The sequence below is a fragment of the Caloenas nicobarica genome, chromosome 3, assembly GCF_036013445.1.
Source record: "Caloenas nicobarica isolate bCalNic1 chromosome 3, bCalNic1.hap1, whole genome shotgun sequence".
NCBI classification, from domain to species: Eukaryota; Metazoa; Chordata; class Aves; order Columbiformes; family Columbidae; genus Caloenas; species Caloenas nicobarica.
Window position 1 is genome coordinate 14052716 of NC_088247.1, and position 144179 is coordinate 14196894.

Consider the following 144179-nt stretch of genomic DNA (forward strand, 5'->3'; position numbering starts at 1 on the left):
GAGTTGTGAAGGAATCTGATCTGCAAACGGTCACAAAGCATGATCACAAACTCATTTTATCTGTGATGAGATTGACTGGGGTGAGGATTGGAATGGAAATTACTTTGCAGAAACTTTTTTGCATTTCCTGAAACTCACCTTTTTGAAATTTTGTTCCATCTCAGAAATGATTCATAGCATCATATCCTTCTCAAACATGATTTAGAAATAACCTCAAGGGGTCAGTATACTTATTTCTATACCATATTTAAAAGCTCTCTAGTGCAGTTTTTCAATAATTCCCTTTTGTCCTTATGAAAATCAATACCAGCATCCTTCTAGGAAAGTCCATCTGGATATGCTAAATGCTTACAAAGCCAGATGGCATACGAGATAGAGTCACACTAGACTTAACATGACCAAATGCACAACTAATTGCAACATGAATAAAATTTTCTCTCCAAAATTGTGTTGTCTACGTCTTAGTTTGAGCATGCTTACAGTAAGGACACAAAATAAGTTTTCATGTGAGAAAAAATCCAAGATAGTGCTTGAAACGCACAGTAGACATAGTCAATAGCAGTGCACGACTGCTTGGTTCAACACTTCAGTGTTTTTTTCGTGTCCCTTCTCAGCCTTAACACGACATACTGGATGCTGAGCATCCAATTATTTTCCACCAGAGATTCCCCTGTGTTGGCATGGGCAAGGTATATGTCAATACATTGAAGACACATCTCAAAGTGCTCAGAGAAAAAGTACTGCCTTGGAGGAATCAGTAGCTGAAGCTAAACCCTGAGAGCTGCAGGAGCAAAACTGGAAGATCTGTGGGCAGCAGCTAGTTTGATCAAAGATACCTTCAAGGTATCACTAGTCATTTCCACCTCTGGGACAGCAGCCCCAGTACTACAGAGGGGAAGGAATGTCTTACAACCTCAACTCGATTTGGGTAAGTTCATGATTGTTGGTCATGATTCATGTGAGCACTACTCACGGAGGTAAGGAAAGGAGATTGTCTTGGAAGAACTGAGGTAGATGAAGAACTGTCCTGGCAGTGATCTCTGAAATGTTCCCAGGACCATACTTAAGGCTGCTGTATAGCATGGATAAATGTCAAATTACTGAGTCTAAATGTTTAAACCTCATAAATGAACTGTTAATAGAACAGTTCATAGTAGCCCACAAAGGGAGAATTGGTTTGAAGCAGTACATATGCTTTGGTTACAAATGTGTCACTAAACCACTATAGATCAGTGGTCATAATGTATGCACATTCCAGAAAGAGGAGCAGAGAACACCAACCCAATGTGATAATGCTTAACTTTAGGGAGGGCAGCTGCTTAAAATAGAAAATCATGTCAAACAAGAATTAGAAGGAACAGCTAAAAGGGTGTATACTTGCAGGTCCCAGGTAAACTGTTGTGCCATGATTATACTGTATTGATATTTTAAAATAGATTGAGAATCAGTACAAATAATACTAAATAGTAGGATCTTAGAAAGAAAAAGAAGAAACAAAACAAAAAACCCCCACACAGTTATATGGTGAGGTAAGTCCTAGAAAGACCACCAAAAAAGTTCCTTGCTATGATCTAACACTAAGGTAAGACAGATTTCCGAGTTATCCTTAAGAAAGCTGAAGCTGTATTTACCAAGGAAAAAAAAATCTAGTAGATTAAATGAAGCAAAAACTTTTGCAAGGCAGTCAAAACAGGTTTGCAGAAAACCATGCAGAAGGCCTAAAACTAATTAAAAAAAAAAATATTTTTTTTCAAATACATTGGGATTAGGGGAACCCAGAAAGACTTTAGGACCAAAAAAGGTCAATGTATATGTATTTTGAAAAGATAAAGCCCTGGCAGAAAAACTAATTTTTACACCTATATTCAGTAGAGAAGAGAGGGGAAAGAGCACATCACAGAATAGCAGGATGGTTTGGGTTGGAAGGGACCTCTGAAGATCATCTAGTCCAACATCAAAAATAGCTTAGCATCATAGACATAGCCTATTACCATAGTATTATATTTGTGGGTTTTTTTTGTTGTTTGTTTTGTTTTGTTTTTACAGTTGCCATATCTAGATGATTTTCCTAGAGGTTTTTCTTTTGTTAGGGAAGTTTTCTAACACTTTACATATTTACAATATTGTAAAAGCAGTATTGGAACAATATTTTAAACCACTTTAGTGTTCAAAACAAGTACAGCATTCCAGAAGACAACAAATTTTTAAAACTCTATTTTTTTCCAGGTGCAAAGCATATGTTTCAGTGAACTGTTGAAAAATTCTATGCTAATATGTGGCTTCCTCTGTTTAACATTTTAAACCAAATTATGTTAAATAAACACTGAATCAATATCTCATCAGCATGACAAAACGGTGATCCTAATCGGAAATTACAGCCTTGCAGAGCAACATAGAAAAGGTTAATCTAAAAAAAGAAAAGTAATTAGTAATTCATCTTTAACTCTAAATACTAGTTTCTTGTCCAATTAAGATCCATCTGCTCATAGACTTTTTTGTGCATATCAAACATGATGTTCAAACAAATAAAAAAAAATCAAGAGTCTTCATGTAGACAGGAAATAACATCCTCATTAATGAGAATTGTGCATCATTCCTATTATTCTGGCACAAAAAAAATATAGTCATCTAATGAATTATCTGTGTTTGTTGTAACCTGACTTGGAGATTAATCTTTGTTAACTACTTGTTTAATGCTACAGTTAATAATTAGTTACCTTGCAGCCCTATATCATCCATCACTTTGCTGAACAGAATCAATTCTTTTTTTCAATTTGTAAGAGGTTGTTTATATTTGCTTAAGGCTACTTTGGATAAAAGATATCTGAAAGGTTATAGAGTGCCGATTCTATGAGAGTTTATTCTGCCTGCAATCACAAATTTTTCTGTTTAAGTTTCCATATTTATTGCTTTCCACAACAAAAAATACCCTTTTATTGCCATTTTCTTCAACATAAATAGCAAACATATAACTTTGTATCATGTTGACTCACCAATATTTTCATACATTCTTCAGTGGAAATGGGACTTAGATGAATTAGAATAATCTATTGTGCATGACAAATATTTTCTCAAATCTGTAAAGATTAAATTCTAATTGCTTTTATTTTAGCAGAGAACTACTCCAATTATGGCTCTCTTAGAGATTAATAACAATTTAGAAACAAAGCAGTTAATATCACTAGTCTTTAAGAATTAAATTTTGTTGCTGTTAGGGCCTTGACTTGAAGAGAGCCATATGACTTTGGCTTTTTTACCTAGAATGATATTCCAGTTTATGACATGTTGCTTATTTGTGAATTATCCTCCATGTTCATATTTTCACATCAAAGAAATTTCTACTAAGAGCTGGAGATGAAGTGTGTGGTCAATAGACAATAGTTTTCCTAATAAAGTAGAAATAAATATAGTAAAACTAAAAAGGCAAAATAATAAAAAAAAATAAAGGAAAAATATGCCAAGGGTTAGCCTTTATTTTCAACAAAATCAGCAAATTAAAAGTTACAGTTCCCGCTGTGATGATATCTCAGTCCCCTGGCACATATGTTTCATTCTGTTTTCCTGCACAGGATATTAGCTTTAATGCTTTAATATGTTTATACAAAGCAGCTGAGTTAAAATTGCTTGGGGGACTATAATTTTAAATATGTTGTCTTTTGCGTGCATAACACCACAGTCATAATGCACCATTAATGTATTTTTCCCCATTTAATTATGTAAAGAATTTATTATACACCTTCTGGTGTGCTGCATACTGCACTATGGAATGATTAGCTGGATCTTCAGCTAGTGAGAAGGGTATAACTCAGGTGAAATCTTGAAGGTACAATTGTTTGCAGCACCTGAGAGTCTGCTTTGGTATGATTAGCATGGAAGGGATACAGCACATTAACATCAAGACATTGCAAGGTCTTTACTTGCCTGGCAATAGATTTTCCCTGAAATTGGAATGTTAACTCTAGTCTCTTGGGAAAGAACAGCTGCCTGATCTCCTGCTCTGTTACAGGGGTGTAAATCAGAGATAACTCCCTGAAGTCACTGAAGTTGTTCAGATATGAAAAGTGGTGTAATACTCTCATTGGGCTTGAAAGATACGGTGTAAGGTGACCTGAAATAAGCTCATAGTGAGATAAAAGAAGTGTCTATAATGTACTTTTCTTAGTTTATATGTAAAGAATAATTTTAGACTATCAGTCTCTCATTTTCATCAGACACATTCCTGGTGCAGTAAGAGCTGAAAAGGTGCATTTTTTTCTTCTTAACTTATAAATCAGAGGCTGATTAGAGGAACTTTGGAGGTGATGTGGAACAAAGACTGTGTTTAACAGTAAATATTTATTGAGCTATTTATTCTTTGCTTTAGCACCTTCTTTAACTTGCGCCACCTACTCTATGCTAAACAGAATTAATATCAACTGAAATAAAATGTATTTTAGGAGTTGGTATAAAATGTTGCTGTTTGGTTTTCAAGATATTGAAGTGAAAGGCAATTTTGCAAAGTGGGAAGCATTGCTCCAGAAGAGCACTCTGGTTTCTGCCTCTCTACTGCACATTGGTGGAGTCTTCACTGGCCTGGACCATAGACAGAGGTGGTGAGAGGGGTTTGCTGGTTGTGGAAGGATGTGGGTAGCCAAATTTCTCATCATCACTGCTGCTGTAGATTGTGAGAATAGCTGCCAAGAGAATGAAAGGGGCATTTGGCAACCAGATGCCAAGCTATAAGTGTGAACCTGGTCTGTTTCTTTGCAACAAAAGCAAATCCGGAAGAATGTGGTAATGATGGTGTAGGTGTATCTTCATGAAGGGAAAAATGGAGATATTCTATGATTCCATAACACCAATTCCTTTCTACAGTCTATGAGACTGCAGTTTAGGAATAGGTATGAACTTCACTCTGCTTGATAGGCTTTCTGATGGTTTATTACACAGTCTAAAGACCTATTATAAGCTAGTTTGACAACTTCGTTTACTTCCTAGCTTCTTGTGACTGATGACAGACTTGAAACCACTTGCTTTCATTTATTTCTCTTTTTCCAATGATATGAGAACAAAATCCAGCCATGGTGAATACAAGCATAACACTGGAAATGATTAAAGTGACTGTACACGTTGAAAGGTTCTGGGTTATGAGACATACGTGAAGTGGTAGATGACACACGTTTCCCTCCAGTTTCTGTGGAGATCTGGATGAGATTAAGTCAACGCTCAGCAGAAAGCATTTTTTTTGTTCTTATTTAACTCAATCCCATGCCTGTAACTTACTCCCACAAGAGTCACTGTGCATAATATTTCCCCACTGTTTTTGGGAAGTCTGGCAGATGTTTTGTCCACAACAAATTCAGGTAAAATATTCAATGATATCAAAGGTAGAGTTGTTTCGTTTTACTTATACTGGAATCATATTTCCCACCAAGATTGCTCTTTTAGATTAACAGCAGTCTACATTTGAATGCATCGTTATGTGTTAATTGAGATTTTATTTGATTTATAAGGACAAATGTTTTGTGTAACAATGCAAAGATGTGTATTTTTCCCCTTGTTTTATGCATGGTGTAAATTTGATGGGATAATGTTCAGATCTAAAAATGCCCTTGAAAATGTTGACTTTGACAACATTCTCTAGATTCCCACTTTGGTGAATCTCTATTAATAATCTGCACAGGTAGTCATCTACTACATTTTCCATCTTTAAAAAAATACAGGAAGTGTAGTAAATATTGTCACTTCTCTAGGAATGAGTATATGAGAGTAGAAGTGATGTACCCTGGTCATGCACCAAGGGCACGTGGGTCACGGAGCGAGGTCAGCAGCAACTGAGTCTCTGTTCCACAAAGATGCCAACATCCGTGATGGTAGAAAGACAGTTTCACCACCAGCATATATTTTGGCTTGCAGGTGCGATGTGTCTTTCCTCAATTCCTATGCATGTTTCTGCTTCTCACACAGACAGGCTTCATCCATCAGAACTGTTTTCTCTTTAGACATATATTAAAACCTACTGCCTTAAGTATCCCAGGGGAAATCTACACTTTGATATGCAAGGAAATCACGGCACTCCTTCTGCCTTTTCCTGATATATGCTCTGTCTTTGACTTTGGAAATGGGCAGCCTGGAGAAAAGGCAAGACCCACAGCATAGCCTTCACGGAAAGCACCTGGTTTTCATTGGTCACATGAGCATCTGAAAGTTATAGCTACTGTAAAGCCCAATAGTTTCTAGCTGAAAAAAGTAAATTAATTCTAAGATGCTGTCAATAACTTAACTTTTCACCTGCTCACAACTGGCCAAGACTAGATAAGGGCACTGTGCAACCTGATACTGCATGTTATTTCCAAATGAATAGACTTCACTGTAGTGACTTGAGATTACATGCATTCACTTAAATTATCAATTTATTGATTACCAGCCAGAGAGATAAATTCCAGTTTCTCATTGAAAAGGGTAATAAGACAAAGTATCAAAAAGATTAGGAGAATGTTTCACTTAACTAAAACCTTTGGCTATAATTTGTGCCCTTACATCTGATATCAAGAGAGAGCTACAACGTGATTTACCTCCTGGAATGGAGGAGTGCAGCTGTGCATGCTTTGTTATCAACAGCGAATATAAATTTTGCATTATGGTATGAAATTTTAGTATGAAAAAAAAGGTGGGAATAGGCTCTTTATATACTGGCTTTATCATGTGACTATTGACAATGATCTTCATAATTGTGTGTCTACTGGGTTACTTCATTGTGGAGGTTCTTAATTAAAGATGTAAACATGGGAAACAGGGAGGGACTAAAAGTCCCCAACCACTTAGGTGTTTTGAGTACAGATTGTTTCAGCTCTCTAGTTACTTTTTTAAGAGAGAGAAAAAAGTTTCATTTTAACAGATCGTTGAAAGATTGTCATTCATGTAGATATTGTCAGACTCTCTCCTCTATGCTGTAACCAAGTCATCAGAGGTGGGATTTATTCTGACATAACTTCACCCACTTAAAAATCAGTTCAAACTATTCGGTTCATCCCCTTATATTACCATGAAGGTACTTCCAAACACAGTATGTTCCCCATCTATATTTTTGTTTGAAGTTTAAAATCTATGGGAAAAGGGAGGGTCAAATGGGTTTCATTTGTGATAAACTATTTTTGAGAACAGTGCAAAGAGCTTTATTTAGTTCTCTGTTGAGGATCATGTGATGAATCGGTGTGTGAGTGAGCAGTAGCTAACAGGCCAGTTTTTTTGTATTTGTGACTTGTGGCTGGTTTATCATGTGAAGCTCAGGTTAGCAACTCTGTAGAGATTGAAATGATATGATGATTGAAATTCTTGGGTGATATTTTTGGGTGATATGAAATTCCTGTGTCTCCTGTTGTCCTGATGTTGGAAAAACTAGTTAGGGTTGTGGGTTGTCTGTGATACAATGATTATAATAAGATTATTACTTTACCTATTTCTTATTCTCTCTCTCTATTTTTTCTTTTTTTTTTTTTTTTTTCCCCTGCTATGTACTGAACGGGAACAAAGGTAGCGTTTTTAGGTTGTCATTTTTGTTTAAATTTTCCTAACTTCCCTTCCACACTCCTTAAATGATTATAAACCCATTTTACCAACTCAACTGAGGTGTAATGGTACAGCAGAGGTGTACCAATATATTTCGAGTGATAAATGACTGCTGAAATGCCATTACAAACCAGCAATGCTGTTATGCTTACTTCACTATGTCTTGAATTTTTTTTTCTTTTTAATCTGGTCACTCTCAGAATTCGGTGGGAGAGATGTTGCATATTAAAAGATATCTTCTTTCATTTCTCTTCTCACCTTTCAAGCTCAGAATCTTGTAAATTCATAAGCTAGAAAGGAGACAGGCTATGTGTTATATTTGCTGTCCTTGAGCAGTCAGTCATGATTTCTGCTAACAAAATCTGCACAGATGTTTACATCAGTAGATTGACTGTGCAGTTTTTCAGTTTCACTAGATTAATTGGACAACATTTCATACCAGTTTAGGGCATTAGAAATCCCAGAACACTTTTCCGTTTGTTTGTTTCAGAATGAAATGATGTAATTTTATATTTATCTCCCTTCTTTACTTTTCTTAGTTTCTTCTCTTTCTTTCCTATCTCCTCTCCTTCTATTCATTACTGTCTTCATATCTCTGTTTTGTCTAGTATCCATCTTTTCACAACAACGCTTAAAAGTTTTAATCTATTTATTTGTCTTCCTGGAAGTTAATTTGTGTATCCAGTTTCAAATGGATTACCTACAATTGAAATGTTGCACCTTTTAGATAGTTATTAACCCAGAGGGCCAGTTGTTTGTATTTGACTCTTTACTGCCTAGGACACTACATTTATCAAACAGTGTCCTTATCAAACATCAAACAATGGTCCATGTCAACCTCATGAGGCCCATGAAAACCACATGAAGTTCAACAAGACCAAGTGCAAGGTCATGCACCTGAGTAGGGGCAACTCCTGGTATCCATACAGACCAGGGGTGGTGAAGGCATTAAGAGTAGCCCTGCAGAGAAGGACTTGGGGGTACTGGCGGATTAAAGATTGGACGTGAGCCGGCAATGTGTGCTTGCAGCCCAGAAAACCAATCGTGTCCTGGGCTGCATCAAAAGAGGCATAGCCAGGAGGATGAGGGATGTGATTATCTCCCTCTACTCTGCCCTGGTGAGACCCCACTTGGAGTACTGTGTCCAGCTCTAGAGCTGTCAACATAAGAAGGACATGAACCTGTTGGAAAGGGTCCAGAGGAGGCCACAAAAAGGGTCAGAAATCTGGAACGCCTCTCCTATGATGAAAGGCTGAGAGAATTGAGGTTTTTCAATCTGGAGAAGAGAAGGCTCAGGGGGGACCTTATTACAGCCTTTGAGTACTTAAAGGGGACTTACAAGAAAGACAAGGAGAGACTTTTACCAGGGCTTGTAATGAGAGGAAAAAGGGCAATGGTTTTAAACTGACAGAGTGTAGATTTAGCTTGGATATAAGGAAGAATTTTTTTATGATGAGGGTGGTGAGACACTAGAATAGGTTGCCTAGAGAAGCTGTGGATTCTTCATCCCTGGAAGTGTTCAAGGTCAGGCTGGTCAGGGTTTGAGCAACCTGATCATGTGAAAGATGTCCTTGCCCATGGCAGAAGCTTTGGATCTAGATGATCTTTAAAGGTTTCTGCTGACACAAACTATGCTATGATTCTATGATTCTACATAGGTAGCAAACTCAGAGCTACAGAAAAAAACTAATACTTGATGAATTATAGATGTTTTAAATAGATGCCATTTTTTGATATCAAGATGTCTATCTTCTTTCCACTTGCTATTTTTTGTTAATGATGTCTTTGCAATCTTTATATACCTACTCTTTTGATAGCTACTTTCCTTTCCTACAGATCCAAGTTCTCCCACTTCAGTGGTTGGTATCATAGTTCTTTTCTTCTTCTATGGTATGACCCAATGCCGTACTTTGCCAGCACGATCAGACAGAAACTCCAGCTTGTCTTTCACCTTTTACTATGCTCCTCTCCTGTCACTGTCACAGCTCAGATGTCCAAGAGAATAATTCACAGAACACCAAAGTAAAAGGTACAACTTGTCACATCTGTATGTTCTTATTGTAAATGTTATTGTGAATTATACAGTTACATAATCATTAGTTAATCTTGAAAAAAAACATAAAGGTCATATAGTTGATCCCCTGTATCCAGGCAGATCTAAATCCTTTTTATTGCAGTAAAGCTCATCATTTTGGGGAAATCAATGAAAGGAACTAGACATGTAGGGGTATTTAGCATGCACAGGTATTTGCGTTGTTCTGAGCCCTTTTAAACTCCAGACAGAACCTCACCATGTGTAACTTTCTTCTACCAGAAGATTTACACTATTTTGCTAATTTTTTTAATAAAGGAACCAGTTGTAGGATTGCCCTCAATTTCTGATCCACAACTTACTGGACATTACTGTAAACTTATCATCTGAATTTGTTTAATTTTTCCATCTTCAGACCTCTGATTACTGTTAATTGTAACTATACAAAATAGTTCCTGTCCAGTCATGGCACATCTTGTAATTGTGGAAGTCTCTTAGACAAAGTATACATATTTTCTCCCTTGATCTTAGTTGCAGTTTCCTAAGCAAGGTTGTTGATATTCTCTAAGAACTTCTTCAGCTAACACAAAGTGACAAGGTTCAACGTCCAAAAATATTTGTGAGTTATTTTCTCACAAAAACATTATACCATTCCAGATTAAGAATTTCAGAGACTAGGTATTGATTAGCTGAAATGACAGATTGAAGGGTTATAGTACCTAATTTCCAAAATATTTTAATATTCTTTTGCCCCAGCTGGAGAGTCTATATCTCTCTGAAAAGGAAATATGTTTCAGTTTTCATGGCTTACTACATCCAGGTGTTGTTAATATGTCTTGGATATTATTTGTATGACGTAGGAAGTGGAATATGAAAAAAAATGGGAAACACTAAATATTGTTATAGTTACCAAGATAAAACATGTTGAAGTCACCACAGATCTCTTCTGCTCTTTAACACTCCTTCTCAAAAATGAGAGGCTCAAAAGCACATTTCACATCCCCTTGAGAGCCATCCATTTCTGTTAGTCTAAGCTTTTCCTAAAAATTTAGTTCCTGGTGTTACAGAGATGAAAGAATAATATTTTTTTCTAGTATTAGTTTTTGCCCATAGGCTAAACAGATCCTGTGTGAATTTCAAAATGTTTCTGAGATCTACAGCTGACATTATTTTTAAAATCTTGTTTTTCTGTCTTTTGCTTATTTCTTTCTTTTATAATCTTCTACATTATAGGCAGAGTTATTAAATCTGTCTATTATTAAGGTTGACTGACATTTTCTATTAAAACACCTTGTTTTTAAAGGCCTGTAATTTTGACAAAGTATAACCATAGAGGCAAAAAATTTATTTGCCAGATGACTGCATAAGGTCGATTTCCTGCTTGCTTGCTTCAACAAAATCAATTCTTCCATTTCCTAACAACAGGACATAGAAAAATATTGTTTTCATATATTATGAAAAGTATTGCAAACATTTTTAAAGATGGTCTAGCACCTTTATTTATAAAAAGAAGAAATTGGAATTTATATTAGGAGTTACTTTTCTGTGAAAAAAAGTGATTTATCATTTTTATGAATATCCTCTAAGTGGGATCAAGTCTACAAAACTTGATGATAAAGTAAGAAGGTAAATTTGCAGCTCAAATACCCCTAAACTGAACCAACCAATCAAAATAAAGAATATGTTGTAGTAATGCACTGAATTAGATGAACACTCAGCTAATGTAAGTATTGCATGCCTTTGCTAACCTCTGCTTTAGAGGTCCAGGTACTATTTCACCTAATGTTGTAAGAGATTGTTTGGTGTAGGATGCCATCCTTGTAGGATGACTTCTGAAAATCCAGATCGGTGACTAAAAGTCTAATAAAGACCCAGCTTTCTAAAAACCAAAAATACCTCCCCCACCCCTGACCCCCTGGCCTTTCTCCCCTCCCTTCAATGGAAGAGGAAGTTTGCTGTTTGGGGACTCAGGATTTCTCAGAGAAAGTTAAAAGAAAAATCACATACCTTCTGCTTTAGCTAGGTTTTTGGGGGAAAGTTTCATGAAGCTCCCCTTGCTCAGTGAATACCACCCACCTTCCATAGTTGGTTCCTGTGTTCTCTGCTACCAACCTTGCAAGGACTAATAGACCTTCCTTTTCCTCCACTGATCACAAATCAGAAAATGAATCCAGCTCTAGGCTCTTGAAACATGTTTTTTTCTGTGCTCCACTGGGGCTGGTTATGGAAAAAAAAGGAAGGCAGAGAAGTGAAATGAAGGTTTGTGGTGAGCTTTGTCTCTGTCCTATGAATGTATGTTGATCTAGAACTGAATAGAGAATGAGCAATAATGGGGTTTAGTGCATTTCACTGGCAGGAAGGCAACGTCACCCTGAGATGGGAGTTTAAACAAGGTAGCTGCTGTCAGAGACTGAAAAGAGTTATGTCTCAAACATTGTGCCAAAACCTGTTCCTCCAGGCACAGGAGATGGGACATTGTCAGAGACTGAAAAGAATCATGCCTCAAACATTGTGGCCTAGTAGCAGGAGATGGGACACTCAGGATAAGGTGAGCTACATCTACACTTTAAAAATAAACAGCCAGAGCATAGGCTCAGACATTGTTTTATAATAGTCGTAGCCGATAAACTGTTAGCCCGTTCCCTAGTATGGGTTTCACCGGAGCTAGCAAGCACTCCCTGGACAATTCCCACACATGGGGAAATACCATTGGCCACAGAAGTTCTGTGTGCAATATGGATGTAATCACCTATTTCAGTGACCAAGACAGTTTAGCTATGTGGATGCAAGATGTCATCTTGCCTAAGGACAAGAAACTATTCCCCAGACAGTATTATTTTCTATCATAGATGTAGCCTTTATGTCACACTTACACAATGTTCTGATCAGAGAGAGTTTGGAAATATTTAAGTTTTAATAAGGTTTGAATGGGACACAATGTTATAGCTTCCTACAGTCTGAGAATACACATGCCTGGTGTGTGAGCCAAGCTCTCAAGCCTGAGACTAGGGTAAGACTTAAAAATAAAAATAAAGACTTAAAAATAAAAAAGACCTTAAAAATAACCAGGCTTATAAACCACTGACAAAGTTGAGCACAGCCTTGGCTGTCATTGTAGAAAATGCCACGTTCAGACACAAAGACAATTAGAAAATTCCTACCCTCCTTTCCTGTGCCACCTGTTCTGCCATTATTCTTCAATTTAGTGTACCCTCCACTGTACCTACAGAGCTGTCTGTGAATTTATGTTGTAAACTCTTCCATTGAGCCAGTCTGGGTCAAATGTGAGAGGATTTAGTCTAGCGGGTTATTTTCAACAGAGTTTCTTCTTTGCCAGTCAGTTTTGGACGGATAATGCTCAGCCCTGACTTTCAGTTGTATTAAACTTACCTATGTTTTAAGTTAAATGAGGTATTCTTTTGCAATGCAGCATAACTGTGTGTTAGTGGTTAGTGTGCAAGTGTCACGGCAGAGTGACTGCATGTCAGTTGCAGGTATGATTTGTGAATGTCCTTGAGTATCTGAATGGTGAATATTACATGTTAATAGGTGTTATCGATAAAGACAATGACGTCAATGTTCTCTTTTTCTAAAAAAATGGTGAATTAACTTAAGACATTAAATCAAATACAAATACACTTGAAGATCAGCGGAGATTCAATTTCATAATTAGTAGATGGATATTATTTCCATGATTATGGTCTATTTTCTTCTCTCTTTAAAGTTAGACTAAACTGACACGGAATTCAAGAAATCCAAAGATATAGACAGGGCACCTACAGGTATTTTAAAAGTTCTGCATATTTGAAAAATAATTCAATATATGATACATTAGCATTGCACACTCTTCATAACAAATATAGTACAGTTTACAGCTCTTTCATGTGCAAATTACTTCAAATATATTATAGAGAAAGAACATGGGCTTGGGTCTTATCACAAACTAACAGAACAAGAAAGTAGCAGTCATAAATATTGAAGTCAAGTGTTACTCTTCTAGTCCCTAAAGGCAGCTAACAAATGATATATTAACCAGCCACCAGTGGAATATCCAATGCTGTTTTCAGGTGAGGGAAAGCCATCTAAACCCCATGCTGCACTGTCTTTCAACACTTCGTAAACATACTGTCTGTATGAGCAGCAGGAGGCGATCAGCTTGCTCCTAGGAAGACATCAGCACAACCTGGTGTGAACAGCAGGGGCCTGGAAATTCTTATTTACACAACTCTATTCATTCAGTCCTTTTGAGCAAATGGCAATTTGTTGTAAAAGCTTGTGTCATAGCCTCACCAAGCTCTCTGCTGTGTGTCAACTCATCTACAGAGCCAGAATAGAAGAATGCAAGCATAATAACAATAATTATAAAAACTCTTAGAAATAGAATGTGGAATGGCTGCGCCATGTAGACACAGATTACTGAAAAGGTCAGTGTAGTTCACTATCTTCCTCTGGTGTACTAAATATACTTAGTATCCTGTAAACTGATAAACTACTGTACCTTGCTGTTTCTTATTAATACATAAACACATACAGAAAAATACAAAATTACAAATAGAAAACAAAAATTATTCTGGCATTAGAATAATTTATTTTGGTGAACCAAAAGTTATGCCTTGAGAGTTTTGCTGGCACTGCATTTCAGCACTATATTATTTTTCTATGTACATGTATGTAAGGATGATATTGTAATTTCTATGTTCTTTAAAAATGTATTATTTAAAGACATTATTAGATAAATGGCTTGAACATAAGGCAATATGATATATAACTTTTTATAGCTGAAATATGGTCCTAGTGCAATTAGCCACCTCACACACTATTCTGATATATCATTCTAGTATTTTTCCAATTAAGAATTTTTAAAAAACCCCAACCAGATCTCGAAATATATTTTTAGATAAAACATTTTACTCATCAGCTTTATCTTTCCTACTTCATAAACGTACATTTAGGTAAATAGTCGCCTCATAAAATGTTGTGTATAAAATAGTATTTTGGAAGACACTTCTATATAACAGTAAGTAAATGCAAATTTATCTCCTGGCATTTACCAGATGTGTACTCTGACAGTAAATCGGCTCTTCTGACACAATGTTTGTGATGAGACAGAACTCAAACCTGTGGCAGTATCAGACAACACTACACTGAAGTTCAACATTTACTTAGTTGAAGAAAGAGAGCATAAGTTATGAATAAAATATGTGGGTTTTTTTCATTCTCTAGTTTCATAAGTGTGGCAGTTGCACATCCCCCTGAGATCCAGAGCCTTCAATAGAGGAGTTAATGGTTCCTTAGCACCTTTTGTGCCCATCCCAATGTACACATTTAGGGTGGTGCCAAGGTGCCGACAGTCACCTGGGCAGGGTGACTTCACCTCCATCCAGCTGGGGGGCAGGAGGGGTGAGACCCTCAGCTGATTGACAGGATCCTCAACAAAGGAGGTGCCCAGAGAAGCTGGGAGGCTTCTGGACCATGTTGTAATAACCACAGTCAGATCTGTCCAGGCTATAAAAAGGGGTCCCTGCTGAAGTCTCCCTTGGAGTGGTCTTCTCAGAGCAGCGGGTCTGTGAACTGGAGCCCTCCCCTTAGACTGAGACACCATCTAATGAAGTTTCCCAGGATTGAGAATGCCTCACTTCCTCCTATAGTGAGTGGTTTTCTCTACTGGATATATCCTTGAATGAGTCCTTGCCTAACCCAGGTAATCGAGAGATCTTGCCTAACCCAGGCAAGTGATTATTTCTTGTGGGTACCCTGGAGTGAGAGGCCTCTGGTTTTGTTTCTTGTGAGTATATGCGTGCACATTATGGATCCTCATTATTCTTATGTTGTCATACCCCAATAGTCTCCTCAACTGATAATCTGAACCTGTTTATTACTACGCTTTTCCGGCTAGAATAAAGTCTGTTTTGGAACTTGTTGTTCACCTAAATTAGACTTTTGGGGTGCCTCTGTGACAAAAAGTATCTTTCAAGGGATGCATTTTTTTTCTTTCTCTTGTGTGAGTGTTGCTTCACTTACACTTCATGCTTGGTCTGATGGACATCATAAGGTTAACCTTGGACAAGCAACATGCATGTTTCAACACAGCTGCTCAGGAGAATTGTCTGGCTCAATGGACTCAGCTGTGTTGGAGGAATAGCATAAACTGGCTTCCTTGCTTCACTTAGGTATGTCTCTGGTGGGCAAGAGTTTTTCTCTTCAGGGAGCATTCGCTAGTGCTATTCTGCAAAAAGCAATTCTTGCCAACTGCACTGAATGTGTGTGTCTAAAAAATCCAGAAGAGATTGTGTCATTTTACACTCTACTGCTAAATAACTGATGTTAATATATGAGATGTGAATACTCAGTGATCTCAGAGTCCATATAAGAGAATTGTAAATCCCATTGGCAGAAAAAGGAAAACGCTGATCTGGTTGCTGGCTTCACTATTGTCTCTCAGTGCTTGTTTAAGAGAAGACCAGCAGGACTACAAAACTGATGAGGTCTGCAGGTGTATTATTAACATGAGATTTTCAGAACATAATGAAGGTGATGCTTCCTTGCCACAGCCTTTCCACTCAGGTTTTTAAAAGTTGATACTGTAAGTTTTCTCAGTATAACATGAAAGACATTAAGGACATGCTAATTTTCATACATTTCGCTTTTGGTACACATATTACTCAATACCTGATATATTATTGCAAAGTAAAGTGTAAAACATATTAAGGCAAAAAGAATAAATCTTCCAAGAACCAAAAGTAAATGACACTCCTAATGACGGGCAGTTTACTGTCTCCACCCTGAGGTGTGAAACTTCTTATTTCTCATAATAGCTCCCATTCAAGGTAGCATCAGATGACACAGAGTTGTACAGTATTACTGTGATACCTCTGTTCAGCTTCAGGGTTGAAGAGAGTATTACTCTAGAAAGAAGTAACATGCAATAATATGGGAAGGATACTCAAGGGAAAGAAGTAATTGCTGAACACTATGGAAAAAATAAACCACCTCTATTTGTAATAAATCTGTGTATAAAATGAAATAATTCATTAAACGAGATGTGTAGATATTGTCCAAAGTGGCTTCCTAATGTGTGGCCCTTCTAGTTAAGAGGCCAGCTCCTGTGATTTAGATTTAATTTCATAGAAATGAAGAATGGTTGAAGCTGGAAGGAACCTTTGGAGACTTGTCTACTCCAAATCCCTGCTCAAAGCAAGGTCAGTCAGAGCAGGTTGCTCTGTGTCAAGTCAAAATTTTAATATCTCCATGAACAGAAGCTTCATAACTCCTTTGGGCAACCTGTTGTAGTGTTTGACCATCTTCACAGTAAAAAATTTTTGTTTGTTTTTTCCCTTTTATTTCAATGGAAGTTCCTGTATTTCTGCTTGTGCTCATTGCCTCTTGTCCTTTCTCTGAGCACCACTGAGAAGAGTCTGTCTCTGTCCTCTTTCAGCTCTCCCTTTGGGTGTTTATATACATTAATTAGGTCCCCCCACAGTCTTCTCCAGGCTGACAAGCCCCAGCTCTCTAAGTCTTTTTTTCAGATGAGAGATGCTCCAAACCCGTAATCACCTTTGTGGCCCTCCATTGGGCTCTCTCCTGTATCTCCATGTGTCTCCTGTACTGGGGAACTGGGGAGCAGGGAACTGGACCCTATACTCCACATGTGGCATCACCAGTGCAGAGCAGAGTGGAAGGACCACCTCCCCCGACCTGCTGGCAATGCTTTCCCTCGTGCAGCCCCGGATGCTCTTGGCCTCCTTTGCTTCTAAGGTGCATTGCTGGCTCATTGTCAGCTGTTGGCAGCTCCGAAAACCAAAACCAGTTAATTGTACCGAAGTGCTTGGAATTAAGTATCTTCTGAATAAGTCACTTGAACCTGGCTTCCCTTCATCTTTCCTTAGGCAGACATCCCAGATCTGTCCTAAATTAACAGTTATTTATAGAAGGTGTAGTGGCTTCAAGACAAGAACGTGAGATTTGTCCCAGAATACTTTGTAGCTTGTTAGTCTGTGATCTGGCATTAGGTCATACTGAATCAGGTAAATTAGATATTAGAAAGAACATTTCCTAACTTTGAAATAATGTTGTTTACTTGTAATGCCATGAAAAATAGTTGTCTTATTTTTTTCCTAATTGTAAAAGTCTGGTCTTCAACTGTCTTTTCAATAAAGATGATGAAGGTGTGTTTCAATAAAGTGTGTCTCTTTGGGAGCGAAAGAGTTCAGTGAAATTAAGAATTTGACAGTTACACACATGCACATAACGAAAAAAAGAGGTGATATAACTGCTTGATGAAAACTAAATGTCTAGAACTTTTAGAAATATAAAGGGTAAAAGAGCCACAACGCGAAAAATCAGTATCCTTTCGTTACCTAAAGCTGAGTCACTTTTTGTTAATACTCTAAAACTAATTTTTTTTTAATGTGTTAAAAAATAAGGATTATGTAAAAAACCCCCACATTTATTTGGTCAAATTCTTCATGTTTTAATGCTGCTGGTGATGATTCCTTCCCTTTTGTTTGAACTAAAGAGTGTTTGTATTGATTCTGTGAGGAAACTAAGGTGTTCAAACACAAGCAGGCAGGTGTTGGTGATTTATTGCATACTTCTTTTGCTCTTTGGATTTGAAAAAAGTAATAATGAACTTCTTCTGATTCTGCTGGCAGCTCAGGCCAGGGCTTTGCTGTTCTACAGCACACTCATCACACATAATGATATGGAGAGATTATAGGATATAGCTTGCTGGCCATAAAGAACAATAGGGACAATATTCACATTTTATTTTTTGTTCTCAGGCTGAATTTAAATTGTATACAAGGAAAGTTCATCCTGGTATGATTCTTGATGAGCATAGTAGCTTCTGGAATTCATGCCAGAGTACTTAAAGGTGGTAAATTTGATTACATCATTGCTTCTGCTACTTATATATGTTTCTATTTTCATAGAAAATAATGCTCGTGGTTAGTGCTCTGCAGTATTCCTGAGCTGTGTTCCATCATTATATTTCAGTAATGTACTCGTGTAGCATGTAAAACCCAGAAAGATTAGGAGATGTGGTGTTAAAAATTCAAATTAATAAGTCAAGGTTCATGATCTACAATGTATGAAGACTTTGTTTTTTCTCATTACCGCTTGGTAATACTGTAGGGCTTCAAGAACAGAAGAGTAGGAAGGCATTTGCAATCTTCACATGACTAACACAGGCAATCTTGGAAAGTGCCCTTCATAAGCAAGATTCACAATGAGACTTCCCTGTGAATTCTTACACTACCCTTCTCTTAATTTGCCTAGAGCGAAGTCATGTTCTGTCCACAATGTACGGAGGTTAGGGGCAGGTTAGAGATGCCAGGAATCTCATACTTTATGCTTACAGGCACTTCTGTCTTTGTTAGCCGTGTTAAGCTTGCAGCCCCAGAGATCTGCGTGTAACAAGGTTCCCATGCTCCATCTCAGCAGTCATATGCTTTTGACAGCTGAATGTGCAAGGAAGACCTCAATTTGCCTGATGCCTTCAGAGACTTCCAACTTTTGTTGTGCCTGTGAGGCCAGCATCTGTTGCTATGACACTGGACTACTGTTAGTCTTGCTTGCCAGCTCAGTAGTTTCGTGCTTTGGTACATAAATAACATTAAGCCAAACTGGCTGAATGATGCTTTTCTGTCTGGTTTGAATAGCAGATTGTTTCCCTCCTGTGGAGAGTTCTTTCTTCTTTCTTCCACTTACCTATCTAGAAGGACATGAACTTCTCAAAAGCATCTCTTAAAGAGATTCTGAGCACATGAAATGGACCTTCTTTGGTCTGTGTTCCTTGAATGCTCTTTTCCTTCCACGTAAGTCTGTATATGATACAACTTGGTATTTGGAAAGGGACAACTGCCTAGAGTCAAATCCTCTGTGTCCTTCTCCATTGTGTCCTCAGGGACTATCTATATATGTACTAAATTGCAAACCAATCCTGCTCCCCCAGGCCTGTACCGTCTAAATCCTTCTTAAAATCTTGCGCTCATTTTATCTTGCCAATGGTTTCTTGGCTAGTTCACAGTGGTTTACTAATCTTAATGTTAGTTTTAATCTAGATATCTTCTCCTTTAGAGAAGGTATTGAATTATCCATGCGACATCAGATGTTCTTCATTGCTCAAGAGCTAGAAGGGACTTCGGTGTTTTGGACTTGCATGCCACTCATTGGCAGGGGAGTAAAGAGGGAAAAGGTATGGCTGGAATCAAAGATGCTCGAGGAGTCTTATGAATTAAATTTTTCTTTTTTTTTTCTTTTTTCTTTTTTTTTCCCCCTGGATTTACATAGAAGTAATGTTTTTAAGATATGTGCCTTATAAGCAGGCCCAGAATAATGCTTGAAATAATTCAGAGCTTTTTGACCCTATGTTTCTTAAAGACCTTATGTTTCTATGTAAATCCTTATAGATCCTTTCCAGTGCTTCCAGCAGGTTGTCTTTATACTAGTGTGTGTGTAGCCTGAGTGCTTGTAGCCTAGCTCAGGCACAAATGGATGGGCAAATCTTAAATGGAGTTGGCAGGGGAACTGTTAAAGACAGTCATGCCAAGAAAACATCCCCAAAAAAGAAATATATTTTTATATAGAGGTGTTTTTTTTCAATCATTCTAAACATGCTTATCATTTGTCACAACATTTCAAGCTTGCTAAGAAGGGAGTAAAATTCACAGCAGTGCCAATACTCCTGTCTTTTGACTAAGACTGATTTCTGTTCCAGTATCTGAATGCCATTTTCTTTAGCTGTCAGATAAAGAGTCAAACCTAGGGTGTGTGTCAGCTGCATAGAATGTGGTCCTCCACATTGCTCTACAACAACTGAATGCATGTTACAGCTGGATGAAGCATAAGATAGAATTTGATTAAAACATTTTATATAAAAAGAGACACTACAAGAAAAACTTACTAATTTACAAAAGCATTTGAAGGAGGTTTCATGGGGACTTTACAGTTAAAAATCTGATGACACAGCTGTCACAGTCTAAGTGGAAATCCAGCTTGATCTCATTAACAACAAAGAGCTAGAGACACACAGGAACAGTAATGAAAACAAATGATTCAGAATGCAATGGAAACTATTATTTAGATGCAAGGGCTGCTTCTGTATGCACAGGCCATAGACAAACCCAGAAAAGGAGAAAAAGCTATTAAAATGTAAAAAATGAATGACTTATTGTAAACCAGAGTTTAGCCTTTTTTTGAACTGTTTAAGAAACAGATTTCTGCCATAAATCTGTATCTACAAGGGAGTTTGTGTCATAATAAGTTGTATCAAAGTCATGAGAAATTGCAAGAAAATCCCAGAAGACAAGAAGGTTGAATTTAAAATGTTTTCAATTTTAAAAAGATTTTCACTTCTGTCAGTCCAGCTCAGACTCAAAGTGAATGCCTTTTCAGCTTCTCGGGGTGGCATAGGTGAGGTAACTTCTTAATAAGCCTGCAACTAAAAAACTCCACAAATATTTGCAAAATAATACAATATTTTAAATATTCATGCATGAAGTAACACTGTAAATCCCGAGCACTTAATATGAAACCAACTCTGAAAGTGTGTGCTGATGCTTTACATTTTAGTTTGATAAGTACTTTTTGATGTTTTAGGAAGAAAATATTACTAAAGAGTAATTCAAATTTCTGTGTTTGTGGTTTTTTATGCAATTTACCTTTGTTCGTATGTTTTTCACCCCCCCAAGAAAATAGTTTTGATTACTAGTTTTTATTTCATGTAGCAGTCCTTAAATGAGATATTATAGGACTAATTAGAAATCAATATCTGCTAGACATTAGTTGAGATATGCAGCTCTAAAGGTGGTGCATAGCTGTCTCATTTTCTAACCAAGAGAATGAAACTGTAAAATGATGGTCCCAAGTAAAAGAGTTTAATGTAAAATTTTGAGATTGAAAGCTGAACTAGAGATCAAGGCAGCTTTTAGTATTTTTTTTCTAAATAGTCCCCCTTTTGTGATGCTTTAAGATGTCATGTGGATTTCCACCATTACTTTATAAAACTAAAATATAAGCCTTAAATAATATCAATAGTAGATTTTATTCTGTTCATAAAAAGTTATTTCTGATGTTTCTAGGGTGAATTTTTAAACCTCTTAACTGATCTTTTTCTTTTCCATGAATCTTATAAAAAGTATTTCACAGCTATAGAGCTCCTAATGCAATAAGATCATTGCCTCTCATCTTGATTAGTCTTGTCTTACTGTTGCTCTAATACTCACCAGCCAGTATGTGTTTCATTAGACTGTAACTTCTTGAACAGGATCTTGTTTTTTGTGTTTGTACTCTAGTTACTGGGTACTTTTACTGTGCAAAGAAAAAAAAAAACAACTATATAGATAGCTCTTCTTTGTGCAACTGATGGAGAGGCAGGCTTTTGTAGTCATATACCTCTTGACTTCTGTGGCTCAATTTGTTAAGATAAATAAAGGTGTGTAGTGTCATTTAGGACCCTCAAGTGTATCTGATGCATTCCAATGGATCTAGTAGCAATGGAAAAAGACTTAAGAAAGACCTGTTGAATGGACAGGAAAAATGCACTAAGACATGTGAAACTGTGGTAGATATCAACTGCATTCCTAATGCTTAAAAGGAACATAATATTTTTCAACAGTGTGCAAAAGGTATCTGAACTGTTATATTAGTTCCTATAATTCTAATGTATTCAAGTTATTTATCATTAGAGTCAATCATAGCATTTTAATCTGGTTCAGAGTGGTTCTGGTTCAGATTTTTACGTGGTTCAGTGGGAGTCTATATCCTTTCAGGAGTTACTATTTCACAGCTCCTGGACTATGTCACATGGACGTATACGGACAATGAAGGCTGACATGCATGTTTTAATCAAGCCCTGAATTCATAGCAGGATGCCTGGGTAGTGGGCACCCAGGGAATGACCAGAGTCTCTGAGGAAAGGGCTGCGTGCTCTGAGCATCACAGTGGCCTTTGTATAACGTGGCATCTGTGCCATTGCTCTCTGACTGTCACATATTACACCACAACCAGCCTGATTGCTTGTGAAATTTGAAGTTAAAAACTTCAATATTTACTCTGTGGTCATAGACCACAGTCTCAAAAGAAAGTGCCATATTACTGGGAACCTGATACTTCTATTGGATGCAGATCCCCATCTGCACATTTGAACCAAGTCAGAGATTTGATTTGTTTGTTTGGTTGGGTTTTTTTCATCCATTAGCTTTATGACCTTTGCAGAAGTCATCTCTCTGGTCTCAAGAAGTTATTAAACATATTTTTTTAAATTTCAAAGAAAAATGAGAGAGTTTCTCTATAGTCTGCCATATCATCATAACAGGGGTGCATGATATTTTCCGCAGAACCTGCCATGGAGGCATGGGTGTTGTGTCTGGATGCAATATTTGATAGACCATTGATGAAGTACTGGTTAAAAGAAGCCAAATTTAATATTACCTCCTCTGCACTATCTGTAGAGGTTAGCCCCTAAGGTAATCTACTTCATCAGCTGCTCTTAAGATTTCTTTTTGGAGGGAAATGGTGTCTCCTAAAAGTAACCTGGATATTGGGTGTAGCTGTGAACGGATAGTGAACAGGAAATGAAACAGTTAACAGGTCTACATTTCTTAGCCCATGCAAACAAGCAACATCAGCTCCCCATTCAGCTGTTGTGACCTTTAAAACTAGAGCAAGAAATATACTAGAAAAGAAGATATCTGTAATAAGAACAATGACATAAATTACCACAAGATAAGCAAGTATCTGCAAATCTTTACTGAATGTCAACACTATTCAGTAGCATCACCTGTAGGGTGAAAATCCAAAAAGGCATGCCCTTTATCTCCATTGTTATAATTTCCATAATGCTCAGAAGACTTAAGGTCAATTCTAAAAATAAAATGTATCTTCAGTAGTTAGCCTGGATTTGAGTTTAATTCAGTTCAAACAGCAGCTGCACAGGTGGAAGAGATGGGATGGCTCTGATGTCCCACAAGGTAAGAATCAGGACCACTGAAAGCAATTGGTTGACCTAGAGACAGCAGTGAGATAGGGGTCAACTCACTAGGAATCTTTAGTTCAAGTTATAAAGAAAAGTTTCAAAGTACTTCTTAGCAAGAATTGGCAAATCTTTTATATGCTGACCCCAGCAATATACACCAACATGTAAGGCAATGATGCATTAATTAATCTCCAGTGGTGTATTTTAAGAATTAACAGTGTGTGATAACTACTTTATCATAAGTGACCTTGTTTCTAATGCTACTGGTTAGCCTGATGTAATTGCTAGTCCTATAGTGTATTTTCTGAGTTATTTCTGCTCTATTGCAAAAATGTCATTGTGAGTAGATATGAAAAGGGAACTGAATTTACAGCCTGTATTAAGGATTAGCACTCAGCTTTGCAAGTTTCCCTTATTCCGCATTAGCAGTGATACATATGACTGGGTTGCTGTTATAATTTAAAACACCATTTTAATGTAGACTGGATTTTTAAAAAATTTCACTTACTTCCTGAAGGAAAATGTTAAGGGTCGCCAGCCTGCTAGTTTGCCTCTTACTGCAACACAGTGGAATTTTCAATGCAAATCTAACAGGCAATTGTAAAATGGAAAAATCCTTTGTGTTAAAATGGAACATTGAAAAATGTCTGTATCCCCCTTATGGATGTATATTTTTTTTCAAACCTAGAGTAAGTAGAAAGATAGACTGTGAAATGGTGATAGATTCTCACTGTCAGTGACATTAAAAAGGCACCAGCTCTTGTTAGGTATTGTTAGATATTGAATTTCTACTTAATTTTTGAAAATATGTTCCTTTTAAAATACTAAGTTATTAAATTATTAAATAATGTCTTGTGGTTTTCTATTTGATAATAATAATAATAATGGAATATTAAAATTATTTCTTATATGAATAAACAAGTTTTGCTACAGGGTTTGGCATGTTTTTTTCTTGTTCTGGAGATTTTGCATAAGGTTTACTCTTTTGGCATGTGGGAGTGAGCCACCTTACATTGAAGGGTATTATGAGGAAAGATTCCACATAGAATTAATAGATGCAGCCTCTGTTAGGACACCTTAAGTTCAAGGTTGAAGTTAAATCAGGGTACCTGCAGTAAGAGTCAGTTTCCTAGTCAGCAACACAAAATTTTGGATGCAAACTTATTCGATCAAATTTTGCTTCCAACTTTCATGAGCCATGTGCTCATAATTTTGCCATTGCAGTTTTGCAAATACAACTTACAGTATGTGTGGGTACAATTTCCTGTCCTTTAAATTTTTGAAAGTCTTTCTGCTCCTACACATTTACCTGTGAAGTCTCATCTGTAGGAAAATTTTCACAGCTTTAACCTCAGGTGTTAACTTCCATGGATTTCAGCAATCCAGAATACATCACTTCTAGTTAAATTTATGGATCATAATTTTGACTAGATTAGAAAAGGCATGGAGAAAGTTGAAAAAAAGGCACTCCAAAATCAAACTTAGGATGACTGAAATAAATTACAAGAATATTGCTTTTAGGTCAGTTTAACAGTCAAAGATCCTATAAACCCTTATTGAATTATTAACATATGACTTCCATATAATTGCTCATAAGCTTGAAGCTGAGCATTCCCTCAAGTATCTGCAGTATCAAGGACTAAGTGTTTTGAATTCAGCCCATAAATTCAAAGGCGAGGCTAAAGTCCAGAGCTTGAGAAGCTAGCTCATCTATCAGTAATAGAAATATATGTGCTTCATGCTTGTTTGCTTTTCTTCCTTATGTATGTGTGTATGAAATTCTCCCTCGTTACTAGTTATTTCACAGTATAGAGTGTTTTTAATTTGTCAAAATAATAAAAAAATATAAATCAGAATTACTGCAGGTGGTGAAAAGGGTTTGGGGATTGGGAAAAGTCAAGAAAAAGACAATCAATATTTCATCACCATATCTCCAGAGGCTTTTAAAGAACAATTTACAAAATATGAGATATTTTAAGACAGAAAAATGTTGCATATAAAGGGTACTAGAAAGTGAACATTTGCTAATTTTTATTAAGAGAAAGCATAACATATATTTTCTGTTGAATAGCTGTATGTTTTAATAATTTATTGCACCCTCAGCATGCAAAAATAATGGCTACTTTTTCTATTTTTTTGCTTTGCACAGAGATGTGAAAAGAAGTATGAAAAAGAAGACTCAGTGGACTACGTGACATCAACATGTTGCTAGCATTTTGCTGCCCGTAGAAGTCAGGAGACAGAGCCAACAGATCTACTCATCCCAGGGTGCCTAAGGGAACTGCCTTGGTTATTTTTCCTGAACAAAAGCTGTAGTAAGTGGGTGCTTCAATGTGGGGTGAAGCTGAGTAGATGATGAGCAGAGTAAGATGGACCATGGTCCACTGATGCTCTTGTGACAGATTTATTTTATACATAGCACATAGGGAAGGGTGCACATGTGCATTTTTGGGTAAATGAAGCATGACTTTTGTATATTCATGAGTGAATGTTGCCAGTGCTCTCCTCTGTGTGGCTATAGGAGTGTGTAGATAATGCAGAAACACATGATTTCACGTTCTCTTGCATTAACTAGGTAGCTGCAAATTGCTTCTTCACTAGGGGGGCCTATGGATGACTAATTGTGGCATCTTCTGGCTACATCTTTCAAAGTAAAAATGGTGTCACAGTCTGTTCTCTGCCTTTTATGCTAGTTAGCACACTCTGGCCACATCCATACTAATAAAATATTTCAGACCTTAGGACAGGGCAATCACATCCAAACTACTTACTGGGAATGGTGTCCATTCTATGCCAACTAGTAGATCGTGGCCAGAAATACTTTGGGAGATTTGGCCTTGCTTGCAGTTCTGAAGACCTAACGGTGCAGATAATTATATTCCTGTTAGTGCAAGTACATCTGTGCATTGCTTAATTTTTTAGTGTACATGCAACCTTAGAAGGGAATTCCTCTCACCAGTTTTAGGAGTGAGATTCAGCTGTAGATTAGAAAGCCTAAACTAAGGTGTTGGCATATAAATATTCATATTAATGCTGGTTGTCTACACTCCAATTATAGACAAGAAAAATCAGTTTGATAGAGTTATTGGAGCCTACTCATCTTCCGATGAAGACAGAATTGTAGTCATTGACCACAAACTAGGTGCAGCCAGTACCTTTTTTGAGTCATCATGGTGTATATAAGACATCCACAGAGGTACAGCAAATATGGAAGTAGCCCATGAGATGCTCATGCCTTTCCAGAACAGCAGCTGGAGGCTAGATGGGACACACTGTACGAGATGCCTTTTTTTGGCAGCTGACTTTAGCTTGTTCACTTCTAGAATGCAGTTCACATAATCTATTTTAGTTTTGTGTTTGAGGATGGGAACTCTTAATTCTTTCCATAATTCTTACCATTACTACTCGCTGGGTGACTTCAGCTGAAAGGATCTACAAGCAGATAAGATCAAGTATCTGCTCATATATTTGAACCTCACTACTACATTGAAAACATATATGTGCTTTAATAATTTTGCTGATAAGAAATGAAAGATCCTTTGTAATGATTCTGCTTTCATTCTAATGTATAAGTAAAGGAGATAAGCTGTGATATATAGGAGACGATGGGAAAACCAGACCTGGACATGTACAAAGGTAAGAATTCATTTCTCACTTTTTACAATAGGATCAGCTTATATAGTGTTACTTGCAAAGATCTCCTTTGTTATCATCTAAGGAAGATCTGAGCTTCTCTCATCACCGTTTATGAGAACATGAAAGGAAGACTTCTGAGCAGTATGGGAATGACAGCCTAGCTGATTAAATTCTGTTCTCATTATGTCTTTTGGACAGACTTGCTGCTGAATTCAAGTTATAGAGACAGTATTTGAATGCAAATGGTAGATTTGCAGGTTTGGGTTTTGTGGTTTTTTTTTTTTTTTTTCCCTGTTTCATTTGGCTTCTGTATTGCATATAGGTGGCAGGGCTGCAGGAGTGGCCTCTGTGGAAAGAGATCAGGGGTTACCCCATGCTGGACACAGCTGGTTCCATCTTGTTCCAGCCAATTCTGCAATGGACCCACCACAGGACACAGCTGAGCCCATCAGTAAAGCCAGGGGCATCTCTGTGAAAATGCATTTAAGAGGGCAAAAAGTGATCGACCAGCAGAACAGGGGTGAAACAAAAATAATGGAAAACAGCAAGAGGGAACACCAAGGTCAGAGGAGGAGGAGGTGGTTCATGGTGCTGCATGGAGCAGATAACCACTGCAGCCTATGGAAGAGCCACACCAGAGGAGATCAGTATTTCCTGAAGGCATGGCAACCTTTGGAGAACTCGTGCTGAAGCAGAGGATTTTTTTGAACAGGACTGCAGCCCATGGGAAAGCCAGTGCTGGAGCAAGAGAGAGTGTGAAAGCAGTGGCAGAGAGGAGCCGTCATGTACTGACCTTAATTCCCCATCCCACTTCCCCCATTGCACTGCTCACAGCAGCAGGTAGTCAGCAGTGAAGTTGAGCCTGGAAAAGGGGGAAGAAAAGGTGCTGGTTTAATGTTTCTATTTGTTTCTCACAACCAAAATGTTTTTTTAATTGACTATACATTAATTTTCTCCAAGCTGAGCCTGCTTTGCCTGCTACATTAATGGGTAAACCATGTCCCTGTCTTTATTTCACCCATGAGCTCTCTCATCCTATTTTCTTCACCTGCCCCTTTGAGGAAGAGGAGCGAATGAACAGATGGGTGGGCTTTTGGCTGTTTGCCAAGGCTAAACCACCACCATTTCAAACACAGTCAACATTAGCATGGAATACAATGTAATATGCACCCTTTATTAATGACTTCTAAGAAAGCATCCCAGAAAACATTACATAGATACTGAGATTCTTCATGATATCGTAACCAACATTTTTAGTTTACACTGATTATGTTGCCTACATTGGGAGTAAAGCACAAGAGCAGCTAGTATAGGCTTGACTCATCCATATGTAGGCATCCTACACCATATGAAGTACTCTGGAGCCATTTTGCACTTCAGAAGGGCATCAGTTTCCTATAGGTTTTATGTCTTATCTGAGAGTTGCATGCACATATCTTTCATATCTTACAACATCTGAAATGACACCAGATGCTAAGAGCTGGTAAACTAAATATCTCTTTAGACTTTGCTAATTGAACTGACTACATTTATTTGGACTAGCCTAGCAAAACTTTAAACATCTAAGTATGAAAACCTGCATTTAGGTAAAAATGTCAACTTGAATGTTACCCCTCATATCCAATCCTTTGTGTTCTGGAGTTGTTTTTCTGTGGGCTTTTTTAATGAGGTCACTCATCACAGATGTGAAAGATACGAGGTCAGTACCTTCTTTAGCTTGACAGTTTTATTTTTCAGCTCCAAATTCACAAGTGCTGTTTTCAAACAGAGTTCCATTTATTGAAACAACTGAAGAAATGTGGTTACAATTTGGATGACTTGGTGTTGGTTGCATGGCCCAGAAAAATTATTTTCTACATTAAAATACATTCTGTCAAATTCACTCAGCCTTAGGCAGAATATTATGTACACAGATGCCCTTTGTAGTTTAAAAGTTTGGGAAATATGCTTTAAGTAAGTTATAACTAATAATCTTTAATTTGGGCTGTAGGTCTTTTCATCATGACTCATACCATCATCATTATCTTACCCTTACAGCACTACTAAAATACTAGTGTAATTAAGATGAGTATCTTACAAGACTTCTCCTGAGGCAATTTATTACAGAAAAAGAATACTTTCCATTTTTGACAGCATTAGACATAACTTCCCTTTGTTTTCATAAAATTGACAATGTATGACTCCACTACATGGTGAAGAAGTCTTCTATATGATTAATGTCTCTAAATACAATGCTAATAACTGCAGAATATCAAATGAGTAAAACTACTGTACTACTGTATTATGAATAATGTGACTTCACAGTCAGAATTAAAAAGCTTAATAGAGTTGCTCCAATGTCAAGCCCTATTTTCAATCATTTCAAGTATACGTTATTATCAAGGAATGTAAATTGAGCCAATATTTTAAAAGACATAAAAGGCAAATAGCAAGATAAAGAAGTAAGCATGCACACAGACACATACAAATTGAACAGCCTTTCCCCACTTTTATTAAATACTTTTTACAGAAGTATTTAATATTAGTATGGAACACTAAGCAAATCAGGTAGATGTACACATGGCATCACACACCCCTGAGACCTTTCTTTAATTGAAACTATATTAAAAATATATATATATATATTTAAAAGTTTGATGCCTGCAATCAGCTTCAGGAGGAAAAGTAAGCATTTTCAGCTAACTGCATGAAAAGTGGTTAGCTTTGTCCTGTTAAACAAAATCTTAAATCAACAATGGTGGCTAGCTACATAATCAACTGTATGGCCAGTTTATTTTATCAGCTTCAGAAGATGAGAGTTTTTACATTAAGGTCTTCACTATAACGGAAGAGTAGTGGGATTGGTGTACCTGAGAACAAAAGTTGTTAGATTTTTGTGGCCATTTTGTACTTTTTGTCCACTTAGTAAAGGTAATTGTATGTACCATAATAAAGACTGAGATACCTGCATTTTTTCCTACACTATCTCAACGTGTACACATAATCATCTCCATTACACAGCCAAACACAAAATATCAGGTTATCTTATGACTCCTATAATTCTGTCAGTTTGCTTTGCAAACAGATGTTGATGTAAGTGAATATGATTAGGTGATAAAAATGAAGAGTGACCAGTGATATTCCTGTGTAATAGTTAATCCCTTAAATTTATATTGATGTTTGTGTTTTCATATCTGTTCTATAATGCAGTGCACAAGGTGACAGAGCAGAAACTGCTAGAAAAAATAGAGAGGAAGATATTAATAAAATAAAAGCTAACAGTTAAGTAGAAATTTTTTGTTTTGGAAAACTTCATGCGTTATTATTAAGGCCACTCCTGACACTGGGTTTTACAAATTTATTTTAGAAACATAACACTTTGACATCAACGCTCTTCCCCAAATAGTATTTTTATATTACAAAATTTGATATATAACTCGTGGGTTTCTTCACTTCAGATTTGCTGTCCTGATTTCAAAGAGGTCCCAAGGAATAAATATATGAGAAGATTAGATGAATAGACCAATTAGGCTGGATTTTTTTCCTTACATTGAAAAGTAGAAAAAATAGTCTCTTAACAGTTCCTTTATAGAAAATTGAGGAGAAGGAATGCTCTGAACTCTAAAGATGTGTCTGAAAAAAAAGAGATAATCTCTTTTGAAATGTGATTGAAATGCTATACCAACATATCTGCATTGAAGACAAATCACAAAATTGAATTGAATATAACAAATTTACCAACTTCACCATTTTGGGAGAGGACCTTGATCTGTTAGTAATTTCTTTGTGCAGTCTCAACCTTATGAAAGTTTTAAATCATTCAGGTCAGCTGGTCAGTGTGATAGGAGATTGCAGAGGCAGCACTTCAAAGCTGCAGGAGCATGATGCATTTTAACTTTCTTTTATAGAGACACACTAGGGTTTTTCCAGCCAGTTCAAATGGCAGAGAAACAGGGAAATCAAAACGTTAATAGAAAATACAAACAGAGTCTAATGTCTGCTGGGCCTGATTCTCATATTTCAGCCCTTCCAAACAAGACGGTTGACACTTCCTGCCCTTTACATTTAAAGGCCAGTTTTTCCTCCCATGTAGATAAGAGACAAAGGAGTCAGTAGCATACAAGGGTCTGCTCTTTCCTCTTCTCTGGGTTGCTCCTACCTTTGTTTTCTAATAAGTATCACTTACTTTAGTGGTCTCTATCATAATTTTTTTAAAAAACCACTACATATATTATCTGAGGTCTTTTTCCAAAATAGACCCTGACCCCAGCCCCGACTGCTATTCCGTTTTTAACTGGGCTGCAGTCTTCTATGTCAGCTACTGCTAATTGGTCCCTTAGTTACAGCTAGAGAAATACTTGGTTTATATTGGTCTCTTTGAGCTGTGATACAGTCTTTACATCTTATTCACAATACTCCTGAATACCCATCACACTGAAAAATTCAGAAGATCAGAGCTTTAAAACATCTGATACACTTGGTATTAAAAATTAGTCCTCAGAGCCTGTCTTTGGATTTGAGTAAGGTTGCTAGGCTTAATAATAAGTTGTTTATTCTGTGGTGATTATAGATGGAGATTGTGTGCAGAATTGTTCAAGTGGGTTCAGCAATCAAAGGACCTGCTGCTGTCTGACCTAGCAGAACACAGTAAACTGGTTTGCCCATAGAAATATATGTACACCCTTCACTGAAATCCTGCCAAATGAGGTACCATTCATCTTTACAGTGGGCTGCGACTGTACCAAATGAATACTTAAAGACCACAGCCAAAACTCTGCAAAAAGGTGCTGATATATTATGACTCAGAGAGGTGACTGGTTGTATTGTTTGTGGAAAAAAAAAATGTGGCAACATGCCTGCTTCCCCAGGTCCTGGAGCACAGCCAGCTACTCTGGTATTATGACACAAATGAGTTTGTAAAGTACATTTAATGGTGTATCAACTTGTTTCATTTACCTGATAGCTACTTTTTATCGTTCTTAAGAGTTTGCAATTAATTCTGTTTGCTTTTCTTTTTCTTTTTAATGCACAAGCCATCCAAAATTTTTTGGCATGAATTTCAATGATGTTTACATTACTAAACCAGCAAATGGATGAGGATATTGCATTTTATATTATCACTTTGATTTGTTGTTTATTCAGCTTCTGTTTTTATCAGTGTCCAGCAACAGTGTTCTCTAATTGTCCCGTTTATTTTGTTGAAAACCCATGCATCTGAAGTAATCAGCTTTAGGAAAATGAAGATTTTTCCTGAGTTTCACCTATATGTTTTCATTGCAACTTGCAAGGTGTGACTTTAAAGAGGTTTAGTGCTTTTTTTGGCATACTTCCACCAAAATTTCATGAAGACATTTTAAATCAAAACATATTTTAGCAAAATGAAGGACGGGAATTCAAAACAAGTAGGCTGTTTTCTGACTTCTCTTCCAATTCTCTCTGGGCATGTATACTTACACAGAGAACAATGGAAATATAGCTTCTGATATCAAAGCAGTCTGTCCATGTTCAGCGCTCTGTACCTGGACTGTTAAGGCCAGCAGTGAATTTAACTTCTGGATTCACATTGCCTCTTTTAGATTCAACCTGAGTACAGGCCAGAGCTTCCAAGTACTTTGGATTCTGTGTTTAACTGGGGCAAAGTCAGTCTGGACTTATGTGTTGATACTTCTCATGCAACTTTAAACTTAAGCTCTCTGTATTCCTACCTTTTGAAATATGGACCAGAGAGAATGGTGGTGGCTGGAGCCCCAGCTTCAGCATAGGGCTGGTCCAGCTGTTCTGTTGATGAGGTCTTGCAACCTCTTGTAGATTATGACATGAGCGTGTCCTCTCCCTCAAGAAATATCATTTTTCTTTACCCACAGTTGGTGATGAAGGCTATGACCAATATTATCTACCTCCTCTAATAAATCCACTCCTGCAAGAGGTTTTGGCTCTTAATCAAGCACTGATTATATGGATGTAACTGATATTGGTTGTAACATTCTGACAAAACAGGGACACTGCATAAGGACAACGTAGAATAGCACAACATTACCTTATTTCAGTAAATTAATAGATAACTGCCCACTTTCAAAGGGTATTTAAAAAAGTAAAAGAAATATCTCATACTTTGTTTATTCTTATTTTAAATATTTATCTATCTATTTTTGTTATTTTAATAGAGCTTGACAGAACCCAAAATAACTCAGTGTTATTTCTCAGATTAGTAATAAAGCACCAGCATCTAAACAGTCAGGTATCTGGATTATTGAAGGGAGAACTTTATAATGAGATTTCTCAGAGGAGCACTTCAAGAAAAGCCATATTAGCTATTGAGGGCTACAACAAACTGTAATGAGATTTAAAGACTTGTCTACCTATTCTTTCACAGCTACAGAAAGGTCATGTCCTTGGAGAATTTACTACAAACCCAGGAATGCTGCAACCAATTTAACAGTACAAGTGCATAAAAAGGGATATTTGCACCCTCTGTTAAGATTAAGTTCCCTCCTATTTTTGAAGTATAAAGACTGTGAGATACACTGGCATGCTATATATTAATATTTTATCCTTGTCTTGATGATATTGATCTTAAATTTAAATTGCAGCATCTGCACTATTCAGATCCTAAGTTATTAACAAGTCAGATTGATCTACACTTATTATGGAGGTTATTGTGAAACTTATTTCTATTGATTAATTTTATTCAGCGAGGAAGTTGGAAAATGACAGAATTTTAGATTTTGTGACCTAAAACTATGAGTACTGAATGCGAAGCTTTCTATGATGGATTGAAATATATTTTAAAGTAGACTTTATTTGTTTGGGCTTTATCTATGTGTTGTGCACAACTACATTCTGTTAAATTTCAAAACAATAATTACTGAGACCCTAAAGGGGAAGTTGGAAACATTAGTACAAGAACACTCTTTCAAGATGTCTTTAATTCAGTGTAGCAGAACAGCATAGTCAATAAACAAAGCAGCCACTCTAAGCTGAGAACTCCCATGCAACAAATTAACCATTTAACACAAAATGCAACAAACCTGAATAAAGATGAATCCAAAACACAAAAAAAGTTGCAAACACACAGATTATATCTGTGTTATTACTCTGTTATGACTGAAATAAAAAAATACTTTATGTCCAAAAAAGCTACTACTGAAGATATTGAATTATTTTAGATATTGATTCCATGCAACCTAAAGTGAAGAAAATGAAAGTTTAACAAGCATAAACATTCCCAGTGAGAAAATGTTTCATCATTCATGCACACATTCTTTCATGCTTTTTGAACTGAATTTAAGAAGGGAAATAAGCTGTCCTATATATTTTAAGCCACCTGGACAATTTAATTTGCCATCTTCAGTGCTAAGACATATTTAAATTAGTTTGTTTTTAACATAAGGAAGGGTTTCAGGGTCATTCCTTTGTCCCCAACTGTACTATGATCTCAGTCATCCTAGGATGTGTCATCTTGGGAGTGTTGGCACACTTGGGTGGAAGGCAAACATCGTAGGATTGCAATGTGCTTGTGGGGTGATCACATAAGATGGAGGCAGAAGAATTTGACTAAGAATTTCTTAACTGTAGATTTAACTCAGATAAAACTAGCATTGCAATAACACATACGATTTTTTAAGCATATATGAAATAATATGGTGACGTTAGTTTTTTAGGTTGTCATTACTGGTTTAATTATTCTCCTATGTGATCTTAGCAATAATATGGAACGATGTTTAGCCAAAGCCTCTAATAGCAGAAATGGACAATATTATCAATTATTTATTTCAATATATTTACCTTCAGGCTAAGTGTAACTTTTATTTCTTTATTTCTTTATTTTTGTAGTGAGATCCATATGTCTTTTACAGTAATTAGTATTGCTTAAACATACTTATTTTTAGAATGCAAGAAGGAATTATAGATTTCTATAGTTCAAAACAGAAGCTGAATAGTTTAAAATTATATCTACCAAGAACAAAGTCCCTCTCAAATCAACCTTTTCTGTAGGTGGTGTTATGGAATTTATGCCATATATTAGAGAATGAATTTGAAATATTTTTCCTCCCTGAGGTAAGCTCAGGAGATCATCTACTGATGATTTGTTTAGATGAAACGATATTTCTAAGTTTGGTTTCTGAGTTTGGTTCCTGAGTACATTCTCACTTAACGCACTGCTGGAAAAGTTAAAAAGAGTTTTGAGAACTCAAAATGTTGTCGTTTTTTTTTTTAAGTTTCCAGTGCAAATCATTGCAGACAGGTTGAAATTATTTAAAATATATGAAGGGAGAGAAATCTCAGCAGATTGATAAATATTGTTTTTGGTTTTGTTTTTTTTTTTCTCTCTGGGGTTGGAAATAAGAGCTGTTCCTACCATGAAATCAAAGGAAATGAGCTGTTCATACAAGATGTCAAGTGCAAACAAACTCAGAGCATAATGTATGTCTATTTTGGATTAGTATTTGGCTCATAATTATGATTTTGGGTGAAATCGTTCCTAAATTTTACTGTTTTGTCATTCTTCTGGAAGATTCAGCAGTTAAACTATACTGATTTGCACAAGCTGTAGATCTGGTATTGAATTTGTTGACCCACAGACTCTATGTGCAGACAGGGAATACACTTAATGAAAACCTGAAGAGGAAAAATACTTCTTTCAAAATGATGGTATGAATGTAAACAAACAACTTGAATAGATCTTGAGTTAATGAAACCACTGACAAAGAAAGTCATTCCAGACACTTGAAACTAGTTTGTCTCCCCATGTGCATGTGAGAACAGGAAACTCAAGGAGACACTAATGAAACACAGAGCGAGCAGATTGGAATTCAAATTTTCTCTCTTTCTTTTGCCACCTGAGCTAGATGGTTCTATTCTAGCTTGTGTATTGCTGCATGGTGCAGTAATCTGTCACGTAAATATACCCTTAAGTCACTCTGTGCCTGATATTTGGTGCTACTCTATATGATTGTGATAGTTTTCATAGATTTTTTTCTTTATGTCTTCAATCGCATCTTTCAGCAGGATATGGAAACCCAGCTGATACTTCGCTTGCCATGGTAAAAAAAGGATAAACAAACAGAGAGATCAAACCTTATCAAAAGTTTGAACTTAATTTTAATTTTTCTCATGAGTGAATATTGACTGACTAGTTTTATTACTGGAGATATTTTTCCAAGCAGCAAATTCACATTATTTTAGTACTGGTTGCCTGCTGATGTAGTAAAATTTTCAAAACATTTGTTGAAATTTTTAATGTATTTGATGGTGAGTGGACTCACAAACTTAGTTTCATCATACACATCTTCAAGTGTTTTATGCACTGCTGATTTCAGTAGAACATTTGTAATCTAGAGTCTGTACGTGACAAGTTCATGCCATCCAGTAGGAACCAAACAGTATATTACCAAAGTTGATCTGATGTTGATTTGCTTGCAGAAGTTAAAGTACAGTCTCATAAAGCAGTGAGAGTAGTATAACAGAAGAAGATAAAAACAGGACTTACAAGGTCACAAACCCATTTAGATCCAAATTGACCCTCACATCAACAAACCAAAGGAAATGAAGTTCATGACAAACTCAGAGCCAGGGACAGGCAACATGAACGTTTGGGGAGTAAGGGGAAGACAGCACTGTACCTTTGTGGCCAGGAGGGCCAGTGGCATCCTGGGGTGTATTAGAAGGGGGGTGGTTAGTAGGTCAAGAGAGGTTCTGCTTCCCCTCTACTCTGCCCTGGTGAGACCACATCTGGAATATTCTGTCCAGTTCTGGGCCCCTCAGTTCAAGAAGGACAGGGAACTGCTGGAGAGAGTCCAGCGCAGGGCCACGAAGATGATGAAGGGAGTGGAGCATCTCCCTTATGAGGAAAGGCTGAGGGAGCTGGATCCCTTTAGCTTGCAGGAGACTGAGGGGTGAACTCATTAATGTTTATAAATACATAAAGGGTGAGTGTCACGAGGATGGAGCCAGGCTTTTCTCGGTAACAACCAATGATAGGACAAGGGGCAATGGGTTCAAGCTGGAACACAGGAAGTTCCACTTAAATATGAGAAGAAACTTCTTATCCTTGAGGGTGACAGAACACTGGAACAGGCTGCCCAGGGAGGTTGTGGAGTCTCCTTCTCCGGAGACATTCAAAACCCGCCTGGACGCCTTCCTGTGTAACCTCATCTAGGTGTTCCTGCTCCGGTGGGGGAATTGGACTAGATGATCTTTCGAGGTCCCTTCCAATCCCTAACATGCTGTGATTCTGTGAAGGCTTACGTGATATATTGTTGGGACAGAGCTGACCTCTTGCTACCTATGGAGCATCATCAACCGAAGTGATGCCAACACTGCAGGGAAAAAGCAGCCTTCTGCTTTCCTATCCAGCACTATGCTATGAGAATCCAGAAAGCATCAGAACTGAAGGCCTGAATTCGTTCCTGTTTAATTTTACACTTACTACTGGGGATGCCAAAGACTTTTACTGCCTTAATTTTTTAGGTGCGAAAAACAGAGGAAAGCATGCTTGTGTATCACGTTGAGGGCAGCCAAATCTCAATTTGAGAACTGAAAAGTCAGGAATTCATCATATTATACAGAAGAAAGGGAAAGAATGGAACCTCTTCAGCTCACCTTCTTAAATCTGAGGATCAGTGGGGAGGCACAACCAAAAAACATATAGTAAAAATTAAAGTGGTAGAAAGCTCGAACATCTTCCAATTAATTAAAAAAAAAGAATGTGAAATGTAAAAGAGAACTATCAGAATTTAAATAACTCATATATTCCTTACAAAAATATTAAATATACTTGACATAAGAAAAATTTTGCCTTGAAATTTCTGATAAGAAAAATTGTCATCCTTCTAAGTAGCAGAATTACATTAAAATCTAATATACCTCATTTTTTCAGAGAAAAGAGCAAACAGCATTATGTAAAAATTCTAGGAAAAATCTGCAAAGTGTACTTTTAACTCAATTCTGTCGTTGATTAAATTTACAGGATAAGAATTTTTGTAGGACTATAGATATCTACAGTGTAAATCTCTGGTTTTGTGGTAGTTTCTTTAAACTATTCTTCAATTTGTGAAAAGAATAAGGTATTTCTATTGTACGTTCTGTCTGGCCTGCTTTAAATACTGTAGACAAGCAGAGAGGAGCATCAGATGAGTAATTTCTTTAACTGCCTTTGCCAAAGGGCAGTTCATTTTAGGCAATTCCAACTTGAGTAGTTCTGATAAAGCATTCAGAATCCAGAGAGCACTTTGAGTCTTTACTTTGTCACATAATACACATGAAATACTGGAAAGACAACGCAAATATTCATCTAAATTATACAGGATGAAGTTTTATCTGACCTCCTTTTTTGTGTCTGATCATTTTATGGAAATCAAATGGAAAATCTCCCATTGACTTAACTGAATTTTAAATCAGACCCTAATGTGTTTCAAAAACATAACTGCAAAATAAAGCATGAAGTATGCATGTGCAAATGTCCTTTCATTGGTGCAAAAATGGCAACTAATGAGATTTTGTTTGAATACAATAGGAAAAGCAGCTGAAAATGTTGGCACATAGCACTTGCTTTGAGCTTTTTTCTATATACTTGTCATGAAATCACTTTTTCCTGATATTTCTGTCCTGAGGCGGGGCGGCGGGGGTGAGCGGGAAAGAAAAAAAGAAAAAGGTATTTAGAAGGAAAAAGGTATTTAGAAGAAAATTAAAAATAGAAAAAACCCTCTGCATTTCTGCAATTCTGTTTATGAATGTCAATATTGTGTTCAGAGAAAGGTCAATTTTGGAAAGGAAAGTACTATTTTTTAAATAACTTCTGATTTTTGTCTTACTGAACTATGTTTGGCTATTATTTGGCTACATTACTGGTCATTAAATGAAAATATGGAAATCTATGTTTTCTGTCCTATTTGCACGCTCTTACTTCTGCTTTTTTGTTTACTCCAACTATGTTTCTGTCTTCTCAGACAAAGCTCACTTGCATGTTTCTGTCTAGATTATAGATTATTTAGGATGGAAACAGTGCCTTATTGTACTGGTTTTGGCTGGTGTAGAGTATAATTTTCTTCATAGTAACTCATACGGTACTATGTTTTGGATTTGTGACCAAAACTTTGTTGATAACACACCAAAGTTTTAACTACTGCTGAGCAGTGTTTACACAGCATCAGCTGTTCTCTGTTTCTCATACCGCACCACCAGTGAGTAGGCTGAGGCAGTGCAAGAAGTTGAGAGGGGACACACCTGGGACAGCTGACCTCAAATGACCAAATGGATATCCCACACCATATGATGTCATGCTCAGCAAGAGAAGCTGGAGGAAGAAGTAAGATGGACGGACATTTGGAGTGATGGCATTTGTCTCCCCAAATAACTGTTAGATGTGATGGAGCCCTGCTTTCCTGGAGATGGCTGAACACCTGCCTGCTGATGGGAAGTAGTGGACAAATTCCTTGTTTGGCTTTGCTTGTGCAGGCAACTTCTTGCTTCACCTACTAAACTTTATCTCAACTCTTGAGTTTTCTCACTTTTATGCTTCCAATGCTCTCCCTCATCCCAGTGTGGTGAAGGGAGTGAGTGAGTGGCTGTGTGGGTATGAGCTACATACCAAGGTAAACACATAATGCTTGTATATGTTAATGGTCTCATCAGGTAGTTGAAATTTGAATACACTTTGATCTGTCATCAAAATGTAAATATTTTTTAATATCTCCAAGGGAGAATCTGATACCATCTGTGGGTATACCCTATTTTCTTGTAAGTACCTGTATTTATTAATGAATTTCAAACAATGCAATGAACTTTGACTGTTTAACACATTTAGAGGCTGTAGATCCTGGAGAAGACTAGAATGATCCTCTAATCTGGGCTGCTGTGCAACACTGTCTATTGGAATATCCTTCAAATCATTGTTCTGCAGTGGAACAGATATTCAACAATAAGAAGAGCTGGTGAACTCTTCACAGCTTTTGTTCCAGTGACTAATGACAACAGGTGTAAAACGTTGTTTCTTTTTTTCTATACAGATTTCATCTAGTTCCAGCCACTACATCTTTGTCTGCCAATTTGATGAGTCCACTACCAAGGTTTTCTTTACTGTGTAAGGATTTATACTGGCTGACCAACTCATGCTTTGCAGGCTAGAATGCAAAGGCTAAACACTATTATAAAGGTCAAGGTTGATATGTATAGTGATGTATTTGCAGTTCAGGCTTGAAAAGCAGGAGTTCTGTCTAATTAACAGATCCAAACTGCACACATCATCGGAAGCAAGAATGCCTAAGGCAGTTGCATTTAAAAAAAGAATATCACAAAGAATTTTCTTGTAGATCAAACCAGTGGTCTATCTGGTTCAGAATTATGTCTCTAACAGTGGCAATACAGGATTTAATTCAGGCATACTGCAAAATCTACCCACTTTTTGTGGTCCCTTTGCTCAAACTGATCCAGCATCTACAACTCCTGTATTAGTGTATGAGAGTAAATCCTCCTACCTTTTCCTTTTAACATCCACTTTCAGACTTATCTATTTGTCTATGAAGCTGTATAAATTCATACTTTTAATGGGATATAAGTAAGTACTATGTATTCATTTTTAGACCTAAGAATCCACTCAGTTTATGAATCTCATCTATCTCTTTTTGAACCTTCTAATGTCCTCAGCACCCACAAAATCTGACTTCATACCCACATCTGGTTCCAGTTCACTATTTGCTGTGTAAAGCAATGTTTAACCCATTTAAAGTGATGTCCTACTAGTTTTTTCTAACTTTCCTCATCTTCTATTATTGCATGATTCAATGAAAAACAGCTCTGCATTTAGCTTCAATATGAGATTCTTGGTGTTAAAACCTTTCTCAGAATGCTCCCCTTTCAGTCTTTCTCTCCTCTCCTTCCCACATCTTAGTTGCCCTTCTGTGTATTTGATATAATCCCATCACATCTTGAGATGTAGGCATGAGAACACAATCATAGAGTCATAGAACCACAGAGCAGTTGGGGTTGGAAGGGACTTTCAAAAGTCATCTAGTCCAACCTCCCTGCACTGAGCAGGGACATCTTCAACTAGATCAGGTTGCTCAGAGCCCCGTCCAGCCTGGCCTTGAATATTTCCAGGGATGGGGCATCCACCACCTCTCTGGCCAACATGTGCCAGTGTTTCACCACCTTCAACACAAAGAAATATCTTTCTTTTATATAGTCTGAACCTACCCTTTTTTAGATTAAAACCATTACCCCTAGTCCTGTTGCAACAGGACCTACTAAAAGGTTTGTTACAATCATTCTTATAAATTCCCTTTACATATTGAAAGGTCGTAATAAGGTCTTCCTGGGGCCTTCTCTTCTCCAGCCTGAGCAACCTCAACTCTCTCAGCCTGTCCTCACAGCAGAGCTGTTCCAGCCCTCTAATAATTTTTGTGGTTCTCCACTGGACCCTCTCTAACAGGTCCATGTCTTTCCTGTACTGAGGGCTCCAGAGTTGGATGCAGTTCTCCGAGGAGAGTCTCACCAGAGTGGAGGGGCAGAATCACTTCCTTGTTCAAAATGTGGGATCACTAAGTTTTCAGGTAGCAGCAAAATTATGACCTCTGCCTTGCTCATACTATTCTTCCTGCTGATTGCTTTTTACTCTTTCCTTTTTCTGTTTTCTTTTTTATTTTTTTCTTTTCTCTTTTTTCTTTTTTTCTTTTTCTTTTTTTGTCTTTTCTTTTTCTTTCTTTTTCTTTTTCTTTTTCTTTTTCTTTTTCTTTTTCTTTTTCTTTTTCTTTTTCTTTTTCTTTTTCTTTTTCCTTTTTTTTTCTTTTTTATTTTTTTCTTATTATTTTTTTTATTCTTGTCCACAGGATATACTTCATCCATGTGTTCACTGACATTCTCATAACTCTCCAGCATGTCGATGAGACCTTTTACAGAGGTCATGATGGCCCTTTACCACCAAAATGTGTTTATGCATCTGCTCAGTGGTCCTTATTTCTGAGTTCATCCTCTCACCAGGAGTAAAGTCAGACTCACTGGTCTGTGATCCCTGTGTGGAAGCCCATGAGATCTCTTTTTTTAGACAGGGGTTACATCCTGGCATGGTGGTAATTTATAATATTCAACGAAAACGAGGCTTCCTTTGTATTTTTTTCCAGCTGCTAAAACAACTTCTTGGTCTTCTTTATGAGTCATATACTTTAAGAATGATTTTTTACTTTTGATACCCTAACTGCAAATTCTTTTGTATTTTGGCCTCTATACTTGGCCATGCTGCCATATAAAGAGATGATGTTCCACTGACTGTCAACAATTATTCTTAATTTTTTTCAGGATCACTTTTCAGTGCCACTGCATTTTCCAGCCTGCAACTATTTTTAACCTGGTCTTTGATTTGGCCATACCTTTGTACTTCAATCTAATTTAGGTAATTTTATAATTATAATTTCAGTGTAAAAAAATTATCATTAATATATAAGTTATTTGTATCTACTTATCATTTCATTATATGTTTTAGATACTGAGAGTCCATACAAATAAGTATACTATAAATAAACCCCAAATATATATATATCAAAATGAACAAAAAGAGAGGTTGTCTAAAACTGTTACTCTGCAAAAAAATTAATGTTGCATATTAGTTTTTTATTGTTCTATGAGAAACAATGTTAACCTTTATGTGTGTTTTAGTAATAGAACCAAAATTATTAGTAAAATTTCAAAATTGGGAAAAAGTTATCAGTCTTGTTATATTATTCCCTAAAGTTTGAGTCCTGCAAATATTTAGACCAATATTCATCCATTGATACAGGATTAGCTCTGTGGATTGAAATAAAACTAATTATTGGCAGACATAAATAGACAAACAGAAAGAAGTTAGAGAGCATTAAGAATCAAAGCAATCTCTATTTGGAAGTTTGACTTTTCTTTCAAATGCCTCTAACTCAACTTACGTTGACGGCATATATGCCAAGTAAGATACGTATTCAGTGTGGTTTAAAGTGTGTTTAGGAAGAATCTGATTCTCAGGATGACCTTCTAGTTTTCTAAAGTAATTGCTATAGAATTTTAAAAAATTTCTACAGGTCTAATTTGTTTCACTCATACTAAATTATGAAGCATACAGAAAAATTGTTTCAGTACAAGGAAAATTACATAGATTGTTTGCTTCCTGCAAAAGAGGTACAAGTATAAGTTACATGAGCAATATGAAGTCAGTTCTGTAGCTCACTGAGAACTTAGCCTTCCTCTGTTTTATGAATGGATAATTTGAAAAAGAGAAATTACATTTTGAGAACCTTTCTCTGTTGAGATGTTTACATATGCATAAGATCCATTACAGATGTAGGGGTTGAATGCAGAGGTGAGTAAGCAGGACAGTTTTCCAACAGAGAGGTCTTGAATAGTCCTATTGGAATTTATGTAAGAAAGCTTTAAAAGCTGCTCAGTGTAGAGAGAAATGGGAGGGGTCCACAGCTTGTTATTGCTTGCAAACTATTTCATTCAACTTAGGGCATTTCTCAACACCAGCATATAAAATTCTCCATGTCTTCCTTTTGAGAAGACAGAATAGACAAAACTAACTTTTATTGCAAACTCCTTCTGATGCCAGAAGAATTTCTGAAATAACACATATCATTTGACAGAATTTACCTCCTCACTTTCCTTAATCTTCCTATGTTTCTTTTAATGATTCATAGAATCATAGAATGTCCTCAGTTGGTAGAGTCCCATAAGGATCATCGAGTCCAACTCCTGTCCCTGTGTGTGACAACCTGGCAGTTCTCACCATGTGTCTGAGGGCATTGTCTAGTTGCTTCTTGAGTACTGTCAGGCTTGGAGTCGTGACACCTCTCTGGGGAGCCTGTTCCAGTGCTCCACCACCCTCGGAGTGAAGAACCTTTTCCTAATGTCTAGCCTAAACCTCCCCTGGCAAATGCAGATTTCCAAGTATCAAACTAAATACAAGAAACAGAGTTGTAACTTCATTCACTGGAGTAACCAGTTTATGACTGGGGATTGCCCTTGAAAAAATGAAATGACAATCCTAAACTATTCTCATTTATCGGAGGTCTTAGAGAACAGATTAGTTAAACATCTGTGAAAAACAATATAGGTATAAGCAGTCTTGTCTTGAAGAGGATGAACTAGGTAATCTCTTGAAATTCCTTGAAGAGCCACCCTCTGTGAAGATTTTTTTCTGAAGTTATACTACCTCTAAATCTTTACCAGATCATCTTTGACTTCCCTGCGTCTAGAGAAGACTGGAGGATAAACTACAGTGGTTCCAAAATGGATGTAAAAACAAATGAATCACCTGAAAAAAAGTTGAAAATTGTTCCCCACTACTCACAGAATGACGATGAATTTCAATATTTTTCCTAGATATCTTATAAACAAAACAAAACAAAACAAAACAAAACAAAACAAAACAAGATGAAAGTGTCTGCTTAGTGGGAAGTTTTATTGCAGCTCTGGTATATTTGGGGAAAATAATTGCTTCACTTTTTATTTAAAATGACTACTTGTGTAGAAGTCAGAATGACTGTACATTGTGAATCTGGTGTAGTTCAGTCCATGTATACAGTATGAGAAAAAAGATTTATTTTATGTACATTCATCCAACAAGTCATTCAGTGATCTCATTTGTCCATATTTCAAATACTAAGGCAGTTTTTGCAATTGAAAGCGAATTTTAAGAACTTACCACCCTTTGCATAGATAATACTTCCTCTCAAATGCAAATGATCATCATTTCAACTAAAATGCTGTAATTAATCCTAGTTTCTCATATGCTAATATGAGTCATTTTCTACTATGCAAATTGAATAGGGTGCAATATTTTCCATACTGTAAATATTATTTTTGTAGCAACAGTAATTGCCATTAAAAATCAGAAGCTACATCAGTTTTGATATTTTCCCTATAAAAGAACTCCTGCTGTTAATGTAATGTTAAAAAAGACAAAGACTTAGCATTTATCTGAACCCAAGAGGTTCAAATGAAGTAGGCGAATCAGTTCTTTTTTCTGATTATAATAGCACATTTAGGTAGTCCTTTTTAATGTTAATCAATGATTCACCTCTTTTCTATGAATGCTAAAAATGCAGATTTCTCTGTTCTCCAGGGTTTCGATTTTACATTTAATTATAAAGGGGAAGCTGATCAAAGAGAAGAAAAAACCCCCCACATTATTTTTGTAGGTGTGGTTTTTTTCAAATATTTTTTCTGAGCTATGTACTGATACTTACTTGAAATATTTTTGGATAATTATCAGGTTTTTATTAAATTTTGTATTCTGAAAGATTGAGGAATTTAAGATTAATGGTTATTTGTCCAAAACATATATTAAAACTATGTGATAGTCAATGTTCTTTTCTCTAGGAAAACCAAATACTGAAAACTCACAGAAGAAGCAGCACACTTAGAGCACACAGAAGAATGGGAAAGCAATATATATAATAGAAAACATTATAGAATGTATTTTATAAATTCTCCAAACTAAAGGCAATTGCAGAAAGAGGATTATAGAAAACTGTATAGCACTGGATGGCAAGCTCATACAGGTAATTCTACTGAAACCAAACAAAAACCTGCCAAACAGCAGAGGCATGATTCAGTTTTTGATTCAGGTGTCAAGTTCTTTTTGGCATATGGTAGGGTGTGCTTCCTGATATCCTGCTGTTGTAGAAAAGGTCAGATGTCTCTCACTGCTTTTATGTCATATCTGCCAACTCCATTTGGATTTTTCGGGGATCTTATGATATTGCTGAGTGCATGACAACCAGATTCCTTTCCTTGGATATTTTGTTTCCCTTTAGGATGTTCTTTCCAAAATCATGAGCAACAAGTTCAGATTGAAGAGTGCTGAAAATTGCTTACAGCTTATCCCAATCCTAGTTTTCTTCATGTTTTGAATGAAATCTTTGGACCACAGGTATGTTTACCTCACTGACAGGAATAACCTCACAGGTGTCCAAGGTATTGCTTGGGAGAAAATAACACTGTCATGCCAAAAAGAGTGAAATACTCTTGAATGCAGTATAGAGTCTTTCTGTTTCATATATGCTGCAGAATCATTATTATTTTAATTATACTATAATTTTCATAAGCCGCTTTGGCACTTTCTGCTTATATAGATATTTATTAATTATGAAAACCCATGTCTGACTGTGCAATATAATGTTGTGAAATGTTATTATGTAGGTTGCTTGCACTTTTGAACCTTTGTGTGCACATTAGCGCATAGCCTTCCTCCAGCGCTCAGTCTCTGTTATTGCACAGCTAATGAACAGATATTGATGTGATCCCATGTTATCTTTACTACACTGAAGACAGAAGTTATAACATTCCCCACAGGTTTTCTGTATCAATCCTTACTATAATATGAAGAAAGGTTGTTCTTATTTGACATATGGGGAATCTGGACTCAGGGGTGTGACAGGAACATCCATTGGTTTTGGATGCCAGTTTTGAATATCCAGATTTGATTCATGTCAGCATATGTTGCATCGTATAGCTCTCTGTATTTGAATATAGCACAATTCCTATAATTTCAATTGCAGCTAAAAATGTTCAAAACAAAAATCACAGCCTTTAATCAAAAACACATGAAACGAGGAAAATACAATTAATGTTCGCCTGTGAAATATTTGAGTAGAGTGATTTTTCCACTACAGAGCCAGAACTCAATACCTCAAAGCAACAGTTATCTTCTTTTTTTTTTTTCATAAAACTATTGCTTTCCTTTCCCCAAGCACTATACATTTCCAACTTCTGTAGTAAATGGCACAAGACTGTATTAGTAAGTTTCCCTTTCTGCTTAGTGCTGCTTCATCTGCAGTCTAATTCTGTTCTTGTGCAATACCGAGAGGAGTTCTTATATAAACATTTAAAAATATTATTGTGCATACAAAAAATGGTGAAATTAATAAGAATGTCAGGATTTGGCAAAAGTAGTATAGAAAATTTCCAGCTAAATAGTTCACATTGGTAAAATTATTGTTGGATTATGATGGTTTCTCAATTCTCCCCAAGGCTATCTTCAGTTAGATGACAACTTTCTTGAAATTTGATGTTCAAAAATTGCATAAAGTATTCTCACTGAGATGTAAACAGTGGTGAGTAGAGGGATTATTTCATGTATTCTCTGGGCTTTAGTCTTCATGCATACAGGTACGTCATCTTTCTTGCATCTGTATGACCTTATTAACTCATTCTCACCTCTGGTTTTGTGTTCTGTGTTTGTGCCCATAAGCTATATCTTGTACTTGTTAAACTGAATAGCACCCTGTTTCTGAATATATCTTCAATTGGTCAAGATCAGTCTGAACCCTAATTTTGTCTTACAACATACCTCTGAGTTTGGTATGAGGATTTAATTTTCTCTCTTTTATCATCCATTTTATTAATTAAAATGCTGAATAGTTCCATATCCAGAGATATGGACTGCTCAAGATTGCTCAAGAACGATGTTCAGCAAGTCTTTCCATTTAGATATCCAGTCACTAATAACTGCACGCTACAAATGGTTTTTCAATCATGCTTCTTTAAAAATATATTAATGTTTCATCTCAGCTGTATTTATTTGGTCACATTGCTTATGAGAAGTACATCTGGGACATTGCCAAGAACTCAAACAGCCATGAATATAAATGACTTACAATCTTTCTTTTCCATGCTCAGAACACTAGCTACTGTGCTGCAGAAGTAACTTTGATGTTCAAGTTGTTCTTCAAAGTCTATGTGGGCTATTGCTCATCTCCATGCTATCTTATAGGTAATTAGGAATAGTTTGACTACCTTTTAAAGTATTTTTCTGTAGATAGAAGCCAACTGGTCTATAATGATTATTTTCTCTTTTGATAGGCAAAATGTTTGCTTTTTACAGTCTTCCAGTGTATCACATATCCTTTAGGAGTGCTCAAATTATGTCAACCGATCTGAAATTTTGTTAACCAGTTTTGTTACTTTCCATATAAAAAGCTAAAAACAGCTTTCTAAACTAAAAGAGATTTCTAACTATGCCTTCCTTTTACTAGACTGAATTCACAGCCTTTTACCTGACTAGCTTACTGCTGAAATTAATGTTTTTATGGCTATTTGATTATAAGCATATTTTGAGGTGAAGACCTATGAGCAAAATAAAAAGAGAAAAAAGGTGTTGAACGCTTCAGTCTTTTAGAGATCAGATCCTTCTCTCTTCTTATTATTTAGGAATATACTTGCAGAAAGATTTCTTGCGAGTGTCAACAAACCTTTCTGCTTCCATGTCATTCTTATCTTGCTATTTTTGATTTTCTTATGTACTTAAATGATTCTTTTGCATGTGTGTTTAACTTTTTGAATATTAAGCTTTTCCTGGACTTTTTGTTTTTCCTCTGCAATAAAGCAGTTAGTACTTGTGGCCTTTAAATTAACCTCTTACCTTCTATTTTTTTTTTCTTTCCCTTTTGACAGAGTTTTAAGATTCTTTTATAAACCTGCCTTTCTAAAATCTATTTTTGTTACTTTGTCTTTATTTTCCTCCAATTCTTAATGTCATGAATTCCCTTCATTTTATGATCTTTTTAATACAAATTCTGTTCTCATTGACATTGTTGACGAGTTCCTTCTGCTGGAAATGGCAATTCCCCTACATTTAGTTATTTTTCTGCCTTCTGTATCAAAAAATTACCTGAAATAAATTACTTGTTTGCAAGAAAGTTCGAAGGAGAGAATTCCTCATAACTGTTTTCTGCTTCTGTTCTTCCTCCTTCAGTCACTTTTTCCTGTTTAAAATGTAAGCATTCTAACTTTTCTACTGGAATAAAATTTGGGCAGAGAGCGCATATTAAAGGACTTATGATTTCTTTTGATAGTGGACCTAAGGAAAAGTTTGAGGCAAATCCAACTCAAAGCTCTTCCTAGCTTGGGTATCATCACAAGTTCTGTATTTCTCTGGAATGTGGCCTGAGAGAAATTATTAAAGCACTTTGATATATAAGTCAACATTTCTTTTTCTTCTTCCCTACAGGCAGAAAATATACTCAGTGTGTTTGCCACAGAGATGGAAGAATATCTAGGTTAATAGAAAAGCATATGGAGAGAAGATATACTTTGTAAGTACAAAGTATCACACCAAGTAGACAGATGACTGAAAAGGAAATAGCTTATATTTAATAGCTGACTCTTTCCTGGGACACATCTGATTTCAAAAATCAGAAGTGATTTGGCTTCATTAAAAAGCCAGAACTCTCTCCTGCCACTTTTTTTAGGTGTGGTTCCTAAAAGGTAGTAAGAAATTCCTGAGTGATCTCCATTCCCATTGATTTCTCAAGAGGCACTTGGAACTTTACAGGAAAAGGCCAATAATTAGGAAACCACAGACTTGATTTAATCTAATCAGTCATCCTTTGTCTTGTTCTGCAATTTTTTTTTTGTCAGACTATAAATTCTTCAGAAGGGAGAATGTGACTTATGGCTCATGCCACTTGGGAGAATATACAAATTACTCATATTTGTGACTGTTGTTTATTGCCATAGAATATATTTAGAATAATGATTCCATGGTACTCATTTAACCTTACACACCTGTAAGGGAAATGTGTCATTTTATTTGGAAAATGATATTTCAGGTTGAATTTGAGGTTGAATTTTAAGTACTGTAGAAGGTGCTGGATACTTATCTCTACGTAAATATTTTAAGCTAGATATCCCATAGTCTAATGACTGAGCTATCATTGCAGAAGTCCTGAGAGAAGGGCTGTTTTCAGAAAGATTCCCATGCAATCCTTTCTGGGAGAAAGAGTTTAGACAGTTGCAGTACCATGTATTATGTCACAATTCAGGATACTTTACTCAAAACTCACTGATCTAATAATAATAATTTGCAGACCAGGACTTTTCATGGCTGACCTAGCAAGTTCCACTAATGGCAAAGAACTGTTTGGAGCATAATCTAGTTATGATGGGAATATCTCGAAGTAGCAGTAAGGAAAGTACTGGAAAGAATCTCTTCCCAGAGATGAAAGAAGTGTATACAACAGTGGCACAAATCTCAATGTGAAGTATCATTGAAGAAAATGTAAAATCAGAAGTCAAGAATAATGGGAAAAGGGAGTTTATTTAGTCAGCAAAAAAAAATTTTGATATGCCTAAACCTCCGAGTTTCAGCTGTTAATCTCTTAAACCTCAGTTATTATTAAATTAGCTAAAACCCAGAAAGATAAGTACCTTAAATACCAGAATAAAGAACTGTGTTATTCATGTATTTCTCCCTTAGGCTGACAGTGATTAATTACCTGTATGATCAGAAGATTCAAGGGCAAGGTAGTATCTCCTCACCACATTGTTTACATGATGGCTAGGGTTGTGGGGAGATGGCGGAATCAAGATCTTAAACTGGATATTCCCAAGGTTGTGTGGAGCTTTGACGTCTGAATTACTGTACTAAGTGTACATAAGAAGGCTGATTTTTAAAATGCTCTTCAGAACCTCTTTGAAGATGAAAAATATGCAGCATGATTTAGATGCCTAATTTTCTCCTTGGATTTGGGATTTTTGGAAATAAGGCCAGTTAGACTGAGTGGGCATAGAAAATCCACATAAATTACTTTCAGGAATGGGAAAGCAGTGGGGTAGAAGGCAACCACGGTGGGGGTGAGCCAGAAGTGATGCTTCTGCTCTCCCCATCGCATGACCCACAATTCAGACACTGCGCACAGTGCAGTTAAAAAGTTGGTGAGGTAAAGGTCTCCCAGTTCCTGTCTTTGAATTTACCTCTGAAAAAGCTGGTGGAGGTGACTTTAAAAAGGGGGCATTTGTTGAAGAAGCAATGGCTTTTGCAGGCCTGTGTAGTTTGCAGTGCAGGGTTTGGAAAGCCATAAAAGAAACAGAGCTACTCTAACAGAAAATGATAAAGAAATGGATTTCAGTTAGGCTTGCACTTCAGAAACAGAAAATTCTGGCTAATTCCCAGAAGTCGTGCTAGAGAGATTTCAAGCCAAAGAAATGTAAGAGGAAAAGGTAAATTTAAAAAAGATAGTGTGTACTCTGACCTCGAAAAGAACTTGTATTTTACAGCCCAACCATTCCCCACTTCATCTCTGTGTATTCATATTTCTACTTGTGTTTCTCCCTACTTTCCATGTCTATAAAGTAACTAGTTACTCATATTTTATACTTTAAAGTATATTAAAATCAGGGATTTATTTGTGGAATGTACTATAATTGTCATTGCTAACGGAGCTACAGCTTTAAGTAAGGAATGTTTACTCAGACACATCAAGTATTCACTAGGAAAGCAATTAAAGAGTTTGATGTTGTCGGTTAAGTATTAATATTAATGTGTGAGAAACTGCATCCAAATCATTTAGAGGTGGTTAGGAAGGCCTCTGGGAGTGAGACAGCCATAGAAAGCAGTGACATGATTATAGCTGTATGGGAACATAATGGAAACAGCTACTCTCTAAGCATCCTCAATAGGGAAGGAGGATCCTCAAAAGCTAAATGAATGTGACTATAAGTGGCAGCTTTTAAGTTTGATTTGCCTGCTATAAAACGTTTTACATTAGTAAGTGTCTAGAGTCTTTGCACTCAACTGTATTTTTATCACTTGTCTCCAAATCCCTTTATGGATGGTACAATTAATGGCACGCATGAAATAAATTGCATGACAATAATTTGCAGACCATTATGATCTCAGAACTGGAACTGTAATTCTCATCTTCTGTTCCTGGCATGGACCTACTGCTAGACCTAGGATAAGCCATTTAACTCTTGGCTTGATTTTTCCCATCTCTAAAATTGATGAGGAAGTTCTAACATGTCCCACGGTGTATTTGGAGGTTTGGTCAATAATGTTTGTAAAGTTCTCTGCATGTTATATCAACAAGATATAAACTTAATTTGCTGAAAATGTGCTTGGACTGACTAGTAATCTACAGACACTCCATTTACCATGCAGTCTGAGAGGATAAAAAATAAACTAAAAGTAATAAAAAAATAGAATAAAAAAATATGATCTCTGAAGGATGACAAGAAATCAACTTTGTTACAAGGCTCTGTGACAGTCCTCCCTCTGCCACTGCTTCAGGAGATTTGCTTTCAGATTACTTTTTCTTCATTTCTAGATGACTCCACAGGACTGGTTTTGGCTTGAGAATAGGATAAATCTTTTCAGTGCATCTTTTCCAGTTCTGATTGCCCTACTGGGACAGACTTGGCATTTTGACATTCAGCATGTATTGTATGCCTTTCTTTACTGTATGCATGTTGTCATGAGTGTGTATGTAAAAAAGTATAGATGCATTGCTGAGGAACGTATGTAAGTCAGTGGTTGTGGGGGAGCAGTGTGATAAAGAGAAACACTACATTCCCATAGCAACAGTGGCAAAGCTCTTTATGCTGATGTTGAGTAGAAAATTACCAATGATTTAATGGACAGCAAAAATAAGCTGTATGTGATTCCAAGATAATTTCTTACCTTGCCAGAAACAAGTCAACTTAAGGTCAGTGTCAAACCCCAGTAGCTGAATAGCATTAATATAGAGCTGAAGGAAGATATTTACTACTTGCATCACTTAGGCAGACTATATTGCCCTACAAATTAAACCCCACAATTTATATAATTATTTCAGAATAATATTGCCTGTCTCTTGTCACTCCACTTTTTTTTTTTTTAAATACATGTCTTTCTGAATAATCTTCATATCAAATCTGACATATTCCCTTTTTGGCTTTCTTAAAGACATTAATTAATATAATTTGGTAGTGTTTACCAAAATCCAGATTTGTTTCCCAATGGATTTTACACCTTACATAGCACCCACCTATTACATTTTACAGCTAGAAATGTTCTTACTTTTATAAGACCAATATTTTTGTAGGTGTAGAAACATATCTCTAGATGAAAAAAGCAAAGTAATGCTCCAGGTTGCCTTTCGTGAAGATTTCTGTAAAACTGCAGTAGTTTCATTGACATCTGTATTTCTACTTCTGATTAAAATTGCAGACAGATCAGTAATATTACTGGAGAATCTGCAAGTGGCAGAAGAGTCTGCAAAAATCCAGTTTTAGTGTTTCTATCAAAATCTTAGCTGGTTACAGTTTTCCAAAACAGTCATTTCATGCAGTGCACCTGTGTTAATTGTAATACATCATGTTGTATCACAACAAGAACAAAACAGCTATTTAGAAATTTGTGCATGGAACTACTGTCCAACAATAATTTCATCTCCAGTTAACAGCAGCCTCACAAACAATTAAAAAAAAATCATACTTTTGACAATGATGTGCAGCCATTTATTTTCACAATCCTTTAGCAGCTAAGGCTTATCCCTTCAGCTAGGTTTTATTCTAAAAAGGAGATTCAAAGTAAAGCATTTTGTAGCTTAAAAAGTGAAAGCTACCACTTGGAGTCCTTCAGGGAGTACCACTTCACCATGAAACTACTAAATTACAGCAACATATCTATCAGTCTGGGTAGTTAAGCATCACCCATAGGCTGATGGTTTACTGGCAATGCATTTAATGTTGATTCTAACTATCACATTCCTGGTGTAAAAGCAAAAATGAAAACATTTTCCTTCTTCAGATTTGGTAGTTACTGACAAAATAATGCCAAAACAGGCATAAATTAGGAAGTTGATCTGGAGCCCATTAGGCTCAATGGTAGGACATCTGTATCAGTTCTTTGATTATAGTGAGTACCAGTTCTTTAATGATTCCCATCATAATCCATGCATGGCAGGTCAAGTCCTGTGCCACAGTCATAAAGAATTCTTTGTATGAGTGCAGTATTTATGGAGAAATGTGTGAGATGCCTCTGTACAACTGACGTATCCCACTGAACTAATTTCATATGGTTGGTTGTAGTTACATATTATTTTATAGCCCTCCCTTCATTCTTGAAAACCTTGAGTTTCCTCCTTGTTATCTTTGCTGTTTCATTTGTAAATAAATTCCCTGCCTTCTTTTCAATGTGATCCCTGCCCCTGTGCAGATCCTTACATTTCCTCAGCCTTTCCTTTACTTGTGTCTTAAGAAATTGTTGGATTCAGATCAAAACACATTTTATTTCATTGAACACTGTACCATTTTAGGCAGAATTATTCAGTTATATAGTATATTACCAAACACTTACTGTTCTGCATACCACCAGAAAGACTATGACCTCTCATGCTCTCCATCAACCCACAAAATCCAAACCTACTGTTAGCTGCCACTTCAGCCCATGTTGAAGCAGTCTTGGTGCAGTTTAAAACAATGTCATATTAGTTTCTGCAAAATTCTTCAAATGATTGAACTTTAAACTGATATAGTATATGAATGTTGATATATTATAATGACAAATTTGTGAAATGTGAAATTAATTGAAGGATTAGTTTCAAAGTACTCCAGTGTCTGAGCTTGCAGATTGCATGTGAAGTGGGGTAAAAACGTTCCTCACTTTACAGTGTGATGCTCTCATAGGCAAGTGGATAACTTTAGAGGCAGGAGACAGAAATTAGGTATTTTTATCACAACATGGCATGAAACAATGAACATCCAGTCAAAATTGTACAGGTGAATTTCCTGTAGATTGATTCCACAGTCCTTATCACTCCATAAATGTAAAAATCACATTTGACTTGTTAATTTGCTCTATTAGCACTCATGAAAGTGCTAAAAACCTGTGTAGTGAGGCTCTGGAATGAAAAGCTTAAAACAGTGGGTAGAACTACAGGAAAACTTCCACAACTGATTTCCTTCTGGGTTTTGGTTAAACCGGAGGATGGTTAAATAATTTGTAGGTAAATATAAAATGCTCTAAAATGGAAATATCTGATATTTGAAGAAAAAAAGGACAGGAAATCTGGGCCAAAACTAGTCACAGTAAATTACATCTGTTCAAAAGGCTCTGTCATTTGTTGCATTATCTGCTCAGTGTTCATTTTGCAACAAAATCCATTCTCAGTAGAGCTGTAGGTAAAATTATTAACAATCTTTTCACTGTTACAGGGATTATTCTTGGCTGAAAAGGGGATTACTTATTAGTGGAATATTTGTCCCCAGTCTTTGTAGTGATGCTCTTTTCTGCAACATATTGTGTTTTCCTGTCTCCTCACGGTTTGGTACCTGATGCTTTATGCTGAAGAATTAATAACCATATTTTGGAGCTCTACTGTCTTTCTCTGGGTAGTCAGGAAAAGAAAAGAAAACCAGTGAACTCTGTTCTTTGTTTTTCTCAATGTAATAATATGCAGTTTGCTGCATTACCTTTGGTACTGTTTTCATTTACATTATACTTTTTAATTTACAAGAGGGCAAGCACAAACAAAATCCATTACTAGCTTCCGATTAACTTCCTGCACATGCTATTGGAAGAGTACAATGCTGCCTTTATTTGAAAATGAAATCCTAAGCTTATCTGTTTCCAGCATTAATGACAGAACTTGCTGACCAATAGATTAAAATTATGTACAAGAAAAACTGCTTATTTGGCTGTTCATATTGAGTCAAACTCTTTCAGTATGATTCTATATCTGAAAGTACAGACTGCAAAATTTGGGTTTTTAAAATCAAATAACATACTAATATTTACAGAAAAATTATTTATTTTGATATTTGGGAATAATTATTTCCAGGATGAAGTTCTTCACTGAAATCAACAGAAATTTTGGCCCGACTAATGGGAACAGAATGTCATGGTCATGTCAGCTTCTGATTTGCTGATTTGCCCTGACACCTTGAGGAGCTGCTTCCCTAACAACTAGTTTCTGTTTCTATAAAATCAGCTTATGAAGAGTTGCTTAGCTGCTTTTGCCATGACACAGCAAGACATGGAGTTAACTGAATTGACTAATTCACTTTAGCTTCTTCAATGGTAGACATTGTTTTAGAACTCATTCATCAAGAATCATGTCCTGTATGTGCAGTTTTGGCTACACAATTGGCCAGAGAAATGATTCAGGTTTCACATTTAATAAGGTTTTGTAGGTTCCATCACTTGTTAAGTTCCTGAACTTTGTATTTTAATAAGAACTATTTTATAGGACTAGTTCTCAAAAAAACTTTAAGCATTATGATATTTAGCACTACAGTACTGTAATGTAGGTCCTCAGTGTTAGGAGTGGACGACTTTGGCACCCAGCTCCCATATGTCCTGTGGAAGAAAGTTTCATTAATGTGTTGGGGTATTAAATAGGATGCTAAACGCTTGCGTGCCTCAGTCAATAAGAAACAAGATAAAAGTCTTTCAAATCTTCTGCAACCTGACATATTAAATTCGAGGACTTTCAGCTGGATTCACATTTGTTTACACAGTCACAGGACCACCTACCAGTCAACTAGACCAGTCCCTAACCAGCTCAGGGGAAAAAAAAGTTATAGAGAAAATATTCATACGCAGAGTGGTCTTGCCAGAATTCAGACTGAGTTCAGTACTTTTTCCTGTGATGTATTAGGAGAGACCTTTGGTACCTCCAGATTCAGGACTGGTACCTAACCTTCGAGGCTGGAACATCTGGACTTTGCATTTGGCATTGTCCTTGTCTATATTTTGTTTAAGACGTCATCATCAAGTAGAAAGATAATGATGGTAGTGCCTTCTAGAGTTCAGCTATCCTAAGTGTTACATTAGGGCTGCATGCCTAAAATTTAAGCAACAGCTGTGTTGTAATTTTTTTTTTCTCTACCTGCATCTTCTGATGCCGTCAGCTGTGTAGTAGTCAAACTTAAGCATACAAGGTATAGGTCAGCCTCTCCCTCACCTTTGAGTATTTTAGATCTATAAAGCAGGAGGTGTGAATCCTTTAATTGAAGGATTCACAAATGATTCAAATTGGAGATTACTCAGATATATTGTTTATTGAGTGAGGACTCTGCAGTTTGGGATACAGGGACACTGCGCTATTATATTAAAAATAGACAGTGGTACCATCACTGAAAGCATCTGTCACTGCCACTTTTTATGCTAAACTTCATAATATTGAAGCCGAATATCTCTGTTAGATACTTCAGATACGTGAGACGAATTGTCTTCTGGAGAAGTACCTCCACAACCACTGTCAAGGGAGCTTGGGGTGACTGGCTTCAAATCTGGTAACTAAATTCTATGTGTCTAAAGTCTGGTGTCTTTTGCTTTTTGCTTTTTTTTTTAAGAGATGATGCATCACATGAGTGAATGTGGCCGCAGAGGAAAATGCTCAGATATGCCCAGCAGGAACTCTGTGCCAGTTGGTAGTCTGTACTGAGAACCCTCAGCCCTGCAAGATCCCACATGTCCGTACCAAACATAATGCCTGCAAGGATGGCAGTCCTCTGATCTAATCCCCTATTTGTCCTAGAGATTTAAGTGAGCCTGAAGGCCTCTGATAGCTGAATGAAAGAGAAGAGAATATTGTCAGATCTCAACAGAAGAGGAAAAAAGGTAGAATTGCATAAAGAAAATGAAAAACCCTCAAACATGAACTGGAAAGTTGAGGATGATGGCTAAAAAGTTCCCCCAGGTTTGTAAATGATAGCAAATAGGTGTCTGAAAGCATACAGTCCCCATCATAGTACTTCTCAGTGTGTAATCAGAACAAGCCCCAGGCTTATTGGCTTCTGCAGACATTTGTTGCAGGACTGTCATTACAGTGTGTCTTTAATTCCCTGCACCTGATCCAATAGTTTCTTCAGTTTTCATTGTGCATCATTTATCAGTGCCCCACTGCCCCAAAAACATCACTTCCAGCAAGAGGGAGATGAACAGTTTGAAAGCAAAAGGTTTCTGTGTACATTTTAAAAATTGAAAGTTTTTCAGCTTTTTATTTGCACTCCATCTGTTACACTTACCCTCATTTTGAGCAAGAGAGATTATCTTGTTTTGGATACATATATATGTATACTGTATAAGACTTTTTTCCCTGGAACCCTCTAGGCTTGACTTTTATGATAGATAAGTAAGTATATACTGTACAACATTACTATTAATGATTTGTAATTCAAGAAAATATAAAAAAAACATGGCAGAAATTAGCATCTTATTTTGCTAAGTGCTGTGCAAAAATTATAAGAAAGCAGATTCAGTGCAGAAGTTTATAAATTAACTCACTGGATGCAAATCTGTTAGTCAGAGCTTATTAAATGATTTGTAAGGCCAAACAAGGCAGAGATGCTGTTTACAGGTAGAACTTCAGTTCTGCTAAATGAATAAGCAGCCCTCACTGGACACATTTATCTTGTTTCAGTTTAGTTTATATGTGTGCCCCACAAACCCTACAGTCGAGGTAGGACTTTATCCCTCTTATTTGCTAAGATGACCACAGCCGACAGGAGAGAAACCTTCCCCACCACGGATAAATCCTAGTTAGACTGGGAAAGGCTACACTGAAGAACGCAAACTACACAAGGTAGTCCAGCAACACACCATTGTTATAAAACCCCATGAACTCCTAACTCAGTGACTTTCATTGACAGTATCTCCAACAACACATTTCTTTTAAAACACTGCTGGCCAAACCAAGATTGTGTTTCACAGGTGATGTAAATGTAGCTAACAAGCAGTCATGCTTGAGCCTGGGATGATGCCAGTCTTAGCACAAGCATACGGCCCATGCAAGCATGTGTGGGATGTTTTCAAGCTATTCAGCATTTGGAGTGTTCAACCATGAGAGGTACCTTCTGAGCCCTGCCTTTGTTCTGGAAGAGAAGTCAATAATATCTGTTTGGGACTGGCAGTAATGCTATATATAGCCTACACAAACCACTAGCCATTTCTCGGCCATGCACTGAATGCTCCCTCTTTGTGAGTCCACATCAGAACTCAATTGACAGTGGGCGTGTACCACAGCAGCAGGTTACAGGGAGAACTTTTAGGATACTGGGTTGTATTTGGAGAGCATCCTGCAAGTGCGGGCTTGGCACTGACTTCATGTTGAGAAAACATTTCTCTGTCCTTATCCTAATTACTACTGAATGCAGCCAGCAGCCCTCTCAGCCCCCATTGCTGGTTCCCCAGGCCGGGTGGAGAAGAGCAGTCTTGCTGAAACAGTGTCCTTCACCTGCTAGTTTACTTATTCGTGTGCAAGTCTGTAATCTTCCTTCTGCCCAGCTGCTTTTTCTTCTGCATCTTTCACAATGTACAAAAAGACCTACAAGCTGAATTCATGTAACTTGCTAGTTCATGACAAGTTCCTTTCTGTTAATAATAGATGGCTAGGATCGTTGTGTTACTGGCCTAAGCATCAATGTGTTCCTCCCTCCCACTGAGACACCTGATGAGTCCCTGTTAGCTGACAGGCATTAGCCAATTAGAGTCAAACTCCATTATTCCTTCGGACAAGCTCCTCCTTGCAAGTTCAGCTTTTTATTTTTTTTTTTTTCTTCTGATTCATTATTCTTTTCTGTCTTAGTGTTTTATAACTTTTCATGAAAGTATTTTGAATCCTTGAGTTGATAACCATCAGTTTCTCAACATTATTTCTATATTTTTACTTGTCTTGCATAGCTTTACCTTACTTACTGTCTTACAGCTCAAGCAACCAATGTCTTTGTAAATCCGAGCCAATATCACACAGCTGTGATTCACAAAACTGAATCTTCAGTCACAGACAACTGAACTTCAATGCTGTGGGTTACAGGCCTATTCAGAAAGCCTCTTTGTAGCAGTTTCTCTAGCATAGCCTTGATGTTTTGAAGAGGGTGTCATGCAGAGGAATGTTTTGAAACATACAGGTCACTACCAGAATTGTAGTTTGTGTGTGGAGAATTGTATCGTAGAGAAAGCAGAACTGCAAAATGCACTTGTGTCCCTGATGCTTGGAGCACAATACTGAACTGGTTGGTGTCTGACAATAAGAGGTATGGAACCAAAAAGACAGAGAAGCGTGTAAATCTGTGAGGGACTACTAGCTTCACAGGTTGCTAATCTGCCTCGAGTTTTTCTTGATCTCTCCAAATCCTTCTTTTTTTTTTTTTTTTTTTTTTTTTTTTCCCCCCTTAAGCAGGGAACTGGCTCATATTCCCAGGCCTGCTGAAGCCACAATTCCAGCTCCTGGTCAAGAATGCCCTAGAATTAACAATTTCTCAACTGCTGAAACAAACAAAGAAAGCTGGAGCCTCCAATTTCATCTTGCACTTTTCATTGCCTTTCACTGGCATGACCACAGGATGGAAAGGGACATGCTGCTGAGAAACATGCTGTGTTGTCAGAGCAATTCACTTGTTGCATCCCTTTTTCTTAGCACTGGTTGTTCAAAGGATCTGGTAATAACAGGACTTGTTCTCTCCGGAACTTCTTCATGAACACCTGAACAGACTGCTCTTGCTCCAGTTTATAGGCCGATCTAGAAGACACAGTGGGCTTTTGCACTTCTGTGGTGGAGTTATTCTCTGGACAGAAATTCTGGGGGGAAAGGGGTCTGCTGGTGGTTAGGGGATAATCATGGCCAGACAGAAGCAACAAGATCACCTTTCCGGTTATTTTTCATGGAATCTCAGAGCCCAGCTGGCACCTCTATGCTCAGCTCCCTGGAATGTGCTGTGAACTGGTGGGTCTGGTGCAACTTTAAACACCTCTTTCTGTGTGAGTATTCTGGCCACTATAAGTCCTACAGCAGAGCTAGTCCATGTGAATTGTAAAAATAGGTCTAAAAACTGAAACTGTACCTGAAAATCCACCAGTCTTCCTTCTCTTCTTCAGCTTTACTTGTATGTTTTGCTTTTGCTAAGAAGAAATCCTGGATTTATGGACTTTAAAGTGGTTACAGAATGACCCAGAGCTGTCTAGCATTTTCCAGGAGATAGAGTTTACTTTTTTCTTCTTTCTTTCTTTGAATGGTTGCTAGATGACTAAATGATGTCAGATTCATAAAGGTAGTATTCATTACAGAGTAAGTAGCTGAGCAGTGTATTCTTTGCAGACATCTGATGTGAAAGAAGAGAAAGAGTCCCTTAAGTAAAAGGTGTAATATTTATTTTTGTTTGCGCTGTGTGTTACATGACTTCTATTCCAACTCTTTCTCTAAAGCAAGTCTCTGATCTCATCTTCCCTCTGTTCTCTATCACGCCAAAAATAATACGAAAAAGAACTGCTTAAAAAATTGAAATAATTTCTGTATGTCAAAAAATTTCTAGCTCTTTGAAGGTTTCACCTTGTTAGCTTTAGAAGAGGATAACTTGAGTCTGGTTTTGAAATATTTTGCTTAAATTAATATATTTTGTACTGGTTGAAAAAAAGTGTTTTTCATGTTTGGTTTCTTGAACATTTGACCAAAACTGATTCATTAATATTATGACTAGAAAAACTTTCCCACACATTTTTGAGAATTTAGGAAAAGGGGAGTCTAAATAAATTGTTGTCACTAAACAAGTTTTGATCCTGAGATGACAATGAGTTTTATTTAGAATTCAGTCTCTCGTCACCTTCACATGGAATTCAAGTTGTAAAGGACTTCTGGAAATCAAGCTCTGCTTTCTTGTTTAAGATGGGCTGTTTATTCAGTTCTGATTTTTTGGTATAGGATCTGTGTATTCCTTGACCCTGCCGAGCATTTACTCTCCAGGGATATAACAAATAAAAGAGGAAGATCTGTACAGATACATTTACAAAACTGACATAATTATCACTGTAATGAAGCTACATTGAACACTAGGAGAGGCTCAGTAATTTCTTAAACTGGGGAATAAAATGTTTCATAATGCATAGCTTTCAGATTATGTAATACACACATAGTTCATGTAGAAACTTACACATGTGCTCTGGACCTTCCTGAGAGTTTGTTATACATTTTTGTACCATTTTTTTGTGTAATGGCACAATTCCACATTACTGCTCTGTCCTCTTTAGGATGGTGGCAGCCGTTGCACAATCTGATAGAAGCTAATTCTCCCAGTTTCAAAATTCCTCTCCTTATAGGATAGCTTTACTTTATACTCTCTTACATTAACACAGTGAACGTTGTAATTTTATTGGTTCCTCTGTTTTCTAGTGTTCATTTTTTATGTAGGCTATTCCATATGAAGTGCAAAGATAAGTCTAGAAACTGAATGAATTTTTCACAGTTCCACCAAATTTCAGTAGCTCATAGCTATTTAGCTTATTTATAACTGTCTGGTAGACTGTTTTATGTAACATTTAGTACAGGCTTTCACAGTTCCCAAGAGAAATACTGGTGCTTATTGAAGTGACCAGCTGAAGCACAGAGCAGCTTTAAACATATTCATTTAACTATTACTTTTTTTTTTTCTTTTATGAACTGGAGGTCCTTTCTAAATTGTTATTCATGTAAAAATTTTAATACTGTTCCTGAGCAGAACTTTCTGAAGGTCACCTAAGAAAACCTGAAGAACTAATAATGGAAGTTTCACTTTTTGGTCATTTTTAACAAATGAGCTTTTAGAAGGTGAGGTTGTCATCATATACTCCACAGTAAAACTAAATTTTTGCGTGACTCATTATAGGAAACATTATAGTGCTTATAGGAAACAAACAAAGAGAAATCTTGGTGCTAGCATACACAAATTGTAAATAAAAAAAACCCCAGCCCTCTGGCATCACTTAGATTTAGTGACATAAGGTCAGGACTGGAATATTAGTGTAGAGCCTGATCAGGAAAGACGTCAAGAAGAAAGCATTAATATAAAGCCCTCTGGAGAAATGAGAGAGGATGCACAGTGAGATTTGTTGTGTGAAATGCAAAAGGAAGAGAACTGAGGGATGTTGTCGGAGAAGTCTATCCTACATCCTCACACTAGTAGGTAGATTATGCTTTTCTTTGAACACAGGATAAATACCAGAAGGTGGGATTAGTGATAATGAACTTTCATTACTTGATTGCATGCTGGAGAAACATTACACCAGATCATAGTGTGTGTGTATATATATATACATATTTAAGAGACACTTCCAAAATTCTTGTAATGTCCAGCAGTAATAAAAAATAATAAGTGCTGGTAATGAAGATCAATTATTTTAGATTTTATTCTAATTTGATTTCGAGTAAGTTCCAATGAATGATTGAAAACTGGAAAGTAGGGAAGGCAGTTAATGTGAAAGTAATCATGAAATTATAGCATTTATAATCATGAAATTATGCTGCTGAAGAAAGAATAGCAGAATACTGGTAATGGATTTAACAAAAAAAACCCCAAACAACAAAACAAACCAGACCTCTGTCTCAAGGTTCTGTAGTTCTCTTGAGAGAAGAGAGTTCTATGGAAGGAAGAGAGTTTAGGACAGTTGGCAGTTTCTAAAAGAGACACTATTAAAAAAAAGAATCTTCTGAATACATGGGCTATTAATCATAAAGGTGCAAATACAACCATCACCTCAAGAAGACTTTGTGTTGAATATTACTAAATGACAGTTTAGGTATTCTCTCTCAGTGCCTTTACAATGAATGACCTGTTATAAGACGAATCTTTCTTCTCAGACAGTATGACTATTCTTCTTATGTTCTCATGAAGATAATTTACTTACTTCAAAGAAAGTGAAGAATGATGTAGATGATAATCTAGCTGTCTCATCTAAGTATATAATCTACAAATTGTAACATTTTAAAAGGACACATGACCAGCAAAGTATGATTCCAATCAACTAACTTTTTTTTTTCATTTTGTCATAGGTCACTGAATTTGATGATCTTGTAAATATCATGTTTTTTAGCTGCATCTTGAACTTACCATGCAACCCATTAGGTCAGAAAGAAATTACTGTAATGGCCATCAAGTCTCTTTTTCTAATGGTAGGATAGGTTTTAACTCTTTTTACTCTTCCCATGCTAAGAAAAAAACCTGCTGATAGAAAACCCCTAGAATAGTTTTAGTTATCACTGTAATCTCCTTATTAGTGCTAATTTTAGTGTCTTTATTTTTTTTTGTAGTAATTTTCTTCTTATTTTACTTACAGCCAAACATTTCTATGCTGTATTTGTCCTTTATTTCTTTACTGTAGTCAATATGAATAATTGAGTCCTGTCCTCTTCATATTAGTACAATTGTTTGCATTGTTTACAGAAAGCTATTGTGTCTTCTCTAGACATATTTCTCTCATAGTAACCTCTCTGGTTCTCTCTCTTTTTTCTTTTTTTTTTTCCCCCCTCTCCCCCTGCTTTAGCTCTGTATATTTTCCATGACATTTATTATTGTACAGCTATGCTCTGAATTCTGTCTTTGTATCACTTTATGTGAACTGCTGCAGAGGAGTTCAAGATTACTTAAATCCATCCTAACACCTTGACAGCATGAACGTAGTTTTGATTGTTCTGGCAGCTCTCTTGAGATTAGTTTTGTTGTAGAAATAGAGTAATTTCCAAAAATAATATTGCTTCCTTTCTCCCACTAGGGTGGCTCTGTTGGCCTACTGCTCCACGGCTCAGTATGATCTTGCAGTTTCCCTTTTCAAGATGCACAGTTCAACAGCTCAGTACAACCGGCTGGCTGGTCAAAGCTTAATAGCCTGATTTCAAAGACAATAAAATTGAAGAGAATCCAGCGATACAAAATTATCCACTGAGGCCAAAATCTGCCAATTCATTGTTGTACCCAAAACATTCAATTTCATAGATGTTGCACCTGTTAGAAAATTACTGTGGCCTTTACTATGGGAAAGGAATCTTTAGGATTCAATGCCAAACTGCAAGATAGTTGTCAAAATGAAGTGTTTAAAGACTTAGTCATTTTTATAACATTGCTTCTTTTGCCCGTGGCTCTCACATAACAGTCTGATTAGATGAAACACCATTGATATTCTCTGAGTGAAGATGAAAAGACACTCTACCAATTCTTTAACCCTTTTTATTAACTATTTGAAATAACCATGAACACCATCAACTTTCTATATGGACGTATCAGAAAGTATTGTATAAATGAGTAAAAAATTACTGTTCAGAAGGAAATAACATTCACAGAATACTGAAGAAGAGTGTGAGGTGCTATCATTCGTGGACTCAGTACACAATCCTCAGACTCTCCTTATTGACCATTAGGTCTGCTACGAAAGATATTGTTATTGGGTTTTGCATACCAGCACTTCAAAACATCAACATTAATTGTCTGATGCATGGCATGATGTCTTGATGCACACCTCAAGCAGTTCTGACAACATATTCTTATTAAAGTTTTATTTAACCCTTTATCTTCCTCAGGCTTTAAGTAGGTGTGAAGGGAGGTGATACTTTGAGGTCTCCTCAGCCCATATGGTGCTAGCACTTACACCAGTAATAACCCAGGAGGTTTTGTGGTTGGCACAAGGAAATATGCTTCTCCAGGAGGCAAAAATAAGATTGTGCTTCTCAACAGTGAGTGGGAAAAGAGCAAACAATGTTTATTTGAACATGTCAGTAAAATCATGTTAGCAGTGAAAAAGAACAAACCAAATGGTGCACAAGTGGAGGAGACTCATGATCACCAGCTAGGTCTGCAATCAGTCGGAGTGGGAACCCCTGAGTGAGCAAGCATTTCTGTCTATTACCTGAATGTAAGCACAGCATGCAAGTCATTTGTTTTGTACTTAGGCTTTTAGACTGGAAAACCTCTATCCAATAATCCTACTACAGCATTTCTGTTAAATCATGCAACATGAATGCTAGTCAGTGGATTGTGTGTAAATACTCTTTTGTATTTTCAGATTTCTAATTTTAATATTCAGATGCAGATTTACATGTATTTCCTTTGTTAGTTATTAATAAATTAAATTTGAACATCCTTTTAATTTTTATTTTATTTGAAATTTCTTCTGCCTGTGAAAATTTACTCCAAATACATCAAAGGCTTTTGCCAAAAAAAAAAACCCCTAAACCAAAAAAACATATACCTTGCTTTGGTAACTGAGTATATATATATGGTGATTATATTTAATTATTTTTACCCGTACAAATTCTGGGATATGCTTTTAAAGAAAATTGGTTATTTGAAAAAATATTATACAGGGGTAAATATGGCTGCTATTTGGATACATGGACAGAGGAGAAGGTGAACTATTAGGGCAATGAGGAAATTTAACATCAATATAAAATATTGTTCATAATTTTTTTCTTCATTCCTTTCTTCTCGTGGGTCAGGGCGGGGAGATTCATGTCAGACAAAAACTTAGCATTAGGCACTGTCAATACAGGTCTAAGATTACTGCAAGTTGAACAGATTATCAGTATTACAAGTCCATATCAGTGAGAAGTTTTTCAGTATGCTTTTCTAATGGCATTTTGCCCAGAGATATAATTGCAAGAGTGGTAGTCTACCCTTGATAAGTTAAGGCAGTGCAAACTGCAGCCTGTGCTGCTTTTAGCACTGGAGCGAGCTCATTATCATAGAAGGATCTGTCCTCCTAAAGTCTCCTCATGCAAATAGGGTGCAAGGGAGAGAACAGTCCTACCATATTATGCACAAAAAGTGAGCACTTCTACTTGCCAGTGGCAGTGCTGTCTACCTCCTACCAGTAGGCTGAGTTGGAAGGAAAATGCTCTATGAGATTACTAATTAATTATAGTTGTTATATGGTACTTAATTAAGTTACTAACTTGACCAAGATCAGCCTTCCGGAAGACTGCTAGAGCAACTAAAAACCAGCCCTACTTCCAGCCTTACAGTTTTAGTTCTTCCATTTGCTTGAACTCCTGGAACGAATTAAATCCTGATCCATCACTGACTCTGCACAGTGGTAGCTTTTGATCCAAATGCTCACAGTACACAGCTCACATCTAAGTTAGAGGTTACTCTTGAAGTGTGAGAAAGAGAAGGAGGAGAAGATGGCTTCTGCTATGTGACAGGTAGGCAGTGGCTTTTCTTTCCTACACCCTTGGGGCTTAATCTTTATTTTTGAAACTTGAAGAAGAGTGGAGCTGAGAGCTGAAGCCCATTGCAAAGCAATTATCCTTGATGCTCCCATTTCCTGCAGTTCCTTTCAAGGGAATGACATTGTACAAAACTATGAATCAAGTATCACTTACCTTGAAGCCAGACATTCATCTATTTAGATGAGTTAAAAATCAACATTTGAGAAAACTGGCCTAGTTCCAAACGGCAATAAAAACTAAACTCTGTTTTCAAAGCATTCAAAATGAAATGCAGTTAAGCAAACTGATGAACTGATGACCCATCTCCGAAGTGTCAGGGATCAGCGACTGGGAAAAACCATGCTATTTGATGGAGTTCACTCTTGAAGTGTGTGAAAGGCTGGAAGGGTCTTATTCCAGCTGATATGTGTGAACAGACAAGCGTTCCTGCACCTCAGGGATTTTAAGCAATTTTTTTAATCGCTTGAATTTGAGTGCTGAAATCTATAACAACACAATTGTCCTGGGTGTTCTGGCTCCTTTACTATTCTTCTGCTAGGGCCTGAGGTACCTGCACGAAGCATTATATTACTCATTAGGATGGCTTTCCACTTCAATAGATTTATTTAAACAAAATCATCTCAAAACCTTAAGTATTCATGGCATTCCCAGTTCAGGATCATATAAGTATTAAAGCAAGAGAATTTAAATTAACTCTATATATCCTCCCAAAAGACTCTGTAATTGAAAGAAGCATAAGACATTAATTACTTACAATTTATTGTTGGCACTGTAACTACTTGTTTATACATAGAATCCTTTCAAAGCAAAACATTCACATGAAGTTTGAAAACAAATATAAAATCACCAATGATTTATCCAGAGAGCCATAAAGATAGAAGGGAGAAATCAGGAGTCAGAAAATAAGGACTTTTGTTGTTATTATTGTTGTTGTTAATGAATGCGGCACAATTTTGTACCAAAAAAAACCCAGCAACACACACCTGAATTTTTTGTTGTTTGTTTTTAAAATGTATTTAAAGGAGGCAGAAAAATAGATTCTGAAAAAAATCCCACATCATAAACATGAGGAAATTGAGGAATATATAATTAACATTCTTTGATAATAAATATTGTGCAAAATAACTGAAATGTATAGAATAACTGAAATGCATAGAGCGTACACTGTAATGCCGTTGGTTTTTTCCTTCCTACGTTCTGCTGATACTCATGTTATCATAAGGTGCATTCAAGTACAATTACTATTTAAGTTTTCAAGCTGCAAGTGGGAGGAGGTTGCACCACCTGATTAAAAACATACCGCTTTTAAATATTAACATGTCTAAATTTATGGAGATAAGATTATCAGTAGACATTAAACAGATCCTTGTAAAAATAAGAATAATATATTGACTTTCTGTAAAATCTTTTGTCCACAGATCACAGATGAAATCATCAGCTGTCTAGATCTTGTCATTTTTAATCTTGTGTGTACTGATGATTCACATGGAATTTCAATATGTTGAGTTGAACTTCCTATCTGAGTGAGAACAGTTCACATAATAACCTAGATTAACTAAGACTTCCAAAATGCTTTTTTAGGTAACTGTAGTTACACAGTTTGGAGAGAGACAAAAGTAGTTTTTCTATTGGCTTTAACATACTTACACTTCACAAGAACTAGCATGGCTGGAAATAAAATACAGGGATTTTTTTCTAGATTTCAGATTTTCTTTCAGGTATTGATGAAGACTTCCCACTGATTTTATAAAATACTTTTTTAATGTTAGTGAATCAACTACCTTTTTTATGTGTTTGAGGAAGTATGGAGCAAGGTAATCAGGCAGGCATATACTTGCAGAATTCCTGCAATGATGAAAGGAAGAGCCGCGTGCAAGGACAGAGCCAATAGGAATGCATCAGAAATATCTTCTTAACTAGTTAATAACCTAGCATGTTCTATATGTGTGTGTGGGGAGGGGTGTCTTTTTTTTTTTTTTACTTTTTTTTTTCTTCCCTCTGTATTATCTCCCGCAAGAGAGCAATACCTGGTTAAGGATAGCAGGTCACCTTGCTTAATCCTTACTTCATTATCATACCAGTGGAAAAAAGGATTATTTAACTACTATTGTCTTGTGCATAGATTAAGTTAGAGACACATTCTCAATGGTAATTGTTAAGAAGAGATCCCAGGAATCTTTGTCTTTAAGCAAAGAAAATCCTTAAATGATAATTTATATATTTTTTTAAATGAAACTTAATTTCTTCTGAAATATCTGCTCTATGGTTACACATAAACTGTTCTTTATTATGGAACTAGAATACTGCTTCACTCTGCTGGCTTTGTTACATCTACAAGTTACGTACAACACCAAATAAAAGTATTAAGGTAAAACATGTCTCAAGGAACATGCAAGAACACTAGGGTAGGAGTAGTGAGGAGGAAGATTTTACATTGTCCATTTGTAAATCCAGAAGAGTGAATAGTACCACAGTTTAGAAAGGGTATTTTTTACAGTCTTACATGATAATTTTCTGTAACTAATAGATTCGAATAACTGAGAGATACCAAAACACTGTGTCTATACATATATTTTCCTGTGGACTACTATATCTGTATAATGAAATACTCAATGACCTTAGGACATGGGTCACAAATGTTTATACTACGCTAGCTAGAAACCCCAAATGTTCCAAACGTATACACAAATGTTTACTAATGGTCACTAAAATAATGCAACCTTCAGACCTGCATAAAACCTCTTTTAGGATACAACATGCCTAGGATTTCGTGAAAGCCTATTGCAGCATCCCATGGTTGCAAGCATAAGTGGAGACATCCTTTTTCTTGTGACCTTAGGTACAACCTAATCAATCATGTACATTGACACCTACTTCAGGACTGGAGATGCAGAATTAATTACTCTGGCATCCTCTCTGTATGTGCATGCGTGTGTGCACCTTATTTTATTATCATAAAAATAAAAACACACATCTGTTGCTGTTTGGTCTTGTAGCCTGTTCCTTATTCTGTTGGTCATGTTTTGTTCAGTACTTTATCCTTGAGCTTTTATTATAACTTGAATGTCAAACTACTTTTTCTGAGCTCAGGGGTACACACGAAGGTAACATAATACCATTACTGCTTTAGTGTTTACATAAATAATGTATTTCTTTTGAAGAGCTTGCAGAAATTTGGAGAAAAGCTCTCCCTCCTTTTAATGCATATGAAGCCAAATGATGCCACAACTCTTCTATATTACTGGAAGTGAGTGCAACTATATTTTCCAAGGGCCATTTACGTGTCTAGTGTAGAGAAGTATGTGGATGCTGCAGGAAACTCTCATATTTGCAACATTTACAGTTACCAATGTAATAGTGGTTTTCCAGATTACAAGTGCTTTGTCATAAAGTGTCTTTCTGTGACAACAGCCTTAGAGCACAGGGAACTGATGTAAGAAAGAAAACTGATAATTGTTTCCATAATGGAACCGCTTTTCATAGTCAGAGAAGTTTATATTTGTTAGTGAAAATGAGCAATATGTTGACCAAGACCTCATCAGCTGTCTGCAATGGTGTGGGAAAATCATCTTCCAAGGATGCAGGAAATACTTGTGTTGCCAAAAAAAAAAAAATTAAAATAACTTTCAAAAATACAGCAATATAAAAAAAATTCTCATTCTTCTTTACAGAGTAGTATGTAAGTGTATAAACCAAGAAATTCAGGTATGATTCACATCTTGTTCTGAAAATTTATTATCACTGCTGAAGACCAAGTGTTTGTTTTCTTTGACAACTGGATAAAGGGATAAGAATGCTTATGAGACCAGAAAAAAAAAAAAAAAAGAGCAAAAAGCCACACATGCTACTTCATTTTTTCTAGCTGAGTCTCTTTATGTTAAAAGATCATTTGCATGAGATTCCTGGTGTAAATAGCGTGCAACAATGCTCCTGTTTCTTTTTGCAGTAAGCATTCTCTCTTTCATAACCTAGTGTGTGCATTTTAACCCTCACAAGTCCATTGAGAAGATAGAAAGTTTATAGAAATTAGTTTCCTAATTAATGTATATTCTTGCCTTAGGCTGTATGTTTGTGTATAAATATACAGTTATGTCATTTAATATAGCTCATCAAACATATATAAAGCATAACAGTAGCATGTATAAGCATAGAAGTCCAATTGTATTGATAGGTATTAAAAAATAATTTTAAACATAAAAATAAATAGGGAATAATTTTATTATCATAGCGTATTCTGAAGATAGTGTATCTGTAGTGGCTGAAGGAGCAAGAGAGAATTAATTTTGTTGGCTTTGTGTATTAGAAGCACTTTACATCTGGCCAATTTCACACTTTCTCTTGCACAGTCAGTTTTGATGAAATGTGCCCTGGTTAGATCTCCTGAACGCTGTCTTCCCAGGGGTTCCTGATTCAAGCATTTTATATGGCTCAGTTTACTCAGTTTCTGTGTGTTAAAGATTTAGGATACTTGGTGTTCTTAAAGTCTTAGGTCCTGCAATCTTTTCCTTATATGCAGTTCTTCTTAAAACAGAGGCATATTTTACCTTTCTGGATCATGCAGAAAGCTTGAAAATATGAATATGAAAAAATTAATTAGCCAATTAAAAAAGACACTGATCTTTACTAAAAAGATCTCTTCATTTTCAGGGACCAAGTCACAATTTTCATAGGCAATGCTTTCCTTGGTATTGCTGTGCAGGTGAGATAATAGCACATGATTTTTGCAGAAGTAAAACCAATTCTTTTTCTTATGTGATGGATAATGCTTTTAGGGATATTTTTCATGTTTCTATTTTAGATGTGTCAGTAGAAGCATTTTAAGAAGTCTTCAAGTAGACCAAATTATCCACGTGCTACCAAAACTAAAATCAGTATTGTAGGAAAAGTGCTTAGTTTTTATATTTGATGTGTAAGTAGATGTGGTCATTAAAACAAAGTTTGCGTGACATTTTCATAATGCTTTTACTCCGTGTTTCTCCATAAAAGAACTTAGGCTTTCTGTTATCAGGGAAAGTAACGAAAATGTTTACAAAATGCAAGTTATGGTTTTGTGTTATATAGATTGGCATAGTGATTTACATCATAAAAATGAAACTGTAAATATCCTAGTACTCATGTGTATTGAGAAAACAACCCCTTTACACATGTACTATGCCTTCTGAGCATTAAAACATGAATGATTAATTTGATACAAAAATTAATTAAGCAATTTGACATTTAAAATCCCCAGTTGTTATTGTCACTTCCAATGCATGTTTATTAAAAAATAAACAAATTACTAGCTTGTTAGATAAATTAATGGAAATGTTTAAAATTTCTTCTAAAATTCCTTCTAATTGCTTTCGAGAATTTCCCTGTGTAGTTGAATACAGCCTGAATAATTCATGAGGAAACCTCCAAAAATTCCAAAGATACTTCCAATTCCCACCCTGTTGCAGACAAAGCAGATGAAAAGAACTTGAAAATTATAGTGGTTTTCAGTTTAAAAAAGTGAGCTACTCAAAATTTTTAAAACTGTGGGTTTTTTTACTTTTGTTCATCTTTTGAAGTCAGATAAATAACAGATAATTTTAAAGAACTACTTGGCTCTGCTGGCTGCACAGCTTTATCTATCTATCTCAGGAGTGCTGTTTCATCAAACGGTTAAAATGACGTGAGGTAGATGGAAATCAACCATCAATCTTTTCTCCTAGAGAAAGCGAGTGATAATAATAAGAAGATAATCTTTTAACAGTTTCCAGATATTAAGATTCGGATTTCAAAGCAATTGACATGAGCAATCAATGTCAGGTTTTTGGAAGATCTTGGGTCCTATTTAAGAAAAATTGACCTAAATTGAATTCTTAAAGAAATATTAGACAGATTTTCAAGACCCCAAATATGGCAAAACCAGAGGGAGTTGTGGTGAGCTGAACCCTAGGGTACCTTAGCCACGCCATGCAGCTGCTGAAACAGGAAGCATGATGTGCAAAAGTGTTTCTGTAATATAACGTGAAATGTTTCTTTTCCAACCAATTTTATTTCATAAAGATTCACTTGCTGCCATTTCTGGATCAGGGATATGGAATCCCCAGTTTATCTAAGAGGGAATCAAACCCACATGTGAATTTTTGGCACTGAGAGAACAGGTGGTATTTATGGGAGTGCCTATGCCATGTGTATGTGACCACACCATGTACAAACCCACACATGTATAAAGAACAATGAGAAGAGGTGGATACCTGTGAAGGCCTCCAGAGAAGGATCCTTTCTGTAAACTTCAGTGACAGACATGAAGCAGATGACATTTCTTTCCTGAGACCTTTGTGACATCTTACCTAATCCTATGAACAGTATATAAAATACTCTTAACCAACTCTAACTAGACACCTGAAATTTAGGCATATCCACTTCCTTGATTCAAGCTTCAATACTACCTCATTGAGAAAGCAAAGTTGTTGTATCTGTAATCCTCTCTTTAAGGCACCATAGAGACAACTGCCAAAACAGAAAAAGTACGAAAGCAACTTCTGTTCAAAATGCATAGCAAGCTTTGTCCCCATTTGTATGAGTATATATAGCTACAAAAGCCAAGTCATAATTATTTGGGTCACATTGCTGTGGACATTTATGTACAAATTTATGTGTTTCACAATGCATAATTTCTTGTGTGGGTAAATGCTTGTAGGCTTGTGTGTTTTGCATCAAGAAGAGCTGAATGAGGAAAGGGCAGATAGGAATTTATGTTTTCCATTACACATCTAACAAGTCTGCCAGTGATAAGTGACTCTGGAACACGCAAGTATAGAAGAATATGATAAAAAATTGTGTAACATTAAAAGTGGCATTATATGAACTAAAACTGAATTCTGACTTTTAAGATTCCCTTGCTCAGACAAGAAGACAGAAGTAAAATTCTGAGCTTTTCATAACAGATTGAGTTTCATCTTCTGGTTAAGTTAGTGTCAAAGAAGCCAAATAAATTTTATGATGCTCTAATTAGCACTCTCACAAGCTGTTAACATTTTTACTTGCAGTCAAGTGGCATTCAGAGAAGTGTGAAATTCTTCTGCCTTTGAAAATACTAAGGAAATTGGTTCTCCTGAAATTGATAAGTCCACCTTAAAAGCCCATAAATACATCAGTGGAAACTGGAACTGATTCTCAGCAAGGCACATTAGATGTCTACTGTTGAATGAATTCAATGAATAATACTCCCTAAAACTGTAACTCTCCAGTATACCTGCTTCTTATATTAACTGTTAATTTATTTACATTGTTTGCAGTCATTAAAATTATAATGGCAATCACATGCGCCTCAGTTGCAATCACATTCAATTATAAATGAATGTAACTTAATTTCCTATGGGCTCATGTCTCTTAGTCGATTGCCCTTTAAATCAAATGATGTTAATATTTTCTGCTATCTGTGCCTGTATCTAAAAGCCTTTCTCACTGAGCATTTTGAAAGTAAGACAAGGTGCCCTATTTGATTTTCAATACTGTATTTTACAAACAGGATAAAGAATTATTGGGAGCAAACTCGCAAATTTTGAATCCTGATCTCCCTTCTACCTTGTTCACCATTTTTAGGGGATGCTTTATGAGAGCTTTAGTCTTGATTGAAACTAGACATCGGGTTCAAAAGTTGCCAGAGGGATATATACAGACATACACAAAGACTGTGTGATTATATACACTGTTTTCATTAGAAACAAATGAAAATAGATACACAAACTATTCCTTTCTGTATTGTTCAAGGTGATGTGAGAATACCTGAGAATGAGATGATTTGTTCTCAAGAGGGTAACTTACAGAGATTGCTAAAAGACAACACACACACAAAGATTCTTCAGATTTGTTTAGAGGAGAATAAATTTTTTTAGGTCAGACGAAGGAAATAATATAGACAACAGCAGCACCTGAACTACTCCAGCTCTTTTCTTCCTCCAACCTGAGAACGCTGTTAAATCCCACTTCTACCACTGCATCATGGTCTTCCTGGCTCATCTAAGCCCCTGATGATAGAGACCTCTTACTCCATGCTGTTTTGTAGAGGCAGAAGAGATGAGTAATGAGGCAGCATCTCATTTTGTCAGCTTCTGACCTCCTCTCTTTTCTCCATACTGTAGCCACTCAATAGGCACCTGCATCTGTGCTGTTAATCACTAAGGTCAAAGGACCTAAACTGGCCAATCATTAAGTCAAGCATTTTAAATTTAATCACCACCTAGGCCCCGCTGACTAGATCTGCATTGACTATAACAGAAACTTACCTTCTATGTATGTTGACATCTACATATGGAAAAACCATATTTGTGTATTTTGATGGATGCCACTGTTAGGGTTTGATTCAGGTCCTTAAACTCAGGTTATGGGGTGGAACACAGGAAAAAATGTCTGATGGCATTTGAGCTGACCTAGGCTACCTGAGGTATCTCCATTAAGTTAGTAGCTGTGGTGCAGGACTTATGGGGGATTCTTTTCCGCTCTGGAAAGGCTGTTGGATCCTAGGAATGATACAGTATGACATATGATATGGCACTTATTTTTAAGTAAAAAATTTCTCTCCCTAGGGTCATGTGTCTGCCACTATGTGAGTGCAGAAATAAATCTGGGTATGTTAGAGCAGAATCCCAGCTCTTGACTCTGACTCAGGTGTTGCTTCAGGGCTCTCACTGCACCACTTCTGAATGTTAGCTTACACAGAGAGCAGGCTGTGAGTTTTGAAGGCAAGCATGTTGTGGGCATTGATGAGTCCTGAATGAAGGTACTGGAGACTTGCTGGTGAAACATTTTGCCCTTGCCCTGCAGTGCCTGATTTTAACTAAGAACGTAAGTTTACTTCTTCCTCCTGCACAAGTCTTCACAGGGGTCCTAATTAGCTACCAGGCAAGAAGTTACTTTTGTGCGATGAGATCTTTTCAATCTCATTTTCTGTAAGTATTTCATTTTGCATAAGCAAGTAAAAATTAACTACAGCAGAGACCTGAACAGAACTCTTCTGCTACCCAACTGATTAGTCTTCCTTGTAGACTGAGACTCTCATTGAGGCTTTTTCTTATTTTGTTTTTATATAGAAAATGATTGTCCCATTTTAGATATCAAAGTCCAATTGAGAGTTTGGATCAGATCTGTTTTTCCAAATAGATATATCTACAGTGCAGATGTTTACACATGAATAAATTGTTCAAGGATATCTTTATAGTCAATGATAAATAAATGACTGTGTGACAGTGTGAATAATTTTATTCTAAAACAATCTTTTCCTATCAGTCTGATGAAGTGCCTGCCTCTCTCATTCACTCAACTATCTCAGTTGCAGCCATCTAAAGCAGATGAGATACAGCTCACTGTCTGGGAACCCTAGGAGGAAGGTAGATCTTCCTTTTAAGTTTATGAGGGTAAGACTTAATTCTCTAGCCTGTTTTCTCAGCAGTTTCCTGAGCCAGAAGGGATGACTTCAGCAATTTAAAGTAACTAAGTGTGCAGCATGGAACCCATATTCTTTTTGTAAGAAAATTTTAAAATGAGATCAATTTTTCCCCTTTATTGCTTCTTTCGAGGATCAGTTATCAAAGACTCTAAATTACATTTTCTCTATATTTCATTCCTAAAGAAAATTTGTAGTGTTATAGTCATAGCACAAACAGAACAATTTGTAATGTTGTGTAGCTCTGTGATTGTATGTAATGGTGACACAGTTTCCCAACTCTTCAGGATTGATTGAAGGGACAATGATATTAAAAATGTCAAAATTCAGATTCAGAAAACCAGTCACTGTAACTGAAACCTGTGGTGAAATAATGAGAGAAAGTTCTGCAAAAGTCCAGTGTGTTTCAGGAAAACGATGTGATTATTTTCAAATTCAGAGTGAAGTGTAATCAGGTGGCAATTGCTATCCTGAGCACATTTTTAAGATTCATGTGGTTTTACCTCACTGTTTCTAATGTTTTGCACTATAGTTGTAGTTTTCAGCAGAGAGTTTAGAAGATCTTGTTTCCTTGAAGCATGGTCCTTCTGACTCAGTCATAATCACATTTGTAGACAGTAGGGTAAGCTAACACAGCTGCTGCTCCTGTTAAACTCATTCTGGACAAAAGAAGAGGCTTTGGGTTTGTGTCTTGTTTCCCAAGTTTCAATGTTTGTAAGAATTTATTCCTTACTATTTTAATGTAATAGTGTTTAGCTTCTGAGGATGCAATATTTTGGTATGATAAACCTTAAGTACTAAAGAATGCTAACAATTTATTAGTGATTTAACTAGGATTGTGGATTAAATCAGTTTGGCATTGATTTTAGTCAGCTGTATGGTTTTATATAGAGGGGAGTTGTTGGGTCTTGGTTTTTGTTTGTTTGTTTTTGTTTTTGTTTTTTCACACTTCTAAGAAAAAAGTGAAAGGAAAAGTCAACAGGACTTTAAATAGACATTTTTTATCTGTTAAATAGTCAAAGTGATTTGTTGATTAACAGTTGCAGTAGGAATGTAGAATTCTGTGACTGTAATTAAACAAAACTAGTAGAAGAGCTGATGATCATGTCACTATGAAAAAAGGAAAAAACAAAAACAAAAAACCCCAAACAAACCAGCAATAGAAGGATAGGAGAAGAAAAACAACCTGACATCTTTGAGTACCTCCTCCATGTGGACCAGAGACAGGGCAATGAATCAACACACCATTCATCTTGGTGGCAGAAGACCTCCCCAAGATGAGTGATTGAACAAAGCATGCAATACTGACAGGGGTGACAAAAATGGAATACACAGCTTCTGGGCTGAAAGCAACTTGGCTAGAGATTTTCAGAGACACATGGAGAACACAGGCACAGAAACTGTAAACCTCTGCTGCACCTCAAATATCTTGTTAATGTGCCAATAGAGAAGGTACACTGTTGTATGCACATACTTTTCTCTTTTCCATAGTTTCTACCAAACACCAGGAGTCAGTGCACCCTCAAGTCCATATCCTAGGCCTTTGCTTATCTGTAGCAGGAAGGAAAAACCTATTTAATTTACTTACTGTAATAGCAGCAGCAGAAGGCAGCACTTACTGATATAGAATGAAGACAAGAAAACAGGATTAGTTTTGAGATCTGATATCTTTCAGCTCCTCAGGCCTGGCTTGAATTTTAAGAGCCATGACAGGTAATGAGATACCAGAACTTAAAACTACATTATCCTGATTTATGAGATACTTCCCTCTCAGCACTTTGGTCTGCTTAAGGACCCCTAAAGCCAGAAATTATTCTGTAGACACCAACAAAAAACTTGGGATCACAGCTTTGCAGTCCCGCATATCGGCAGTATCTGACTTAAAACTTTCATTAGTTCCCAACGCTCACAGAACATCAGGTTTTTTTGTTTGTTTGGGTTTCTTTGTTTGTTTGTTTTTCTTTGAACTACATTGTAAGTGGAAAACATGCTTCCGAATCCTGCCAGAAGCAGTAGCTTTTGAGTGCAAGGTTACACCATGAGCCATGAGAAAGGGACAGACGAGGAGTCCAAAACTACCCAACTTCTAGATAACCTTTCTTTAGTGTCTCTGCTTCTATGATATACAAGGGAATCATGTAATGTCTGCATTTCTTTCAGGAGGAACCTGTTTCTCCCAACTGGCAATGAAAATATCCTATGGAAACTCTTCCTGCTATATGCATCCTACAGATGCCTGGATCTACATGGTGAAAACACTTCCCCAAATGATGGCACTGAAGCACATATTTTTTTATAAATTCACATTAGCAGTGTATTCATCATGGTAGAGCCTGAAAGAGGATTTTTAACGACCAGAGAAATGACAACTGCATACATCAAAATAGTTAGAAGCCTGGAGTAAAAGAAAAATGTAAATGTACTGTTGCCTTCAGCTGGTGCAAGTCTACCAAAGTAAAATGAACATTGGCTTCCTGATGTACAAAATAAATGTTTCCAAGTATTTAATGCCTTGATCACTGCAATGACTTGATTCAATTCTAGCAAAAATACACCAAAGTGTGCTGAAGAAGGCATTAGGCATGTACACTCCTCCAATTCAAAGAGGAATCCTAATGGAAATTTGGGTATGCTGCAAAGAACTGATGCCTACTTAAAAAAAACCTCTGCTAGGCATAGAGTGTTCTCAAGACACTTCAGAGCACAATAAAACTTGATAGGAAAGGCACAGCATATTGAATCATCTGTAAAGAAATACTAATAATATTATTGTTTTCATTTCACTTTTCAGTGTCAATGTTAACCTCTGAGTGAATGGAGTCTGATTCCCATTTATATGAATGAGTTTCATGAGTTAAATGAAGCATCAAATTAACTTCCCTTGGAATTATTTAATATCTTGCAACCTAAATAAACAACTTGGAAAGAACAGAAATGAAACTACTTGGATGACTGGAAAAGTCATATGCCTTATTATGTATAATTTCTTAGGAAAGAGCCTAAAACCAATCTGTTACAAAGTATTCCATGTTTATTGACATATCTCTGCTGCTCTAGGTTTTGTTGCTATCATTGGATTGTATTTGTGTCTGCAATTACATTCGTTCATACAGCTGGCAGATGGTATGAAACAAGAAACTCTTCTCATAACAGCAAAAGGATGGGAAGAAGGCTGATTCTGTGAATTATTATGTATTACATCTTCCTGCTTTCCATTTCCAACTGGATTATGAGTCTGCTTCTATGCATAACATTAGTAACAAAACTGAAGAATCAGTGTTTGGCCTTTGAGGGCTTCCTGATCTCTTTTATAAAGAAATCTCTTCTTCATGGTGAACTGAACCTACAGTTTGCTATGCCAAACCGAAGCTAGCATACATCATGTAGCTTCATCACTGTCAAGCAGTTTTTACAGACTGAGTTTTCTTTAACTTGCAGTAGAACAGAGATGATCTGGGGTCTTTTGTTCTTTAAATCACTTTAAAGAAAAGGCCTTTTTGAACCACTGCACTTCATCTTTTAACTACAAGAAAATCACATTAGGGATAGGCTAAGTAGAATCAAACCAGGGAGACACTATTTCCTCAAAAAGTACCCCAATTATACCCCTAGAAATAGTGGTGTATTTAAACAACATGCTATATTAATTGCCCTTTACTATGAGATGTAATCTATCTCTCCCATGAGGTACCAAGAGGCGACAGTAATTCAATCAATCAGGAGAAAATACACATTCATCAGCAAATGGGAAACTGCCATGGGAAATAGAATGAAGAGATTAGCACCACAAGCCGAAAGGGGACCGAGAAGTATTCAGTAGATTTAGAATTAGAAAGATTAAGCAAGAAGGGGGTTTGATAACAGATGGGTCTTTCTGGGAATGGAGCCCTGTGAGATACTAGCCAGTCTCAGTGTGTGGAAAGGAGACACTTCAGCTTCCAGTTCTGCTGCAGAGCATACAGAGGGTTTTACAGCAGTTCATAAGCTTGTTCGTTGTGACATTTGCTTATTGGAGTTCTAATTTTCTCCCTACCCTCAGCTTATTTTCAGATGGCTGTCTGCTGTGTTTACTGCTTCTGTGTATCCTTGACCACTCTTTTTTTAGGAGGGCTGATAGCAAGATTCAATACTTACCGATTAGTCACCTGAGGGAATGGGGTGAGGTAGAGTTTTAAAGAAAATGGAAATAGACACTTTTAAGGTATACTTGTGTATGAGTTGGTTTACATCATAAAGTATCTGGTTTTCTGCATTCCCTGTTGGCCACATGCTATAGGCAGCTATCCACATTTAACCAGATGTATCCAAATCTTACTGTCATATGATAGTGGTAAATTCCTACTCAAGACCATAAGGGCTGTATAAGGAAAATGTGTGTCATTTGCTGAATGGGGTGGGTATTTTGGTGAGAGCAGACACAGATAAGGCATTCTTAGCCTTAGTCTTCACTGCTTCAGCCTCCAAGGCCTCTGTGTTTGAAGTATTGGTTCAAGGAGGAGAAGAGGAGGATAAGGAGTGAGCCAGGTATTATGAGAAAGAACTTGACTTGAAAGTCGTAGAATTACAGAATCATTTTGGTTGAAAAAGGTCTTTAAGGTTATGAAGTCCAACCCTTTTCCTAATATCCAGTCTAAACCTCCCCTGGTGCAACTTGAGGCCATTTCCTGTCATCCTATTGCTTGTTACCTGAAACAAGAGACCAACACCCATCTCGCTACAAGCTCTTTCAAGTAGTTGTAGAGAGTGATAATGTCTTCCTGCAGCCTCCTTTTCTCCAGGCTAAACGACCCCAGTTCCCTCAGCTGCTCCTCATATGACTTGTTCTTGAGACTCTTCACCAGCTTAATTGCCATTCTCTGAACTCTCTCCAGCACCTTGTGTTGGCAGTCGCACTTTCCCCCCCACGCCCTGAGAACTGGTGCGGCGGTTGCACTGGTAGCTGCACATCCCCCTCTCAGAACTGGGGCCTTCAACGGGCAGTTAACGGCTCTTTGTGAGACCCGGAGTCGCTGGGCAGGGTCGTCAGCAGAGGAGGGGCCCAGAGCGCCCACAGCCCAGAGAAGCCCAGAGAAGCCCAGAAGCTTATCGAAGGCCCGCACTCGAGGGGGCGGGGTGTAGAGAAGCCGAGAAGCTTCTGGAATGCCCACAGCCAGATCTGAGCAGACTATAAATGGGGTTCCCGCCGGCGACTCCCCTTTGTGTGGTCTCCTCGGAGCTGCGGGTCTGCCACGCTGCCGGAGTCCCTCCCCTTAGACGGAGAAGCCGTCTGAGGTAACTTCCTGGGATGGGGAGCGCCTCACCTCCGCGTGTGGGTGAGTGATAAATTACTGAACATATGCTTGAATAAGTCCTTGCCTGGTAGGCAAGTGTACCTTCCTCGTCTGGGGCAGGCGAGTGTAAGTCCTGGCCACAGTAGGCTAGTGTTTATCTCTTATGGGCAAAACGGGGCAGAGAGGGCTCTGGTTTGTTTTCTTGTGAGTGTGTGTATGCACGCTATGGATCCTCATTCTTATTTCGCTGCACCCCAAATAATTTCCTAACCTGATATCCGAACCTTTATCTTATGTTATCGGAGTGCTAGTCTGCCTAAACTTATATTTGGGACGCCTCCATGACACACCTCAATGTCTTTCTCGCAGTGAGGGGCCCAAACTGAGCACAGTATGTGAGGTGCAGCCTTCACCAGTGCAGAGTACATAGGGAGGATCATTTCCCTGGTCCTGCTGGCCACACTATTTCTGACAAAAACCAGGATGCTGTTGGCCTTCTCAGCCACCTGGGCACACTGCTGGCTCATATTCAGCTGGCTGTTGACCAAGACCCTCAGGTCCTTTTCCGCCAGGCAACTTTCCATCCACTCTTCCCCGAGCCTGTAGTGTTGCATGAGGTTGTTGTGACCCAAGTGCAGGACTTGACACTTGGCCTTGTTAAACTTCATACAACTGCCCTCAGCCCATTGATCCAGCTGGTCCAGATGCCTCTGTATGACCTTCCTACCGTCAAGCAGATCAACACTTCCAGCCAACTTGGTGTCATCTGCAAACTTACTGAGGGTGCACTCAATCCCCTCATCCAGATCATTGATAAAGAGATGAAACAGAACTGGCCCCAATCCTGAGCCCTGGGGGACACCACTCATGACCAGCCACCAACTGGATTTGACCTTGTTCACCACAGTTTTTCGGGCCCGGACATGCAACCAGTTTTTTACCCAGCAGAGAGTACACCTGCCCATGGCATGAGCTGCCAGTTTCTCCAAGAGAGTGCTGTGGGAAACAGTGTCAAAGGCTTTACTAAAGTCCAGGTAGACAGCATCCACAGCCTTTCCCTCATCTACCTTGTCAGAGATGGAGACCAGGTTAGTCAAGCAAGACCTGCCTTTCATAAACCCATGATGACTAGGCCTGATCATTTTTTTTTTTGTCCTGTATGTGCCACATGCTGTTACTCAGGATGATCTGCTCCATAATCTTTCCCATCACGGAATCCATGGAACCTGATAGGCTGTATATGAGAGTGATGAGAGAACTAGCAATTCTCCTGCAAGGCCACTCTCTACCATCTTTTAAGTGTTGTGAAGACTCAGGAAGGACCCCAGTGACTGGAGAAACACCAATGTTGTAGCCATCTTCACAAAAGGCCAGAAAGATTTTCCAGAAAACTGCAGTCCTGAAACTCTCAGATGAGTCCCTCAGAAAATCAGAGAGAAAATCCTTGTGGGAGTCATTTTTGGCATATGATGGAGTTGACTGGCATATTGATTTGGCAAATGATGGAGTTTGGAATATGAAATTGACTGAGAACAGGCAGCATGGATTTACCAAAGGTAAATCATGCTTGACCAACCTGATTGCTGTGGACACAGGGAGTGCAAAACAGATGAAAATGATGCAAGTCACTACATGGGAAAAGTATTCATGGTTTAAAGTTCTGGTTCTATAAAATTCCATTATCTTGGTTCTATAAGTGTCATTGAGTCTCACTGATTTGTGTAGCTTTAGAACTAAGCTACCATTGAAGCTGGTTAAAATTTTCTCCTGTGCAATTGCAGCAAAGAGATTAAACTCTGTGTTGCACTATGTTGGTTCTGCAGTGGGCACTGTGGCAATGCAAATTCACTTAAGCCACTCTCCATAAACCATATACTCCACAGGAACCATGAAATATCAATATGACATTTATTAAAAAAAAAAGTATTTTTAAAGCTTCTGAGCTGGGACAGATGTGTAACTCTCCATCTTGTATTGTAAAATATTCACTTTCAATACTTTATTATTCCCAGGGCTCATAGATTATAAGTGAAATTTTACATAGTCATACTGATATTAGTCACAAATATAACTCTCATTAATATTTTTTCTCCAGCTAATTATGTACTGAAACAGTATGAAATTGTAAAAGCTTGAGACAAGGTCAATCTAATTTCTTAGTGATGTAGAAAATATTAGTTTCTCATAAGGAGTTCTGAGTTTGAGATCTCAGAGTTTGATCATTTAGCTAATTATGCCATCAATTTACATGCAACAGTTCCTCGCCAAGGCCTGTCTGAGGCTAGATTTTTTGCACTGATATTTCACATATTACATTATAGCCTACCAAAGCTCTATTTAAAATTAATATCAAACTTTGGTAACGCCTAGCAGGGCAAAAAGATACATTTTGTAGCACTTGTTGAACCAAGTTCCGTTCTGTGAGCTCACCTTAAATACTTACTTTTCCTTGCATGTCCACAGATAGAGCAGTAGGTTATTTACAGTGTTAAGCACTACTGAAAGCACTCAGTTATAATCTTTTTTGGATGCCTACTCAGAGGATTTGACAAACTCTTTTATTCCTGTTGTGTTCATAAAAGAGATTTTTCAGATAAGAACTTCCCTCTAAAAGGAAGCAAGATGATCTCAAATAAAATGCTAAGAACAGTATCAGAGACAGAAAATGGAAATGGTTTTCTTTCCTTTGAACCTTTCTGATGGATATTACTGATACAGCATAAGGTCTTAGCAGCCAGTCTGAGAACTCAAAAACTTCTTCCAGTGTCCACCTATATAAGTCACTGCTTTTGTTTGCTCATCTAGTCATAAATTCCCAGCAGTAACAGATGAAATAGAATGGATTTCGCAGTCTGAGCCAGGCTGTTAGGCAGGAATCAGAAAGAAAAAGAATAGGAAAGAAAAAGAATAAACTGGAAGGAAAATGATACATCAGGGAGAGGAAAACAGCAGAACACTGAGCGTCATATCCTAAGTGAATCTTAGGGTTTAGCCAAAGCTATTTTCCACCCTCTAAAAAGCACATTCTATAATAAGATCTAGAAGAGCGAGTGGAGAGCTAATGCTTTTTTAAGAATTGTTCTGATTATTAAACATTCAGTTTAGTTGCTATTTGGAGAACAAACCTCAAATGCCAAAATTCACTAGAAAAAAGGGAGTTTGTCCCTGATTACAGGGCAGTTCACACACCAGCTTCCTCAGTCCTGTGGGCGGTGGTGGTGCCCCGTCCTGAAGCAGCCCAAATGTCAGGACTGGAGGCAGAAAGTTCTGGAAGATCATACTTTAGAGGAGTTGTGAGGGAATCTGAAGCTCCTGGTTCCCTCCCAGCTGAGACAGGCAGCCAAACAGAGATAAACTTAACAGCACCACTCTTCCATCAGTCTCTTGGACAGGCTGCTTGAAGGGAAGAGTGAATGAGATTAAGAAATCTGGGTAAGATGTGATGTATATATTTTATGTGAGCACCCCTGGAACATGACCAGAATTAAACTCTCTGCTTTTGATTTTGAGTGTAACAAAAAAAAAAAAGGGCAGATATTTCATTGTTGATTTCAATAGGGGTGATAAAGCTGCCTAATATTAGAATAGAGCACTAAACCAGTAGCCTGCAGGACAAAAGCAGCAACGTCCCAAGTCTCAAGTTCCTAACACATTGCCCTGTTCTTCAGGAGATTCACAAAAATTGGCATATCCAGCTTTTTAAACCAAATATATTTACCAATTATTGTTATTAATCTTTTATTTAATCTTCCAGTAGATGTAGAAGCAAATCATGTTCCAAAGTCCTAGTTTTTCATTCTAACACAGAAGAATAACCACTGAAATAAAAGACACTGAAATGATGCTGGGAAGTCAGACAGTCCTAAAAATATTCTCCATATAACTGGTAGTTTAGCAATTATCACAAGCACCATTGTGATGATGCACATAGGCAGCAGATAACTATGACAATATATTTCTGAAGGAACAAAACATACTTTCTGTGAAAAAGAATCAGCATGACCTCTGTGTGAAAGCCAATTGACAGAATTGCTCCTAAAAGTGCCAGAGTGGAAGGATGATGTTGGTTGCTCAGAGCTCTGGAATTTTAATCCTACATATCTCATGTAGTGGGATCTGCCCTGGGTGATCAGATACACCTACTTATCTTTAAACTGTTTATCTTTAAAAGTCTATCTTTACCCTTAGTGCATATAAACGAGAAGCCTATGTATCCCTGATTCCTGCTATAGTCAAGAGAGAAATACATTATATCCAAAAAGGCAATTCAGGTCTTTGGTAAAATATACTAACACCCTCTGGAGATACTTTTTTACTGCACTGTCTGCAGAAGAAACCTGAAGCAATAGTGCTCCTGACATAGGTGGCTTGATTAAATGATTAATATCAGCTGGGATGAGTGTGTATTTGGGAAAACAGGTCTGTTACCTTTGTATGAGTCTGAGCTGGCTGAAAGAAAAATAAATACCCCTCTCCATTTATATTTCCTACCATATCCCTGTGTAAGAAGTTACTCCATAGGTAACTAATCTACTTTGCGGGCCAGGAGCTAACATTCTCTCATATGTTTCTGTCATGGAGGCACCCCAAAGTCAGTTTTAGGTGGAGAACAAGTTCCAAAACAGACTTTATTCTGGCTGGAAAAGTGCAGCCAATAATCTGACTAGAAACAAGGTTTATACAATTAGTTAGCATTCCAATGACATAAAACACAGGTTCAGATATCAGTTGAGGAGATTATTGTGGTACAGTAAAATAAGAATAATGAGGATCCACAGCATGCATGCACACACTCACAAGAAACAAAACCAGAGCCCTCTGAATCCAGGGTACCCACAAGAAATAAGCACTCGCCTGGGTTAGGCAAGAACTCATGCTTGCCTGGTTAGGTGAGGACTCATTCAAGGATACATCCGGTAAATTACCACTCACCCAAACGAGGAGGTGAGGTGCTCTCAATCCCGGGAAGTCTCCTTAGATGGTGTCCCAGTCTAAGGAAAGGGCTCCAGTTCACAGACCCACTGCTCTGAGAAGACCACTCAAAGGGGCCTTTGGCAGGAACCGCTTTTTATAGTCTGGTCAAATCTGGCTGTGGGCATTACAACATGGGCCAGAAGCTTTGCAGCTACTCTGGGCACCTGCTCTGCTAACGACCCTGTCAATTGACTCAGGGTCCTGCTAAGGACCCTGTCAATTGACCGAGGGTCCCACCCCTCCTGCCCCACCAGCTGGGGAGTAGGGGAGGGTGTGACTATCAACACCTTGGTACCACCCTAGGTGTATACTTGGGGACAGGCACAGTGGGGCACAAAAGGTGCTAAAAGAGCCATCGGCTGCCCCATTGAAGGCTCCAGATCTCAGGGGGATGTGCAACTGCCACAGTTCCAATCATAATGAGTTGGGTTAGCCAAGGCAGCCTTCATTAACTGTTTATCAGGTCTTTTTGATCCATACCTTGAAGAACGATGAGGAGATATCTGAGGAGTCGTCAATATCTGGAGCAGCAGTCAAGTCCTCATAGCTGAGAAGTTCAATACCTCTGGCAGAGGAGCAGTGCAGCCAGCTCAGCTGTATCTGAAATGGCTGCCAACTTAGTTCACCTTTAAAGATCTAGAGAGACCCTTTTCTATTTGCAGGTGAGTGAGTGTGATTTTTTCATTCTAATCACCTATGTATCTGAAAACATTTAGTGTTAAATTCTGATGCCGTTCCCTAGATTAGATGGATTTGAATAATGAGAGCTGAAGCAGCACTTAATTTCTGTCTAGACTTTTTTATGGAGCTAAGATTGTGGAGCAATTAATGGAAAACAGTGAAGACATAAACCAATTCCATGTTGATCAGACAGAAATCTGCATTTTTAAAGTAGTCTTCTGCACCAGGGAAGGAGGTGAGGTGACAGAGGGGAGAGAAGTTCCCCTCTTTTGAGCTGTTATACCATTTTCTTACAGGAAAAAAACTCTATTCGTAAAGGACACTTGCATGAGAACTTCTTGCCACACTTTTACATAAAGGCAGCTCCCAAAGAGGTGGTGTAATTGCAGGTACCGAGTGGGAGGTGCCCACAGCCTCCTTTGTGGCAATGAGCTAGCTGATTTTACTCTGTGTCCAGAAGATTTGTGCAGCACAGCCCAGCCTGAAGGCCCTGCTGCTCGTGCAGCACACCACTGATCTGCTCCTACTCGGGTCAAGTGTTATGTGCATCACTCACACCTCAATGCACATTTCGCCCTTTGATCCACATACAGTTCACCTTTCTCAAAGATATTTTAAATTACAGATTACATTAGTAAACTGTTTGGCTAAGACAAGTTTACTGACTGGTTGAACTGTTATCTCTGTCACTACCCTTGCCAATGTGCAGCACAGCCTGTCATGGAACACTCCAGCAGGTTCCCATGCAGTGGTTGCTCATACTAAGATGTGGGCTTCTCAAGCCCTAAGTAAGCCCAGAACAGCAGACCCGACCTGCTGAAAATCATTAACTCCTCAAACACAATGTCTTCTGCACAGCTCCCAGTACAGCTTCTAACTTTATTTAGACAGAGCCATTGAGTCCTAAACAATTTTATGAAAAAGAATTTAGTGGCAAAGCAATTATGATCAGACAAATCCCATCTCTCATAACCTCTGCAGTCATTGAAGGCCTGGAATGCAGCCGAACCAGTGTGAGCAACAGTAATATAGGGCATACAACATGGTGTCAATGATCCATAACCACTATATATCACCGAAATGTAACATTTATTCTACTGTGTTAGTGACAGAGGGAAAGCTGCGGAACATGGATCTTCAACTACATGGATCAGCTGCCTGATCTCTTCCATCCTTCAGAAGGAATACACACAATCTTGAGTAGCTATGGCAACCTTGAAACTGCGAAGGTCATGATTTGAGGAGTGGAAGCCTTAATGTCTTGAGAGTTTCCAGCAGAAGGAAATGTCAGCAGACTAAGTGCTTGAGCAAAATGTAAAATCTACATTCAAATTAATAGATTTCATAGAAGATGTAAAAACATCGCCTCGGAAACTAAAATATGGAATTTGATGTTACAAATAACTCAAAGTCTAAAAACATTATGAGAATGGATGCTGTGAAAAGCCACTACTTGATTTCAGTCTGTACACTTAATTTACTTTCTACTTTGCAATCTCCTCCTCATTCTTGGAAATACTGTGCCATAAAGGAACACAACCAGCTTGTTGGAGCTTCCAGGAGTCTTTTTCCAGTCACAAAGGATTTTCTCTGACCTCCATAATCTTTGAGAGATGATGAAGGATAGTCTTACAATTAGACTGATCTCATCACCTTTGGATGCATTCTGTCTGGTGCTATGGGCTTGTTCTGGCGCTCAATTTAAGTAACTAGTCCTTAACTTAGTCCTCCTCCATTATGAGTACTGTCTTTGTTCCCTGAACTTTGCTAACAATCAAGGAGGTCTGGGAGGTCAGGGAAGACTGAGGCAAAAAACTTCTCAATGCTTGCTATCCTTTGTCACCCTGTTGCCCAGCCCACTCAGGAGCTCACTTTCACTTTCCATATAGTTCCTGTTTGTATTTGAGATCAGTCTACTTTCTACATTACTCTCTGCAATCAAATCAGACCATTCTTGTACTTTTAGGAGACTGTCCATGAAAAACAACTGGCTCTCCTGGGCTCCCTCAGGGCAGTCTTGCATGGGATCCTGCCCATCAAATCCCTGACAAAAAGAAAATCTGTTTTCCTGAAGTTCAAGTTCCACAACTTGCCTTCTTTCAGGATCTGGAACATCTATCTAACAGTCACTGCAACCAAAGCTGCCATTGACTATCACACTTGAGCCAGTCCTTTATCTGCGAGTAATAATGCTAGCAAAGCACGCCCCCTGAAGTCTGAAGCAGACACCCACTACAATATCTCCGTTACTGTCCTAAAAATCTTGAGCAGCCCTTTTCCCATTCCATAGCAAATCTCCATGTATTTAAATTATTCCTTTTTGTAGAGAGCATCTCCATCCCCTTGACTTCCCTGCCTGTCTTTTCCTAGGATGCTGCATCCATGGGAACACTCTAGCCATACAGACTATCCCAGCACGTCTGTATAATCCTACTGGTGTCAGGTCTCTGACTGCACATGGTTTTCCAGTTCTTCCCATGTGTCTCCCAGGCAGCATTTTTTGTGTACAGGCAGTTCAGTGTCCTCATTTTCTGTAGGAAACCGTGAAAGCCTCCTTCTTTGCTGTGTGCCATTTGTGCTTCCCTAAAACAGCACCTGGTCTCCTGCTTCTTTCAAAGTAACCCCCAGAGTAATTTTGGATTAATTCAAGGTCTCTCTCAGCAGAATCATCGGTGCACGCACAGATGAACAACAAAAGTTAGTAATCTGAGGGTTGGAAGAGCCATAGCACTCTCTCCATGATGTCCCTGGTTGTAGACAAATATAAAGCTCCTGGAAACAGAAAGTCCAATTTGCAGAGAAGTGCCTCCATTGTGTGCAGAAGGGAGTACCACATCTGGCGTGATTTAACCCGAGCTAGCAATACAACCACGATAGCTGCTCACTCCCTCCCTCCCCTACTCCCCAAATAAGGGAGAGCATAAAAAAGGAAGGGAGAAACTTGGATTGAGATAAACACAGTTTAATAATATAACAAAATACTAATACACTACTTGTAAATATATATATAAAATAGAAATAGAATATAAAATAAAAGATACCAAATGCAATTCCTCATGAACTCTGTCCACACTGAGCAGCCAGTTCCAGGAAAATGCACCTGGTCCCAACAGCTGATCCTGGAGAGAGAAAAGAGGAAAAAGGCAAAAAGGCCCAGAGGCCTCTGCAAAATGGCAGGATGGCAAAAGGCCAAATTAACAAAAGTCCCAAGAAGAACTTCCCCAGCTCTGACAAAGAGAGTGAAGAAATGAGGAAGCAAGAGAGAGAATGGAAGGTCCCAACCTTCCAAAAATACGAAGCATGACACTAATGGGATGGAATACCCTTATTGATCAGTCTGGATGTCAGTCAAGCTCCACCCCATCCATGCCCCCTTCCTCTATGCTTCATTACATGGTATGTTCTGTTGGTGGCACTAGTGTGAATCTCTTGATCAATCATGGCCAACTCAGATTCTTGTTCTTGCTTTCTGTGTGAGGCTTTGTATGTATTCTCCCACTGAATGTCTGCAGGCGGAGAACAAGTATTGTTGTCTCTGGAAGTCACAAGCTTTTGCCCTCAATGTCAAAGCAGATCCTACTTTCACCCTGCTCAAGTGTTGTCTCAGGGCATCCCTCCTTATGTGCAATGTAGGGCTTGCATTCTTGTCCCTGCAGTTTTTACAAAGATCCTGTTCAGTTACTGTGCCTCTTCTTCTTTGCTTCTTTGCCTGGTTTCCTAGTCCCTGCTCAGCAAGTCCACAGTTCCTGCAGGATGGTCACTGCCATCTCCAATTCCTATCAAAGGAGAGAGCACTGGGCATAACCTGTAGACCACTAAATGGATGGAGTTGTCATGCCACCATAGGTCAGTCTGGTCTCAAGGCTCTAGTGCACCAGAGGTGGTGACATCAGCTGGAGAACAGTCTTGCCATGTGTCGCCACCACTGCTGTACTGAGTCTGGCAGCCTTACTCAGTCTCCAGCAGTGCCTCCCCCTTCTGTACCAGCTGCCACATTAGCTGCCTGGTTTCTCTCTGCACATCCTCCTCACTGATGCTCCCTTAGATATCGTTTAACCAAGGAGCCAAACACAAGCTTGAGCTGCTCCTGGTGACACATCCTGCTCACCAGCAACTGTTCACGCTGTCTCAGTTCTTGGCCGTTGTCCCTCACTTGTGAATGCAGCACTAGTTGCATGCACTTTCCTTCCATACTGTGTTCCCTACAGGAATCAGAAGCCTGACTTCAAATTGCTTCTTTTGAACACCTGGCCCCAGAGCAGAGACAGTTGTTTTGGTGATACAAGATAATAATTTGCCAAGTCATAGACTCCAATACTATTGCATTCACACTCACACGAGTACTTATTCTGTAAATAGTTCATCTTAGTACCACTTGCTTCACTCTCAAAATCTAACTTAAATCACAGTCTGTGGAGAATGGATTACTTACTTGTTGAAGAAATCTGTTTCAGCAGAAATGAACTGATGTTTCCTTAGCATTGAATCATTATTGTTTAATGTTTAAAGCTGTTGCAGGAAATACAACCACTTATCCATATGAAAGCTATTTCAGGTGTGATCCAACTTCCATTGAAGCTGACAAGACACTTTCTTTTTCTTACTAATTAGAAAAGAGGGAATTTTTTTAACAACTTACAGCTTCTTTCCCAAAGGGAATAAAGGTCCCAAACATTTTCCCTCTCATTTAATCTGTATGCAGATACAATGTCTCCATTATGAGTCTACCTTGCACTTTAATTTGCACTAAATATTCACTTCCAATTTCATTAGCCAGTTGAAGTCATAGAGAAAGTCTCACAATCCACATAAATATTTTATTTTGAAACAAGAAAAATATTTTTTTTTCCTAAAGAGAATAGCATAAATTGAATGACAGTAATTAAAACCACCAGAAACAGATGTCTTCAAACTATAGTATGAATTTATCTTTTCTAGCTTATATTATTTTAAAATTGTCAAATTAATTATTACCAAATGATAACAAAACAGTAGCAATAAAAATGCAAGCCAGTAGAAAAAAACTCTCATTCCATAATCAGAACTAAAGACATTCATCTATTCAGAAAGAACTGTAGGACCAGGACCACTGCTGTTCAAATAATCACAGAATCACAGGATGGTTTGAGTTGGAAGGGACCTCTGGAGATCTAGTCCAACCCACCTGCTAAAGCAGGTTCACCCAGAGCAGATCACACAGGAATGCATCCAGGCAGGTTTGAATGTCTCCAGAGAAGGAGACTCCACAACCTCTCTGGGAAGCCTGTTCCAGTGCTCTGGCACCCTCAAAGGAAAGAAGTTTTTCCTCATATTCAGATGGAACCTCCTGTGCTTCAGTCTGTGCCCACTGCCCCTCATTCTATCATTGGGCATCCCTGAAAGGAGTCTGGTCCCATCCTCTTGACACCCACCCTTGAGATATTTGTAAGCATTGATAAGATCCTCTCTCAGCCTTCTCTTCTCCAGGCTGAACAGGCCCAGCTCTCTCAGTCTCTCCTCATAAGAAAGATGTTCCAGACCCCTAATCATCTTCGTAGCCTGCCGCTGGACTCCCTCCAGTAATCCTTTGTCCTTCTTAAACTGGGGAGCCCAGAACTTGATGCAGTACTCCAGATGTGGCCTCACCAGGGCAGAGTAGAAGGGGAGGAGAACCTCCCTTGACCTGCTGGTCACACTCTTCCTAATGCACCCAAGATAGCATTGGCCCTCTTGGCCACAAGGGCACATTGCTTTATTGACAGAATTAATATTTGTGAACATTTAACATCTAAACTGGTTATAACTATCTTTTTTTTTTCATGTCCAAACAGCCTTTCCCTCTAGGAATCCCTCCACTGCATAACGAATCAAAATGAAGCAAAGTAAAAAGCAATTAACAAACCCCAACAGCATCTGGGGAAAAAGAAACTTTAATCTTCTTGGTTATTTTTGTTGAACTCTAAAACAGAACTTTATACATTTAAAGGAACTTCCCCCAGATCAGCATTTGATTTGGAAATTGTAGGAGCAAAATACTTGGTTTTTCTCCGGTATTTTTTTCTAATTTGTCCTTATCAAAAGGATCCTTCAGTTTGGTATGAATTTCTGAAGTTATTTTGTTAAACCATAAAATTGTGCTGCTGGAAAATAAATTATTTTATTGAAAATGGTTTTAAATTTCCTTACAACAATGATGACATGTAAATTGTATCACTGATAGTTATTGAAAGACCCATCCTCCCAAGGAACCTAGGAAGCAGTTTCCTTATTTTATTTTCCACTGTAATTTTACTTCAGTATATTTATGAGTTTCTGTGTGGAAGAGAAGAGAGGGGATGCACACATCTGTGTGTGTGTCTATTTAGACTGGATCCTCTCATGTAGGTTTTAGGCACAATAAGTAATCCAAGATGGGCTACTGCCACTCGCAGTGCTAATAAAATCTGTAATCCACTATTCCAGCTAAAAGTAATTATGAAATTAATATAAACTAGAAAAGATCTTTTTATTTCTGATTATGCTTCTTTACAAGTGCAAATACATACAGATGTTTTTAGAGTCAGGTATGATATAACTAAAATACTTTTGTCTTCACAAATTCAATTTTCTTAGTGTTCTTACTGTTCTTAAATGTCTTATAAAGGAGCTTTTTTATTTAGTTGAGGTTTTTTTGCTTGTTTGTGGGGTTTTTTGGTTTTGTTTTGTTTTGTTTTCCTGTAACTTGCCAAATCAATCCTCCAGAAAATATCTGAGGCAGGCATTCAGATGATTTTAATGGCCAGGTGATTTAAACACCTGTATTTTGCCACTTGTAAAGGTCTGTTTTAACATCTGAGTAGCACTAAGAGTTGTATTTCAGCTGTCTGCTCTAAATTTGTTGCTGTAACTGTGGTGAGAGTTTCTGGCTGCCTTTTAGGCACATCTCCCTGAGAACGGCTTCCTTTATACTCAGTGGTAGGAGAGATGTTTAAATTGGGCAGACTGTTGATGATGAGGCATATCTATGGTAGTAAATTAAGCAGTGGTTGACCTGCTCTTGGCCCTTAGGTCAAGTGGCATGATCTGGACATTTCAATATTTTCTGTGCTGTTAATCTCCAGAGTAGGATGGTCACAACCATGCTGAATACTGGAAACTTTGCCTGACCCATGCTACACCCCAATAGGTGCCTGGAAATAGTCTGGAAAAAAAGTGCTAGTGGATGTAGGCTGAAACCATGCCAAGTACACTTCTGGCTGTTTATAAGTGTAGATGATAGTGTTCTGGAGCTCATAAACATTCCCAGGCACAGTTCAATTTACTTAACATACATATAGCCACATTTGATAACTTAGGTGTCATGACTTCTCTTCAACCACTTTAAATGTCAGGCAACATTAAATAGTAGGCAATTTAAATTGCCCATAACTCTTTGGCTTTAAAGACTATAATAGTTAAAATGCCTAGGTAGACACTTAAAATAGATAGCATGAGTATTACCTGACGTGACTTCATGGCCTGTGAGTGCCTGGGAAGTCTGCATTTCCATACCGTACTCTGAGCTCTCAGCAAATCCCTGAAGGAAATGGGATGAGCCAGATGCTCACCTGCATGAGAAAACTCATGAGAGCAAGATTCATTCTTCCTGTCAAGCAAAGAGCAGGTGGAGTCAATCCACACCTGTGGATCTCAGGATATCTGTCCACTGCTCTCAGGGTCCTCTGAGTAGCTGTTTCATTATATAATCCCTCAGAGAAGTGGTAATCTCATACTCTCCAACATTATGAATGCAGGAGAGGAGCTAGTCCTGGGCAGCTCAGGGTCACTCAGATTTTCATATGGAAACTTATCTGAACAGAAAATCCACTACGAAGTGTGGCTTATCCACAGTTAAAAGGGATCTACTACAGCTAAGAACAAGAACAGCAAACCTTAATTCCAAATATTGATGTCATTGCTCTATGCAGAGGGAGTGGTGCTGCAGTCTTGCTTTGCTCTCCTCTTCGAGCCCAAATCCTCCATCATTTTTAATCCTTCACACTGAGGATACCTTAAACAGTCTCTTAGTGCTCAGCTGACGGATTGCATGAGTGATCATTTAACAAATAGGCAGTACATTCTTCCCACTCTCCCAGAGAAAAGAAAATTAAAAACCCCAAACACTGCCACGCTGGCTTTCTCAAAACAAAACAGCAGTGAAAAACATTGTCAGTAATTTAATTATCTTTTAGGCTGACAGCTTTAGCTGTATTTAAAAATTACCAACTGAGGGCTTTACATTAAGCCTGCCAAAAAAGGAACAGCAACTAACAGATGTGTTTTACTCTTCTTGGGCTCATCACCAGTGAGGTGCAGCTGCTGCTGTAACTTTGTCTTTTGTGGCTTGCTTTGAAATGTTGTCCTTTTTTATCACTCTACAGTAGTTTTATTACCTTGCCTTTTTCTGAAACCTAACATTTTTTTTCTGACATCATGCTGATGAGCCACAAGAAGGATGCTCTGTGGATCTTGTGGTACGTTAAAATTGTGCTAGTGGTGCAGAGAACTGTCTTAGGCAATATACACATGTCTACAGGATGCAGCAGAGTGATGCTCATATTTAATTAATGGGACACTTCTCAATGAAAAGATGGCAGCTGTTTTATAACCAAGGCAGGAATATGAGCTGGAACACACTGAGTGTGTTTGTTCACCTTGGAACAGAAATTAGGGTATCACATTTGCTTTATTTAAACTGTGTTTAGGAGTATAAAGAGATGACAACACCGGAAAAGCAATTTGGCTGGCAAAATTATTAAAGCAAACATTCCTCAGTTTGACATTATTCATATTTGAATAAAATGGGTTAGACATAGAGAATTTTCACTATTCTAGCTCTTAGCACATCCGGTAATTACAACAGCATAAAGTACAGAATTGAAGATGGAATAAAATCTCAACATTAAAACATTTCTTATTTTTTTCCAGGAACATAGAGGAGTGTGGCAACATGCTGGAGGACAACTACTTCGGGAATAAATAAGTTATTGGAGAATTTTGCAAAGGACTCCAACAGTTCATTTTTTTCATTCTGTGCATTTTTTTTTTATAATAATGTCAGAGATGCATGCACATAACAGCTTCAGACTAAGCTAGGTATTTTTATCTGGAAAGAAGAACATTTTGTGGGTAATGAAAGGAGTAATTACAATTAGCTGAGATGCTGACAGCCAATGAGGTAGAATTATTTCATTTTACATCCTTAGCAAAAATGTACTTACTTGATTCTTAGTCAGAAAATGTGAGTCTCATGCTGAGAACTTAGTGTGAGATTGAATATTTGCCACAGTTTTGGATTACGGAGTGGGTGGTAGGAACAAACAAGGAAAGTCTGAGAGATCTTGGAGCAGGGAGGAAGGGAAAAATACTTGATACCAATACTGAGAGGATCACATTCTTCTTCTCCTCTTCCATACACACTGTCTGTCCCTGTCTGTGGTGTAGGACCAGGGCAAAGCCTCTGTTCTCCAGCCTTTCTTCCACGTAGGAAGCTCCTTATAGGAGCTAATCCTGAGTAGTAGACTAGGGCAGGGAAAGAGGCAGAAGAAATGCAGAATTGGAAGAATGGGCTGACAGCAGACAATCCATCATTTTACCCCTTCTCCCACCCACAATATATCCATTTAGATACAGCTTAGAACTATATGATTTTGTTACTACAGCTTCTTCCATTTCATCTTTAGTTACCTTTCACTTGTATCCAGGTTGCCTGCAGTTCCGCACATACAGGTGACTTATAACCCCAGGGTCTGTAAAACCTCAGGCTTGTCAGCCCCTGGTAAGCCACAGGCAAGCAGGAGGGGAACTGGCTACCTGCCCTTCCATTTTCTGTCCCCACTCAGGAGACAAATGTAAAGCCCGGCTTGAGATGCTATACTATTTAATTAGTTTGTCAGTGGGGTGGGCTTCTGGATATTGTGATACAGATTGATATTTGGTATTGACCTAAGAAATAACCTGTGAAACATGACTAAGACATATTAAAACATACAGTCTATCCTAAGTGTTACTTCATCTATAGTGTAGCTTTGAGGAGTTAGCCATGAAATTTAAATTTTATTTTAAGAAATAACTGGTCTTGATTACAGGTCATTACCTTTCATAAAGACTTTAAATATAACTATCATGGAAATAAGAGGTAACTGCAAATTTGAAAGCCACAGGTTGCAAATCCATGTTGATAAAAGTAGGGTTTTTTTATGGACTGTCCTTCAATAGCAATATTCACCTCATTAAGAGACACAGCATGAGTATGGGAGCTGAATACTGCTGTGAACAATGTCGAGTAGAATACTTAGTCCTAAATACAATGCAGATGATGCCTTGGTACAACACAAAAAAATACTCTCTAGAAACACCTCACTGAGCTTGGAGACACCTTGGCTGAATAACAGAAAATGCAGATGGCAGAGGCAGTGGAAGGAGGGAGAAACACCTAATTCTTGCCATTATTAGAGGAAAAGATCTGCAGCCTCTTCTTTTGGCTGTAGCCTTTAAATGTGTGAACCTGCTGGTACAATTTTATATTCTGACCCACTTTCTCATAGATGTTTAACCTAGAACTAGGTGTTACCAATTTTAGATTGTCTCACATCGCTTTCTTCAATAGCTCCTAATGGTTATCTACCCATAACTTCTTGTGGTAGCTACTGTGAATTCTTGTTTCAGGTGTCTAACTCTCCACTAGTCAGGCAGAAAATGCAGGCACTTGGCAATGGCTAATTCCAGGACTACAGGGATATAGCAAATTTCCAGCATTGCAATATTGAGTGTTAGTACACTGACAATCCTCTTCAGATCACTGAGATTTGAATTTGTCTTATATAACTTTATTATATTAAAGTTTTATTCTACTGTGGATATAATTAATAGTGAAAATCCATCTTTTTCAGTCCTGGAAATCACAACATGAGTTGCATGACAGCAACACTGCTTGGAACAGGAAGTGTACAATAGCATCAACTATATATAGCTATCCATTTCTTATATTAAATACTACATCATTAATTAGTTAGTCTAAATGAAGAATGCTTACTTAATAATTTATTTGACCTATTTGGTCATATTTTCTGCCTGTCAAAATACCGCAAGCAGATTTCAGTTTCACCATGAATAATTAATGAATGGAATTAGATATGTAACAGAAGTATATAACTATAAAATGTATAGATTCACCATGATTTATTTCTTATGGCTACTTAGTAATTGATCTTTGATTTTTGAATCTTGAGCTAGCATGATTTTGACTGTACCTTGACATTTCACATACTGACTATGTGAGGTTAAGATCTGCATCTTAATCCCTCAAAACCGTACGTGCAAGTTGTTGTCTTCAAAAGAATACAGTGAAGAGGAGAATTAGGGAAATGGATCTCAAAACGGGCAAACATTGAAATCCCCTTCTGAAAATTAAAAAGACAATTAATCTGATTATGCCCTTCTCTTTTGTTAATGAACAGTGCAACATTAGTGCAAAGAGCAAACATTTTCTTTTAGTTATCACTCTCAGAGAACTGCTTTTTCTTTCTGGACGAACTGCAACAAAATCCATAGCAATTGCATTTTTACTAAGGTGCATGCAGAAGAGCAAGAAAAGGGGTTTAGCAGAACCTTTTGGGGCTTGTTTTATTGCTTCTATGTCAGGACCTTGGTTTCCATCCAACATGTCATTCGATGCCTCCTTTTAAAAATAACACCTCTTTGAATCTTACACACTTCAATCTCAGAAAGTATGTGTGCCTCAAGAAAGTGGATAGCCAATAGAGAAAGGAAAGGACTTGAGCATATATAAATTATTTGCTTTAAAATCTAGCTGCCTGACTTTGCAATACATCTCACAAAAAGAGGTATAGTTATGAACAGTAAGAGATTTAAATGCAGTGCAAATAGGTGAATGACATTATGCTAGTTTCTCAAATGTGTACCTTTTCCAGTAAAACCTTTTGTTTTGCACCTTGTGCCCTTTCCTCACCTGTTCTTTCATACCTTTTCTAGCTTTCCTGCCCACCTGAGGCTCCATTGAGACCCACGACCTCTTCATAAGCTCTCTCCAATCCATGGCCCACCTGGTCACCCATGCCGCTGGGGGGATGAAATTCCTGGGATGGGTGTCCTCCCTCTGCTGCCTTGGACTACTGGTGTCTCTGAGAAGAGCAGCTATACTGGGCACCGTCTGCCCACCAGCCTGGCCCTAGGGGAAGACAGACAGCAATCAAAGCCATTTCCCCCTACCACAGACATGATCCTGGACCTCTCTTCATTCCCCTCCTGGCAATGCTACCACTAGCCTAGTCTGGTCCCAATTGCCTTCGCCCATTTAACACTTAACTATTTTCATCACAAATCCAAAACATAGCACCATACAGGCTACTGTGAAGAAAATTAACTCTGTCCCAGCCAAAAGCAGTACAGTTCTCTTTGGGTCTAACTAACATTTTGCCCTCTCACGCATTCCTGGGATCACCATGCACCTTCCAAAGCTTCATCCTGATTTTTAGCTTCTCACAGTTGTTTCTATTAATACCTCTCTGCATTTTTCCTTAAGCCCTATGTAAAGGAATCAATATGTAAACCTATGTGAATAAGGCCTGAAAGGAACTACACATTTTTTTCCTAACTAGTATTTACTATGCACTTAATATAAATTAGATTTGAGATAACTTTTCAATATAAAAAGAAAAACCCCTCAACCTTGACGAAGGAGAAAAAAAGAAAAAAGTCGCACCTAACAGGAATACTTCATAAACTGTGAAGTGGGATTTTTCTAATGGACTTATTCTACCTCATTTTAGGTGACACAACAGCAATGTGGCATATACTGCAGATGGGTAACATCACAACAGCAGTACACTTTTATAACTGGCAAACAGGTGTCTGGGTTTATTTAACAATCTAGAGAGCGTAAACCAGATTTCTATTTGTTATTGGAATAGTTGGTGCATATGATGTTGTTTCAAGGAAAGAGGGAAACCAAATCTCTGTAAAGCATTTGCAGATTTAAGGTTTTCTGCAGATATTGTTTCATCTTCCACAAATTTTTTTAAAGTGCTGTTTTCATTTCTTTTCAGTACACAGGATCCATTCACTCCCTATAGTAATACCCTAAGCCTATGAGGGCTGCACCTCTGAGATATGCAGAGGATTTGCCCCTTTGCATGTGTACAATGTGTATCATGCACGTTAGTGAAAGAGAAAACAAGCTTTTTTTTTTTTTGTAAATATAATATGGAGCTATTTTTTATTTGTGTACAAACCATATCCAGTACTCATATGAATAATTCTGCTGTCCAGGTAACCCTTTCGTTATTATATGCTACACTGCTGTTAGACATGTAAACAGCTGTTTGTTGTGCAGGATGACTAACTGCTGAGGCTTTACACATATCTCAGACAACCCTATTAGTCTTTCAGTCTTGTCAAGACTTGAACATGATGGAGATGATAAGGCTCAGGACACCCATCACCGGTAATGTAAGCACTTAGGAATGTTATTCATAGAAATGCGGGCTACATCTGTAGTAACAAGCAGAACAGGAGCAGGTATGGGTTTGCCCACTGGCCAGCAGCAACCTGTAATGAGTAATTGTTAGCATGTTCCTCGTTATGGCTTTGGCTCAGACCAAAGAGCGTGCTCCCAAGCAGTGCCTAATTTAGGTTAGGATTGGCCAGGCATGGCTCCAGTAAGCAATACAGTTGAAGCTGCTCTATTTTGGGCAGGAGAAAAAAGAGTTCAATAGTTTGTGTGCAGCTCAAGGCCAGAAAACCAGCCAAGGGTATAGAAGCAGCCAAAGGTGCCAGGCATCTCAGCAAATCTGAGTGTTGGATTTGGTACCTAAATGGAGAAGGAGTGCCTCAGCTCTCCTGGAGCTCTGAGCAGAAGTGCCAAGGTATGGAGAAAATGTGTTGATTAGTGCTAACCCCACTGACATGCAGTCCTATGGGAAAAGACAACATACTCTGATGGCTAATTGTTAAAAACGGATACACTTGGATAAGATGTGAGGATGTTTATAGCCACCAGAGCAAATCATTCAGAGAAATGGTAATTTTTTAACTTTCTAATGTCTCCAGATTAAGACACACTTTTATGGAAAAACTGCGTTAGTCAAAAACAAAGTACGAAGCTGTGAACAAAAAACAACTTGTTGAAAATGAAGGATCTGTGGTGCACAGAGACTAAGATCACAGGTCTGAATAGTGCTGTGACTAAATCTTGTGACTACACCACTGAGAAAAGGACATTGTTATTCCTAATTTACCCATCGGGAAAATGAGCTGTGTTGAAGTTGTGTATCCAGCACAACACAGGGCAGTGGCAGAGTTTAAAGCAGTGTAAAGGGGTCTCTGAAATTTATTAGCAGGTGCCCTCTTCCAAAATTCATTGCTCGTCCTACTGGAAAAGAGCTGCAGAGCATAAGCAATACAGGAGTTAAACACATTTTGATTTATTCCAATAAAAAAGGGGATTTTTCCCCACACACTTGCTGAAGATTATAGACTGTGTTATTCCCTTTAGCAGTGCACAGGTTCATGAATGATTAATGAAGTTTTAGGTCCAAAGTCACTGAGTAGTGGTATATTGCAAGTTTTACAGTGTGATCTGGTACCAGCAAATGTATCTTTTGCTGTTTCATTTGTTGGATATACTGTGCTGTGAACTGGATAATCCTTCCAGTTTCCCACCATTTTAGAAATTACCAGTAAGGTGGGAGTGAGAACAAAATTTTGTTGCATAAAATGGATATTGCTGTTAAGCACCTTGTTTCCTGTTTATATGCTTGGTAGGTGAAGAGTGGGAGGAGAGAATTTAGCTCTCATTTTCTGGCATTTTTCTTCCAGTATTAAGGTATAATTTGCATAGCTTATCACTGCCACCTTTTCTGCTGCTTTATTAATGGCCTTTTAAGGAAGCTAGCAATACTCATCTGAGGAGCTTTGTTTGGAAACCCTTGTCATGATTGAGTTTTAGAAGCTGAAAGAAAAGGATGAGTCACAGCAAGCTTCAGGACGTGAGTTATTCTGCAGCTAAGATGAATGTAAGAGTATAGGGGTTAATAATTTTTTTCTCTTTTTGAGACACCTGCCTGTGAGTGTGGGAAGTTGAAATGAAATGGCAGTCTTGTATTTAAATTATTAGTGACGCGACATACCCTCCTTGAGTGGTTTTATTCAATTGCCATAAACACCATTGCAGAAGTCCATTAAAATGACTCACTGATTTTAAAATCAGAAAATGTCAATATGGTTTCCCTCCCAAGAATGTCAACAGTGTGGAGCAAATATTGGAAACACTTAAAAGAAGGCAGCAGAAATACCCTCTAGAGCAGGGGTGTCAAACTTGTTTTCACTAGCAGCCACATCAGCCTCGTGGTTTTCTTCAAAGGGCTGAACATAATTTTAGGACTGTAGTTACTGTGAAAAGAGTTTGACACCCCTGCTCAAGAGGAAGTGTCAGACAACCTGAGTATAAAGGTGAATGTGACATACAGGTAATGAGAATATGTAAAATAAGGGTGAAAAATCAATTTTAAAACTGTAAAGTTATAAAGATATCTGATTGAGACTGGCCTGACTTGCAAGCTGAAGCAGAAATGAGCAGACTTGACTTCCCTCAGGTCCATAATTGTGTTTCTTGGACAACTACTGTGCCCTATAATGACTGTAATAGTCTGCAGAAGTTTGATCTTTAGCAAAGTGGTCAGACTAAAAGTCTGTACCATCTACATATAATTCTTGGTATGGACATTTTGTCTGTAACCAATCAGATAAATACTATATCTCAACTTCCAGCATGACAGGCAGATTTTTCTGTGATTTTTCAATGTATTAGCTGTACATTACCACAACCGTTACTAATTTTAGGTAACGGCGACTGGAATAAGGGTAAGAGAGCAATTCAGATGTGATGAGATAGAAGCGTCTTCAAAATAATGATTTTCTTTGATTAGATTAAACAAAATATATTACATTTAGTTTTGAACTATGCTGCTCATGGGTGAAGACTACTTACTTCTGCTTCAGCTCATGTAACTACTTGTGCCTCTGTGTTTTGCTTTTTGCAGATAGAAGAGACGAGGGCAGAAAGGGAACTCATAAACAGCAACACAGCAAAGTCTCGTGTGAGACGATTTGAAAAATGTATTCACTGCAAATTAAAATGATAAAATTGGCCAAGTTCAGGGGGTCATTAATGACTAAAATACAGCAGAAGTTAATTATAATCTTTAACAGAATTTATACAAGAGATTTTTTAACTAGAAGGATATATTAAATGATGTTTATACAAAGCATGTATGGCATTTCTTGTAAAAAATGAATGTATTTTTTAGATTTTTTACTTCTAAGGTGTTCTTCAACTTCTTAGCACCATTACAACCCAACTGAAAACTACCTGAGAGTCTTTTGGAAAAAAAATCTGAAAAACAAAAGCCCAGCTGAAAAATTCTTAATGAATATGAGAAATTTTCTTGTGTTTAACTACCAAAATGATACTACATTAAAGACAAAATGGAAAAAGCGGAATTTCAACCACTAAGCTGACTGGTGTTTTAGATGGTTGCAATAGGAAAAATAAGATGGAGGGAAAAGACCTGATAATATTGTAAGTCAGTGTCATATGTTACATATAAAGTCAGGAGCAGTACTGATTTTTTATATGCAACCTGAGACATACATAATGTTGCAGACTCTAGCACCCTGGCAGAGCATGTATTCCTGTTAACAAATCCATTGGCACCAAATTCCTTTTTTTTTTTTTTTAATTTCTGGGTTAAGAATCTTCCCTAAAGACTATATAATGACAAGTTAAAAGTTTCTCAAAATGTGGATGTACTTTCTAGATAATCTTTTCTTAGAAAGCAAAAAGCAGTAGAAAATTTTGGACTAGCTAAGAATTAAAGTATTTTAGATTTGCAAAAATAAACTAAATTAATCTTTGTTTTAAATGTGACAGTCTAGCTAAAACAATATGAGGTGTTCTTCCTACTTCACATTCAGGATTTAGAGATACCAAAACAGAGTCAGTCTTCAGCCCAGGTATAGGTGAATCATTTTCCTGAAATCTTTCAGTGTAAGGTCGACACAGAAGTTATTGCAAGCTGACTGATTGAAAGGATATGGAACTATTCTATAGGTACTCAGCACTCAGGTGATTTAGATCAGGGTCTTATGTAGTTCAATGAAAAATATGTAGCACATTTCATTACGAGATTTGCAAAGTTTATTCCTCATTTAAAAACAAACCAAATCAAACCTAAACCAGTGTCTATCAGGAAAAGGTCATTCACGTATAATTGTTGAGAGTTATTCTATACAGAATACCACCCTTCAAACTGAGTGAATCTTGACTCTACAACTGTTCAAAAAAGGTCACTGTTATTTTCTTCTGTTGTCACAGTAATAGATAATATATCTATATCTGTCACTAATGTAGAGACTAACTCCCACCCAAACTCCTCAAAACAAACGCATGACTCCTGGAATAAATGATTATAGGGTTTTTTTGTTTTTTGTTTTTTTTTTTTAATGCTATGTTGTGTTTTAACTAGGGCATGGTTATGTTAAGAAATTGCTGAACTACGTTATCTTAAATCATGCCTAAAATGATGATGAGGAACTCAAGTTCTGCTTACGTTCAACACTGTGCAGTATGTAAACTTCCATGGCTGAATTGATGACCTTAAATGCACTCTATGATCAGTGAGAGAAATAATAATTTCTAGGATTTAATTCTTCAGGCCTGCTTTGGATATCCATTTTAGAAAATACTGAATTGTATCTAAAATTGACTATTCTTTCCATTGACTATATAGGGATTCTAGGGTGACTTGGACAGATATTTAGTAGACCTCTGTCATCATCTGTACTGCATGTACACATAAATATTTAGATAGATTAATCCTTTCCAATTTACCTTTGAAGTTATGAATGCTTACTTGGGCAAGCAGCTAACAGATTACCTTCCTAAACAATGCACATTTTTCATTCTCTTTGCACCAGAATTTTAATGCATTTTCCTGTTAACTAAATTGGATGTTTACAGTTCAGCAAAAGGAATGCTTTGCCTACCTAACTATTTAAAGAAGGTCAGATTTCTTTGTTTTCTAACAGGATAGTCAGGGATGTGGAGTCTGGCCTAATCATTCGGTTTGGAATGGATTCCAGGAAGTCATCTAATCCAGCCTTCTGCTCAAACCACTTCAACATTGGTTGCAGACCAGGATACTCAGGGATTTATCCAGACAGGTCTTCAAGACCTCTGAGGACAGAGAATCTGCAGACCTTTTGGGTAACCTGTTCCATTATTTGTCCTCATGGGGAAAATTTTTCTTCTTGTCTCCGGATGGAATCTCTCCTGATTCAGCTGATGATGTTATTGCTCACCTTTCCACCATGCCCAGCTAGGAAGGCTGTGGCTCCATCTTCTTGATGACCTCCTCATAGCTATTGGCACATTGCTGTTAGGTCCCCTGAAAGTCATCCAAACTGAACAAGCCCTATTTCCTCAGCTCCTGTCACAGGGCAGTGCTCCATCCTTCCAGTCATTCAATGATCACTGACCTGTTAATACAGCCCAACATGCCAGGATTCACTGCTGACTCAAGTTTACTCTGCTGTCCATCTTTGCAAGAGAGCTGCACCCCAGCCAGTCCATTCCCAGCCTTGATCATTACAATGGTTTCTTCCCTCTCAGGTGCAGGACTTTGCCTTTGTCCTTGCTGAATCTCATGAACACATTCCTTCAGCCTGTCTAGGTCTCTCTGAATGGTAGTTCTGCCCTCAAGAATATTGTTTGCCTAATCCTCAAGCTACTATACATCTGTATTTGTTATATTATCATAATCTACATTCACATATTTTAATGCTTTATGAAAGAAGTTAGGAAGCAAACAAGTAAGATAGTCTAGACCTCAAAACTGAGAAAAGTTTTATTTCAAACTATTGAGGTTTTGATCCAATTTTTTCTTTGCAATGGAATGACTATAGTGTTTTAGTGCTTAGCAACACAGTGAGTCTGACCAAAAGATGGAGGGTGCTGCTTATCTTTCTGTTCTTGATTACTATATTTAATAACACTTAAAAAATCCTGCTACCATCTAGCAAGGATTTCTAGCATCAACTGTAGAAAAAAAAAAAATCTCCTGGTCATTAAAAATCTCATGTGAAACTTCAAAATCCAGGTTTAAATTCCAAGACTGAGGTAGAGACTGTGACGTGGTGTTTGAGTATTCGTGTGTGTGTTAGACAAAAAAAATAATCAAGGTGTAAGTGCACAAAGCTCAAAATAGTCTAGATGTTTTAGTCTATGCAGATTTCCATGCTCATTGCAGAAGACTGCTGATGCCAAAATTTCCTTTGATGCCTCTACTGTGTTGCTATATCATCAACTAGGAAAACTGGGGATTCAGAAACATCCCTACTAATCCCAGTGTGAAATCTCTAAATTATATCTATTCTGAAATCTATCCTTTTCTTTCTTAATATTTTTCGGTAAGAAAAAAAACCCCTTTTAACATATGCAGAACAAAAACATTTCACATCTGTGATTTTTTTCTAATGAAGCAGATTTTCTGCTTTGTATCCAGATTTACCTATAAATATTAGTACATAGCTTCCTGTAGTTTAGCTCCTCAAATCTGTTTATTTCCCAGATTGCCTGCCAAAATGATATGTTGTATATAACACAGAACCAAAAATAATGGATATAATTTAACTGATGTTATTTTAGCTGATTTTGCAAATCAGCACAAATTAATTTGCTGTGATTATTTCTAGTAAAATAGATGAAATAGATTAATCTCTTATTTTGTAACATTTAATTTCCCTGAAGAGACCAGCTGGGACTGAGAAAATAATTTAACATCTATAAAGAAATGTTCAAGATGACTATATTATCCGTTTCTCCTCCAACTGGTTAATAAGCTGCTTCTGATGTAAACCTAAAATGCTGGAGCTGCATTTGAAAGCCTCAAAATCTTTGGCCTTCCTTTAGATAAAGGAAATGAGGGACTTAGCTACTTCTTCAGAGACTTGGTTCATGGATTTCTTGCCATGCAAGACAGGCAATGATCTGAACTCTGGTGAAAATGCACATAGACTTCCTGCCAAAACTTAATAAAGCATTGCTGTCTGATGGTTCTACCATTTGTAAGCTACTAGACTTGGAAGAGAAAGAGAAAATCTGAGGGAAACTTGCATGAGAGCTGAAATTATGTATTAATCACAAGTCCTGCTATGCTCTAGAAATATAGCAGCATCTACTTTTTGTCCAGCAAAATGCAGAGCTCCTTATATTGGCAAATCCATGGGTTTGAGATAAGCTACCAGGAAAGGTTTAATAAATGTCCTCAGATAGGTGTTTGGACATTGTAATTGTGATTTGAATTTGCAAGGTGGTCAAAAGCTGCAACACTACTGGAAAGCTACATGACCTAAACTAGAAGCCTAACTTAAATGACTGGAGGTACCTGAGTGAAGCACAGTCATAAATCTGTTCTACCCATACAAATGTCTGCTGAGCCAGGGACACCATGTGTTTTGGCTATGTTAAACATTTGTGTTCACTTACGAATATTGTCATTGGCCATCTAGCTACTGCCAAAGCAAATGTGAGGTGGCTGAGCTCAGTCTGAGCTGCCCTCAGAAGGCAAAGCCCACACCAAGAAAATCCATGAAATTAGAGCAAGGCACAACAGGTAACAGAGAGATGAGTTAGTTGAATAGTGCTGTTTCCTAAGAATGGCCCTACTTCTCCAGTAACTCTCACAAAAGCTGCTTGAACTTTTCAAAGCAATGTAGGCAAACCTGATTTTTGCTACCTCAAGGATGAAGAGCTGCCATAGGTAAAACAAATGGTCTTAAGAAGGATAAAATGTGCTTGTGGTGGGCAGAGAGCTGCAAGGAAGGAAAACCCTAAAGACTGAGGTTGTTGTGTTGGTAGCTGTTGATGGTATGTGGAAATACTCTCTTTGACTACCTGTGCACCTTCTGATTTACCACATTTTCTGACTTCACCCTCAGCTGTGGGGAATTAGTGTTGTAATGCACAGTTGGTCACAGGTCCAAGATGGTTTTTCTCTAGGTATTCAGTTGCTTACGTTGCTACTGCTTGTTACATGAGGTTTGACTCCCAGTATGACTCTGTTGCCTTACAGAAGTGAAAGCTTTGTTCAGTAAAATTGAGTTTTGCATGTGTGGAGGACAAAACAGTTTAGAGAATTCACTGTGTGATTTGTGTAGTGTTGCCCTTTGCTGCAAAATTTCACACTGCCACTGGGTCATGCTCCTTTTTAGTTGAAATTAGATATAATTTCTAGGGGAAAGTATTTGTTTAGTTGCAGCTTTCTAAACTCTCCTTGGACTTTTTTTTTTTTTTTTTTATGTGCAACCAGAGGAATGGCATTGCAACAGTGACCCTGACTTCACACCATGCTCATCATGATACCCCGTGTCAGTTTGAGTGGAATAATTAGTATGACATGACCTTATGCCATACTGAATGTCATAGCAATGTTTTGTTTTTTCCCCTTCATTCCAGGAATAACTGTCAGAAATCATTTTTTATTGTGTCAACTACTCTAACTCTTATATCCACAATTTTATGTTATAAACCACCTTATCTTCAGTCTGGCAGTTAACCCCTGGGATATTTTCCCTAACCTTGAGATACTCACAGTGTTTTCCCAAATGGCCGTATTTTATTTACCTTACTAATTTGCACAGTTCAGTGCCAGTCACAATCTCTCCTGATTATTTAACCAATTTGTACAATAAAGCAGACTTCTATGTTTTGCTTTCATTTTTATATGGCCAGTCCAAAAGATTTGGAATATTCTTTCCTGACAGATCATGATTTTAAGATGTTTGTTCTCCACATCACACTGATGTTTATAAGCAAGTTTCTGTTCCAGTATCCATATGACTGCCTTTGATTTGTGTGTGGGAAATGGTTGTTGAGAAACTTGTGAGGTCCTGAGTGGTTGAGCAGAGCAGTGCATAGAATCAAGAGCCATCCCACAGGTCTCCAAGAAGAATTTGAATGAAACACTTATCAAAGCTGTGGAGGAAAAAAGTCTGCCATTTTAATTCAAACCTTTCATTAGAAAAGGCTAAGGGTTTTTTTGGTCAAATATTAGTATGAATTATTATAGTTAATGAACCTTTGGTGGTTTGCATCCCCTGAACATCTGTTTTGGATGGGCTCAGGCAAACTACTTACATGAATATTAGCCCACTGATGATTACCTTATTTCTGTGCTATAAACATTTTTTTTCAGCCAACTGATGATACTTCAAGTACTTGCTGCAAATGTTTGGCTTTCATCACTCCACTGAAATAATGGCCCCCACTGTAATAATATTCCTATTTTGGGACCCAGTGCAACTCCCATTAGAGCCATTTATTGAATTAGAGAAGAACTGAAATAATATGCTCATGGTGACCTTTTGCTCTGGAATTCAGTGCGCTGATGATATCTGTCACCCTTCAATTCATTTATTGCTAAGATGCTCCTGCTGAGTTTGCCTTAGTGTTTTTAGTATAAAGTAGCTACCATCTTATTCGGGAGTTGGTCCTGCCAATCTATAAGGAATTCATCCTTCCACTGCATAAGTGAACTTGTCTGGAAAACTTAAAATAGTATATTTTGTTCATTTTTGTTTGAACTAGGAAATAAATTCAATTTTCCTTAATTAAAATGATAAAAATTTCTGTTAAGTTCATCTTTGATACAAAGGAAGGTAAAAAGATTTCATCATGCTGCCCAACTTTGGAAACCTTGACTTGTTTGCCTTTGTTAGAACAAGAGTCCTCCCAGGCTGTCTGCACAGTCACAATAGAAAGATGGATTCCCTCTTTAGCATTATTCCTTGTAAAATGTTGCCTTCTGTGTTTTTGATCAGTCTTTGGATGAACACCTCACTCTTTCTCCCTTGACTCTGCTAATGACCACATAGAAAAAAATGAAAAAAAAAAAAAAGTAAGAAATACTGAAGGCAACTGATTCATCCCCAGGAAGGATACTCTCCAGCTCTTAGAAGTAGTGTTTTAGGTGGCTGCTGAACTGGAGTTTTAATCTGGACCACTAATAGGATCTGAAATCATTCTATATATTGTTGGTTTTGGTTTTTGGGTTTTTGGTTTTGCTTTCTTTTGGTAGTGTTTTAGTGCTGGTTTGTCCTTTAAGAAATATTTTATATGGGGTTCAGAATGCAGCTGCACATAGTGGGTATACCAAATTTTCTGTTTCACTCTCAATTTCTTTGCTAATAATTTAACTTTATATTTCCTTTTTGGCTTCCGTTAAGCAGGCATTTCCTTAGAAATATCTACAATGACTCAAATAATCTGTCATCTAAGTGATAATAGCTCATTTACAGCCTATAATTTTATACATGTTTTTTCCCAATGCTTATTACTTTGCATTTGTCAACACTGAATCTTTTATATATTTTATTACCCATTCACTTCCGTAACTCTGTAATCAGCACTAGCATTAACTTTCTTGAATAACTGTATATCATCAGCAAACTTTGTCACTTCACTGTTCATGTCCTTAACCGAATTATTTTTATTGATACAATGAACCGATGTCCTAATTCCAGTAACCAGTAAGTGAAACTTGTTTCTTACCAATGATAACTCATTTTTATAAAATTCTTCTGACAAGAATATTATCAAAATCTTGTAAGAGCTTCGAGAAGAGACTAGTCAATGCCATTAGACATATGATGTGAACTGTGGGGCTGTCATATGCAGGGACAGCAGTTGAATGCAATGACCCTTATGGGTTCCTTCCAACTCAGGACATTCTATGATTCTATGAGCTTTATGTATGCGACTCTAAATGGACCACCCATATTCATGTGCTATATCAGAAATCTAATAGCTCTGTGAGGCACACCTTTCTTCTGTAAGAAAGGTGTCTAATTACTGATATTGAACTCTGTATGTGATATTTATCCATGCATCTCTTCATATTTGTTCAACTGTCTATCCTTGCATTATCCTCCAAACCTTTTCTTAAAGGTGATTTTCTTATTCTATCACCAAATCCAGCTACCAGCAAGTAATAGCTCCCTATCATTGTTAGTGCTTCACATGTATAAATATGAAGTAATTAATAATAATTAAGTTAATTGAAAATTCTTTAGTGATTCTATGTGGTCCTTGAAATTTGTTTCTCTTCATTAGATTAATTGATTCTGGATCCATTTCTACTACTGAGATTTCACTTGTAGGCAGTTACTCATTCCTGCCCCCATATAAACAAACTCCAACCTGTCAAATTCCTTTAGCTATTTGTAGTGTATACTGATCTAAAAATGTTTATATATTTAATTTGACCAAAAGGTCTAGCAAATGCTTCTTCTATACTTGATCCCTTGCTTGTTGCATAGGGTCTGTATCAGGCTTCATATTTTTGGGAAATCTTTTTTTATTAAATTCTAAGTCATTGCCAGGTTGTATCTCAAAATGATCATATAGATTTGATCTATGAAATGTAATATTGACAGTGTCAAGTCATTTTTTTCAGGTTTAGAATTTGTTTATATCTTTGTTTAATAAGGTAAGAAAAAGTAATGCGAAGAAAAATAGCTAAGAGAAAGACAAACCTATACTAACTGAGCAATTTTAAGTAAAAAATGAAAAGAACGTACTCAAAGCCATTGTATGTCAGAATTATAATCCATTTATAACCAAATATATGTACCTTCATGACTACAAAGCAGAGCAAAATGGATTCCAAAAGGTTCCTTACAGTTCTGAGTTTCTTCTTGTTTAGGTTAGGAAATTTCAACACTATCCAGTTGCAGAACTTACTTTTTTTTTTCATTTAACTCTCAAACCAAAAGCTTCTATTATCCCCTCTCCCAACAACAGCTCACTCTTTAAAAGGCTTTAAATAATCCTATTTTAAGTTAATAAAAGAATTTAAAAGTAAGAACATAACTTTGAGTGTAGGTGACTAACATGTCTCAGGAGATAAGGGTGGAGCTGTTATCATTGTGCTGTAATCAACATTTCTGATGTTTAGTCAGGCAGTGTAATTGTGATTTATTGTCTTGTTATTTCTGCCATGTCATTTCTTAAAAATGAAAATAAACATTTGGTGCCAGAATTTGGCAGTGAATGTCCATAAACAGAGAACTACAATATTCCTCAAAATCATAATTTTAACACAAAATCAAGCCTGTTACTATATAAAATACAAACATGGCATTTTTTCCAGATACCTACAAAATACAAACTCAGGAGTGTCAGCTGTTAGACAAGCAAGTAGCAATTGTGTGAAGTGTCATTTATCACTAATTGGAAGGGATTCACAGAGCAATGAATTTAAATTATTAGCAACCAGCTAGAGTTGAACATTAAAAAAAAAAAATAAGGAGAGAGAGATGGAGGGAGGGAGGGGAGAGGAGAGAAAAAAGAGAAAGAATGAGAGAATGAGAGAGTGATTTACTTCTTTCCAGGAGCAGTATGCAACTATACTAAAGGATAGACATGGTGACATTGTCTTAATTATTTTTCATTTCTTTTCTTGAGAAAAAACAACAACAATAACAACAACAAAACCAAAACAAAACCAAAAAAACCCAAAACACATAGCTTATTGCCACTCTTATTTTCCCCACTTGCAGCTGCCCTTTTGGCTTTTTCTGTATGTTGTCTTGCACTCCTTCCTAGTGTTATGACTTGGAATCCTCTTTTCAAGGACTGCCACAGACCGATGTTGGTAAAGCTACACAGCAACCTGTTGCTTCTTGTCTGAAACGAGAATGTAAATTCCTCAGGATGCTTCTTTGTGTTTTGTATTTTGCGTCAGTGCAGAATGGCCCTGTGCCATTCCTGAAAACTAGTGTTATGGAAGCAATGAATGGTAACCAAGGGTTTGGGTAATTAGAAAGAGAATATTAGGGGAAGAAGAAATCATCCTCTTATTGCAGACTTCTCTCCATAGCTTGATGGTTAAGACAGGAGAAATCAATGATTTCAGACTTGCTGGAGCAGGCTCCTGGCCCAGCTGACAGCTGAAGCATTGCGGTCAAGAACATGATGACTCAGACTTACAGGATCTGCTGTTCCTCAGAGTGATGTCTACCTGAAACATGTATTTTATTTCCACTTCCCTGCAGTAGCTCATGCTTTTATTCTCTGTCAAGAGAAACTACTTACCTTCCTGTTATTGCTTTCTGTTAATAAAAAGCTTCCAAGATTATTCTAAACGAAGACCTGTTGGGAAGCTTCCTCATGTGAATAGCCCTGAATTGCAGCCTTCAGAGAAAAAGTATCTTCCAGAAGATTCTTGTTATCTTCGTATATTCTTTAATGTACAATTTTCTATTTTCCTCCATCTCCAAGAAAAAAGAAACATTAAAAATATAACATACAATTCATTCAGGTAGATACCAAGTGCCTTACAAAACCAGGGATCCTTTACTGTGCCATTTTGTTAGGAATAGATATTGACACTTCAATCACTCTCTGATTCATTGGCAGAGCAAAAATTAAATGCAAGGCCAAAAATCATGTGTTGAGTAATATCTTGCTTTATGGCTCATTTGACTGAAGTCAGTGTGCCTACTGGTAGATGTGGTTTAGCTTTCCATCAGTAATGGTACAAATATCATCCTAAGAAAGAGGACTGTATTTTATTGCCTGTGAGATGTGAATTCTTCAAGACTCCTGCTTGGGTTCTTTTTTCGTTCAAAAAACAGGGCTCTTAGAGCCTCATATAGTCCTTTTTAACACAGGAGTTTTATCCTCCTGTATTATTAATGAACTCAGTTTTACTTTCCCTGCTTTGTGTTTGCAAGTTTTTATGTGACAGCTGAAATCTTGGTTAATACAATAGGGACTAAGCCAGGAACCTCAAGAGCTAAGAACATTAAATGCAACAGCTTGAGCTAAAAAACCAACCCACTGTATCTGGGAGCTGGAACACTCATATCATCTGCGAATAACCCACTAGCACATTGCAGTTGCTCTGACTGCTCAGCTCTGATTTACTTCACATAATTTCAAACTAAACTTTTCTTTCATATATTTAAACTCAAATACTTTTTTTTTTTTTTTTTTTTTTTTTTTCCCTGGGAGTCTAGCTCTTTGTAAATTGCAGACAGGCAGACAAGCTTTTCAGATAAAAATAGCAGACACACCTAAATATTTTTCTCTTGTTTCCAGTAGGACTTACTCCAAGGACATGAGGCACCATTTAACTTCAGCCATGTAAAATAAAATGTCTCACTGAAAACAGTTACCTCTACAGCCAATGAAGAGAAACAAGGAAAACTGTTCGCCTCACTATTTTATTTGCCTGTTCTAGTGGAATGGATAAATGCTAGAGACACCAGTCCCTCCTTTGGGTGATAGTCCTTCTCACCTGTAATGGTATCAGACTCTGAGATATGGAAGTTCAGTGCTGTTTGAGATACCATTTCCACTTGGCTTTCAGCCATCACTTGAGAATGGAGTGGATTTTTTGCATAGCTTTTTGTGTTATGCATGGCAGCTCTGGGCTGATGCCTCAGATGCCCTGCAACATCTGAAACAGCAGTGCACAACTATACTTACGTACCTGAATTATTCCCCTGACTATAGGCAATGAAGAGCGCTAAGGGAATTGGCTATACTTTAAATCCCAGTTTCACTGACATCACTAGCAAAACTGATTTAATTTTAGTTGTGCAGGTGCAGGCTATTACCTCCCATGAGGCTCAGATTAACAAAATGTACACCTGAGCAGACAGTCTAGGTATATAGCAGAGTATTCGCAAATAATTTTCATCTCCTTTGCTGGGAAACAATAAGTATCAAAGATAGTTACATGTTTATTTTTCAGCAGAAAAAAAGGGCTCTCAAGTAAGTTTAGCAGCTGGACTTGAGCATTTTGTGTGTTAAATAACCACAAAAAGAAAAAGGAAAAAAAAAAAAAAAAGACAAACCAGTTGGCTGAGAACATGCATGAGTAGTGAATTGTGTAATTTTTGTTTTGAGTTTCACTGTTAGGAATATCTTTATTTCCAATCAAGAGAACAAAATCACATAGTTTTAAAATAAATGTGTGTGATTGCATTATACAGTCATACAAGCTATGCCTGTGCAATTTTATTATGGAAAGTTGTTTGCTTTGTCTGTTAAGAAACTGTATAGTGACTGATGCAAATGAAATGGAGTCTGACAAACAGTGGAGGAACTGAAATCTCAGAGCTGCTACTTTTCCTCTACTTTGAAGTTTAAGTTACTTTAAGAAGAGGCCATCTCTACATAGATTTTTTTGTTTTGTTTTTTTCAGCACTCCCCATAATATCATGCTCTTTACTACTCAGTGCAAAAATACTTGAAAGTTAAAGAAAGAAAAATGTATGTATGTAATGTTCATATTATAGGAAAACAAAAAAAATTCAAGTGTTTGTAAAAAGCTATATGAAAATGTTTTAGCTGTTTACAATGCTCATGCTTTTCTGACAACTTTTAGGACATAATCATAAGCCCTTCTGAGGCTAAAGACTGACTTAATCATCATCTTAGCAGAGTGACAATAATGGAGCAAGACATAGTCATACACATGCTTCTAGTGACAGATGAAAATCATAAAAAAATGGAATTCCTTTGAAAAATTATTCTGTTAATACTAATAATGTATAATTGTAAACACCAGTTCTCCAAAGTCTCTATAGACTTATCTCCCTCCTCGTAACAGAAATAAGAGACAGAGAGTAGCTTACATCTAAGGTCAACTTGTTTCAGAAAAAAACCAAAAAGGGATCAAGACCAGTCTTCTCTGTAGAATAATATGCCATTTCATTGAAAAACAGAATTGGTGTATTCCAAGATTAAAAAGGCTAAAAACATCCATCACATTCATACAAAGAAATAGCAGGTTTGGAGAAGAGCATTAGAGATTCCAAACATTTCATTTAAACAGGCAATGTGTGTGTTGATTTGCCTGTCACTAGAAGCTGTTGTTTTTTATTACGATACTTTCCATATTCAAACACTTTTAAAATATTGGATATTTATCTTTCCTCTTCCACTGCATTTTTATGGTTTTGTTATGTAAGTTACTCAGAGAGGATTCTTTCTGAACATGCAGTAATGATACTAAATCTTCATAAATGCATAAAAGAAGAAACAGGACATCAATAAAAAGTACCTGAAGTGGAAAGAGTTTTGACAATAAACAAATTTAAAAAATTAAAACTAAAACAGTAGTCTTCAGTCAGACACAAACATGAATTGTTGATCAGACATATAACCCTCCATGTAATTGTTTCCCCCTTAAATTATGCAGACATAATTCAAGTCTGGAAGGAAAAACACTAGGTCATCATTCCCTACCTTGGCTATTTCAAAGTCTTAGAGGGTTTAAACTGAGTCATATCTGCTGATCTATTGTCATGTGAGAAGCAGAAACCCTCTTGGGAACTGAGATGAAGACTCAGGTGTCTGAAAGCCGTGGATCTCAGGAGTTCTCCACGCTCAAAGCCACTGTGGGGTGGCCAATGTAATCTACTCAGGTCTAAATGTTTGTGGCTCTCACCCATTGGTCTGCCTTCTCTCAACAGGCTGAGAGAGATGATGAGGGAAAGAGTTAAAACAATCACGTTATGGTCATCGTTATCTTACCGATTCTATATGGACTTGCAGAAGATCTGGATTTTCCAGTTTCTCTATAGTCCTTCATAGGCCAAATACTAACATTTTGCACCGAATATTATTTCTGCCCAATTTTTACTCAGTGAATTAGAAAACTCCAGAAACTTCCCCCTTTATGAGCTATTTAGCCCTCTAAACACTTTGGCAACAGATCAAAGGTGACACCTGCCTGGAAAAGTGAGAACCATGTAACTCCCAAAATGGGCAGCTCTCTGAGCACAGATGGACGAACTAAGTATAAAGTGAGTCAGTGTTGAACATTACAAACTTCCTTTACCTGGGTTACCCTTTGACTTCAGTGAAAACAAAAGCTAATTCCTTTCTGAAAGGGAAATATTATACCTACACCAGTTCAATGACTGGAGACATGATTGCCACATTTTACTGATGTTCAGCCTGTGTAAAGCAGGTCAGATGCTCTTTCAACGGCTTTTTAGCCACTATGACAGCATCACTCCTACTAGAGCACAAAAGTCAGGTGTCAGCTTTTGGACGTGGTAGCCTGAGCTCTTTCAGTTCTCTTGCCATTAGTACTTTTTGCAAAACTTGCTACATAATTGTGGATACTGCTGATTAAAACAAATCTATAGAAAATGCAGCCTCAAATCTATTTACTTCCCTAATGACTGAATTTCACATAATTCTTTTGCTGTCAATTTGCTCCTTAGAAAACTAGGACTTTATTTATTAATTTGTTTTCTATGTGCTTAAGACAACCTCCATCAATTGCCACTCAGTTTAGGGATAATTACACATTTAGATTTTATAAATAGACACAAAGAATATATTTTCCTAAGAATCCAGAAGAAGAGGAAAAAATAACAAAGAGAAGGGTTTAGAAACACTTGTAAGCCACTTGTCTGTCCATACCAGCTGTTTGACACTAGCACTCTCCTTGAAATCATTTTTAGGCTGAAATCACCCAGTGATGCTGCTTCTGAAATGTTAACGTTTTCATGTCTAAAGCAAGACTAGATTATTCTCCCCTGAAGATTTTAGCAGGCATTTAGGTCCTTGCCATCACCAACAACATTTTGGACCCCTACTGATGACAGTGTAAAAGAACTGCCTTCTGACTTGCTTTCAGGGAATAAATGCTCCTTGTGACTCACACTGCTTTACTCCTCTTGAATACAGCTGTTTTTTTCTCATCACAGTTCAAGTAAATTTACGAGAGTGCTTTAGTGAGAGAGAACTGAAAAGGCTGCTTATTCTCCAAGCTCACTATGTTCGCTTTTTTCTGGGAAACACTCATTGTTCAGTAATGATATTCCCTGCCGAACTCACAAATTGAATCTGGAGGAGAGGCAGGGAGGATGTTTTGAAGGTTAAATTAAATGGCAACTTTTATCAGTGTGGTCCATAAAGATCATAATGTGTTAATTGTTTAGAGCTTTTGCTGGAGCTGGGATTGTACAATGTGGAATGTTCTCTCTGGAATATTTGCAAGATTTTTCCCACGTGTTTGGAGCCTAACAACTCCAGAAATCTGCCGTGGAGAGCCTGTGGCTTTCTGATGGCTATGTACTTCTAATCTGGTCAGGATGTGTCATAGCCACTTCCCACTACCCAGGCTGAACCAAGCAAGCAGGAGGTCTCATCCTCTCTTTATTTGATGTCACACCTCTAGCAGTGTCTGACAAAGAAAGCTGAATTTAATTACAGCTGTGTGTCCATTTTTGGTGGTGGAATTGCTGAAGGTACCTGCATGGATGTCTGGAGAGGCAACCATATGGAACCTCACGGGAAGAGCAAAGCCAGGATAACTCTATGTTATTCCCTCAACAGCATGCAGGGTTTTTGTTTGGTTAGTTGGCTTTTTTTGTTTGTTTGGTGGGGTTTTTTTGTTTGTTTGGTGGGGGTTTTTTGTTTGTTTTGGTAAGCTCACACAAGCAGCACTTTTTATGCTTTGGCAACATCCTGAATGCCCCATCATGCCAGTCAGTATCACTTGTCACTGTTAGAGCAGCAGTGAAGTAGCACCTTTGCTCCATCTTTCTTAGCAAATCTGCTTAACAATAGCTCAAAACACATGCTACATTTTTCTCATAGCCAGCCTGTTCCCTCAGAGCACCAAAGGACAACCCACCTTTATCTCTTAGGCACTGGGTGAGTACTTTGAAAAAAGAAAACAAATCTCATGGACTTACTTGAACTTGTTGAAGCCCAAGCTAGATCAAAAGAAGCAACAAGCTAAACCTTTGGGTGCACTCTTGGGAGGAAGGGAAACATGGGAGGAGATGATAGCAGACATTAAAATACTGTATGTGCTGTTTTGCAAATGAAAAATTGACGTTTCAGATGGTTTTGCAGTAGACCTGGTTAAGTATTACATAAGTGACCACAGAAAATATTTCAAGTTAATGTGGCAAGTTTGCTACCCTCTTATTTATGAGCTGTAACTGTTTTAATTTCTTTGTTACACTGAATTATTGCAGCCATGTTGTATTGAGGCCTAACAGCTTCTTTAGACCTTTAATAATTCAAAATCTGCAACTCATTTATTGCTTTCCTCTGAAAATGGAACTTCAAAATATTTTAAGCTGTTGTGGAAGAAAAAAAAATCAAACTTATCTGTAACTAATTTGAAATTTCGTCTGTGTTTTGCCAGGTTCTTGAGTACAACATTTTATAACATGATCTGACAGTTGGACTCTGAGGCTAAAGAACAAATTTGCTTAAAGCAACTGTATGAGCCACCTCTCCAAACCACTTCATCTGTCTTTTTCCTACTGGCCCTAAATTTGTGTCAGATAATGTGGAAGGACTGCCAGTATTTTTTATAATCTGTATGAGAAAAATCAGGCAATAATTTTAATTATTACCTTAAGAATTGAAGAATTGCTCAAAAATTTGGTTTAAGCAAGCAAATTTGCTTTTAAAGCATGGAAGATGTTAAGATGTATAAAAAGATATTACAGCATACACAGGGAGATACACAACGTCTTTATATAAAATCATGATGCAAATTAGTAAAGAATATTTGGAGCTTTGTCTCAGGTGTCTAGCAGTCTCAAAAAAAGCATTACTAAAGTGGAAATACTCAGAGGACAGTCACATAAATGAGACCTAGCAAACCTCATAATAAAACCACAATTTCTTAGCATGGTGCAGACACTAAGGACAGAAAATTGTTAGTAATATATTAGAAGTAGATTGGGAACTTCTTATTGCATTGTAGAACAATAACTCATTTTACATCAAGGATAAGAGGGTCATCAGGGACAGTCAGCATGGCTTCACCAAGGGGAAGTCGTGTTTGACCAACCTCATAGCCTTTTATGAAGACGTAACAAGGTGGATTGACGATGGCAGAGCAGTGGATGTGGTCTACCTTGACTTCAGCAAAGCATTTGACACCGTCTCCCACAGCATCCTCACGGCAAAACTGAGGAAGTGTGGACTGGATGATCGGGTAGTGAGGTGGACTGCAAACTGGCTGAAGGAGAGAAGCCAGAGAGTTGTGATCAATGGGGCAGAGTCTGGTTGGAGGCCTGTATCTAGTGGAGTGCCTCAAGGGTCAGTTCTGGGACCAATACTGTTCAATATATTCATCAATGACTTGGATGAGGGAATTGAGTGTACCATCAGCAAGTTTGCTGATGACACCAAGCTGGGAGGAGTGGCTGACACGCCAGAAGGCTGTGCTGCCATCCAGCGAGATCTGGACAGGCTAGAGAGTTGGGCGGGGAAAAATTTAATGAAATATAACAAGGGGAAATGTAGAGTCTTGCATCTGGGCAGGAACAACCCCAGGTTCCAGTACAGGTTGGGGAATGACCTATTAGAGAGCAGTGTAGGGGAAAGAGACCTGGGGGTCCTGGTGGACAGCAGGATGACCATGAGCCAGCACTGTGCCCTTGTGGCCAAGAAGGCCAATGGCATCCTGGGGTGTATTAGAAGGGGGGTGGTTAGTAGGTCCAGAGAGGTTCTCCTTCCCCTCTACTCTGCCCTGGTGAGACCTCATCTGGAATATTGTGTCCAGTTCTGGGCCCCTCAGTTCAAGAAGGACAGGGAACTTCTGGAGAGAGTCCAGCGCAGGGCCACAAAGATGATTAAGGGAGTGGAGCATCTCCCTTATGAGGAAAGGCTGAGGGAGCTGGGGCTCTTTAGCTTGGAGAAGAGGAGACTGAGGGGTGACCTCATTAATGTTTATAAATATATAAAGGGTGGGTGTCACGAGGATGGAGCTAGGCTCTTCTCGGTGACAACCAACAGTAAGACAAGGGGTAATGGGTTCAAGCTGGAACACAAGAGGTTCCACTTAAATGTGAGAAGAAACTTCTTCTCAGTGAGGGTGACAGAACACTGGAACAGGCTGCCCAGGGGGGTTGTGGATTCTCCTTCTCTGGAGACATTCAAAACCCGCCTGGACGCCTTCCTGTGTAACCTCACCTAAGTTTTCCTGCTCTGGCAGGGGGATTGGACTAGATGATCTTTTGAGGTCCCTTCCAATCCCTAACATTCTGTGATTCTGTGATTCTGTGATTACATGAGAAACAGAGGTAGGATATCAAACACAGAAAATGCTGAGAAAAGGACTTAATTGAAAACAGAGGGAGTGGATTTTTGTAAGTTCTCCAGACTGTTCAGAATTATACTCAATTGTAATGAATGTTGTGGAAAGGTTACTGTGCGCCTTTTTTTTTTTTTTTTTTTTTCAATCAGAGAAGAAGAAGATAAATGTCTGCTTATTCTCTTACAACCTCTGGTGTTGTCCACTGTAAAAAGTTACAGGTTAGTGAGTTAGAAAAACACATGTATTGATCTAATACAACAAAAATGCTTTCAAAACCAAATGTAAATAATATAAAATTTGTCTATTAAGGTTTGAAATTATAAACTCAGTTTAGAGACTCAACAGTTTATTGATCAAAGGGAGAGGAAGCCCAGCTCAGGGCACAAAGTAGGACAAAGAAAAAAAACCCTAATAACCTAGGGAACTGCCTAGTGCTTTTTTTTTGATTTGCTTTGTGTATCTACAGAGGGAAACTGAAAAGATAAATTCTTGAATATTTTATTTCTCTGCCCTGAATAGCACCTACCTTTTAGTTACATGGATACACTAAACTTGGATTAAGCCATTGGTGTCAACAAATCACGGTTGTTCTCTATAGTCAAATAAAGACTCGAACTCTCAGTACTCTAAAGTGGCTGATATTGTCATGCTCAAATTTTCAGCTGACATTAATGATAAAACAGCCATGAGTAAGTGCACTGTTTTATTTCTGCAGCAAAAGATAGATTTTATTTCCCTTCTTATTTTATCCTAACGACCATTTCACCCACTGCTGCCTGATTCCCATCTGCTGTCAATGTCTAAGACAGCCCATGAGTGCTGAGGTCAGGCAAGTTCTCCTGAGTAGAATTCTTTTTTTCAAAATTCTTTTGTTTGGGCACTAGATGACTCTCTGATCTATTCAGCAGGAAAATCAGTAGACCCTGGGAACAGAAAAATGAATGTCAGGGGTTGTTTTGTTTTGTTTTGTTTTGTTTTCATTTGTTGTTGATACTAGGAGTTCAGTATGCTAAGACAGCATGGGACAATCTACCAGAGGTCAAGACAAAATTCAAGTTTATGTATTTTTATAGCCAAACTCCTTGTTTGTTTTTTTGTTTGTTTCACTTCAAGAGCCTCTCAAGAATTAAAGATAAGGAATCATATACACACACAAAAGGAGAAAATAAGCAACCTTGATAAATCTAACAGGAAAATGTGAGACTCCAGTGTTGATATCACCATGCGAGAAAAAGTTGATGATGGGAAATGGTGTCTGACGATCATTCCACTGATGTTATTTGGTCCTGAAAGCTCCAGATAGTTTCAATGCATTTCTTCAGCACTTTTGGTCTCTTAATGACTATTGGTATTGTTATTCCTCCACTTCTACCACAAAATCTTCAGAAAGGTGGTAGAGCATAAAAGTTACAGTTACTCTACTTCCCACTTCTCTTCCTCCTGCCTTCATCTTTCCCCTAGTAGAGAGGTAGTATGGTTCCTAATAAAAAGGTCTTGAATGCAGGTGTATGGAAGCAAAAAATTCAGCTCTAGCTTGACATTCCGAAGGTGAGCAATGTCTTGAAAAAGGTCATTCCAAATCATGAATTGTAAGGCTGACTGCAGAGCTGACATCTGCAAGATTTCAGAGCTTAAGAAGCCTAATAAGCTGACTAGGTAGATTACACAACTCTCTAAAGAGAACTAGTGGATGAAGACTTACAAGGAATCCCACAATGCTGTCTGCTTCAACGTTTTCTGCTGAATCAAAGAACAGATACTATGACTGCTATTTGGTATTCATAATCTTAAACAGACTGCTATGCTGTGAGTAGGACGCTGTTCACTGTTGTCTATTAAACTGGATGGCAATACGCAACTCAACAATCCAAGTTTTTGTGGGAGTGCTTCTATTTGTCTATGAAAAGTCCAGGACCTAGCACTTCTACAGCAGATGTTTATTCTATTTTGCATATTTACTATCCTTCCCAATGTAAATCACTGTCATGTGATATAAAGAAAATCCAACATGCCCTAAAATCCAAATGCATGTAGCTATGTTATTGGTTGCTGCTTATGTCTGATGGTGTAAATGGAACAAATTTGACAATCATGTGAAGTGAATAGCTTAGGTTTTGGTAGCATGACCAGAATCACTAGTGAACTAAAACCATTTTTTGTCCAGCTCTAGAGATGATCATATTTTCAGAAGAAATTATGAAAAGAGAATTATTTGATCAGTAGAATTTCAGTGTGATATCTGAAAGTAGGATAAAAAAGGTTTATTCTGGCTCTCTATCAAAATGTTCCAATCTTCAAATGCAAGCAGGGAATGATACTAGTTATATCTATTCCTTACAACTGAAAAAGTGTTTTCATCAAAGTGATGAAAATATGAGAAGCATTTGAATTCTAATATGCATTTTCAAAACTTATTCTAAAATGCACTCATAATGAATGAACAAATGAATAACTAGTTCAATTTAATAAAATAAATATTAACTATTACATATTTCCGAAGACAGATATTATCACTTTTTATTTCAAGATGGGAATATTTAAATGTATTTGTAAATTCTTCCAGTAATGAAAAATAATGAGTAATAGTCAAGCCTTAGAATAAAGATCTGGTGCCAATTATATTACTGTAAATGATATTACAATTTCATTCTCTCCTTTATCTCTAATCGGCTTTTTATGTTTCATAAGGAATAACTTAAGCAGGGACCACAGAGTTGGAATTTCTCAGGCAGCCATTTTCACTAGATGATTTTCAGTCAAGTGTGAAATTTGCCAAGGGAGCATTAAAGATTTCTGCATCTCATTTTTTAATCTGGGTACCCTTTATTCATCTGTCTTACTAGATAAGAAATGTCATTATTTGATAGCATTTGACAGAGTGATAAATAGAGTCTGATCGGAGTTTATACCATCACAGAAAACTTGAAAAAGTACACATGGACAGTGAAATAAGGATATGCAAGTCCTTCCTGTCATTGTCTTGCATTATAAAATCTGCCAGCTAGGACCTAAAATTCAATACTGGGAAACTGAGAGGTCAAGAGGAGAACCTGCAGAAAGGTAGCTAGAATTTTTTATTATATAAATTCACCTTTGATAGTAGAGAACTGTGCAAAATTAGCACTTCAATGTCTTCTTCATTTTAAGTAATTTCTTTTATATTCTGTGCCATGGCAGCTACAGACAGACTATCACCATGGACATGGGCTTCAGAAGCAAGTCTGGCCCTCATTCAAAACCCTTTCAAATGGATGAAAGGGTGTCTATTGACTTCGATGGAATTCGGCTTGAACTCTTCCAGCTTCTATAGGCAGTCTTGGATTCTGATCTGGTTCCAGATGATGTTCATGTATTTTATTCAATTGCTGCTTATTTATATGTACTGAGCAGCACTTGGAATAGGTCCAGGAATACAGGATTTTTGCCTTCCAGGATGCTTTAACACTGAATGCAAGATTTTTTTTTTTCTGCAATGTTTCTGAATTTTCTGTGGTTTCCTGCACAGTGGCAAAAATTTTGCACTAGAGATATCTTCCATCACTCCAGAATTAGACTGGGATGACTGGACAGGTGAGGTAAGACGGACAAAAGAGGAAAGGAACTACTGTCCACATGAAAATTGCTTCTGTAACCATTCAGCCCTGGGACAAAATTGAACATATCAGATTGTAGCAGAAAAAACCTCTCATTGCATTTCACTGGATTCCAAAGCCGCCTGACTGACTGTGGGAACATGCAGGACTGCAAGCATTATAAGGAGCTGTCAGACCAAGAGCAAGGTACCTGGGAAATAACAGCTTTACTGCTTTCAAAAAGCTGAAGAGATGTGACTGTTTCTGTGATTTTAAAAAGTGAGGCTAAGTCTTTGAAAGTTTGTGAGTGGAATGTGCTGGTCTAAGAACATGACAAAGGGGACAAATGGTCTACCACCTGCTGTCTGAATCGAGCACTCACCCGTGGGTCATCAGCCTTGTCAAAGAGATTTGCATTGACGGAATATGAATTGGCGTTACCATCAAAACATATAAGATTATCTTTCCTTTGAAGAAAAGCAACAGCTACACTAGCTTTGAAGCTTGAAGGCAGGAAGGCAATTAGTTCAAAAGTACTAGATACAAATAGCGAATGAATTCAAGGTTGCCTCTAACAGAAACTGGCAGTTTCAGACCCTGAAAGATGGGCTTCTTGTAACACTTTCCAATGACGAGGCCCTGCTAGTGAACTGATTTTGCACCATAAGAATGGAATCACTTGAATAACCATATCCAGTCCTTAAAAAAAGCAAGTCTTTCTGCTATATATAAGTAGATTTCACAGAACATCTACTTTGTTTGCCACCATACCCTCATGAGCCACAGACTATGTCCCAATAATCCACATGTCACAGGAATAAAGCAGAGGAGATTGTGAGAATTGCAGGAATCCTATTAAATAAAACTTTGCAGATGATGTTGGAAAGTAGACTACACTGTATGTTACAGAAGAGCAATCTCCCTCCTCTGCTTGCACAGATCAAACAAGAGTGTGGTTAATGGACAAGTCCTTGAGCATATGAAAAAAATATAGCAATTAAGCACTTGAGAAATTTCAGTGCTATTAAGAGAATCAAACTTGGGTCTTCCGCATGCCTTTAGTTCTGTCTTAACTTCAGCTTTCTTCAGCCTACATAAGTTTAACACCAGGGCCCCAACTTTAGAATTTGAGATTTTTCAGAGCTCTGTTACAATATCTTGCATCACTTTCAATTATTTTTTTTTAATAAAAGCAAAGCCGAGCTGTTAATTTTAAAATATGTTAACTCACTCACAGATGATTGCATTCACTTCTTAAACTTCATTCTTCTGAAACGCAGTCTGCTGTCTTGCTGCTGTACTGACCAGCACTAACACGAACTAACTGAGTTTTGATGAAGACAAGTCAATATATTGCTGACTGAAAAGGCATCCTGTCCCTGACAGAAATGCAGAGCATAATAAGTGTTAAAGTCTTTACTAGTATGGTTAACCAGCTGATATCCTAGAGGATCCATTACTTTATAAGGACTCATAATTTAATAAGGCTTATTTTTCTCACTAACACAAAGTAACATTTTAAGTGTAATCATTATCAGTTATCTGTGTCGTTTCTGCCTGTCTGCAGGTATGGTGCCTAAGACTATGGTAAGACTAATGTCACCAGTCACATGAGAATTTTCAGCAAATACAGAATGTGTTGCTTTATTTTTTTTTTAGTAGAATCTGCTATAACTACCATAAAACGTGAAATCATAAATATGTGTTGATAATTTATTTTTGTTCAGACAAACTTGAAGATGTCATTAGCAATATTTAAAACTGAGTGGAAAAGAAAACAGCTTTACATTAGAATATCTCTCACAGTATTTCCCCTCATAAAAGTTAATCAGTTGCAGATGTCCTAAAATGAGCCATCAGATGAACATTTTCTAAGATATCAGTGGTGGTTTCTCATACTGGAAATCTATTTCCCTGGCAGATCACCAGAATTTAAATTTGGCAGGCTGTAGTGTAGTGTAAGGTTTACTTGTTCAATCAAGCATTCAATTAACTAACATGTCAGTATGTCAGTCCTTTGTGAGAAAAATTAAAAGCAGCTAAAGTGCATTGAGCCATCTGAATGGATGGCTTTGTAATTAATATTTGTTTTTAATTTATTGTAAGATGTCCAGATGCTCTGGCAATCAGTTTCTGGGAAATCCTTAAAATAATTGACTGAGTTCTGCAAACTTACTAGAGGGCAGCACATTTTCTTGTGTGTGTGATTAGAATTGGGCAAATGATTCAGGAGACCTTTTCAAAAGTTTTTTTTGCTTTTTTTTTATTACTACATTGCTTACAGTTATAATTTCTGTGCAATTGCCTATTTGTTAAATATTAGGGTTTATCAACCATCTACAGTTTATCTAAGACTGTCATTGTTCTGGGATCACACAGCTTTCTCCAACTCTGTAAACCAAGCTTGATTCATCTGAGGCCTGACAAAGCAGTGGCGCTCTTCTTGGGAGAGAAGAAAGCATGTAATTTCACAACATTATTTTTCTCATTTAATCTCATATTTGTAGCTACTCCTGCAGTAGGTTAATCCTAGTTGTGGAAGCACTAAACAGAGAGAAAACCATTTGAAATGTGTGATTTTATTACAAATATATTGAGATAGGATGAGTTGTCCTCTGAAAGCATGGCTCTCTTTCTACTGTTCAGATGAGTAACTTAGACTATAGGTATTACACTACTTTTAGGTGAAAAAATTGGGGGTGAGGAGGGGTGAAATCAGAGACTTTCAGTCTGGTTTTATCCCACCTAACTGCATACATATATTAAGAGTATTGTGACTCTAAACAACTCCTTTAGCCAGAGGAGATAACAAACATCTTCAGAGAATGCTGTAGCTTGCACACCCCACTCCTATTAAGTACTGAAAAAGCCAGTCTCTATTGATAACTGAAATCTGATTAATCTTATCTTTATGTAACAAAAGCTTGCATTTTGCCAAAGTCTCAGAGTAAATGTGATTCATTTTAGCTAACCAAAAGACATAAGAAGCTGGGCTGACTGGCTTTCTTGAACCTTTTATACTTATATTCCCTGATGACAGCGACATCGTGGGAATTGCAAGGACACTTCTAAACATCATTTCATTGTCGACTATTTGTCAGGCTCATATGATACTGCAGACCCTAGTGGGAAGACCATTATGTGCTCCACTGTGCCATCTCCAATACACTATTTTGTAAGTCTGGTAAGTCCTAGAATTGATATTTTAAATCTCCATTCCCTGTTGCATTTGCATCATTCAGTTATGCATTTCCCCCACTCATACATTGGATGAAATGTCATTTGCAGAAGGATCATTCCCACTACTAGCACCCCAGTTTATTTTTCCTCTGATCAAAGTTGCATTGATTTTTCTACTGTCTTCTTCCTGGCTAACAGTTAATGATCACACTCAATGTACAGCTAATAGAGATGTAAGTATCCCTGTAGCAGTTAGCTGTGATCACACAGAGCCATTGTCACACACAAATACAAACAAAAGTAATAACAGAGATACCACAAGCATTTGTGTACATAGACACATTTATTTCAATGATAATGGAAACCTCACCAACAAGGGATAGATTAGTTCATAAATCAGATTCAAGAAATACCTTTTCAACCTCTACATCTTACATTCAAAATATAATGGGTTCATTTTTAAGATAAACTGCATAGCGGCTACTTTATTTTACGTATAATACACTAGTGCTAACCTGTATGTTTAAAAATACTAACATATTTACTGTTTAGTAGGATACGATTTTGAATTCTGTGTTTTATAAGATTTACATTACAGCTGCGAAAGCTTTTTAAAATATATCAGTAATATTTTCCAAGCTCCACTTAAGCTGTCTTCATTGTTCAGTTTCTGACTAGAGTCTGCTTAGGGGCTTCATTTTCAGATGGCAGAAGTTTGACATTGTTTGAAAAAAATAATCAGTTTGGGAGGTCTTCAGTGAAGTACTGAGAAGATGAGGCACCACAAATGACTAGTCATATTTGTAAAAAAAAAATCATTATGAACAAAACTAATAGAAAATCAAATTTTTCATGGTTTTGAGCTATTCTGTCTGAAACTTGTTCATATAAGATTTGGAAAGGGTAAAGAATATGACCTGAGCTTTCCTGACAATATGACAACTCTATTAAACTTGAAATGGTGTATTTTCCTTTTCTTTAGCATTGTTTATGTCAGTAAAGTACACCTGAATATTGAAAAAAAGGGTCTATGGATCTAACAAACTGAACTGCTCTCTAAATATCAATACAAATCTTATTCCTGTTCCAAGGAAATAAAAAATATGTGACAGTCTGTAGCTGAACATGAAACAAATTCTTCATCTGTCTTTTTATGTCCCTGCTTTATTTCCATTCACATTATCTTGGACATTATTCTTTGGAAAGTCATTAAAAGCTCAAAGGTATGTATGAGATTAAGGATTTCAGGAGAATGAAACTGAAGATAGGTTTTCAGTACTGATATCACTTGCAGTATGCAAACATTTGACATTTCTATTGCTCTTGGTATACATTATCAGCAGACAGTGAACTCAACTTTAGGTTCCTACGGATTAAGAAAGTTGCTAGCTTGCTGTGAAATGGAAAAGCAAAAGATTATCCTCTTTACTCAGCATATGTATGCAAGCTTCTAGCATGCCAAAATTTAAAGGGTATCATTTCTATAATTGGTGCTTCTAATACAATGCAAGTTTTATCTGCGTGTTTCTGAGTTTATCTGTATACAAAGCATAAATATAAAAGCTGAAGATTTCTGATAAGCATGACATTTTCTAGAATCTTTTTCTTCTGCTTATCTTTTTCCCCTTATTCCTTCAACTTGAATGACAGATAAAGAAGTAAGAAATTCTTTACAGTCCTTAGCTTGAGCTAATGGGTCCCAGGCAATATTACTGCCAGGATGAATCTCCGTATTAACTGACCCTTTGTGGAAGGGTCTATCACTTGACACGCTTTTATATTGCCATAATTAAAATGAGTTGATGGCTCAATTAAAGTGAACTTTTCAATATTAATGACCTTTGATTACACCTAACAGAAGAATCAATGGCATAAAGTCAGCACAGGCTGGAAATACTAATCCAGAAAGCCTGTCAGGTAGGTAGACATACCACGTAACAAGGTTTGAATTTAAAGCTAAAGTAGGGCTGTGTCATGTTATCAAATAAACAGAGCTGTATCATATAGCTCTATGATAAACATTAACAGGTCCTTGCATTCACCTAAGGTACCTCTGTTCAACAAAGATGTAACTTCACATGAAATCTAAGTTTCTTAAAAGTAACTGTTGCTGATGCTCAGTCAGATGTTTTAATTACCAGCAATGTTAAGGTGGTCCATGATTTGTTATACTGGAACTAGGTTCAGTAACAATGCATTTATTTACTGATTTCAATAAAATTGTTTTATTAAAGGACTTTAACAGGATAGGCGAGTGAATTATTTTTCTTCCACAACATCTGACAATATTCTCTGGGCAAGGATTCGGTTCTGACAGTGTGTAACAGCAATTTTTAGTAATGAGCTTGTTCATGGAAAAGGGCGTTATATCACTCACAGGTTGTTTGACGAGAAGGAAGATTTTTGGATAAGTAAAAAGATCTGTATTCTTTTATCAGGTGAGTTAAATACTTTATAGGTGGGGACATGGAATAACTAGGCTATTCTAGTTCTTGAAATGAAATGTAATCTGTCACGGACTCAGAAGTGTAACTCTCAGCAATCCGGTCCACATGAAACACTCACAGGCCTTGAAAGAGCTGATTTTCACCTTGTATCCATTAGTCAAGATTTCTAAAAGCAGTCGAAGTTAGCTTAACTGTGGCCCAAAGAATTTTGATGAAAGTTCACCCATGAGTTCAATGGGGAAATAGTCAAATGAACAGTAAGTATTTCTGAAAGTCACACCATTTAGCTTTTGAAAGAAATGTATTAGTTCAAAGAAAGATAAAATGAGGAAAGTCAAGAAATATCAATGCCAGCCACCTCTTTACTTAGGAACAACTATACAACAGTAGTTGAGCATTTGAGCAATAGAACACAGCTAACTTCAGTGTTTTGCTTCCAAATTATTACAGTGAGGGGAAAAACATTCAAATTATGAAAACCGCTTTGTGATGCCATCCATTAAAATATGTCAAAGAGAAAGATGGATGGATACTTCACTGGAGCATACTTTTATTCATAAATACACAAGTCAGTAGCAGCATAGTTCATTCTAAGAGGGTACTTCGTTATTGCAAAGTGTAGTGCTCCTTGATAATTTTCCTCCAGTAAGTAGCAATATGTCAGACCCCACATATTTAACTCACTTCTCTTCATGTCAGAAGACCATGGCATACCCTAAAGAACAAATATTTGAATAGTGTTAAAATCCTGCCAGTTAATTCTTAGGTATGCATCTGCTGCACAGATAATATACATACTGAAATGACTGCCATTTATAACCAATGCTAACAAAATAGTCAATACTTCTTGTGTGTGCATGTATAATATATACGCACACCGTATGCATATGTGCATTATATACAAGTATATCTATTAGTTATATATCAATATGCATATACATTTCTACTTAAATAATTACAAACAATTAGTATATTTTTCAGACTCTGTTTTATATTGCTTTCAGCTGACTGAAAGGGCATATGGAAACAATAGGAACATATAGAGGGAAAAAAAATAAGATCTGTTTTGAGACCAGATTGTGATATGTTTACTCATGTTGAATAACATACAAGGAATATTCCTTCTATGGCATAAAGTACTCTGCTGTGAAGAAGTGCCACAATGCAGCACTTGGTATTCACTCACACTGTTAGATATTTGCCATTTATTTACCTGCAACAGTGATAGTGTCATGTCAGAACTAAACCTGGGGTTTGATTGTTTCATTTGTTTGCAAATTCTATCCCATGATAATTTTATTGAACCAGGATTGTTCTTTTATTTACACAAACTGGCAACAAGCTCTTACCTCTACAGTACAGGAATTACCAAAAAGATTATCAAGGTCTCCCATTTATAAGCATTATGCTGCTTACTTTATGAGCTTAAAAATATGACTTTTTGAAATAGATTGCCAGTGCCACTCTGTAACCAAATAGTGTTTAAACTGTGAAAAGTTATTTGCTACTTAAGAATGATGAGACACTGCATATTTTACTCACCCTATATTGCCTAGGCAGTAGCATGGATCTCCAAAGTGTGAATGATTTTATGTGTGAGGGGTGCACAGTTATTAACCCTCATGCACCTTGGAGAAGAGAAAGAAAGAATAGAATTTCAGGCTTAGCTCTGAATGTCTTCCTTGATTAGCCTGAAGTTTAACTGCAAACTCTCCCACCCTTTTCTGTTGTACCCATGTTGGTTCCGAATTCCACCGGAGTTCTTGTCAAAATAGCTAGAGATGTTATATTATCTCTACAGCACTTCAGGGGCTTAAGCCCATAAACTATGATTTTCTATTTGTGCCCAACACATTTACCCACACAAGAGAAAGTCAAAGGGATGTTTGAAAAGCATTAACCCACTCTACCTAGGAAAATTCCAATTTGCATAGATGATTACTATATGTACAAGCAGGAATATGAAATTAAGGCCCTTCTGGTAGACATCACATACATGAGCCTTCTATTGAATTCTATAGGAGGTTGATGCTGAGGTCTTGATCCTGGCTAGTCCTATTCCTTGATTTTAGACCAAAGTAAATGCCATGTGAAAAGGATAGATCTTCTTTTAGTTTAAAGATGCTGATCCTGCAAACACTTGAGGAGGCAAGTGGTTTTACACATGTGGATCATCTGCAGAATCAGAAATGCCCCCAAAGCCAAAATAAAAATATTTTTTAAATAAGGGAAAAAGTGTCACCATATAAAAGCATCATCTCAATCTGAATGGCCTCTACTGATGGAAGAACTATGATTCTTCTGGACACATCCACCTGAACATATTGTGCTTGATGCAAAATCTTTAAAATTAAGACATGAAAGTGCATATTACTAGCTGTTCAGTCTTAAATCCTGTAAGATAAATTCTGATTTATTTCTCAAAGGTATATATGGTTAAAGTACCTGTTAATTTCAGTGGCATGGTGGCATTTCAATATACAAAAAAATAGACTTTCATGGGGGATTTGCATTCTTTAGACAAGATAATACTGTTTCACAAAAGAGATAATGTAGATTGCCACAACCACTTTAAAAAAATACAGCACTGGTAGTTTATATCTGTATAGATTATATCTATATAATCTAGAGTAAATCCACCAATATGCCAAGTAACAGAAGGTTCTTAGTTCATCACATTTTTCCAACCTAACATCTACACTACCCTCTTTTTGATTTACAGGCAGTTCAGTAAAGTATCCGATCCCAGTATTCATTAATTTTCTTTACAATAAAACTGTAAAAAAATCTGACAGATTAAACTAACATTGTGTCAGAGGACTCATGAGCATGGGGCAGCTTTACATATCAAATTTGAACTCAAAGTACAGAGAAGTTAAATATTTCATGATAATAAAGTAAGCAAATAAATTCCAGACTTGCCATGGAAACACTGACACTCACAAACTAACAGCAGCACTTGATCACACTCTGGTCATATATTATTGTCCTTTAGACCCTAATTCTGCAGTGAAACTGCCCTTAGTATGGTATCCTAATCATATCTCCTTACATATTTCTGGATTAATTCTTTGGGACTGGGACTTTCATTTTTCTCCTGAGTTATAAAGCAGAAAACACAGTGTTTGCACAGCATAAGCAGCAACACATACAACTTTTTAGTCACAGCAAGTATAATTATGGACTGAAGACTGTTAGCTACCCTAGTAGAAATCTTTCATAGAAAACAACTAAATCTTAAAACTAGCAGTAGCCTTCTCAGCCCACGGCTTCCTCTGCAGCTGCAGACAGAGGGTTGGGAACTGGTTGGGATGAGGCACCTGATCCCACAGAATTCTCCACTTCTCGAGTGAAATCCAGCATTATCTCAACTCCAGCCAATGTTGTTTGGAGTTACAGATGTTCAACGCACCACATAAACAGGTCTATAAACTCTGACAGATTTTTGCGTGTCACTTACCTGAATATGAAAGACACTAAACCAAAATAAGGCAGGATAATTAAGACTCTGCACACTCTAGCACAGACCAAAGGCCATTTCTTGTCACACCCTGAAGGCTCTATCATGTTACACTCTGCTTTCAATCTGAAATCCACTTAGACCTTTTTTTTTTTTTTTTTCATTTTATACAACCATAGTGACTTGAGAGGGGAAAAAATCCTAACAAATGAAAACAAAGTAACCTGGAAACATAAGATGGAGGCAAAATTTTTGCTACCAGTCCTTACAGTCCTCTACCTATATGCACAGCCAATAACCAGTAGACATTTTGGTCATGACAGCAGAACATTTCACAAAGGCTCTGCATTTCAAGAGGACATGAACTGAATTTTTAATAAAATGTTAGCCTCAAAGCAATTCAAAAGATTGCATCTTGAAAAGACAAAGAAAATTGTATCTATGCAAAAGAGATTCTATAAAGCTGCTGCCCAAATTCCTAACAGAAAGCTTGAAATGTGACACAAAAGAAAGATATGCAAAGGATCCTTAATTTGCAGTCATATTACAAGTCAGTACTTCAAGAGCAATGAGTGGGATATAAATATTTACCCTAGGAAGCTAGACTGGAAAATGTAAACAGGTTCCACAGATATAATATAATTTGTCAATATCTTTACTGCTAGAAATGGAAATGTTAACTCAGGCGGGTCACTGATCCTGAAAGATGAGTATAATCAATTACATTTTTTACCTGTCAGTCATTCACATCATTGCCTTTCTCACAGCTGACTGCTCCCCTACCTGCCATTTCTTGTTTCAAGGCACTGAACAACTTTTTTATATCCACTTTTCACTCAGCCTTTTTCACCATTTCCCTACTGCCATCTCAGATTAATACTGCTTGATTCAGAACAAGCCTGTTTCCTTCCCCTATTTTCATGGAATTGCGTGCTTCCACTGTCTCCCATGTCAGAAAGGTGGCCCTTCTGGTCTCTGAAATGCCATCTTAAATCTCACTTCTCAAGGTCCGCAAATTTTAACCACTTCCTAAACAATAAAATCTGATCCAAAGCTCGTTTAAGTCAGTGAGAGCCTTTCCATTAACTTCAATGGATTATGAATCAGGACCAAATTGATGTCAGTAACTCTGGACTGAAAACTAGTGAAAGACAAAAAAAATCTGTATGGGTAACTTTGTTGTTAAGAACAGACTGCTACTTGAAAATAGTCATTGCAATAATATATACCAGGTTAACACCATCTGTGAATTTTTCCAATACATTTTCTCCAGATTTTATGCAAAGGACTGGGGCCCTAATTTTGTTGTTATCTTTATCTGTATAAATTTTGAGTGATGCCAAAGTCTTCTAACAGAGCTTGAACATATGAACATAGTCTAGTTCTTATCACTTTATATACTACAAAATACTATTCTACATCTAGGTAAAACAAGGAAAACTTGTTTTTATGAACTAAGTTAGTAAATCATTACCAAAAAACCCAGAGTTAAAATGGCTGTTTAGACAGAGCGATGGTATATTTAGAAAGCACAGTGAAAAGTTTAAAGCCAGTATGTTTTAAATTCTCACTAGTGAGGACATGCAATGCTGTTCTTGCAAAGATCCTCTCTGGTCCTGTATTATTCATCTAAGAGCAATATGAAAAAGAAAAGCATTCCAGAAATCAAAAATAATGTGACCTTACCTCATTCTTCCTGTCTTCGAAAACATTGTTATTTATTCCCTCTTCATGTAATTTTCCCTGCCTCTTCCAACCTCAGTTCTCTAATGCCTATTTTTTTGGAGGGGAAATTAAAATAAAACATTTTTGCCCACCCTTCCTTCTCCTACAAGTTAAGTTTTAATTTTTTGTAAATGCTTGGGTGTAAAGCCAGTGCCCTTCTGCAATTCCACAGTGCTCCCACCAAGTGATATAGGGAAATCAGTTCTAACAGACATTTTGGGAGATCTAATGCAGTATAATAATTAAGATACACAAATACAATGTGGAGGACTCTGTGCATATTATGGAAAAAGCTATCATTATCTGAAAGCAACTATTGCAAATATAAAGCTAAAATACTACACTTTTATTAAAAAAGTGTGTTGTAATTTGAGGATATTGCAGCAGTAATTTGACAGTTATGACAATTCACAGTTTTCACATCTTTACCCTATGTTGTAGTAACAGAAGTACTTTAGGGGAAGGGATAAAAGTAACACTGCCTATTACCACATAACTTCGCCAAGCGTATCAGCAAACACAAAGTCACTTAGATGACCTTCACTAAAGGGGTGCAGATACTTTTTTTTTTAATATATATTTATGCTGACACTTTCACTATGGTTAAGTACACTCCACCCTCACAGCTTCAGCTATAGGAGGTAAATGCTTTGTAGAAATGAAATTACTGTTGCAACAAGGTTGCTCATGACATTGTTTAATATAAAAAGGAGCCAGGACACAGTACATTGATAGGGGGTGGAGTGTATTGTATATACAGAAGAGGGGTATTACTTCTGTTCTGCCATCTGACATTGATGTAGGAAGAGGGGACAAAAACAAATGCATTTTCTTTCCAGTACTGAACCATGCAAAGACAAAATGCTTATTACAAATTTTATGCAGCTCAGAATAATAATTTAAAAAAGACAGATCTAGAAATGTGCCAGTATACTTAATTTGTTTAGATTATTTAAATATATATTTAATACTCTGTTCTTTTGCTTCAAGACTTAGAATTAAGCCATGAGTGAACAGAATCTGAAATACAGACTAGGCATTGCTCACATCACATCAAAAGACATTTTTAAATGCAGCTGTGGATTTCTAAACTTAGATTGAATAAGATTTCTCATTGCTTGAAATTTGAAATGCAAGATGAATTTGGCCACATTACATTTGTTTTCTTTAAGTGGAACTCTAAATATGCAACAAATTGCAGTTTCAAAGAGGCAACATGCAGAATTCAAATCTATTGTGTTTCTTTCAGGATTCTGTTGATCTGTGCATGAAGAGGTATTGAAGCAGTGGTGCAGTGAAAATCACTACAGTGATACAAATCCACAGCTCAGGCATGAGATCCTAGAGGCTGGATCTTCGAGGAGCAACACTCAGTATACTGTTCTCCAAAACACACCACTTCCTTCAAACAGTGAATTTAGTTTCAGTAAAACAGCTGCTCAGCAACTTTTTTTCCAAAAGAACAAAAAGGTAAGGAGGGTGGGAAGGGGGAAGAGGTGGAAAGAGCTTATGCATTATGATATTTAGCAGAGAGCTGCAAACAGAAAGCAAAGACAACGAATATTTTAAATGTGATAGATTCTAACCAGAAATGTGAAAGCATTTTCCCCTGTTAATATCTTGCCAGAATTGGCTGGGACAAAATTTGGGTTGCAGCTACAGGCTGAAGCAACAGTGTTGAAAACAAACAAACAGGCAGGCATTTACCCCTGCACCCCCAACATCCCCTTCCCTCCCCAGCTGGCAAAATATGACTGACGCTTTTCGTTGGCTGCAAGGCAAATATTAGCTAGAAACTCATTTAGCTAGATCCACATCCATGGCCCCAGATGTTTAAAACTTATCATGGATTAAAGCCATGAAATAAAAATAAAAAAAAATTTCAATTTGAAATTTTATTGGCATGTTGCTATAATGGTCAACATCAATTGACAGGAGAGACTTTGTCCACATACTCTGAGAACAGCCTTCCTGCACCTCCCCCCTCATTTCTTCCTCTCTCGCTCTTTCAGCATTAATGCCATTGAAAGCCAAACAAAACACTGGCTATGGGTGTAAAGAATGCTGGTTTTCTGGAATGTTGCCATGGATTCTGCTTCCAGTCTTGTCCCATGGAAAGAGGGTGCAGCCTCCTGGCTCTGTGGCAAGCTGGTCCCCCCAGGCAGGGCAGAAGGAAGATAGCCATGTACCCCTGCTACTCCCTATTCTTTCTCATCCACTATAGCCAGGTCTTTGATCACCCTCAGTTTGCCACTGGCATCGATCCTGCGCTTCTCACGTATTAGATCCTCCAAGCTGTGGAACCTCACCGTGTGCACCTTGTTCTCGGCCAAGTGGATCTTGAGATAGTATTGCTGCTGGTGCTGGGTGCCGGCAGCAGCCTGCAGCTCCCCTCCGGCTTTGAACTCCCTTTTCCCAAAGCGGCACCAGGCGGCGAAGCTCTCGGAGTTAGTCCAGCAGATCTCGTCGCTTTTTAAGCCCAGGTGCCCGCAGGCGTTTTGCACCACCAGCTCAGCCACCAGCGGGCGAAAGCGGTACCAGCTATTCACTACCCGGCCCACGTTGCCCGCGGCCGCCTCGTACAAGCTGTCCTGGCGGATCTGCCCCTGGTGCAGGTGGATGATCTGCCCGCTGCCCACGTACACTGCCCAGTGCGGCGGCGGGTGCTCCGACGGCCCCAGGTAGAGCAGCTCCAGCAGGTCCCCCGGCTTGCAGAGGGCAGGCAGGGCTGACACCGAGTAGACGCTGAGGTCCCCAGCCTGGGGGCCGCTGCTGACCTTGGAGAAGATGCATTCCTGGCCACGGAAAGCAGAGAACTGGGTCTCGTTCAGCACCAGCTGGTGGTGGAGGTGGTGGGTGGGCGTCTCCTGGCCAGGGCTGCCGGAGCCCTTCACGCTGTACTTGTCTGGCTGGCCTCGCTCGTCCAGGTCCTCCTCCTCATCCGAAAAGAAGTAAGCCACCCCGACGCGCAGTTCGTCTTTCTCGATCCCCGAGGGGTCCCCGGTCGGCAGCTCGCTGTAATTCAGGTGGGTGATGCGATCCAGTTGATTTCCCATCAATGACAGGGCGAGGCGAGGGCAGGAATTGCTGGATCTGAAGGAAGGGTGGGGTGGGCAGGGACAGAGATAACAAGAAAAGGGAAGGAGAGTGCAAACGGAGGGAAGGAAGGAATGAAAGAAAGAAAAAAAAAAATCAAGGCACATACAAAAGACTTCAGTGATTCCGCCCTAACTCCCCAGCCCTCCCCCACTCCTTCCCTCCCGGCAGCCCGTGCAAGGGAGAAACTCCCAGCGCGGATCCTTCCCCCTGCCCTCGGGATGCAGGGCAGAGCAGATCCCCGTCTCATCGGCGCTCGCCGGGCCGGGCTGGGTTGCCCGAGCCCCGCTGTCTCGGAGCGCCCGACTCCCCACAGCCGCGGGAAAAGGCGGCTCCTCGCCGGCTGACAGCTCTGCGTGGGGGGCCGGAGTTGCCCCAGGAGCCTCCGCTCCCCGCTCTGCAAGGAGAGAGAGCTCCTGGGGGCGGGGAGGGGCTGGTCCGGAGGGTCCCGAGCGCTTCCCTCCGCCTGCGCGCAGCCGAGCCGCGCTGGGCAGCGCGGTACGCGGGGAGGCGGCTGGAGGAGCTCCCGGGCTCGGAGCTGGCACACCTGCCTGCCCGATCCCCGCAGCCCAGCCGGGACTCCGCAAGGAACAGGCAAACAGCAAGCGATTAGCAACCCCCCCCACCCCAGGGGTCCCTCTCGCCCTCCTCCGTACCCGTGGTCTCCCAGCGCTAGAAACCCTCCCAAACTCCTTTAAAGTCGTCCTGTCCCCATGGGCGCTGCAGAGGAGGTGAGCTCCGTCCTCCCCGCTGCGCGCCCGGCTCCTCCGCCCGCACCGCCCCGCTCCGCTGTGGGCTGCTCGGCCCCTCCGGCGAACCTAAGTACCGGCGGCGCCGCTCCCGAGCCCGCCCCGGCCCCGCTCATTGGCCGCGCCGCGCCGCGCCCGGTGGCGGCGGCAACGGGGCTCCGCGGCGTCACTGCCCGGCCGGGCCCCGCCGCCTCGCAGGGCCCGGCCGGCTCGGGCGTCCCCGGACCGGCCCCGGGGCCGCGGCGTGTCCGTGGCTCGGTGCGGGCAAGCGGGGCTTCCCCGTGGGAAGGAGGTTAAAGAGAGTACCTACCGCGGTATGCCGCTGCCGACCGACGCCCGCACTGAAAAAGAAATAAAAATGGAAAAAAAAAAAAAGTAATTACCGTTAAAAAAATCCCGCCCAGGCTTCAGGTGGAGGGTTGCAGGTGTCCAAGAGTTGCTCCGTCCCTCGGGGCTGTAGGTGCGATGGCCTTCACTTGGCTTTACCAACCTCAGGTGGTACCTGTGCAGTCTAAACTGGTCCTCTGGGCTTCCCTATGGTCAGGAGAGACGGGGCATTTCCAAAGCGCTGCTCCTCTCGCCTGTTGCACAACCTAGTTTGGGGAGGCACGAACTGCTCTAAGGAGGTGCCTGTCTCACCATCAGCAATCATGGGTTTTTCCTCAGATGTAACTAGAAGACGTGCTATGACTTGTCTTAGGTAAAAAATGAGACTGCCTGACAGTAGCAGTCCATTCCTTCCTAAAACATTTAAAATTTAAAATCTGTCATCTGTAGTAGTTAATACCAATACACACTTTTACCTCTAATTTTGCACATTATGGAAAGGAAACTAGGAAATGATTAGTTCATTTGTCCACCAGTTCTCTGGGAGGCAGTGTCAATGACAGGATTGTAACCCAGTTCTGAGTTCTTAGTCCTGTGCTCTAATCACGCAAACTTCTGAAAAGTGAGAATCTAAATATTTAAAGACACTTCATGAAAAAGTCTAATAACATTCTTTGGTTCATATGTGAATCATATTAAAGTACCATTTTCATTACTACTTGCTTCATAGTGGAAATAGCTTTTTCATCTAGACATAAGTATTTCTGCTCTCAGTGTTTTTGGATAATATCTTTCTTCGCTGCTGGCCTTTTTCCAGTCTTCAGGCTTAATTAACTGAGAACAATAAATGCCATCACTTTATTCTCATAACAGAGAGACATACATCCTTAAATAAATATAGTGAATTCCAGTTTCTCAGGGTACAAGTTGTGTACCTAAGTTCATATGAGTCAAATACTGAGTTTCTTAGATGTGTTTACTTTGAATGACCCTTTTATTTTTCCATTCAAATATTTATATAGCTGTATTTCTAGAGCATTTTTTGTTCTCATTATTTTTTAACATATGCAAAGGCATCACAACATAAATGGAAGAGAAAAAATGAGTGCATTTAGTGATATGGTATTCAAAGACTGACGTTAGTTATTTTTCACTGTGGCAGTTATACTAATCTGTTGATGGTTACAGACTTTCCATGTCTCATAAACCCAGGGGCTACAGCCTGAGATTCACAGGAATTAAGCTGATTTACAGCAGTTAAGGATGTAGCATTCAGTATTTGTAGAGAGAATTTGAATTTAAAAAAATATAAAAAAAGATTATTTTCTAATATATGCACTTAAACATTTCACAGGACAAAGCATAACAGATGGATGTTATTAATCTCTGAAACTGTGTAAATGCTTTTCTAATGATTGTCAGAAATTATATGTTCTTTTATGGCATGACCTTCACCAACTGCAACATTTTAAATTAAATTTTGAAAACATTCTAATAGGTTTAGTGTTAAGGCTGTAAAACAGTGCTTAAATATTTTGATTTTTTTTTTATAACTGTTAATGTGTTTCATTGTTAAAGCTAGTCCAAGTTGAAGGCCATTTTCTGTAAGCCTTTACCAACAGTTTCGGTTTTCTAAACACTTTATATTTTTCCCATTTAAAGTCTGCACATCTTTTTGGGTTGCACTTGCACAGTTCGCACTTCCCACATTTGCCAATCATCAAGGCTACGTAGAGTAATTTTTAGATAGTTCTAAGCAAACAAAACATTATTTAATCTTTTGCATGCAGAATAGTGGAGAACAGACTGCTTCAGTAAACTGCAGGTGCAGAAGGAAGGAGGCTCTAAAGAAGGCTCTGCACTTCTAACTAGGTGGACTATCTCCTGCCAAATTTTAACCATTTTCTTTGTGTCTTGCATGCTTTTGCAAGTCTGCTTGAATAAGGATGTTCCACCTCTTACTGAAGTACTTAAAATCCCTTACAATCCACATCTCACCATGACTTCCATTCAACACACCTATTTTCTCATTCCATTTCAGGTCTCTTGGCTGCACACTCTGTTTCATCAGTGCTTCATGCTCTACCTCCATCCCTCCAGAAGGACCTTTTCTCTCAATTTCTCTTCAATCCCAATTTTAAATTGTGAAGCGTCAAGAAGTTGCCCTAAAAAAAACCAAAAAAACAAAACCTCACAACTTATAAGCATACTTACGTGTAATTATGATTAAAGGACATTACGGAAAAATGGTAGAGATTATGTAAATCAACGGCTTGCAATATATCTCTCAGTCTGAAGGCTTCTGTTGATGTTGGAGGATGTTACAAAAACAGTACACAATGTCCACAGAACTGCAGGGCCATAGCCTACTGGAGATCCTTGTTTTGCCTGAGCTATTTTGTTTAATATTTTTATCATCTCCTTCAGATGTTTTACTTCTGGGAGCTCATGGAGGCTTCTTATCAAGGCAGTGAGTGCAGGCTTGACTGCTCTTAGACTGTGGCACTGGCAGTGCAGCGTCACTCTGTTCACACTCCCATTGACCAGCTTCAGCCTCATTAACAAGGGTCATAATCTCTTCTTGCACCAGAACATGGAAATATGTCACGTTACTAACCCTAGTCCGTAGTTACTAGCCTTAACAATGTTTTCCTCATTCTGAGCATAGGAAACATAATCATCTCTGCTTCCGTCCTGGTCTTCTCTGAGGAAGTGAACTTATATTTTTCCTTTGCTGTTTTTTTCCTTTTGTGCCTTTTCCATCCTCGGCATTTTGTCACTGTTGCATTTATGTTTAATTTAATATAGAGAAAACTCTTAAAATATGTAACAACATGGATACTCAGTAGCTTATTTTTTAAACCTTGTTTTTTAAATTTTCTTATCATCTTGCTTTGAGCTGAGCTTTGGAGCCTTGGACCCCTGTTGCTAAAAGTGGAGCTGAAATCTCTGTTGGTTTGAATGAGTGGAGAACATTTGTGCAGAAAAATTTAGGAACAAATTTAGGAAAACATGTTTCAGTAAACAACCAGAGATTTAAAAAAGTGATGATAATGGTGGGAACTTTCATCTGTATTACAAACTTTCTCTAGACTGTAGAAATCTTTCCTTCATGATTCTGTTAAGGTTGAATCTCAGATGCCCAGAAACTCAGCTCTATTTCAGATTGTAATCTGGTCTGCCCATAGGCACCTAGACATAAAGGGTACCAGGAAGGATCTTTTTCCCCTGAAATTCTCTAAAGTAGCATACTCCATGTGTACTTCTTCTGTGCCTATGCCTTCATTGCTGTCTCAGTGTACCTAAGGCCTCAGAGACATAAAATATTAGTCCTTTGAGAAACCTGTGATCTGGACCACAATTTACGTAGATGGTAGACTTACTCACTTTTTGCAAACAGCTTTGCATACATATTGTCCTTATACCAAGGCAAGGCCATAATGCCCAGATCTGGGATATTCTGGGTTCAAGTGTGTTCTGCCAGCTGCATAGCAGCAGGCACACTACATAGCTACAGTTTCTACATCTAATTAGTCTGGGAGAGTTCTGAGATTTTGATCCTTGAGCTATGGACAGCTGCTGTCATTTTTATCCAGTGATGGTGAAGAATAAACTGTGAGAACTTAGTCAAGAAGATAATAGTGGACACACTTTTGCCCTTTGCCTCTTTTCTGCTCTTCTACTGGCTCCTAGTGGCTTCATGATTCTTGCATTCATAGGGTCACTTGTAAGTAAAACTGGCCAGGAGCTGTTCTCTGGCCCTGATGTATGTTATGATGATGTAATTGTCCAGCTGAACTCTCTAAACTCCAAAACTGGGTGGCTGAATCCAAACTGCTGTTAGGAATTATTCCTAATGCATTGTAATTGCTAACCTGTATGGAAGAACAGCAGCTGACCAGTGCCAAAGCTTTTCAAATGCCGTGCTATCCATTAACAGTATGAATAATACTGTGCTGGTTCTTGGACCTGTGACCTGGCCCTGTGTAGGCAACTGTTTAGACTTATCTCCTGAAGGAGAGGTGAAGCATGACCAAGTATATTTTTTGTCAAATAAAACTTGTGAAGACCCCAGACTTAGTTTCTGCTTCCTGATCAAGTGATATAACCAAAAAGATATTACAGTAGAAAAGATTTTGAGGAGGGATGGGAAGAAACTACCTTCCTTTTAAACATGTTTATCTTTGGAAGATGGTTACATAGAAAGGATCCCAAATGGGGAAGCCTCGTCACTTTTCAGCTGTCAGGG

At 37.7% G+C, this 144179-nt stretch overlaps 1 protein-coding gene across 1 annotated transcript; it reads right to left on the reverse strand.

Moving 5' to 3' along the window:
* Positions 1-137665: 137665 nt before the first annotated feature.
* Positions 137666-139577, reverse strand: LRATD1 (LRAT domain containing 1). Its single transcript, XM_065632273.1, has 2 exons — positions 139511-139577; positions 137666-138851 (listed from the first exon to the last, which is right to left on the reverse strand). The coding sequence occupies exon 2, from the start codon at positions 138812-138814 to the stop codon at positions 137960-137962; it is 855 nt and encodes a 284-aa protein (XP_065488345.1). The 5' UTR covers positions 138815-138851; positions 139511-139577; the 3' UTR covers positions 137666-137959.
* Positions 139578-144179: the final 4602 nt, after the last annotated feature.

Coding starts and splice junctions, on each gene's coding strand:
- LRATD1 (XM_065632273.1), bottom strand. CDS start 138,814: ATGGGAAATCAACTGGATCGCATCACCCACCTGAATTACAGCGAGCTG.